The following is a 144,179-nucleotide window of genomic DNA, read 5'->3' as shown; positions in this document are numbered from 1 at the left end:
AGCAGTCCTGTGCCAGTTTTTCAAAAGTCACTTCCTTCTAGCTAGGGGTAGCCACATGGTCCAGTTGTACCTAATGACATGCAAGAGAAAGTGGCCCTGGTGGGGGTCCTTTGTTGCCTTCTAAAACTGGCACCAGCCCCTGCCATTCTCCCTTCCCTTTCCCTCTCTTCCCATGTGGAGTGGCTATGATAATCCTTTGGAGCATGATTCCCACTGCTGGAGTATCGTGGACACAGGGCTCTCTTGTGACTGTAAGGATGAAAGTAACATTCCAAGGATATGAGGGTGAAAGTGGGTTCTTAATGGGCCACCTAGGAGGGCTTCTTTAACTTGTAAACAAGTGAAATCCTAACTGACAACTAGGCTGGTTGGCTGGTTTGAACAGTGTAGGAGCAAAAGATCAGAAACTGTGTGAAACTTCCCTCCCTGTCCTGCTTCCATAGAAATATTCCAGGACTAAGACTAAAGTCTCCAAAGTCTCATAAGAAACCTTTAGTGTTACATGGGCATTTGAATCCTTTCCTTAATAGATAATTCGAACTTTCAGTACACACTATTTATATGGTAAGAAAAGGATGCTGAATTTCTTTCCTAAAGATCATCTACCTTTGTGGCTTACACTTCTTTAAGTATACAGTATTAGCTAATCCCAGCAGTCAATAATAGCATTGTGTGGTGGTGATAACTCCCTTTGACTTAATAGGTAACCACAATTATATTTAGGATGTAAAAAAAAAAAAGGTAGAACCAGATGGAATACTTTCCAGCCCTGGACTCAAATGCTTTATTTTTATTCCATTTCTGAGGAGATAGAAATGATTTCTGTGCGATCTCCACAATTCTTCCCACAGTAATTCTCCTTCCCCTGCCTCCTCCTCTGTTTTCTCTCTGCTGAGTTCCTATGCTCTATATGTCAGGAGATGAGGGTAGTGAGATCAGAGAATAGGAGGAGTTAAGAGTTCACAAAATAATTCACACAAATTCTTCTCCTCATCTCATCATATGCTAATCAAACTGCACCCATTAATGGACTTTTCTTAAAAATGATCCTTGTAGTAACAAAATTGGTCCAGGTCAAAATGACAGCTTCAGTGGAGACACTGCCAAAAACTACCCTACAGCCTCCTCTGCTTCCTTCCCTAGTCCTCAGTAGGACCTCAAAGATTCTGAAAGAAAACATTAAGTGCAATTTAAATACTTAATCTTCTCTCACAAAATCCAAAGAGAATATGAAGGTGTTTATGGAAAATAATGCGGCTGATGCATTCCTCCATAGGGTCCAAAAAGGTCTGCAATTAATATGGTCTCACCTTATACACATATGAGATAAATGTTAATTTTTAAGATACATAGAGGGTAAAGTTCTAGAGTTGAATTCCTAAGAGTACTTAGTAGGAATTTTACTTCTTTTTTTTTTTATTAAATCATAGCTGTGTACGTTATGCAGTCATGGGATACCACGTGCTGGTTTTCTATACAACTTGAAATATTTTCATCACACTGGTTGACGTAGCCTTTCTGGCTTTTTCTTAGTTATTGTGTTAAAACATTTATATTCTACATTTAGTAAGTTTCACATGTACCCTTGTAAGATGCGCCGTAGGTGTGGTCCCACCAATTACCCTCCCTCCACCATCCTCTCCCCTCCCCTCCCTTTCCACTTTCCCCATATTCTTAGGCTATATGAAAGCTATAAATTAGTTTCATAGTAGGGCTGAGTACATTGGACACTTTTTCTTCCATTCTTGAGATACTTTGCTAAGAAGAATATGTTCCAGCTCCATTCATGTAAACATGAAAGAGGTAAAGTCTCCATCTTTCTTTAAGGGTGCATAATATTCCATGGTGTACATGTACCACAATTTATTAATCCATTCGTGGGTCAATGGGCACTTGGGCTTCTTCCATGATTTAGCAATTATGAATTGGGCTGCAATAAACATTCTGGTACAAATATCTTTGTTATAATGTGATTTTTGGTCTTCTGGATATATACCTAGTAGAGGAATTGTAGGATCAAATGGCAGGTCTATTGTTAGATCTCTACGTGTTCTCCAAACATCTTTCCAAAAGGAATGTATTAATTTGCATTCCCACCAGCATTACTTCATTTTTAAATGACAAAATATTTAAAAAATTAGTGTAATGTGGCCATTTGCATGACTGCTTCCCAGACATCATTCAGGAAAGCATAGAAAGTACTTTGGGGAGGTATTACGTTTAAACATTAGCTGGGCAAGGTGGCTTATACCTATAATCCTAGCATTCTGGAAGGCTGAAGCGAGAGCATTGCTTGAGTTCAGTAGTTCAAGACCAGCCTGAGCAAGAGCAAGATCCCGTCTACTAAAAATAGAAAAAATGAACTGGGCGTGGCGGTTGTTTGATCTGTGGTTCTAAATAATCCTCCCCCACCCCTGAAAGCTGTCATTTTGACCTGGACCAATTTTGTTACTACAAGGATCATTTTCAGAAAAGTGATCCTTCGATGCAGGGTGCTGTTTGATTAGTGTATGATGAGATGAGAAGAAGTAATTGTGTGGATTATTTCGTAGTCCACTCCAGTCCAGGACTTGGAGGTTGCTGTGAGCTGTGATGACTCCACTGCACTCTAGCCAGGGCGAAAGAGCAACACTGTCTCAAAAGAAAAAGAGAATCAAAACATTATTTGTTCTTTTAATGCTATCTTGATTTGGTTGTTTTATTTATAAAAATACTGCAGTTGGGGAGGCAGAGCAAGATGGCAGCCAAGTAACAGCTTCCTTGCATCTGGGCACCGTGAGTCTGGGGAGATAGGACTCCAGGCATCTCTGGCTGGTGGGATCTGCCTATCATCACCCCTGAGAGAATACAGGGAGTCAGCGAGAGACTTCTGGACCCCAAGAGGAGGACTAAAACAGTGGAAAACCAGCAAGTGGTCGCGTGTGTTCAATCCGTCTAAACCCGCCCGCAACTGTAAGTTCAATAGCAGCGAGACTGCAAACCAGAAAGGCCTTACCTGTGAACTGTTTTGGTGTCTTTGGACTTGGCACTCAGCTGAACTGCCTTGGGGAGAGCCTGAGCGGGAGTGCGGAGAACTTTGGCCTTTGTCTAGGGCCCCAGTCTGAGCCGCTGAGCCACACGGAGCTAATAGTGTTTGGCTCTGGGTCACAGGCAGACATTGTGAGCGATCTGCCCCGGCAAGCTCCGTCCTCAGGGTCCCAGAGATGGAATTGGGTGGGAGCTGGTAACCCAGCGACCAAGTAGCCTCAGGGCGGGGTCTGAGCTGCCTTGCAGCCCTAACCCTTGGGGGCAGAGAGAGACCAGTTTTGGCACACAGGGTAAGTGGATAGCCACTTCAGCATTGATTCCAGCGACAAGCACTTCCCTGGGAAAGCTTCTGCTCAGCAAGTGAACAAGCGCAAAGTGCCTTTTAAGTGGGCTGAAGAGAGATTTAGGGTGTCTACCTGCTGGGGTTTGAGAAACTAGCAGCCACCAGTCGTATCAGAACTGTGATTAACATCTCATACCCCAGAAGACCACGTGTTGCCCAGACAATATTCAATAACATATACATACTGCTTTGTTGCTCGTTGTGTTTTTGTTTATTTTGATGTTGTTGATTGTTGTTTTGTTTTTTAAGTTCAACCTTTTCCATAGAGATCCTTTTTCTTTCTCAGTTTTTCTAGTTTAATTATAATTTCCCATTGCTGCCTATTTCAATAATTAGAACTTCATTTTTGTTAGTGTTTCTACCGCTATTATTTGGTTTTTCCAGCCAATTTTATCCCGTACAGTTTTCTGTTTGCTTGTTATGGTTTGATTTACAGCATTTTTGTCTTTCCTCTCTACTTGGTGGAGGTGGGGTACTGTGTCTGATCAGGTTAGTAAAGAGCTGCTGACCTCAAGGGAACCACCCAACTGGGCACCCCCAGAAGGTGGTTTTTTTTTAAGGTTGTGTCAAAGTACCCTACTGTAACATATATTGCTCTGTCTCCCTAGTTCTGTGCCTCTCCTCTTTTTGTCAATATTCCTTTTACCCACCCCCTCTCCTTTCTCTATTTTTTCTTTTTCTTTTTCTTTTCTTATCACTCGATCCTCCTTTCTTTCATCCGTTTTTTGCTCTTCAACCTTCTCACCCTTCTGGCCCTGTAACCCTTAGTCCACAGGCACGAGAACTTAAAGAGCAAGAGGAAGTGAAAGGAAAATTAAGGCAAGGAAACAGATGAAAGAAATCACTCATGAGGAAGAATCAGCAGAAAACTCCAGGCAACATGAAGAACCAGTCCAGAACAACCCCCCCAAGGGACCATGAGGTAGCTACTGTAGAGGATTCCACCTATACAGAAATGTTAGGAATGACAGAAAGGGAATTTAGAATACACATGTTGAAAACAATGAAAGAAATGATGGAAATAATGAAGGAAACTGCTAATAAAGTGGAAAATAACCAAAAGGAAATTAAAAAACAGAATCAAATAAGAGATGAACGATATGAAGAATATAAAAAGGATATAGCAGAGGTGAAGGAAATGAAACAGTCAATCAGGGAACTTAAAGATGCAATGGAAAGTATCAGCAACAGGTTAGACCATGCAGAAGAAAGAATTTCAGAGGTAGAAGACAAAGTTTTTGAGATAACTCAGATAGTAAAAGAGGCAGAAAAAAAGAGAGAGAAAGCAGAACGTTCACTGTCAGAATTATGGGACTTTATGAAGCGTTCCAACATACGAGTTATAGGAATTCCAGAAGGGGAAGAAGAATGTCCCAGAGGAATGGAAGCCATACTAGAGAATATTATAAAACAAAATTTCCCAAATATCACCAAAGACTCTGATACACTGCTTTCAGAGGGCTATCGGACCCCAGATCGCCTCAACTCTAACCGAGCTTCTCCAAGACACATTGTGATGAACCTGTCCAAAGTCAAGACAAAAGAAAAGATTCTGCAAGCTGCCAGGAGTAAGCGCCAGTTGACCTACAGGGGCAAATCCATCAGAGTTACCGCAGACTTCTCTAATGAAACTTTCCAAGCAAGAAGACAATGGTCATCTACCTTTAATCTACTTAAACAGAACAATTTCCAGCCCAGAATTCTGTACCCTGCTAAGCTAAGCTAAGCTTCAAAATTGATGGAGAAATCAAATCACTTACGGATATACAAACATTGAGGAAATTTGCCACAAGACCAGCTCTATAGGAAATACTTCAACCTGTTCTGCACACTGACCACCACAATGGATCAGCAGCAAAGTAAGAACTCAGAAATTAAAGGACAGAACCTAACCTCCACACTGATGCAAAAGATAAAACTAAGCAATGGACTCTCACAAAATAAGACGAATAGAATACTACCACACTTATCAATTATCTCAATAAATGTTAATGGCTTGAATTCCCCACTGAAGAGACATAGATTGGTTGACTGGATTAAAAAACACAAGCCATCCATTTGCTGTCTGCAAGAAACACACCTGGCTTCAAAAGACAAATTAAAGCTCCGAGTCAAGGGTTGGAAGACAATTTTTCAGGCAAATGGAATTCAGAAGAAAAGAGGAGTTGCAATCTTATTTTCAGATACATGTGGATTTAAAGCAACTAAAGTCAAAAAAGACAAAGATGGTCACTTTATATTGGTCAAGGGAAAAATACAACAAGAAGACATTTCAATTCTAAATATCTATGCACCCAATTTAAATGCTCCCAGATTCTTGAAACAGACCTTACTCAGTCTGAACAATATGATATCTGATAATACCATAATAACAGGGGACCTTAACACTCCTCTTACAGAGCTGGACAGATCCTCTAAACAGAGATTAAACAAGGATATAAGAGATTTAAATGAGACCCTAGAACAACTGTGCTTGATAGACGCATATAGAACACTCCACCCCAAAGATAAAGAATATACATTCTTCTCATCACCCCATGGAACATTCTCCAAAATTGATCATATCCTGGGACACAAAACAAATATCAACAGAATCAAAAGAATTGAAATTTTACCTTGTATCTTCTCAGACCATAAGGCACTAAAGGTGGAACTCAACTCTAACAAAAATGCTCGACCCCACCCAAAGGCATGGAAACTAAACAATCTTCTGTTGAATGACAGATGGGTGAAGGAAGAAATAAAACAGGAAATCATTAACTTCCTTGAGCATAACAACAATGAAGACACAAGCTACCAAAACCTGTGGGATACTGTAAAAGCAGTTTTGAGAGGAAAATTCATCGCTTTAGATGCCTACATTCAAAAAACAGAAAGAGAGCACATCAACAATCTCACAAGAGATCTTATGGAATTGGAAAAAGAAGAACAATCTAAGCCTAAACTCAGTAGAAGAAAAGAAATATCCAAAATCAAATCAGAGATCAATGAAATTGAAAACAAAAGAATCATTCAGAAAATTAATGAAACAAGGAGTTGGTTTTTTGAAAAAATAAATAAAATAGATAAACCATTGGCCAGACTAACGAGGAATAGAAAAGTAAAATCTCTAGTAACCTCAATCAGAAATGATAAATGGGAAATAACAACTGATCCCACAGAGATACAAGAGATCATCTCTGAAAACTACCAGAAACTCTATGCCCAGAAATTTGACAATGTGAAAGAAATGGATCAATATTTGGAATCACACCCTCTCCCTAGACTCAGCCAGGAAGAAATAGAGCTCCTGAACAGACCAATTTCAAGCACTGAGATCAAAGAAACAATAAAAAATCTTCCAACCAAAAAATGCCCTGGTCCAGATGGCTTCACTCCAGAATTCTATCAAACCTTCAAGGAAGAGCTGATTCCTGTACTGCAGAAATTATTCCAAAAAATTGAGGAAGAAGGAATCTTCCCCAACACATTCTATGAACCAAACATCACCCTGATACCAAAACCAGGAAAAGACCCAAACAAAAAGGAGAATGTCAGACCAATCTCACTCATGAACATAGACGCAAAAATTCTCAACAAAATCCTAGCCAATAGATTACAGCTTATCATCAAAAAAGTCATTCATCATGATCAAGTAGGCTTCATCCCAGGGATGCAAGGCTGGTTTAACATACGCCAGTCTATAAACGTTATCCACCATATTAACAGAGGCAAAAATAAAGATCACATGATCCTCTCAATAGATGCAGAAAAAGCATTTGATAAAATCCAGCATCCTTTTCTAATTAGAACACTGAAGAGTATAGGCATAGGTGGCACATTTCTTTCTTTTTTTTTTTATTGTTGGGGATTCATTCAGGGTACAATAAGCCAGGTTACACTGATTGCAATTGTTAGGTAAAGTCCCTCTTGCAATCATGTTTTGTCCCCATAAAATGTGACACACACCAAGGCCCTACCCACCTCCCTCCTTCCCTCTTTCTATTTCCCCCCCATAACCATAATTGTCATTAATTGTCCTCATATCAAAATTGAGTACATAGGATTCATGCTTCTCCATTCTTGTGATGCTTTACTAAGAATAATGTCTTCCACTTCCATCCAGGTTAATACAAAGGATGTAAAGTCTCCATTTTTTTTAATGGCTGAATAGTATTCCATGGTATACATATACCACAGCTTGTTAATCCATTCCTGGGTTGGTGGGCATTTAGGCTGTTTCCACATTTTGGCGATTGTAAATTGAGCTGCAATAAACAGTCTAGTACAAGTGTCCTTATGATAAAAGGATTTCTTTCCTTCTGGGTAGATGCCCAGTAATGGGATTGCAAGATCAAATGGGAGGTCTAGCTTGAGTGGTTTGAGGTTTCTCCATACTTCCTTCCAGAAAGGTTGTACTAGTTTGCAGTCCCACCAGCAGTGTAAAAGTATTCCCTTCTCTCCACATCCACGCCAGCATCTGCAGTTTTGAGATTTTGTGATGTGGGCCATTCTCACTGGGGTTAGATGATATCTCAGGGTTGTTTTGATTTGCATTTCTTTAATATATAGAGATGATGAACATTTTTTCATGTGTTTGTTAGCCATTCGTCTGTCGTCTTTAGAGAAAGTTCTATTCATGTCTCTTGCCCATTGATATAAGGGATTGTTGGCTTTTTTCATGTGGATTAATTTGAGTTCTCTATAGATCCTAGTTATCAAGCTTTTGTCTGATTGAAAATATGCAAATATCCTTTCCCATTGTGTACGTTGTCTCTTTGCTTTGGTTATTGTGTCCTTAGCTGTACAGAAGCTTTTCAGTTTAATGAAGTCCCATTTGTTTATTTTTGTTGTTGTTGCAATTGCCATGGCAATCTTCTTCATGAAGTCTTCCCCCAGGCCAATATCTTCCAGTGTTTTTCCTATGCTTTCTTTGAGGATTTTTATTGTTTCATGCCTTAAATTTAAGTCCTTTATCCATCTTGAATCAAATTTTGTGAGTGGGGAAAGGTGTGGGTCCAGTTTCAGTCTTTTACATGTAGAAATCCAGTTCTCCCAATGCCATTTATTGAATAGGGAGTCTTTCCCCCAAGGTAAGTTCTTGTTTGGTTTATCAAAGATTAGGTGGTTGTAAGATGTTAGTTTCATTTCTTGGTTTTCAATTCGATTCCAAGTGTCTATGTCTCTGTTTTTGTGCCAGTACCATGCTGTCTTGAGCACTATGGCTTTGTACTACAGACTAAAATCTGGTATGCTGATGCCCCCAGCTTTATTTTTATTACTAAGAACTGCCTTAGCTATACGGGGTTTTTTCTGGTTCCATACAAAACGCAGAATCATTTTTTCCAAATCTTGAAAGTACGATGTAGGTACTTTGATAGGAATGGCATTGAATAGGTAGATTGCTTTGGGAAGTATAGACATTTTAACAATATTGATTCTTCCCATCCGTGAGCATGGTATGTTCTTCCATTTGTTAATATCCTCTGCTATTTCCTTTCTGAGGATTTCATAGTTTTCTTTACAAAGGTCCTTCACCTCCTTCGTTAGGTATATTCCTAGGTATTTCATTTTCTTTGAAACTATGGTGAAGGGAGTTGTGTCCTTAATTAGCTTCTCATCTTGACTGTTATCGGTGTATACAAAGGCTACTGACTTGTGGACATTGATTTTATATCCTGAAACATTACTGTATTTTTTGATGACTTCTAGGAGTCTTGTGGTTGAGTCTTTGGGGTTCTCTAAGTATAAGATCATCTCATCAGCAAAGAGGGAGAGTTTGACCTCCTCTGCTCCCATTTGGATTCCCTTGATTTCCTTGTCTTGCCTAATTGTATTGGCTAGAACTTCCAGCACTACGTTGAATAGTAAAGGTGACAGAGGACAACCTTGTCTGGTTCCAGTTCTAAGAGGAAAAGCTTTCAGTTTTACTCCATTCAGTAAAATATTGGCTGTAGGTTTGTCATAGATAGCTTCAATCAGTTTTAGAAATGTGCCACCTATGCCTATACTCTTCAGTGTTCTAATTAGAAAAGGATGCTGGATTTTATCAAATGCTTTTTCTGCATCTATTGAGAGGATTATGTGATCTTTATTTTTGCCTCTGTTAATATGGTGGATAACGTTTATAGACTTGCATATGTTAAACCAGCCTTGCATCCCTGGGATGAAGCCTACTTGATCATGATGAATGACTTTTTTGATGATAAGCTGTAATCTATTGGCTAGGATTTTGTTGAGAATTTTTGCGTCTATGTTCATGAGTGAGATTGGTCTGAAATTCTCCTTTTTGTTTGGGTCTTTTCCTGGTTTTGGTATCAGGGTGATGTTTGGTTCATAGAATGTGTTGGGGAAGATTCCTTCTTCCTCAATTTTTTGGAATAATTTCTGCAGTACAGGAATCAGCTCTTCCTTGAAGGTTTGATAGAATTCTGGAATGAAGCCATCTGGACCAGGGCATTTTTTGGTTGGAAGATTTTTTATTGTTTCTTTGATCTCCGTGCTTGAAATTGGTCTGTTCAGGAGCTCTATTTCTTCCTGGCTGAGTCTAGGGAGAGGGTGTGATTCCAAATATTGATCCATTTCTTTCACATTGTCAAATTTCTGGGCATAGAGTTTCTGGTAGTTTTCAGAGATGATCTCTTGTATCTCTGTGGGATCAGTTGTTATTTCCATTTATCATTTCTGATTGAGGTTACTAGAGATTTTACTTTTCTATTCCTCGTTAGTCTGGCCAATGGTTTATCTATTTTTTCAAAAAACCAACTCTTTGTTTCATTAATTTTCTGAATGATTCTTTTGTTTTCAATTTCATTGATCTCTGATTTGATTTTGGATATTTCTTTTCTTCTACTGAGTTTAGGCTTAGATTGTTCTTCTTTTTCCAATTCCGTAAGATCTCTTGTGAGATTGTTGATGTGCTCTCTTTCTGTTTTTCGAATGTAGGCATCTAAAGCGATGAATTTTCCTCTCAAAACTGCTTTTACAGTATCCCACAGGTTTTGGTAGCTTGTGTCTTCATTGTTGTTATGCTCAAGGAAGTTAATGATTTCCTGTTTTATTTCTTCCTTCACCCATCCGTTATTCAACAGAAGATTGTTTAGTTTCCATGCCTTTGGGTGGGGGTCGAGCATTTTTGTTAGAGTTGAGTTCCACCTTTAGTGCCTTATGGTCTGAGAAGATACAAGGTAAAATTTCAATTCTTTTGATTCTGTTGATATTTGTTTTGTGTCCCAGGATATGATCAATTTTGGAGAATGTTCCATGGGGTGATGAGAAGAATGTATATTCTTTATCTTTGGGATGGAGTGTTCTATATGCGTCTATCAAGGACAGTTGTTCTAGGGTCTCATTTAAATCTCTTATATCCTTGTTTAATCTCTGTTTAGAGGATCTGTTCAGCTCTGAAAGAGGAGTGTTAAGGTCCCCTGTTATTATGGTATTATCGGATATCATATTGCTCAGACTGAGTAAGATCTGTTTCAAGAATCTGGGAGCATTTAAATTGGGTGCATAGATATTTAGAATTGAAATGTCTTCTTGTTGTATTTTTCCCTTGACCAATATAAAGTGACCATCTTTGTCTTTTTTGACTTTAGTTGCTTTAAATCCACATGTATCTGAAAATAAGATTGCAACTCCTCTTTTCTTCTGAATTCCATTTGCCTGAAAAATTGTCTTCCAACCCTTGACTCGGAGCTTTAATTTGTCTTTTGAAGCCAGGTGTGTTTCTTGCAGACAGCAAATGGATGGCTTGTGTTTTTTAATCCAGTCAACCAATCTATGTCTCTTCAGTGAGGAATTCAAGCCATTAACATTTATTGAGATAATTGATAAGTGTGGTAGTATTCTATTCGTCTTATTTTGTGAGAGTCCATTGCTTAGTTTTATCTTTTGCATCAGTGTGGAGGTTAGGTTCTGTCCTTTAATTTCTGAGTTCTTACTTTGCTGCTGATCCATTGTGGTGGTCAGTGTGTAGAACAGGTTGAAGTATTTCCTGTAGAGCTGGTGTTGTTGTGGCGAATTTCCTCAATGTTTGTATATCCGTAAATGATTTGATTTCTCTATCAATTTTGAAGCTTAGCTTAGCAGGGTACAGAATTCTGGGCTGGAAATTGTTCTGTTTAAGTAGATTAAAGGTAGATGACCATTGTCTTCTTGCTTGGAAAGTTTCATTAGAGAAGTCTGAGGTCACTCTGATGGATTTGCCCCTGTAGGTCAACTGGCGCTTACTCCTGGCAGCTTGCAGAATCTTTTCTTTTGTCTTGACTTTGGACAGGTTCATCACAATGTGTCTTGGAGAAGTTCGGTTAGAGTTGAGGCGACCTGGGGTCCGATAGCCCTCTGAAAGCAGTGTGTCAGAATCTTTGGTGATATTTCGGAAATTTTCTTTTATAATATTCTCTAGTATGGCTTCCATTCCTCTGGGGCATTCTTCTTCCCCTTCTGGAATTCCTATAACTCGTATGTTGGAACGCTTCATAAAGTCCCATAATTCTGACAGTGAATGTTCTGCTTTCTCTCTCTTTTTTTCTGCCTCTTTTACTATCTGAGTTATCTCAAAAACTTTGTCTTCTACCTCTGAAATTCTTTCTTCTGCATGGTCTAACCTGTTGCTGATACTTTCCATTGCATCTTTAAGTTCCCTGATTGACTGTTTCATTTCCTTCAGCTCTGCTATATCCTTTTTATATTCTTCATATCATTCATCTCTGATTTGATTCTGTTTTTGGATTTCCTTTTGGTTATTTTCCACTTTATTAGCAATTTCCTTCATTGTTTCCATCATTTCTTTCATTGTTTTCAACATGTGTATTCTAAATTTCCTTTCTGTCATTCCTAACATTTCTGTATAGGTGGAATCCTCTGCAGTAGCTACCTCATGGTCCCTTGGCGGGGTTGTTCTGGCCTGGTTCTTCATGTTGCCTGGAGTTTTCTGCTGATTCTTCCTCATGGTGATTTCTTTTATCTGTTTCCTTGCCCTAATTTTCCTTTCACTTCCTCTTGCTCTTTAAGTTCTCGTGCCTGTGGACTGAAAGGCTAAGGCAAGAGAATCCCTCAAGACCAGAATTTAGAAGTTGCTGTGAGCTGAGATGCCATGGCACTCCACCCAGGACGACAGCTTGAGGCTCATTTCACAGCTTCAGAGATGTCCCGGTGTCCTCCCTACAGATCTCCCAGTACCTTCAGGTCACACGTTACAGAGACTGCCACTGAGATGACTGGGATCTCCAGGAGATGGAACTGCTTTCTCCTTTGTCCTGTTAGCATCTCACGCTCATGCCAGCGCCGTATGTGGGGGCGAACAGAGCGCGGGGCTCTACCCGAGCAAACATATTTAAGTCCAGGGGCAACGCTACTGCAGCAACCCCAGTTCTGGCCAGAGGCCCGAACTCCAGCGCGGAAAGCACCGACCAGGTGGCACATTTCTAAAACTGATTGAAGCTATCCATGACAAACCCACAGCCAATATTTTACTGAATGGAGTAAAACTGAAGGCTTTTCCTCTTAGAACTGGAACCAGACAAGGTTGTCCTCTGTCACCTTTGCTATTCAACGTAGTGCTGGAAGTTCTAGCCAATACAATTAGGCAAGACAAGGAAATCAAGGGAATCCAAATGGGAGCAGAGGAGGTCAAACTCTCCCTCTTTGCTGATGAGATGATCTTATACTTAGAGAACCCCAAAGACTCAACCACAAGACTTCTAGAAGTCATCAAAAAATACAGTAATGTTTCAGGATATAAAATCAATGTCCACAAGTCAGTAGCCTTTGTGTACACCAATAACAGTCAAGATGAGAAGCTAATTAAGGACACAACTCCCTTCACCATAGTTTCAAAGAAAATGAAATACCTAGGAGTATACCTAACGAAGGAGGTGAAGGACCTCTATAAAGAAAACTATGAAATCCTCAGAAAGGAAATAGCAGAGGATATTAACAAATGGAAGAACATACCATGCTCATGGATGGGAAGAATCAATATTGTTAAAATGTCTATACTTCTCAAAGAAATCTACCTATTCAATGCCATTCCTATCAAAATACCAACATCGTACTTTCAAGATTTGGAAAAAATGATTCTGCATTTTGTATGGAACCAGAAAAACCCCGTATAGCTAAGGCAGTTCTCTGTAACAAAAATAAAGCTGGGGGCATCAGCATACCAGATTTTAGTCTGTACTACAAAGCCATAGTGCTCAAGACAGCATGGTACTGGCACAAAAACAGAGACATAGACACTTGGAATCGAATTGAAAACCAAGAAATGAAACTAACATCTTACAACCACCTAATCTTTGATAAACCAAACAAGAACATACCTTGGGGGAAAGACTCCCTATTCAATAAATGGTGTTGGGAGAACTGGATGTCTACATGTAAAAGACTGAAACTGGACCCACACCTTTCCCCACTCACAAAATTTGATTCAAGATGGATAAAGGACTTAAATTTAAGGCATGAAACAATAAAAATCCTCAAAGAAAGCATAGGAAAAACACTGGAAGATATTGGCCTGGGGGAAGACTTCATGAAGAAGACTGCCATGGCAATTGCAACAACAACAAAAATAAACAAATGGGACTTCATTAAACTGAAAAGCTTCTGTACAGCTAAGGAGACAATAATCAAAGCAAAGAGACAACCTACACAATGGGAAAGGATATTTGCATATTTTCAATCAGACAAAAGCTTGATAACTAGGATCTATAGAGAACTCAAATTAATCCACATGAAAAAAGCCAACAATCCCTTATATCAATGGGCAAGAGACATGAATAGAACTCTCTCTAAAGACGACAGACGAATGGCTAACAAACACATGAAAAAATGTTCATCATTTCTATATATTAGAGAAATGCAAATCAAAACAACCCTGAGATATCATCTAACCCCAGTGAGAATGGCCCACATCACAAAATCTCAAAACTGCAGATGCTGGCGTGGATGTGGAGAGAGGGGAACACTTTTACACTGTGGGACTGCAAACTAGTACAACCTTTCTGGAAGGAAGTATGGAGAAACCTCAAAGCACTCAAGCTAGACCTCCCATTTGATCCTGCAATCCCATTACTGGGCATCTACCCAGAAGGAAAGAAATCCTTTTATCATAAGGACACTTGTACTAGACTGTTTCTTGCAGCTCAATTTACAATCGCCAAAATGCGGAAACAGCCTAAATGCCCACCAACCCAGGAATGGATTAACAAGCTGTGGTATATGTATACCATGGAATACTATTCAGCCATTAAAAAAAATGGAGACTTTACATCCTTCGTATTAACCGGGATGGAAGTGGAAGACATTATTCTTAGTAAAGCATCACAAGAATGGAGAAGTATGAATCCTATGTATTCAATTTTGATATGAGGACAATTAATGACAATTATGGTTATTGGGGGGGAGCAGAAAGAGGGAAGGAGGGAGGTGGGTGGGGCCTTGGTGTGTGTTACACTTTATGGGGGCAAGACATGATTGCAAGAGGGACTTTACCTAACAATTGCAATCAGTGTAACCTGGCTTATTGTACCCTCAATGAATCCCCAACAATAAAAAAAAAAAAAAAAAAAAAATACTGCAGTTGGTTTCAGTCTTCGTGGTTTTGTCTACAAATTAATAGAGACTTCCTGCTACCATGTTTATGAAGTTTTGAAGCCTAGAAAATGTAGTTAGGTATGTAAAAAAATATGATCAGATTATATAAGGCAGTCTTATGCCTTCAAATTATATTTCCACATTGTAAAGAAATCATTCTCTTCTTTCTTGTTGTATTACAAACGCCATCAGATTCACCACGCTCATCAGAAATGGCTCTAAAATGTCAGCAAGGCCGGTAATGGGCCAGCCTCCTCCATGTGCCACCGTGACATCACAAATGGTCAGGCCATATCCTTGAATTTTAAAACAAAAACAAACCCCCTAGGGTTCAAGAGTTCTGAGTTAGGATGACAAATGTAAATAGGTCCTTTATTTAAAAAGAAATCTGGGAACAGTGAAGGACACGGTAACTGCATCACTGTGGTAGCAGAATTCTAACACAGCTCTGAAGATTCTCATTATTTGGGGCTCAGCCCTGAATAATCTCTCCCCTCATGATCAGGCAGAACTTGTGAATATGACGGAATATCACACATTAGGTTACTAGTCAGGAGTTTATGTGGGTCACCTGAGAGATTGGGGGTGTGAGAAGGTCTTTGGAGAGAATCAAATAGCTAAGACTTGAGGGCAGTTGCTAGTTGCCAAGAGCAGCTTCCGGCCCACAGCCAGCAGGAAACTGAATTCTTCCAAAAACATGAATGAGCTTGCAAGGAGCCCCTGAGCTCCTGGTGAGACCTCACCCCAGTCAACACTTTGATTTCAGTCTTGTGAGACAATGAGCAGAGGACCCAGCTGACCTGTGCCTAATCCATAGAAACTGTGAGATAGCAAGTTGGTGTTGTTTAAAGCTGCTAAGTCTGTAGTAATTTGTTATGCAGCAATGGAAAACTAATACATGTACAATCACAAATCCAAAGCCTATCTTTGATAACCCTTACAAGCTGTAGGAGTTCTCTATTCAGAACTTTCCTTCTGGGATTGATGGTCTGTGGGCTGGATGTTGTACTTGGCAAGAATCCCACAAAAGTTCCTAAGGATGATTTGATCAGCAGTAAAATTCATTCATTCCTTTGTTCTTTTAGAAAGTATGTGAGGTCTGGTACAGTGGCTCGTGCCTGTAATCCTAGCACCCTTGGGAGCCCAAGACAGGAGGATGTCTTGAGCTCAGGAGTTTGAGACCAGTCTGAGCAAGAGCGAGGCCCCATCTCTACTGAAAATTGAAAAAATTACCCAGGCGTTGTGATGGGTACCTGTAGTCCCAGCTACTTGGGAGACTCTGAGGCAGAAGCATCACTTGAACCCAGGAGTTAGAGGTTGCTGTGAGCTAGGCTGATGCCATGGCACTTTAGCCTGAGGCAACAGAGTGAGATTCTGTTTCCAAAGAAAGTACTTGAATGCTTTCCACACGCCAGGCAGGCTTTTGTTTGCCAGGACTTAATGTTTTCTATTTTCCCCTCTAGAAACTATGCCCACCCTTCTGTGTCTTGGGAGGCTAAGTTTTGTGAACTGCTCTATAGGCTTCTGTGTATTCTAGATTCGGTTAATGGAATAAACTAGCAAGAACATTAAAGTGTAGAAAGAGAGTGAATAAGTCAGGAAATGTATTTCCCTGAATTTTTCTCTAGTGCGTTACCTTGAGTTATCTGTTCCACTCCTAAGCTACTCTCTTTCTCTCTCTGAGTAGCCCCTCACCTCTCCCCAGCCCCTGGATGGTGAAAACTCCCCAGTATTGCCCTGACGTGCTGCACTCTGCCTGTTGGTATACTCAAACCTTAGCCAACCCTTTGTAAACAATTTCTTTATCAAACTCTCTTCTTTTCTTTGATGTTTGAATGTAGTCTTTCCTTCCAAGACCTTGAAGATACAGCAGTTCACATCCTCCCCTTGCTGCCCCCTACCCCTGCCAAAAAAAAACCCTTATTATTCACCGGTTCAGGGGATGGAATTCCAGTCTTAGTTTGCCCCCTACCTAATTATAAGAAAGTGGTCTTTCAGGAACACTGTTTCCTTATCTGCAAGGGGAAAAGTGCCTTGAAGTATCTCTAAGGCTTCTGTTAAGCTCTCATAATCTACAAATCAGTAAGTGGGTTGTAAAGCTAATGTGAAGTTCAGAGCAAATAAAATTTCTTTACCTGTAATTGATCTTGATTTCCTCATGAATCTCAGCCCTTCAGCATTGGAGACATTATAGTCGGGCCAATCCAATGAAATAATGCAACTATCCATTTAAATAATCCCAGGTCTTTCTAGGTAAACATATCCAGTCCCTTGAATTTCTTACTTTGGTCTTTAGCCTGTTTTCCAGGTCCTCTCCAGGATGGCTTCTGCATATCTAAAAAGAGGGCCCAGGGTTATGTCTGGTGACCTCATGACTAAGGAAAGGAGTCTCTCTCTCTGATCTTCCTGTGTCCTCTGGTTCCCCTGACCCCCAAGATACTGTCTCTTGTCTGGCAAGAGGGCGGAGCTTAGCAAACTTTTCCCATAAAGAGCCAGATAGTAAATATTTTAGGCTTGGTGGATCATATGAGCTGTGTTGCAACTACTCAACTCTGCAACTGAAAAGCAGCCAAAGTAAAAATTTACCTATTAAGTACAAAGAATGAGATTCTGGTGACAGGCATGCTAAAATCCCTGACTCAAGGTATCCATATTTAAAAAAAAATGTACCCCTTAATAGTTTGAAGTAAATAAATAATAAATAAAATAGAAAAAAACTTCAATAAAATATTTAAATAAATGGATGTTTACAAAAACAGGCTACCAGGGTGGATTTAACCCATGGCCATAGTTTTCCAACTCCTGGCCTAGAGACTCTTTGGCTGAGTCAGCTTCCCCTTGATTCTCACCTGCATAGACCCCAGCCCCTGCTTCCTTACCAGGCAGGGCTTCAACTGTCTCCACCTAGTTCCCGGTCTTAGGAGTCCATCTAAACCTCTACTGTGAGGTCACCTGCTGACTCTAGTCCTCACGGCTCCAACCCCAAACCAGGTCACAGGAGAAGAAAAACAGGCTCCAGCTTTTTCCTGATGTACACCTCCCTGCATTGTCTGTCCTTCTTTTAGCTGAGTGTTTCCATAAGCATTCTATCTGAATGCAATGCCCCAAGAAGAGAGAAAAAATAAAAACTCCAGAGCTCACCGCCTCTAGTTCCCTTCTTTTCACTATCCTCAAAGGTCAGAGGATTGGTTTTCCTCTCCTGACCTTTGTTCTTTTTCTACCATATTCTCATTCTTATTGTAGAGAAATAAGCTTCTTGATCTAGCTTAGAAAGGATAAGAGTTGTCTGGAAGGTATTCAGCACGTATGTCTCTGTTTTACATGTTACATGGCTGGCTGCTTTCCAGGGAGCCATGTATGTGAGATACACACACACACACACAGAGGGAGCCCCCCAATATGTAGACATGTTTTAAGAAAGGAAAAATCTGTATCAAATTTGTAACACTCAAGTCACCTTTGACTTCTGCAACTACAAATGGTGCTCAATCATGACTTGTATTCATCTTTTGTTGTCAGTATACATTGAGTGTTACAATTTTAATACCGTTTTTTCCTTTCTTAAAATGTGTATGGCACTTTAGCCTGGGGCAACAGAGTAAGATTCCTTTTTCCTTTCTTAAAGTGCCATTTAAAATGTGTATACATTTTGGGGGCACCCCCTATATATTTTATCTTTTCAATATACTCTCAGATAACAAAGTTTCCCCACCCAAAGATGTCAGAAACACAAGCTGATGGCCTTGAGGCCCTTCTGAAAGGGATGGGGTGTGTGGAGCAGAGGAAAGAACTTGTGCTTTGGGGTCTCACAGAACCACATTCCCTCCTGTGGTTTGCTCAATGGCTGTGAAGTTGTGGACTAGTTCTTTACTGTTTCTGAGTCTCATGTGCCTTATTTTTTAAATTAAGTTTATAATATATGATATTAAAACAACTACCTAGAATAGGACCTGATGTATAGTAGATACTCAATAAAAGGTCTCTGATAACTATAACCATGATCAGCAGACAGTGAAAATGTCCTTAATTTAGTCAAATCAGTGGATAGTCACAACTCTGTGTTTTGTACATTCTGGTGTAAAGGGTTTTTCTTGAGTTGAACTTCACTTGGACTGAATTAAACGCTGCCTAGATAAGCACCCACCACCTTAGACTGTTTGTCTGTACTTCGTACACATGGCCTCCAGGAGAAGAAAACATAATAATTACTTGGTTATAGGGTAATTTGTAGTAAGCATTACATGATTGCCTTTTCTTTTTTAAATTTTTTTTGCCTTTTTATTATTTTAATTATAATTCTTGATTGGCAAAGCATACACACATTAGTGGAACATACAACATGAATTGACCAAACTGTCACTTAGATGCTATAGTTCATTTCAAGAAAGAAGTGGATTTCAGATTTATATAAGCAATTCAATAGTTTATGGCTGGGGTTCCATTAGTCCCATTTTCAATAAACAGACAAGAAAAATTCGCCTCCCCCCTCCACCTTCATTCTCAGTAATACTTAGCAGACAAGGCCTTGTTAAATGTGGTCAAGTAACAACTAAGTTCAGAAATGTCTTAAAGTCAGGACCAATTGTTACATTACACACACACACACACAAATCCACACCAGAAGATAATCATATTAGGAACTAAGCTTGCTGATGTGAAGTCTTACTCCATTGATTTCTATGCTTTGTGGAGAGGCAGACCCAATGCGATTGCCTGAAGATCATTCTACAGATTTTGGTTTCTTAATTCCCCTGAGAGAGTTCAAATGACACAGCTGCTGGGCTTATCAAAGTGTAGTTGCAGACATCTGTGTTGTGTTTCCCAATGTTTTTGATATTCCCCATGTTATTTAAATGTAATGTGACTGGCTATACGCTCATCAGTTTAAATTTACATTGAGAGTTTACCATGGACCATCGAGATGGGAACGAGAGTGAGCTTCATGATCAAAACTCACATGCAAGGCCAGGCACGATGGCTCCTGCCTGTAATCCCAGCACTCTGGGAGGCTGAGGCCGGTGGATTGATTGAGCTCATGAGTTTGAGACCAGCCTGAGCAAGAGCAAGACCCTGTCTCCAAAAATAGCTGGGAGTTATGATGGGCGCTTGTAGTCCCAGCACTGGGGAAGCTGAGGCAAGAGAATCACTTGAGCCCAAGAGTTTGAGGTTGCTGTGAGCTATGATGCCACAGCACTCTACTGAGGGCAACAAAGTGAAGCTCTGTCTCCCTCCCACAAAAAAAAAAGGAAAGAAAGAAAGAAAAAGAAAATTCACATGTAGAGGTAAAAAGATGTCTCTTTGGAGAGAATGAGGAAGTAGATTGAAGAAAAGACAAAGTTATGCCCACAAAGGCTGCCCAGAGAAGAACCCCTGATATAATAATAACTGAAGAATTGCCTCAGTGCCTGTGGCTCAAGCAGCTAAGGCACCAGCCACATACACCTGAGCTGGTGGGTTCAAATCCAGCCTGGGCCCGCCAAACAACAATGACGGCTGCAACCAAAAAATAGCTGGGCGTTGTGGCGAGTGCCTGTAGTCCCAGCTACTTGGGAGGTGGAGGCAGGAGAATCGCTTGAGCCCAGGAGTTGGAGATTGCTGTGAGCTGTGATGCCATAGCACTCTACCCAGGGCGACAGCTTGAGGCTCTGTCTCAATAAATAAATAAATAAATAAATAAATAAATAAATAAATAAATAAATAAATAAATAAATAACTGAAGAATTGTGGAAAATGGGAAATAAATTTGAGAAATAGATGATATGTTTCTGGTTCACCCTCTGACCATTCTCTTTCCTTTGCCCATTTGGGCATTTTCTCTAATGTTCTATGCCTGGCCCAGGTGCACTTTCCTATAACCTCCCCTTCCTGTCTACCCTTTCCTTAATCTTCATTAGGATATACATCTTCTGGAGCCCTGGACCAGGTAATGGAATTTAATGCAAAGACCTGATATTAGATATGAAAGTATGGGTGCCTGCCAGGCACTGTCCCTAAATTCTGCAATGACTATTTGGGAGGCTGAGGCAGAAGGATTGCTTGAGGTCAGGAGTTCGAGACCAGCCTGAGATGTAGAATAAAATTCTATGATGAGGGTTTGTTTGAGAAGCCTGGGAACCTGGGACTGGTCTGATTCTAATGGAGAGAAGCAGCCCAGCTGGGGAGATCAGTGTGGGCAGGAAGCTACTCCGAAAGACTAGAGTTCCTAAGTTACACCTGCTTAGCCTCATGAATGAGCCAGCCTAGAACATTCATATCAGAATATCAAGTTTCAGTTTGATGAGGATAAATGTGCAAGTCTGAGGAAAGATGGGAGAACGGGAGGGCCCAAAGGTGACAACAACTGTAGCAGCAGCCTACTCAAAAGAAATCAGGAGGTCCCAGACGCTAAGAAGGTGTGGCTCCCAACACTGCCTGCTGAGTGTTGGAGAGAGTGGTGGAGATGGAATTCACAGAAAGGAGGAGAGGCAGCAGGATTAATGTCACAAGTTGGATCTTCCCTGTGTTGTTGAGAGTAAGGATCAGAGAGTGAAAACTTTGATTCCTGTGAGCTTGGGTTTTATTTTATGAGTGGTAGGGAGGTTGAGGAATTCCTGTCACCTTTGAACTGTGGAAGCATGGAGATTTGTGTTGGGCCAGGTTAGCTCTCTAGTCTCCCGTTTCTTCCTTTCTGTGGGTCGACTTCCCCTCAGAAGCTATTGAGCTGTTTGAGCTCCTTATATATTCTAGTTATTAACATGTTACCAAATTAATAGTTTGCAAATCATTTATCCCATTCTAGAGTTTATATCTTCACTTTGCTGATTATTTCCTTTGCTGTGAAGAAGGTGTTTTGCTTGCTATATCCCATTTATATATTTTTGGGTTTTGGTTGTTTGTGCTTTTGAGGTCTTAACACCAAAAGATCTTTGCGCAGATTGATGTCCTGGAGCGCTTCTAAGAGTGCTTCCTTGTAAGAGTTTCATAGTTTCAGGTCTTATTTTTACATCTCTAGTCCATGTTTTGATTTTTGTATATAGTGAGAGAGAGGTAAACAGAAGTCTACTGTCATTCTCCTGCATATAGTTATTCAGTTTCCCAGCACCACTTATAGAAGAGATGTATGTTCTTGGCACCTTTGTTGAAAATGAGTTGATTACAAACTCATTTGTGGATTTATATCTGGGTTCTCTATTCTATTCCATTGACCTCTGTGTCTGTTTTTATGCCAGTGTCATGCTGATTTAGTTACTATAACTCTGTGTTTTATTTTGAGGTCAGGTAGTGTTTTGCCTACAGCTTTGTTCTTTTTTGTTCAGGATTGCTTTGGCTATTTGGGATCTTTTGTGGTTCTATGTAAATGTAAGAATGGTTTTTTTTCTATTTCTGTGAAAAATGACACTGGTATTTTGATAGAGATTGCATTGAACCTATAAATCACTTTAGGCAGAATTGTCATTTAAAAAATATTAATTCTTCCAATACACAAGGATGAACTGTCTTTCATTTTTTATGTGTCCTCTTCAATTTCTTTCACCAATATTTTATAGTTTTCTTCGTATCTATCTTTAACTTCTTTGGTTATATCAATTCCTAGGCATTTTGTATTCTTTGTAGCTATTGTAAATAGGATTTTTTCCTTTGTCCGATTTTCACTGTTGATGTACATACATGCTACTGATTTTTAATATACTGATTTTGTATCCTACGATCTTACTGAATTCATTTATTAGTTCTAACAGATTTTTGGTGGAGGCCTTAGCTTCTTCTAAGTGTAAGATTATGCCGTCTTCAAAAAGGCTAAATTGAATTCATCCTTTCCAAATTTGAGTGCCCTGTTCTTTTTTCCTCTTGCCTAATTGCTTTGACAAGGAATTCCAGTATTATACTGAATGAAAGTGGTGAATGTGGACATCCTTATCTTGTTCCAGATCTTAGAGGAAAGGCTTTCAGTTTGTCCCGGTTTAGTACAATGATCGCTGTGGGTTTGTCAAATATAATATTTATTATTTTGAGGTATGTTCTCTCTATATCCAATTTGATGAGGGTGTTTATCCAAAAGGATGTTGAATTTTATTGAATGCTAATTCAGCATCTATGGAAATGATCTATGGTGTTTGCTTTTGATTATATTAATGTGAAATATAACATTTATTGCATTTTGTACATTGAACCATCCTTGAATCCCTGGGATGCAACCTAATTGATCATAATGAAGTAGGATGTATTTTTAATTTTTTAATGTATTGTTGAACCTGGTTGGCTATTATTTTGTTGCGGATTCTTGCTTATATGTTTATCAGTGATATTAGCCTATTGCTTTCTTTTTTTGTTGTGTCCTTGTCTTATTTTCTTTTTAAATTATATTTTTAGATATGGGGTCTCTCTATGTTGCCTGGGCTGGACTTAAACTCATAAGCCAAGCAATCCCTCCACCTTAGCCTCCTGAGTAGTTGGAAATACAGGTATCTACCAACAAGCCCAGATTAATCTGGTTTTAGTATTTGAGTAGCGCTGTGCCCCGGCCCGCGGGGAATTCAACGGGGACCTGGGAAACAAAGGGGTCAGTCAATGAGGGGACAAGAGACACGAAAGAATGAGAGCAAGTCAAGAGTCTGATCAAGCTCCGTCGAGTTTATTTTTCAGCTGGACTTATAAGCACGCAAACGAGGAAGTAACTAAGGGCTATTCCTAACAGGGCGGGGAGGGGGCTAGTTTCTGGAAAATTACTAGGAGAAGGACCCTAAGGCGGGGGGGTGCATTTTTGAAGAGATACGCAAGGGGAAAGTACCGTTGCTGTTTACGGTTGAATTCCTGAGAACAGTTTGCCTGTAAAATCAAGATAGCAAGGGGCATTCTTGTGAGATGTTTTGGCTCCTGGCAGCGCTGGTTTGTGGAATGAGTTTGGAAGTATTTCCTTATCTTTTTTTTTTTTTTAATTTTGAGTAGAAATGGTATTAGTTCTTCTTAAATGTTTAGAAGAATTCATCAAGGAGGTATCAAGCACTATGATTTTCTCTGACAGGAGACTTTTTGTTATAGCTTTGGTCTTATTCCTTGTTCCTGGTTTTGTAGGGTTTCTATTTCTTCGTGGTTCAATCTTGGTAAGATGTATATGTCCAGGAATTTATGTATTTCTCTTAGGTTTTCCAATTCATTGCTGTATGGTTGTTCATAATAATCCCTAATGACTCTTCGTATTTCTGTGGTCTCAGTTATTATGTTTCCCTCTTTTTTTAATGATTTTATTCATTTGGGTCTTCTCTCTTTTCTTAGTTTAGCTAAAGGTTTGTCAATTTTGTTTATCTTTTCAAGAAACTGATTTTTTGTTTCACTGATCTTCTGCATGTTCTTTAGCCTATTTCGTTTATTTTTGCTTTGATCTTTATTATTTCTTCCCTTCTATTAATTTTGAGTTTTGTTCATCCTTGAGTTTCTAGTTCCTTAAAGAATATCATTAAGTAGTTCATTTTAAGTCTTTTTACCCTTTTTGATATAGGTATTTCTTGCTATAAACTTTCCTTTTTATCCTGCTTTTGCCGTGTCCTATAGATTTTTGGTGTGTTGTTAGTCCATTTTTTTCTAAAAAATATTTTAATTTTCTTTTTTAAATTCTTCATTGATTCAATGGTTGTTCAGAAACATGTTGTTTAATTTCCATGTGTTTGTATATTCTCTGAGATCTTGTTATTGATTTCTTGTTTTATTCCATTGCAATGGGGAAAAGATACTTGATATGATTTCTGCTTTTTAAAATTTGTAGAGACTTGTTTTTTGGCCTTAAATATGATGTATTTTGGAGAATGTTCCATGTGCTGAAGAAAAGAATGTTTATTCTGTAGCAATTGAGTGAAATGTTCCGTAAATGTCCATTAGGCCTATTGTATAGTTTAATGCTGATATTTCTTTGCTGATTTTATGTCTGAATTATCTGTTTATCACTGAAATTGGAGTGTTGAAGTCCCAAAGAGTATTGTCCTCAACAATATAATATTGTTGTATTATATATAGTCCAGCTCTCCCTTTAGTAGTGTTTGCTTTATATATTTGGGAACTCCAGTGTTTGGTGCATAGATACTTAAAATTTTTATATCAACTTGCTAAATCCACCTCTGTATAATTATACAGTGGCCTTCTTTGTATCTTTTTAAGGTCTTTGATTTGTAGTCTATTTTATCTGGAAGTATAGCGACTCCTGCTCTTTTTTGATTTCTAGTTGCATGGAATATCTTTTTCTTCCCCTTTATTTTCAGTCTATATGTGTCTTTATAGGTAAAATAGATTTCTTGTAGGCAGTATATAATTGGATCTTGCTTCTTCATCCATTCAGCCATTCTGTGTGCTTCTAATTATAGAATTGAGTACATTTATATTTAGCATTATTATTGATAAGAAAGGACTTCCTACTGCACTTTGTTGCTTATTTTCTGGTTCTTTTGTAACTTCTCTCTTCCTTTCCTACTGTCTTCTTCTGTGGTTTATTTTCTGTAATAGTATGATTCATTTAGTTGCTTTTTAGTTTTCATGAATCTATTATAGGTTTTTGCTATATTTTTGAATGAGGCTTGGCTGAATGCCTTTTCATGGTAGATGAAGAATTAAGGAAAATTATTCTAATTTAGGCCTATGGATGATGTATAGCCCAGAGAAATGTGATGCATGTATGTATATGTGAATGTATTTGTGTGTGTGCGTACTTTTCATGAATTAGAGCATTTGGACACCAAATTGCTTTACTTTGGGACATCTTAGACATTAGGGAAACAAAGAGAGAGGGAATACTTTGTAATTACCTCTGAACTGCTGCTACCTGGACAAAACAAGAATGCTCTATGCTATGGTTGGCAGAAGTGGGTATTTAAACTATAGTCATTGTTTTCTTAGTTCTTGACTTGTGTGAATTAATCTCAAATTTACCTTTCTGGAGATTACATGGTAATGGAATGTTTGGGCTTGAGACTGATACTATTTTATACAAGTGAGCACTCCTGGAATGCTCAGAAATATTTTCTAAAAAAACTTGATAATCAAACAGGAGGGGGAGTTCAGAATCATTGTATTTTGGCTATTAAATGTTACTATGACTTAATTTGTACTCATGGAATAGTGACATAATGATTTTTGCATGTATGCATACTATTGTATGTATTAAAATACATATATATAACATGTCTATAGTTTTTTTCAAAAGAGCATACAGCAGTGTCAAACCTGCTTTACATAGTCAACAATATATCATTGACATAGTATAATATTCACTAAAAATTACTTATAACAGTCATAAAAATTAATACATTTGAAAATTTTAGGTATTCATCCACTGCTAGTCTGTCTGATCAGGCCCAATTTACTTAGCAGAGAAATACCCAAACATTTAAGTATGCAAATGTGCAAAGCCAAATGAGACATCATTTAATTCCTTTATTGTCTTACAGTGAAAGAAAGCAAATGAGCAAGCTGATGGCTTTATGCCAATTATTTTTAGTACGATTTCTTTTATGCTAAGGTATAGCTGAAGGCAAACCTCAAAATTTAGCATGCACATGCAGCAGGAATAACATGAATATTTTAGGGGCTATGTGATTTTTTCATGGGTTATGGTTGGAAATAAAAAGTTAAGTTGCAACTGCTTTAGCAAATACGTAATCAACTCCTGGGATTAAGTAAGAATGTGCATGTGTAGCTTCGGTCTCAGACCTGGGTGAGACTAAGTCGTGGGTGTCCAACATCTTCTATAACATGACTCTCCTTCTTCCTGTCTTTCTAGATTAATATTTTACCACTCAGCCCACTTAATTCAGCCTTGAACCTCCCTCCAGTCACACTAACTTACTTGAGGAGGACATGGATTTTTATATTCAAGGAATGTGACCTACTGATGATCTTCAAATACCAAAGCCAGCAAACCTATAGTACTAGGGCAGCAGCACTGACAAACCCAGAATAATGGCTGGCTGAGCAAAACAGAGCACTGGGCCTTTACAGTTTAGGTCATGGGTCTTATCCCCAGCGTGGCAGCTGCATTTGTTCTATTCTTTTCCCAGACTACGTGTTTAACTTCACCTAGTCATCTAGAGACTGGTTCTATTACTCAGAGCAGGGACCACATCAAACTTCTCTCTTCTGCAAACTTCAAAACCCTGTTCCAGCGACAGCTGGATCAGAACAGCTTTTAAAATTCAAAGGGAAATGTTATTTTTGAGAAGGGCTAACCAATCACAGTATTTAACCAAATTTTTAAAGGATGTTCCCCCACCCCATCCAGAAAAAAAAGGTATAGAATTTCTGTGTTTAAGATACTCACTTTCTTTTTCTTATGCAGAACACATCACTGCTGAAAACCACAAAGTGCTGACCGAGCTAGTGGTTTCAGAAACCAGGACCTGCACATAACATTTAAAAGACTTATCCTCATAATAAATTACTATTTTAATGATAGTCTTGGTAGTATATGGTAAATGGAGAACACTTTCTGTAGATTAAGCAACATACTTTTCTTTTTTTTTTTTTTGAAGACCTTTCTAACAATCCATTTCCATGTAAAGAATAATAAATACATTTCCTCGCCCTTATGATTTACTTTTTTTTTTTTTTATTGTTGGGGATTCATTGAGGGTACAATAAGCCAGGTTACACTGATTGCAATTGTTAGGTAAAGTCCCTCGTGCAATCATGTCTTGCCCCCATAAAGTGTGACACACACCAAGGCCCCATCCCCTCCCTCCGTCCCTCTTTCCGCTCCCCCCCATAACCTTAATTGTCATTAATTGTCCTCATATCAAAATTGAGTACATAGGATTCATGCTTCTCCATTCTTGTGATGCTTTACTAAGAATAATGTCTTCCACTTCCATCCAGGTTAATACAAAGGATGTAAAGTCTCCATTTTTTTTAATGGCTGAATAGTAAGCAACATTACTTTTCATTAATGGTTTACTATATTTGAGATCTTCAAGAGATTTAACTATTCATTTAGTGCGGTTTCTGCTGAATTATTTAAAACACCTCCTTCTTGCTTTCACTTTGAATTTGCATTAGAGAGTACAATGCCAGTTAAGACTCCTGCATTACTTCAAATGCTCTAAAAATAAATACAAGCTAAATCCTAAACACAAATATAGTAGAACCTTTGTTAGTTGACCACTCAAGGGACTGTAATAAAATGGAGGTGGTCAACATAAGGAATTTCCATCAAGTATATGTGGTGCATGTCTGGTCTATGAACATAAGGAGTTTTTAAGGACACTTTAAACCTGAGATTTAAGGAAGTGGTCTATGTAGGGAGGTGGTCAACTATAGAGGTTGTGCTGTACATTTCTTTCCCTGTGACCTTTCTGCTATTCTAAGCATAAGAAAATAAAATAAAATAAAAAATACGCAAAATTTGCAGAGATCCTCAGAAGTTTAGGAATTTGTTTATTAAAGTAATAAAAAATTAAAGCTTAATGTATGGATTTTTGGAAGTATTGGAGTCATATTGTTCCTACATTTAGGTAGAAAAAAAATCAGTGTTTACATTTGACTAATACAAGTTCAACTATCTCCAAATTACATTAAGCAAAAGTGTGAGTACTTACATTTATATAAAACCTAAGATTAAAAGATGTCGGCTCCTTTAAATTTTATTTACTGTGTTAAATAACCAAAAGTGAAAATTGGATGCAGGACATATCTTTGGCTGGTTGTGTTTTGTTTGCTTATTTTTGCAAAGCTAGTGTCGCTATTGCTCCTTTTTCACTTTTTTCTTATCACATCAAGCTTAACTATTGATTTTAAGCCTATCTCAGATGACTTTCTTAAAGTAGACACAAACTATTTCATATTCCTCACACATACTTCTCTGGCTCCCAAGAAACCTTTCTAATAGTCTCTTCTTTTACCCAAAGTGTCTACTTCTTACCATCTCATGTCCCTTCTTTCCATTCCATGAAGTCTAGTTCATGAGTCCCTTCCACGAAAGAGTTCTCAACTAACCACCTTTGGATCCTTCAGGATGGAATGGACTGTGTACTCTATCCGCATACATGTTCATTTTCCTAAAACGATTTTCAAATACTGCTTCAAGTTGCTTTTGTGCAGCCAGCCGTTTTCACTTGGGTACACGCTGGCTGCTGAGTGTGGCGTCCTGCTTGCAGTTATCACTGAATAAACATAACTGCGTAACAACATGGAGCTTAGAACATCAGTTTGGATCAGAGTGCCATCTACTGGTGTAAATGCTGTAATACTATCAACAGGGTTACATTCCGTTTGTTAAACATAATAACGTTTACCCAGACAGGCACAATCGTTCTCACAGTTTGGTTGAAGAATAAAGAATATGCTATATCAAACCAATACTTTGCTACCGTTATCAGTGATATCTATGTTTCCTAAAAAGAGACAACAATGAAATGAGAAAATATTTCCATTTGGACCCTCTCTAAATTAAACGGTCATCTCCAAAAGATGGCTGTGAATTCTGCCCTGGGCTCTCTGGCTGTTTTTTAACCTAGGTTTCTTTCTAGTTATTGGGGAAAAAATCATATGAAATGAGGAACTAAAGTAATACACAGGAATAATGATATGCTTGATTGCCATTAAGTTCCTATACAACTGACATTATTTTATGAAGAAAACTAGGTTTTGCTTTTGTTTTATTCCAGGAACTTAGCCCCACTGTAAGGTGACCTGTCCCTATAGGACCAGCTACACCTTTAGGTCATGAATGGCTGAGTAAACATAATTCCTCAGCATACAGGACTATGCAAGAACTGTATAAAAGAGGAATATCAATATTTAATCCTTGTTATTCAGGGAAATCTTTTAGCCTATTAAATATTTTCTCAAACCCTTTAGTAAGTCAAATCATCCTACTCATTCTAAAGAAAATTGCCTTGTGGGTATATTTAAATAAAATGTACAGAAGTAGGTTTGCAAATTAAGAGACAACTTTTCTTTCTTCACACAGTGACTGATTTGGATAGCATGGAATCATTAGCAACCAAACAGATGCCCCCATCTATAGCCCAGAGACAGCTCTCAGCTGTACAGAGAACCTTTCATTTCCAACAGAGAGGTGAACTCAGAACTTGTCACTGATTTTTACACCCTCTTAATCTTCCTGTTTATTCTGTGCTTCATTAAAGTCAATCTCCACAGGGCAGACTGTCATCCGAGCCAGGCCCATCCTGCTGTCTGCTCTCTCCAGAGAGCATCCTTCATCCTGATAAACGGGCTGTGAGCTGTGCACGTGACTGAGCTCCTTAAGGTAAATAGATTACAGAGGAGTTGCTCCATCCACACTGGCTCAACAGAATTTGATAAGCAGGATCATTGACGCGAGCATCACAGAGGAGACAATGCTTTTCCAAAAGATGAGGTTTCCAATGCATTGTCGTGAAATGAGATAGAGGATATTTATTTTTATAATTGTGTCACACTGTACCTCTCAGGCTGTATTAACTAGCATCATTCGTCCACTAAGTGTTCCCTGAGGATTTGGCATCATTTATAGGATGTTTTCTGCATGCCCAGTTCTGTGCTAGGCACTGGAGACATAAAGATGGATACGATGAGGGAAGATGGTGACTCTGGTAGGAAGCCTAGTGCAGATCTTTGGGGAAGCCATAAACCACACCATAACTGTCGTGTCAGCCTGGGTGCTGAGTTCACATGAGCTTGTTTGTTGGGCTCACAAGCCAAGTTATCCCAGAGCAAATTGTTCTATCTGGATGGAAAGGTGATGCTGGGGCCCAAAACTGGTTTCTGGAAGCACTGTCCCTACCTTGTCTCACATTGACAGATAAAGCAGCAAATTCAGCCTCTGAGGGGCCATGACTTTCCTTCCTACCCATTAAACCAGACATGGGCCAGGCTCTAGAGAATGAAAGTGTGATCTTTCAGCTAGAGAGGTTTAGAGTCATCTTGGAGCCCAGAGCTAGAACCGTTAAGTTCCTGTGACAACCAGCTGAGTATTGGAATTATTTTCCCAATAACTGAATGATGGTGACTATGAAAAAGATACCGAAGTCTTATGACAGGGATAAATCCCAGGGTAAAAACATGGGTAGCCCCATAAGAAGTTAGAAGCTTCCTCCTGGATGATTAGGTCAAGGACTATGTATGTTGGACAAATGGAAAGTGTTACTGTGAAGCTCATTCCTACTTAGCTGAGAAAGAGGATGAGGTCACGGCAGACTCCCAGCAGCCCTAGCCCAGTTTTCTCAGGGTCTGAGTAGCAGAAATCAAAGAAGGGTCCTGAAGGTTGGCCTTTCTCATTAACTGCAGCAACTTCTGCCCGGGAGGCTTAACCATCAACAAGAAGACAGGACAGCCTTAGGCCCCTGTCTTGTCTTCAGTTTGTCAGTGATCCCAGCATCAGTGAAGAGCTCCACCAGCAGGGCACGGCCTGCAAGGCTGCCAGGTCTGTGGGGCTGCCATGTTGCACAATCCTCCCCGGCCTCAAAACTCACTTCACTTTTCTTTTTACCTCCCCCTCCCCTCCCTGACTGAATGCAGCTCTTCCTCTTCTAAGCTCTTCTTACAATGCACAATTTAGCATTTTACTATGTTAGTTCATGATCTAATTGCCCCTTGTATGTTGTGTAACCACAAGATCACAGTTGTGTCTTTTCATGTCTTTGAAATCAGAAACACCAAGGATCAGAATTGTGGCCAGTGTTCCGTACTTAATCTAAATTAGGGAGTCAGAAAAAAGAGTTTGTAGAAACATTTATATAGCTTCCTCCTGTAACAGAATAGAAAACAGATCTGGAGACTTTATCCTCTGTTCATTTCCACAAGTGCCTGGTGAAACTTTCAAGTCACCATGCTGGGTGCTGTGGAGGAGACAGAAGTGGCCAAGAGATGGGTCCAGGCCCCACGGACCCTTCAGGGAGGCATGAAAAAGAGAACGTGCACACCAATCATCAAAGGTTGAAGGAAGGTGAAAAATGAAGCCTGAGTGATCTCAGGTGAGGGAGGTAACCAGTCATCTGGGAGGCTGGGGTGGTTTTATGGAGATAGTGGCACCTGAGCCCTGTATTAGAGGATTTGAATGCATTTTGGCCCTGATTAAGCTTTCGATAGAACGCAAAACCAGACCACAGGGCCATATGTGACAACTGTGATGGCTGTCACCCATCCCAGATGCTATAATTTAAAAGGGTCCTGCAAAGTTCATGTGTTGAAAACTTGAATCCCAATGCAGCAATGTTAGTAGGTGGGAGGTGTCTCTGCCCTTTAATAGATCAGTGCCCTTATTGCAGGAGTGGGTTCCTTACACAAGGATGACTTTGGCCTTCTCCTGCTCTCTCGACTCTTTTTGCCCATCCACCATGTTATGATGTAGCAAGAAGACCCTGGCAGAGGCCAGTACCATGATGTTGCACTTGACAGCCTCCAGAACTATGAAAAAATACATTTCTAATCTTTTTCTTTTTTTGCAGTTTTTGGCTGGGGCTGGGTTTGAACCCGCCACCTCCAGCATATGGGGCCAGTGCCCTACTCCTTTGAGCCACAGGCACCACCCAACATTTCTATTCTTTACAGTCTCAGGTATTGTTACAGCACTACAAAACAGGTCAAGACACGGAGCCTCCTGAGGGTTTGCTGAAGGAAAACACTTCCACCTGCCAGAATCAGAGCTCCTCTTGACGTGGCCATTCCCAGCTCCCCCACAGAAAGAAATCTGCCTCTCTCCTCCTGTTTCTGTTTCACGAATCCCCTCTTATCCCAACCCACAAATGCAGGGAGCTTCCAGTCCAACCTGCCACTGCTGGAGGCAGGTGGCGATAGGGCACTGACGCCTCCCAGTCCCAGCCCCAGCAGACTAGGCCTAGGGACACCTGAGGGCTGGCTGCTTGCTGTCCACACATGGTGTGTGTTTTTGCTCCCCGCCATGGTTTGGGCCCTGACCCTGGTTTACACAGGGTTCAAACTGCACTCCTGGAGACCTGGAGATGGGAGTGCTGCCTGTGTCTTTCTCAGCTCTGCCCACACTCTGCCTTCAGAGTTTGCACTTCCCATGGAGGAAAGCCAGGCTGGGCCTGTTTCTGAGAAGCTCAGAGTGCAGGTAAGGGGCTACTGAGCCCTCTGTGCTGCTCAGGCCTCTCCCCTCAGCCCCTGCCCCTCTCTCTTCCATTGGGTTGACCTTGCTGGTACAGAGGGTGCCTTTGAGCCAAACAGGACAATCTTAATTGCTCTCACTGACCCTGCCTGGAAATCTGAGTTCTGTCCTCCCCATCCCTGAGGAGTAGCAGCTCCAGCCTTGCTCTCCTTCTGCTGGCCTGGCTCACCCTCACCAGAACAATAGCTCTTGTGGCCAAAGCAAGTCTGCACCTTCTGCCTCTGCTTGCTGCTTCTCTTCCTTTTCTTGTTCCTTTTGGGGAGAGGGAAGGCATCAGGGTGTCAGGACTGCAGCACAGGGGCCCAGAGGGATGCTGAGTGATGCAGTTCTCTTTTTAACCCAACTCCCCTGCCCCCACAATTTCCCCTCCATTCTTCCTTCAAAACCTGGGAATTCAGTCTCCTGCCCTCTGCTCAGCTGGTAGCTGGGTGACAACCACATTAAGAAGTGTTCTAGAAGTGGTATCTGGATGAAAGGGAGACTCTCAGGCCCTCCACTCTCCCCTGCAGTTCTGCAGCTGGTGAGGCCCCATCCATACTGATTCCTTATTCTTCTCTCTGAGGGGCACAGGATTTAGTAATGTGGAGGAATCGCTTCTCGGCCTTTTGGCTAAGATCAAGTGTAGTAATGTGGAGGAGACCCTCCATGCCTGGGACTCTGGAGTGTCAGCTTTCCTCAAGGGTTCTCCCTCAGGCCTGGGCAAGCTCTAATGCACTATTTCTTTAGAATTGTGGCATCCTTTTTTACTTCTTAAGTAAGTTCCTGTGTCCAAAATTTTAGTACAATAAACAATTATACATGACCACACACACACACACACAAAAACCCAGTTCTAATCCCTTAGTAAATTTGTAATTCCATTATTTAATTGTCTTTGAGGCAGGGCAATAAATCAGGGCTTTACCCAGTTTACTTCCTCTCACCTTCCAATCTCTCCTGGTGCTTATCACCTGACAGTGGGTGCGAGTTTCTGCCTTTACCCTGAGCCTTCCATCAAGACCCAGAACCAGGGGGCAGGTCTGGGGATGTTGGCCAGATGCAGCTTGCGCTGCTGCCTGGGAATATCCTGGTACGTTTGAGCACTGATTTCTCAGAGTTTTCTGTGAATTTGGATGGAGTGAAAAAGGTAGAGGGGTGACCTCTGTGTGGTAACTGTTCCCAGAGACCGGGTATTTCAAGTGTAAGTAGCCACGTCTGGACTCCTGGTCTGAAGGTGGGAGAGCCCAGAGCTCTGGGAACTGGTGGGCCCAGAACAGGCGGCTCCAGACTAGCCTGAGTGGGCAGGAGGTGAACGGATCAGGGTCCTACCTGATTTTCCTCTACTTCCCTTCCCCCCCATTAGAGGTTGTTAAATATCTGAAATTAGTTCGCAACTCGGATTCAGGAGATATTCACTGGTAAAAATGACATGAAATGCACATACATTAAGTACTTAATATTTTTCTCCTTAAAAGGACAGTATTTAAGAACAGTATAAACTGAAAATAACCCCCAAATAGCTTCCATCTTAGAAACTGTCCCTTAGTAGCATTTGAATTTCAATCTGTTAAGCAAGTTGTTTCAGAATCCTGAACCCAGGGCTAATTGAGCCAGAAAGGGGTCTCTGCGGAGTGCGAGCCTCAGCGCCCTCTAGGGTCCATGGCTCAGCCTTTGATCCAGGCTTTAAAAGCTCGGGACTTCAGACCCAAGTACGGACTCAAAGCCTGGTCCAGGTAACTACCATTCCTTTTAATCCTCTGTGGGGACTCCTGACTACGTACATCTCCTCCCCCCATGAGCAACTTCGCTATTTTCTGTTACTTAAAACTCACATTTTATTTGGTTTCTAAGTGTGTTTCTTGTGTATTGTTCCATCCCCACCCCAAAATCACATTATGTCTCTGAAATGGTAAACACGCAGTATCAGGCATGCAGTACTGTATGGCACTGGAAATTCAGGAATCGCAATACCAAGAGTAGGAATGTTCATACAGCTCCCCCCTTTCACAAAATATAAAACAAATCTAGATAAATGCAGCTGAATTCATTCCACAAGCGTCTTGTGAAACTTTCAAGTCCCTGTGCTGGGCACCTGTGGGGGAGATAGGAACATCCAGGGATAGGCCCAGATCCCTCCTGAAAAACAGGACTTGAGAACTAATCATTCAACTAATTCCATTCAAGTGGAAGCCAGTAAGGAAAGTAACAATAAAGCTCCTGGGATCTCAGGGGAGGGAGGTTTTATGGAGATGGTGGTACTTGAATTTGACCTGACAGATGTGTAGGATTTATGCAGGAATAGAGGGAAGGTATGGTGGTGTGAAAGCACATTCAGAGAAGGGAACGTGAGGGAGAATATCAGAAACTACGACTGGAATGCCTTAGGGTGAAACCATGGAAGGGTCTGAATGCCAGTCAAGAAGCTTGCACTCTGTTGAGTCAGAGAACAGGACTGAAGAGAGAAATTATAAAAAACCTCCAGCTTCTTGAACATCCTTGGAGGTGTTTTAAGTACAGACTGGATGTGCTTTTAACCAGCTATCCGTTTATCATTTATAGAGAGATTCATAAGGGGATTTATGTACAGACTAGATAACTGCTAAGGCTACTTCTAATGAGATTGTGCAATGGGATGTTTGAACCAGAAACTGACCCTAAGTCATAGAAGGAAAGACCTAGATTTCTTTTTGTAATTAGTAGGTGCTAAATTGATGCTTCTTCAATTAACAAATTATATGGACAGAATTGTGTTTTAGAAAGAGGAACTTGGCAGCCAGGTTTACACTGGATTAGCTAGAAGGGAGAGAGCCAGGATACAGGGAGGCCGCTTAGGACATTACTACTCATTCTTAAGGGCTAAACTCAGTCCGTGGAAATGAGAACAGCAAGTAGAGTGACGATGTGGATGTGGAATCAAGATTATTATCTGTTGTAATTATTTGAGACGCTCTTGTGAAAATTCCATGAGAGAAGAAAGTATATTTTATTTTGCTTTGTTATCCCCACTGCCTAACCAATGAGTTTGTGGAATAAATATTGACTGGTTTTAGGAGTAAGTAGTTGAGATAGCGTTATTTGAGGGGCATTGGCTATCTAAGCTCCTGGACAAGGGACAGCCAAGGATACTGTATCTAAGCCCAGGACCTGGGTGGTCTAGGCCCAGGGCAGAGCGTCCAGCAGATGCAGGAAATCTCCACTTTCTCACTATCCACTCTCTTTAATTCATGCCAGACAAGCCTTCACTCCTACACCCTAACAAAATTTTTCCTGGTTAGGTCATCCACATCCTTCATGCCCTTCTCTCTTCTCTCTCATTTTACTGAACTTCTCTTCAAGCCAAGCATTTGACACCATTGACTATTCTATCCTAGGAACACTCCCTCCTCTTAACTTCCAAGACGCTACTGTCCTGGTTTCCTTCCTACCTCACAGACAGCCCCTTTTACTATAGTCATTCTGGCTTAATGACCTAACCCCAATTTTTAAATCAGTGGTTGAAAGGATGCCTTGTCAATGAACTAGCTAACAGAAAGATAAACTACTGAAAAGAAAGTAAGACAAATAAACTCACAGCACATAATTGCCCCTTTGAAGAGAAAGCTCCCGGAGCAACTGCCCCCTTAGTTTTGTTTTGATTAAACACCTGAGGCTCAACTCTTTGACCAATCTTAACCTGTTATCTCTAAGAATTCCTTTTCACAGCCTTGAAGAGTCCTAAGGGGACAGCATGGGTGGGAGCTCTCTACTTAGTTCCTGCCAGACTAGATTTCAAGGATCTCTGAAAAGCCAGCCTCGCAGGGAAAAATATAAAAATTAAAAGTAGATGCAAGGGTGGTGCCTGTGGCTCAATGGAGTAGGGCACCGGCCCCATATGCCAGAGGTGGCAGGTTCAAACCCAGCCCTGGCCAAAAACTACAAAAAATAATAATAATAATAATAATAAAAGTAGATGCAGCAACTTCACAGCTATTTTTCAACAACTCTTTTTCTTTTCTCTTTGCCCCCAAATAAAAGTCCCGAATCCCCTACCCTCAGTGCCGACACCTCTTTTTCTCTTATGTCATGCCCTTTCCACCTTTGGGAAATAAAATAAACTTTCTTTCTTTAAAATTATTCTAATCTTTCAGGTAAACTAAACATTTTCCTTTTTCAATTTTAATCTCTGTGTGAGTGATCTTTCTCAGCCTGCGTACGAATTCCCACCCTAGCAGTGGTTCTTGACCTTAGCTGCACATTTGAATTACTGAGAAGTTTTTTAATCTCTTGATACTCAAACTGAATCCCAGACAAATTAAATCAGGCTTCTGAAGGATGGGTGCAGGTTCAATATATATTTTTAAAGCTCTCTTGGTGATTTCAATGTATATCCAATGTCATAAACCGCTTCCCTGAATACTGAAGTTCCTCCAAGCTCAGTCTTTGATCTCTCCCCTTCTCTGGCTACAGCCCTGTTCCCAGGGATTTCAAGAGCATCCTTCTCATTTGATGTGCAGCTCTATGATGAGTTCAATGCCTAGTTGAGATCTCCAGTGGGATATAGGCATCTAAGGTTTAAAATGTCCAAATGCAACTCTTAATTTTTTCTGTCCTCTACGCCTGTCCTTTCCTAGTGTCCCCACCCCAGCTCAGGCATCATTGTTCATCCAGTAGTGCCAACAAAGACAGCTTGGGAGTTATCTTCCAGCCATCTCTTTGTCATTTGTCACATCTAATCCATCATCGAGTCATGTTGGTTTTATTTCTAAAATACATGCTCACCCCAGTCATGGTCTCCACCCCAACCACCCTGTTCTCAGCCCTCACCGGCCTGACGCCTTGCTGCCTCTGCTCTTGCCCCCTCACAGTCCTTTCTTCACACAGCAGTTAAAGGATCTCTACAAACATAAAAATCACATTTCTTCTTCTTTAAAAAAAACCCTCCAGTGGCTTCCTAATACTACTTATTCCAATTCCAAACTCCAAACTCTTTCTTCTGGCCTTCCAGGTTCTTGGTGACCTGGCCCCTGCCTGCCACCCCACCCTTCCTCTCAGCCTCTTGCTGTGCTCCTGCTGCCGGCTGGTTTGCTGTTTGTGGAATACAGCCTTTGCCTGAGGTGCTCGTCCACCTAGATCTTCACAAGGCTTTACGTTCACCATTCAGGTGTCTATGCACCTGTCCCCTCTTCAGGAAGGTCTTTACCGACCTTGCCCCTCGCGGCTAAAATGACAACCCCAGTCATCAGTTGGTTTCTGTCTTAGCCTGGCCTTATTCTCTTCTCAGCAACTCTTGTTATCTGAAATGATGATATTTGCTTAGGTTTTTATTTCTTTGTCTCCCCCCTGTAGAAGACAGAGCCCTTGTCTGGTTTCTTTACTGCTGTTATCTCTGGTATCTGGTAGGTTCTCAGTAATTACCAATTGAGGGAATTGTTAAATTTAGAGCTGAAATGCAAACTGACAGTGAAGCAGATCACGCTACCAAAGTACAGTGTGATGGATGCCTACTCTCGACACAAGGTACAACCAAAGGTGTGTTAGGAGAGTCTCTGGCTCAGACGCTGGGCAGACTTTCTGCCCTAAACTACCTTTCTTGTCAGGTTGTAGTATCTGAAACTTCCAGTGGCAATTCAGACTCATGCTTCTATGTTGAAAGATTTCACCTTCTTTTGAATTCTCTACTAAAATTAAAATAATGTGGCATGTGCCTTTCAGCTAATAAAAAATTAGAGAGAAAAGATGTTCTGAGAAAAAGAGAGGGAACTAAGAGGAAAGGTGGATGATGGCATATTAAATTTTCTCCACTTTGCCACCATACCTTAGACAGATCCTCTTGAGGGATTTAGTCCTAACTACAAGGAAGCTGTATAGGCCTTCACAAAAAATGTGTGTGCCCTCCATTGGGACTAGCAACCTCCTAATTTCTCTCTCCCCTATATAACTCCAATTCCATTTCTCAATCCCCAGTATAATTTCCTGAGTATGTGGATCTGACAGTTTGGTAGTCTACTTCAAATGACCATCTTCCTCCTAATTTTTTTTCCATCATAGCATATCAACCAGCCCTACCTGTTTCTCAAGGAAAGTAGTTCTGTAGCACATGACTTACAAATATCCAAACAATATCATGTTATTATTAAATGATTAATGATTGTTAAATGATTATTAAAAACATTTATATCTTTAGTGTATTATGTTTTAATAACATGTTACAAACAAAGAATTTGATTGCTTTGGTATTACAGTTTGGGTTCCCCAAGAAACAGACACAGAAACTGAGATTAACATGTTGGCATACAGAATGCGAATTAGGGAGTCCTCTTGGGATCAATATTTATGGGAGGCAAGGAGGCAGGACTAGACAGAAGGAAAAGCTAAGTTCAGTGCAGTCTTAATGAAGGCCTCAGCTCTCCTTGGAAGCTCTAAAGTTGGATAGCCCTGCAGAGTTGAGACCCACCTCAGAGCGAGAGGGCACATGTTCATATTCCCCCTTCAGTCATTGGATGCAATTGATTCTGGGCAAGAGAGTGCCCTGGGACCAGGGATAATTTCTGCAGAGGATCAACATTTCAGTGCTGGGTACTGACAGTATTTCCAGCATCTAGGAAAATAGGTCCTCAGACCTGACAATAGCACCTCAGCACCTATAACTGAGTTTCTATATTGATGTCATCTTTCTTTCTTTTTTTTTTTTTTTTTGGTTGCTAATGTTATTCAAGGTATTTTGCAAGGTAGTTGGATAAATTATATATTGAATATCTCTATTGAGTTGGCTTTACTGGTGAGAAATCTTTTCTTTTTAATGCTATACTTCTAAAATGCTTTCCCTTTTCTATCTGTAATATGTGCTATAATCATATATAGACAAGAAGCTGGTTTTTGATGTTTTTGTCATTATCGTTCTTGTTTAACATTTTCTGAGAAATTCATAGGATGCACCAGGTCCTGGGTGCCAGTCTGACTGATTAGACAGATTCCGCCCTCATTAATCCTATAGATTCATTTGAATCCAATTTCTGGGGGCTTTCTTTAAAATAAATAAATGTTGGAAGAACTAATTATTCCTGCTTTCATTATAATTATGCCCACATAAAGATTACAGATTGGGGGGTGGCGCCTGTGGCTCAGCGGGTAGGGCGCCGGCCCCATATGCCGAGGGTGGCGGGTTCAAACCCAGCCCCAGCCAAACTGCAACAAAAAAATAGCCGGGCGTTGTGGCGGGCGCCTGTAGTCCCAGCTACTCGGGAGGCTGAGGCAGGAGAATCGCCTAAGCCCAAGGATTTGGAGGTTGCTGTGAGCTGTGTGACGCCACGGCACTCTACCGAGGGCGATAAGGTGAGACTCTGTCTCTACAAAAAAAAAAAAAAAGATTACAGATTGGGGCCCTGAGTAAGCATAATTGAGAATTAACGTGTTTTGTGGCTCAGAGATGAGAAGTAAAATTGAGGCAGAGCACGTGAGGATTCTTGTCATGTAAGTGAGGCAATAAGGACACTTGACTGTGGGCTTTAATGCTCAGGCCTCCCCAGCGGGAAGGACTGCCTTTTCACTATGGTTTTTTACCCTGACAAGTTTAGTCTCTGAAATAATGCTAAATTACACCTTAGCTTGTTCATCTCTTTGCAAAACCATGAGCATGAAAGGGCAAAGGAGTTGTACTTGGTGAATTCTTCATACGTCTGAGCAAGAATCTGACAAATCACAGATTCTAAATCATAGTATCATAGATCTGTTCTACTTGTCTGAGATTTTAATATTGTGGGGGGCTGGTAGTTGGTACTAGATACTTCTTAAGCCCGACTCCCTCTCACTTTGCTGCTCTCAGCATCTGGAACTGCGGAGAGAAATTTATCTGTTTCTTTACAGCTTCAGTTTATTGCTAAGGAGGTTCCATTCAATGTTAGTTTGGATGGTAATATGGTCCAGGGGCTCGGCATGTGGGCGCTCAAATCCCCGCTTCATATTTCATAGTTGAATTATCTTAAGCATCCAAAATTAACTGCTCTAGGGCTTCCTTTCTTTACCTCTAAATTAGCAACAATCATAGTGCCTAGTCCTAGAGTTGTTAAAAGGGTTAAGTTAGACAACAACTGTGAAATGCTAATAACACATCGTAAAACCAGTAAATGTTAGGTACTATTGGGTTCTGGGATTCAGTTCACAGGTATAAGATTTGGTTAAGGATCACTTGGACAACTTCTGGGGCAAAGAGTGAAGCATGCAGGCCTGGTTAAGCAGAAAAGACTTTGAATGCGTGCAATTAAGTAAGTAGAGTAGCAATAAAGAAGAATAGTTTTCACACATAGTTGAAACCAGTAGGATAATTCATCTCTTAAATTAGATATAACTGTGGGCACTAGGTTGGACAACTTTCTGATAGCTAGTGCTAAATCCCAAATTAGGAATAGCCATTGCTGTCAGTCAAAGTCCAGGGATAGTTATTTCTGACAACCATAGAACAGACACATCAGTCAAGCAATTGAACTTTTCTATACCAAAAAGCCTTCCTCGGCTGAGCAGAACAAGACTCAATAACCTGCTTTTCTCGTAAGAAACTATTAATTACACAAGTAATATTCCACTTATTTGTTAAAAGAGTTCAAGAACAGAATTTCAAATTTTGATCTGCTAGCTAACTTGTAAGGCCCTGTTCCATTAAGGTGTTATTAACTGGGCAGGAAGAACAGGTCTCTACGATACTCTTCTTCCATATTCTAGGTATTTTATTTCGAAATTTTAGATTTCTATGTTAGAAATGTATGTTGATTTTTGTGTGGTGGGGAGGTGTTTCTCTACGCATCGTACTGCTTTTTCTAACTGAATTTACTCCATATTTATTTACTTAACAAATATTTATTGAATATTCACCATGTGCTAGTTACAAAACAGATGGGTGTCCTGAGTGGAGATAAAAGGAGAATGATTTAAAAAGAAGGCTATCCTTAAAAGTCATTTTTTTTTCACTTTGTATTTATAAATCTAAACGAACCTGAATCTGTGCTACCTGAGGATTGGGACCACAGTGTTTGGATTAAATTTCCATGGTCTCTGACATGGTACGATGTGGTATCTACCTACACATTTGTTAATCGAGGCTAAAAGATTGTCACAGTACAGTAGAGACAATGACTCTAAGAACAATGTGATTACCAATAATATACTTTCTCTTATTGGAAGAAAGTAAGTTATAAGTATAAATTCAGCCGGAACAAATTATATAATTTGTGAATCTTTTTTCTAGCTATGGGAGCTTCACAGAAAAGCAAGAAGCAAGTAATAGTCAGAAAGAAAGGGATGTTAAAATGAAAACTATTACCTCTCCCTGAAATTATCACTATGCTGGTGAATGCTTTGCTAACTTGCCTGCTACAGGGGAAATAATTTCTAAAATACAAAGTAAAAGTTTTACTGAAAGTATCAGGAAAGTTTAGCATCCCATGGAGATAGAAAATGTAATAATCAAGATTACTTGATTTATTTATCTTTCATTCTTCTATTGCTGCTTTCAACCTTCTTCCTTTTACTTAAGGAATCTCTAATAATTTACCTTGGTTTTTACTTTAAAATAAAAATGCCAGGGCTCTTACCTACGACCTTCTGAATCACACTGTCTGATGAATAGGGCTCAATCATCTGCGCATTTTTTAAATACAGTAAAATAAACATTATATAAAATTTACCTTCTTACCTGTTTCTAAGTGCACAGGTCAGTCATGCTGATGTGCAGCCATCTCCATCATCCTTCTCCAGAACTCTTTTCATCTTGCAAAACTGAAACTCCATAACCCATTGAATAATAACTCTCCCTTCTCCTCCCCATAGCTTCAGGCAACCACCATTCTACATTCTATCTCAGTGGATTTGGCTACTATAAGTGCCTCGCTAAGTGGAATCATACAGTGCTTGCCTTTTTGTGACTTGCTTATTTCACTTAATATAATGTCCTCAAGGTTTGTTCATGTTGTAGCATGTGTTACAATTTCCTTCATTTTAAACACTGAATAACATTCCATTGTGGTGTGTATATACACACACACATATATAAACGCACACATATATACATACGTATGTATGTAGACTCACCACATTTCATTTTCCATTCACTGTCAATAGACACTTGAATTGTTTCTACCTTTTGGCCATTACAAATAGTGCTGCTATGAACATGTGAACGCAGGTATCTCTTTGAATCCCTGCTTTCAATTCTTTTAGGTATAGACCTATAAGTAGAATTACTGGATCATACGATTTAATGATTTTAATTTAATTTTTAATCTTTTGAGGAACTGCCCAATTGTTTTCCATTGTGGCTGTGCCATATTACATTCCCACCAACAGTGCACAAGTATTCCCATTTTTTCACATCCTCACCAATGCTTGTTATTTTGGTTTTTTTCTTCAACACTAGTCATCCTAATCAGTATGAAAGGTTAGCCCCTTGTAGTTTTGATCTGCATTTCTCTAATGATTATAATGTTGAGCATCTTTCCATGTGCTTGGTGGCTATTTGTATATCTACTCTGGAGAAATATCTATTCAAGTCCTTTGCCCATTTTTTTTTTTTTAGATTTTCTCTTGTGTGGGTCTGTGATTGTTAATCTCCTTAGTTTCAAATTGTTATTGAGTACATGTGATACTTGTTTTTCTAATCTTGTGATGCTTTACTTAAGAGAATGTTCTCCAAATACACCCAGGCTGTCACGAAAGGATGCAAAATCTCTGTTTTTTGTTTTTTTTTATGGCTGAATCTTTGCTCATTTTTTAAATCAGTTGTTTCTTAATTTGTTGCTGAGCTGCAAGAATTCTTTATATGTTCTGGATATTAATGAACATATAATTCTTTATACGTTCTGGATACCTATCAGATATATGATTTGCAAATATTTTTTCCCATTACATAGATTGCCTTTTCACTCTGCTAATCTTGTCATTTAGTGTATAGAAATTTTACATTTCGTTGTAACAAAATTTAGCTATTTTTTGGTTGCCTACAATTTTGATATCCTATCCAAGCAATCACTGACAAATTTACTCTTTACCCTTTACCCTGTATTTTCTTCCAAGAGTTTTCTAGTTTTAGCTCTGTGCTTAAGTCTTTGATCCATTTTGAGTTAATTTTCATAGACAGTCTAACTTCATTTTTTTGCAGGTGGCTTATGCACTTGTCTGTAAAGTTCCACAGATGTTTCTGATGTTGAGAACCACTTGTTACGTCAATGATATCCAGCCAGTTACCCCTTTCCCAAAAATCAGATGTCCAATGTATTTTTTAAAAAATGGTAAAAATGCCATGCACGGAGACAAGTATTTATACAAAATCCATGTATGCTAACCAGATTATGTTTGCTATTTGGGGATTATTTAAAATGTGAAATAACTGCTACCCATGGTGATAATATTTCCATGTTTTGTCTATTTTTTCCCCATCTACTAATTGTCTCAGACATCTCAAACAAAAGGAGAAAAAGGTCAAGCCTATAAATAGTATTTAAAATGTGGCCCTGGGTTAGTTACCCAGCTGTATCCTGGAACAACAAAAGATCCTCTTGTGGACTAATCTGCAAAATAGCCTCACAGTGTTCCCACAAATCTCTAAAAATGAGCTAACAAGCTAAAATTATAAAAATTCAAGGAAAGAATCAAGTGTGAAAGTCAGCAGAAATATATCTAACAGCAAAATTAGACTTTTGAGAGTTTTATATAAGGAAATTGTCAAATGCAATAAGCTTTGCTTTAACTGATTAAGGAAATAAAATGTAGATGAAAATCATAAGAAAGAAATGATAAATGTATTCTATTTTCACATACTTGTGTTTTAGAATCAGCATACCCAAGGTTAACTGGACTAGAAAACTTTCTCTCCATATTAAATGTGTACCCTCACATACCCCCCAAAATAACTAGATTAGAACATTATTAGAACTATTCTAGTGGGCATTGATTAATGAGTAAAACCTATGATTCTCTAAATGAAGGAAATGGGTAATTTCCAAAGCAAGAAAATGGTTCCCTAGAGGTTGGCACCTTGCCAAGTAAGGTGCATTAAGAACCCTAATCTTTGCCTAGTAAGGTCTATGCTTAACTCCTGAGCTATAGAACTATAAGATAATAAATTTGTGCTTTAAGCTACTTTGAAAAATTTAATTCTAAGGCTGGGTGTGGTGGCTCATGCCTGTAATCCTAGCACTCTAGGAGGCCGAGGTGGGTGGCCCGAGCTCACAGTTTCGAGACCAGCCTGAGCTGGAGCAAGACCCCATCTCTAAAAATAGCCGGGTGTTATGGCGGGTGCCTGTAGTCCCAGCTACTCGGGAGGCTAAGGCAAGAGAATCACTTAAGCCTAAGAGTTTGAGGTTGCTGTGAGCTGTGACACCTTGGTACTCTACCAAGGGTGACGAAGTAAGACTCTAACTCAAAAAAAAAAGTTGATTTCTAATTTAGGATGAAAACCTTCTGCGCAAGGGAAATAAAATATCCACAGCATGAAAAGAACGTTATAGCATATAAACTCTATACTACAGCATGTACAGTTTAATCTTCCATTAAAAAAAAAATATATATATATATATAAATATACACTGTAACTGACTAAGGTGAGATGTTAATTGTAATCTCTGGGTGATAGAAACATAGTGTTCTTTTTTATATTTAGTTATCTGTATATTCTAACTTTCTATGATGCACACATACTGCTTTTCCAATAAAGCAAAACTAAAACTATAGCAAGTATCATACTGCATAGTGAGATGTCTCAACGTGAAAATTGAGAATGCCTCTACTATTACTACTATTTATCATTTTACTGCAGGTTCTAGCCAGTCAAATGAGGGAAGGAAAGTTTTTAAATGGGATAAGAAGAGGAAAGTAAAGAAAAACATGTTTATGCATATAGAAAATTCCAGAGATTCTACAGAAAAGGTTAGAATTTGAAATGAAATTCAGCGAGACTAGAGGATATAATCAATATCCAGAAATCATTTGCATTCCTATACATCAGAAATAAATGAAAATTTGATTTTGAAAAAGATACGTCTTACTTCTCGGCCTTTGACTAAAATCAAGTGTTGAAAAAGATACAGAATTTTCCCCTCCAGATGTTCTCTCCACCCTTCTCTCCACTGGTGGAGCCTTGGGAGACCTGCCTGCAGTAACAGCCTCCCTTGCTTTCTGGCTTCTCAGTAGTAGCACCATCAAGAGATCCAACAAAGGAAGACAAGAAGATCAGGTTTATATCGTATCCACTTTCTCCCTGTGAGTTTTCCCTAGTGGGTTCATCCCTTTACCAAAGGCCACACCTATCAAAGAGCTCTCTTCATATAACTGTTTCTATCTTTGAGTTCTGGAAAATTGCCTCCTCTCCCTCCCCTTAGACTTAGAATGTTCCCCAAAGTTACTGGCTCTGGGGTACTGTATAATTCTTGGTTATCTTCTTAAATCTTGTGATCTTAAACCTAAATGATACAAATATCTGTGACAGCAACAAAAATGTAAACCCAACAAAAAGAGGAATGAGATCTTTATGAAAAAATTAGAGGACTTTAGAATACATTTTTAAAAAGACATAATAAAGATGTACTATGTGCATGGATAGGGGAATATACTGTCATAAGGACATTGTTTTTCTTCCAAATTGATCCATAGGTCCAATAAAATTCCAATAAAATTTCTTTTGACAAAGAAAATAAAAATTTATATAGAACAAAGGGAAATTGAAGAAGAGCAAATCAGATAAGTTAGGTAGAAAGTATTATTATAAATGTATATTAATTAGAACTGTGTGAAATTAGTACATTGTAGACCAATAGGGGAAGATAATATTGCTGGGACAGTTGGTTACCCATATGCACAAAAGAATAATCAAAGTGGAGACCTACCTCACATTATATAAAAAAATAAATAAATCCTAGGTGAATTAAAGGTGTATCATGGAAAGCTTTATGATATCATATTATTAAAGGACTTTAAAAAGCTTAAAAAACAAAAAATAATACATTTATTTAAAAATTTTTGTGTATTTAAAGACTTTTTAGAGGAAGTAAATATATAAGCCATAGCTTGGCAAAAGCAAAGTAGATGTATGTATAATAAGTACAGTGTTGTAGTTTCATAAACCATTTGCAGAAACAGGATTTACTCTTAACATGAAACCTGCAAAATAGTATAAAATAATGCTTAGAGGTTGATACATGTAATGATATATAGTATTAAATATAGAATAATGTTATCTCTGGTGGGAAGAAATGAGACAGGAAGAGGTGCATTGATACACAAAACCAGATTCCATGGCGGGGCACAGTGGCTCACACTAATTTCAGAACTAATCATTTGAGGCCAGGAGTTGGAGACCAGCCTTGGCAACATAGCAACACCCCACGTCTACAAAAAATTTTAAAAATAGCTGGGCAAATGCCTACAGTCCTAGCTACCTGGGAGGCTGATGTGGGAGGATTGCTTGAGCCCAGAAGTTGAAGGTTCCAGTGAGCTATCATGCCACTGTACTCCAGACAGACAAGACTCCTTGTCTCTAAAATAAAAACGCACTTCCACTGATTTTTCATATGTCAGGTTGTGAATACATGGGTGTTCATACTATTGTCCATATATTTTGTGTGTCAGAAACATCATCAATGCAAATGGATGTGGCATCGAAGTAGAAACTAGGTATTGGAAATCAACCAAAGTTCAATAAACTAAACATTGTGGGATTTAACTTTTTAAATATAAAGTAGATATGAGCTATAATATTTAGGAGAAAAACAGAAAAATACCAGTACAGTTTAGACATTAAAAGAATAACATAAAATACTTCCTCATTAACTAGAAATCAAAACTGATTTTTTCTAAAACGTTTGCTAGAAAATTAACCGCCATGCTTTTCTACTAAAAATTCAGTGTTGACTTAAGTACAGACAAAGGCAAGATAAGGGAAAGCAGAAAGCCAAAGAAGAATAAGAAAAATATAATGGAATTAAATTAAAATGGAATTGGGTAGAATTAAAGTCCCTGATCTCAGAGACTTTCTGAACCTTGAGCACTTCAGAAACTGGTGAAGAATTTCACAAAACCATTGTTTATCATTTTATAAATCTCTGGCAGAGTGCCTGCTGAGCTCCTGAATACCAGAAAAATATAAAAAAATTAAAAAGTCAGCACAACGACTTTGTTTAAATGGAAAAAAAAATAGCTTTGGTATTACAATGTGTGTAGCAGGTCAAATTACTTGCCCAGAAAGCTTTTGAGCCTTTTGTGAAAGTATTAATTTGCAATCTTAAAAAATAATGTTGGACTTAAAATCAACATGAGTTGGTGAAGATTAAAATCTGTCAATTAAATCTAATTTTCTTCTGCAACGAGTCTGTTAAAGGGCAATGACAGTGTAATTAATTGCTTGAGGCTTAGAAACCTAATTAATCTCTAAGTTGACTTTTATTTCATAGCATGTTAGTTCTACAAGAGGCCTCAAGGATCATCTAGCCCTCTCTTCATTTCAAAGAGGAAAAAAAAGACATCAGGGAAGTTAAATGACTTGTTCAAGGTCAAAGAGACTATCTGTCCTCGCCACTGTATCCCCTATATTGATATAGTATTGCAAAAGGTTTTATGAGTTTCTGTGTGTCCGATCATGAAATACTATTTGAATACAGGTTGTTCTTTTGTTATAAAGGAACAACTTGTATTTGTCTTTCTAAATTATTTTTTATTTAATTTTTTATTAAAATCATAACTGTATACATTTACAGGGTACAATGTGATGATCTGATATACAATGTGGAATGCTTAAATCAAACTGATTAACATAACCATCACCTCACTTGTTTTTTGTGGTAAAACTTTTTTTTTATTTCAATAACAATGTTTAAGATAAGGACTAGAAACAAAAACCTTGTAAAGAACAAACAAACATAAATACATTCCAAAAAGGAATCAGACAATTGCAACATCGAAATATTGAGCAATAATAATAATAATGCAAAGAAAGTAATATTCACCTTGTCAAATAAGAGTATGTCTATTATAGAATGCTTTGACTCTGAGATTCAGTATGGAGTCATCAGTTAATTTCTTATTATTTTTTTTTTAAGTATCAACTTGTATTTGTAAAACACCCAGATATACAGCTTATGAATGTTTTCTTACAAGTGTTTCCAAGACTCAGTTCTTAAAATTTGAAGTCTTTACCATACTATTTATGCAGCAAGATTGCAAAAGAGGAGTGGGGAGGGACCGTGTCCTAATCGGCATACCTAATAGGAGAAGAGGAGCAGCACCATATGGACTTGGGGTGGGGTTGCATGTGGAAACAGGGATAGCAATTTGACAAAGGATGCCTAATGCTAGTGGTACATTGCAGGCCATGCCAGGAAGAGGCATGAAAGGGAGGCATTGATACACAAAAAACAGCTTTCATGGCAGGGTATGCAGATCCTTGAGAATCCCTCAAGGATTCTGTGTATCTGATTCCAAGAGGTGAGGAGAAATAGCTAGTGTGGTTGAGTATTTTTAAAGGAGAGCTCAGTGGTCAGGCACGGTGGCTAACACTTGTAATCCTAACACTTTGGGAGGTTGAGGTGGGTAGATTGCTTGAGTTCAAGAGTTTGAGACCAGCCTGAGCAACAGCAAGAGCAAGATCCCCATCTCTACTAAAAATAGAAAAACTATTAATCAGTGTAACTGACTTATTGTACCCTCAATGAATCCCCAACAATAAAAAAAAAAAAAAAAAAGAAAAACTATCTGGGCATTGGGGCACAGGCCTGTAGTCCCAGCTACTGAGGAGGCTGAGGCAAGAGGATTGCTTGAGCCTAAGAGTTTGAGATTGCTGTGAGCTATGACTCTATGGCACTCTATCCAGGGCAACTAAGTGAGACTGTCTCAAAACAAATAAATAAATAAAGGAGAGCTCAGTGAGACAGCAATGGTAACAAAGATGATGTATAAGATTAGAGGAAATGAGAGCGACCACAACATGGGAAGCATGATGGAATGCCATTGTTACCGTGGCAGCTCTGAGGTGCTCTGTTCAAATCTGCCCTTGAGGGGAGCTGCTGCAAGGAAAGTGGTTGTCCAGGAACCCCTAGTTGCTGCACATTGGGTTGTGCTGCTGCATCCGGCTGAGACCATTCTGTCCCTGAGCCCTCCAGGTCAGCTTTCCAGGCTGTGAGAGCCAAGGCTTTTGGCCCAACATGAGACCTCTCCAGTGGGAAGTCTTTACTTGGGGACTTCCTGTTAGCCTGGCCAAGATGTTCTCAGAGTTGTGCTGCAGTTTGAGATGCCTCCTTTTTCTTTTTATGTCTCCATTTATAAGCAACGGATTTGTATTATGGTCTGAAGGCTCTCTATGCCTACCTCATCTTCCCTTTCCCCTTTATCTTTCTTAGGAGTTTTCCAAATAAATCTTCTCTTTCTCTCTCTCTTTCTTTCTTTTTTTGACAGGGTCTCACTCTGCTGTGCAGGCTGTGTTACCAGACAAAGAGGGTCTGGCCACCTGTCACCGCCAGCTAATATACAGAGAGGGGGCTAGGTCCACAAACTTTATTTGTCAGAAGGCTGGCAATTCTGGAGAACAGTGAGAGTAGCCTTTCCAAGACTGTTCTGTTCTACCCGTTTCCAGAATCACAGTTTTGCTGGGCGCAGTGGCTCACACCTGTAATCCCAGCACTGTGGGAGGCTGAGGAGGGAGAATCGCTTGGGCTCAGGAGTTTGAGGCTTGCCTGAGCAACAGTGAGCCCCCGACTCATGAAAAAAATGGAAAAACCCAGCCGGGCACTGTGTAGAGCGCCTGTAATCCCAGCGGCTTCGGGAGGCTGAGGCAGTGGGGTGCCTGCAGCCTGAGTCTGACGTTGCAGTGAGCTACCACGCCACTGCACTCTGCTCAGGGGCATAGGGTGGGACCCTGTCTCAACAACAACAACAACAAAAGTAAAGAAATAAAAAAATAAGCAACGAAATAAAATTTTAAAAAAGCCAAAAAATAAAAAAAAAAAATAAAAAACCCAGAATCACAGTTTTATACAGAAAAGTTCAAAGCAAAGACCACATTAACCCTTATTTTCAATAATAATCAGCACAACTCAGTGACCTATTGCAACATTCCAATCAAAAGTTAATCTTCTAAATCAATCCACCAAAACTACTCAAGATAGGCATCTTTAGGATGGGAGCTAAAATTACAAAAGAGTAAGAAAGGGAGATAGGGGATAAAGGTCAGGAAGAACCTAAACTGACCAGACCAGCTGTGTCATGTTTGCCCTAGCCTGACAGTCTCTGTCTTATTCTGGCTACGTATGCTTTCAGGCTGGAGTGCAGTGGCACAATCATAGCTCACTATAACCTTGAACTCCTGGGCTCAAGGGATCCCTCTATCTCAGCCTTCTAAGCAGCCGGACTACAGGTGGGTTGCACCATACTTGGCTAATTTTTATTATTTTTTTGTAGAGATGGGGTCTTGCTATATTGCCCAGGCTGGCCTCAAGCAATGCTCATGCCTCAGCCTCCCGAAGTGCTGAGATTACAGGCATGAACCATTGTGCCTGGCACAAGTAAATCTCGGGACTATCCAATTCTGTCTTGTATTTGCATCTCAGAAGACATTAGCTGATGCAGAATGTAGAGATTACCCTGGTTGATGCCAAGGAGGGTTGAAAAAATACATAACTTGAGAAAAAAGTAGGATTTTATTTTTCTGTTTGGTTGTTGTTGTTGCCATTATCACAGTTTCTTATCTGTGCTCTCTCATGATGGCACGGCATGAAGTTAATATAGTTAACTTCCAAGTTCCAGGAGAGGGGGATCCATGTTTCACAGGTCTTAATATACATCCTTTTTTTTTTTTCATTCTAACCATTCTGAAACTGGGATAGATGATTTGCTACAGTTTAATTGGCATGATTTCTTTTTCTTCTTTACTAATGAATAAAATAATGATGTGTCCTAATGATGGTGTCACAGATTCAATAAAACATATTACTTAAATTCAGCTTGCCAGATGCCAGGTATGATAAATAGATTCTGAAGAACTAAAGGGCTGGATTAGCCTTTATGGATTATTATCTGACTGTTTCTTAGGTATCTCTACTAGGAAAGGAAAGAAAAACCCTAAGGAACAAAATTATATGGTAGAGATGTGTACAGTGGGTAACTACTGCTGTGAATACATTGATCCAAAAATAGCTGAACAAGCATAAGAAATCATAGGAAGTGGCCCAATGTAGTGGAACACACCTGTAATCTTAGCACTCTGGGAGGCCGAGCTGGGAGGATTACAAGAGTTCAAGAGCAGCCTGAGCAACAATGAAACCCTATCTCTACTAAAAACAGACAAATTAGCTAGGCGTGGTGGCATGTGCTCATAGTCCCAGCTACTTGGGAGTCTGAGGCAGGATCACTTGAGTCCAAGAGTCTGAGGTTGATGTGAGGTATGAAGCTATGATCAGCCACTGCTCTCTATCCAGGGAGACAGATTAAGACTCTGTCACAGAACAAAAAAAATAAATAAATAAAGCAAGAAAAAGGGGGGGGGGTGAGGAGAGAGAAGGGAGGGAGGGAGGGAAGGAAAGGAAAGGAAAGGGAAGAAAGATAGAAAAGAAATCATAGGAAGCAAGAACATAGGTTCTTATCACTTATGGCTATATTCAATCTTTTCTTTCCCCCTTTATTTATATTTTTGTTACTTTTATGACTAATGCTACCTTATAAATCATAATAATTATGTTGTTCTGACTATCCTTTCATTCTTCCAGTACTACCTTGTACATGTATGACAAGAGACCTATGATAATAAAGGTTTTCACTCTGCGTTTTGAACCCTTTGGTGATAGGTGCTCAGAAGTTACCAAGCAGAGAACAGAACAAATTAAGTAAGCTTACCAATAGTCTCCAGGGAGATGGGGAAGATGGAAGGATCTGTTGCCTGAATTCTCCAAACTTATAACTGCTGATCTAATAGATCCCTTGCCACTGGCTCCTTATAAAATTGAGAATGAAACCATTTTCCTTTCTATTTAGGTGCTACTTTTATGCTTGTATCAGTTTCTCCTGGCATTCCCCATATTTCCAAAATGAGAAGTCTTTGCTTCTAAAGAAACATAATTGTTATTACTGACCTGGGCACAAATCATCCAATACAAAACAACTCAGGAAATAAGTTATTGTTGTCATTATTATATATAAATACTATGTAGAACATATATTGTACAATGATCTATTATGTTACATATTGCATTACATACCATGTATAAATAAAGTATGTTATATACTCTATCATAGACTGTTAACATGATATATTTTATTACAATCATTAATTACAATAAATATTTTAACAGAACAAAGTTGGGTCTGTTTAGGAACAAGTAAATGAGCGATCGCTTTGATTAACTACAGACATTGAAAGGATTGGTGGAGTTTGTTGAAAATAATCCAAACATATCTTGTTCAGTAATTCTTTGAAAAATTATTTGGGGTGGAGTGATGGCATAGATAGTGTGGAAAATATTTCATAAAATGTGGAATTTGCTGTAATTCAAAAGTTAAAAGCATCTCCCTAAGCTTGAGAAAGAGGGGCAATGTAGTTTTCAGTACTTCAGTAGTTCCCCCCCCCCTTTTTTTTGCCTTAACCATCAGTAAGAAACACATTTTGCATCACCACCAATATATACATTTCCTCTATCTATGGGCCAACTAATTTATCGGTCAATCTATCAATAAATCCATATAACTAAAAATTTTCACAAAACAATACCTAGTTTACTGGATTTGATGCACTCTTGATATCTTGTAGACTATTCTATTCCATTGCTTTTTAAATACTATTTGTGATCCACAGTTTGAAAAATACTGGACTCATGAAAACATGAGCCTGGGAGACAGACTTTGTACAAATCTCTGTCCCACTATTAGCACTTTCTGTCATCTTGGCTAGTTACTCCTTTCCTTGAATGTTACTTTCTTTACATGTAAAATGAATGGAATTATTATGATAAGTAAAGACAATTTTATACAAGTGACTGGCATGCAGTAAGTGCCTAATAAATAATTAGTAGCAGAATTTCCTGTTTCACAGTTGAATGACTCAGCCTCTCCTTCTCCCTCTCCCCAGGTCTTCCAACATTGGCCGAAGCAGGGTGGGTCTGAGGACAATGTACACATTGTCCTAATTGGACATTGGGCTAATACTCCCTTGCTTTGCTTCTTGTGCATAGCAAGCTTGGGTTTTTTGACTCTCACTCCTTCATAACTGCCTCTTTCATCTGCTGTTCCTCCTGGAGGGAGGACCTTCGAGTCAGTGCCCAGTTATTCTCCTTTCCCATGATGCTGGCCCCCACAAATCACCTCTTCTGGGCTTGCTCCTCTGTCTTCCAGATACACTTACTTTTCCCTAGGTATGTAGCTGATATACCATAATTTGCTTAGTCATTCCCTTATCATTCCGTATTTGAACCAGCCTGCATTTTTGCTAAATTAGAAAATTCTACAATAAATTGTGCATTTAGTGGTTTTTAATTTTTGAGCTGGTTGATTTTCATTAGAAAAATTACCATAAATACATAAAATTTGATCAAATTAGGCATCTTTTCTTAAGAAATGGAAAAAAGGGTGGCGCCTGTGGCTCAACAGAGTGGGGTGCCGGCCCCACACGCTGAAGGTGGCGGGTTCAAACCCAGCCCCAGCCAAAAACGGCAAAAAAAAAAAAAAACAAGAAATGGAAAAAAAAAGACCCTTCTAAAGGTAGTTTACATATGTGTGTACATATATATACATACATACAGGACTATATACACATTTTTGTTATGGCTTATGTAATTCAGAAGGGGACACCTCCGTGCTTTGCAATGGATTTACTGTGGTCATCTTTACTTTACCACTAACCAAATTATAGTCTATGCGCCACATGACAAATCCCTAAGTAACTGTTATTTAACATCACTAGTTCTATACCACCTCTATATACATGATATATATGTACCCATCTCCTATAGACTTGGTGAGGTTACAAGAGCAAGAGTGAAGGTAGGAGAGCAGGAAAGAAAGCAATTTACTAACCTGGTTTCCAACATAGTGACAAATAGGCCATTTTTTAGTGTCCTTTTACCCACAAACAATTATTTAGCACTTGATTGCAGCATCATATAGTCAGTCTGATTCTCAGATTATGGTGCCTAAAATATCCAGCAATAGATTTTATTGTTTGTTTTTTTTTTTTTCTTTGAGATAGAGTCTTACTCTGTCACCCTGGGCAGAGTGCCATGGTGTCAAATCTCACAGCAACCTCAAACCCTTGGGCAAGTGATGCTCATGCCTCAGCCTCCCAAGTAGCTGGGACTACAGGCGCCCACCACAATGCCTGCCTAGTTTTTCTGTTTTTAGTAGACACAGGGTCTCGCTCTTATTCAGGCTGGTTATTATCTTAATGAAACAATAAGATTCAACATATGGAAGCTGGCCTATTCTGAATCAACCAGAAAGTAGTCACTTTCTAATTGCATGTAACAGGGAGGAAAAGTACTAAAAGAAGTTATATACAATAAAACCATTAAATGCAGATTTGCCACAAGGCAAGATGATAATACTTGAACATTACGAAGTGCAAAAACTGCACAAACACATTATATTTTAAACACTTCATCTATTTAACAAACTATGTACACTCTTCAGCTAAATAAGATGAATTGAGATTCAAGAGGCAGCACCATATTGGCAAATCTCATCCTAGAGGCATCCATTAATATAAATCAACAGTAGCAATTTGGTTTGATCATTTATTTGCAAGAATCATTAAGGTTTATTAGCATAATTATTCCCTGTGGGACTTCATGTCGAGGAAATGAAAAACGGCATTATCAATATTTAAAAGATAAGTGTGTAATGTTCAGAGTACTTAAACAGTCATCTGCAGGTGGTGTCCAGCTGCAGCAAATTAGATTAAATTTGGGCATTTTCTGAACGAAAGAAAAATTATCTTGTCCTAATTGCTTTTATAAAGCAATACAGTTTTTGTATATGATTTTTACTGTATAATTACAAGTTATAGCATATACCTATTAACATGGCCTTCTTTCCAATTAGCAACTGAGATATGTTCAACCCTGTTACAATTGTAACTACTGGGAAACATTAATCAGTGTTATCTATCATTTATTATTAGGAAAACTCTTTCCCTTCAGTACGTAAGACCTTTTCGTAGACCTGTAGGTAAAAAGCTACTTTCCAAAGGGAAATGAACCAGAAGATTTTTCTTCAAAGCTGGGAAAGCATAAATCCTCCGTTAGGAATGAAGTATCATTTTTGATAGCAATAATTTACCACTGGAAATGATCTTTGAATGTAATAATTGATTTTTAAAAAAAGTCTTGCAATAAAATAGCATTCAGTGATAAAAAGTAAGTGAGCTATCAAGCCACAAAAGGAGGACCCTAAAATGCATATTGCTGAGACAAAGAAGCCAGACATTCTGGAAAAGGCAAAACTAGAGAGACAATAGAAAGATTAGTGATTTCCAGGGGTTTGAGAAGAAGGAGTAAGGAGGGAACCAATGGGTGGGGCACAGAGGATTTTAAGGCAGTGAAACTATTCTATATGATATTGTAAGTAGGTACACCATGACATTATAATATTATTTATTTGTCAAATTCATGAACCTGTACAAAACAATGAACCCTAATGTAAATTATGGACTTTAATTAATATTAATATATTGACATGGGTTCATCATTATGTTCCACATCAAGGTATAATGCTAAAAGTCAGGGAAACTTTGTAGGTGTGGGGACGAGAGGGGACATAGGCGAGTTCTCTGTATTCTGTCAATTTTTCTATAAGCCTAAAAGTGCTCTAAAAAAACAAGTCTATTAACTTAAAAAAATTGTTAGGCCAATTTTTTTTCAGGTAAAAATCAGCTAATTGTTACAATTGATTATATTTGTCTTTTATTTAGGTTAACATTCTGGCCCCAAATCTTTTCTAAGACAGACTACCCATTAAATTACATGAATCTTTCTATAATACCCAGAGGTATACTGAAAATAAGAAATTATAACTAAAATTCCCTTTAGAGCCATAGGTCCTTAATTATAGAAGTAAACAATAATGAAAAAAAACATAAATGTTTGCTAAAATACTTTGCAATGCTGCTATATTTCTGTATTAGGCATCGACAAATTCTAACCCACACTCTATTCAATGTGGTATGCCTTGTTTTACCCTAAACCCATCCTCATCTCCTATTTCTTTTACAGAGGCCCCAAACCTTTGGAGAGAGAGGTATGCCAAGAAGAAACACCTGCTTTGCTCCATCACAGATCAATCTGTACACAACACCAAGAGGGCAAGCTTGTGCCTTCTCTCTGTTCCTCTCAGATGGTTGGTAATGCCAATGAGTAGAGCAGTAGTACTAACACAGATATGCGAGCACGTGGTAGGTGAGCCAGGCACAGTGAGGAGTTAAAGGTTTGCAGCTCTCAGAAGTTCTTTCAAGGCCCAAGTCAAGCTTCTTCATTTGCAGTTTGGATTCTTTTCTTCACGGTCTCAGTCTTTACCGCCTACATACACTTCTCACCTTCCTCATCCGAATCTCCTTCTACATGCACGGTGTATGTTAAAACTGATTATGTATTGCTCTACCTTTAATCACTATTTTCTCCATTAGTACACATTTTTCTTATTATACTGCCATTACCTTAAGGCAGGGGTCCTTTTGCTAGGGTAACTCTGAGTGCATTGTGAGCCCTCTTTGACTGAAAACCCAAACTACTTCATCAGAATACTGTTGATTTTCTGACCCCCCTCAGTCTTGTGGTTAAAAACATGCAAACCATTCCACATTTTGGCCTTTAAAAATTTTTGTTTTTCTTTTTGCCTTGTAATTCTGGCCAACCTACTTGTTTTCCCCTTAGCATAGTGCAGTCTTCTTGGAAGTCTTCCCAGGAATTTCTTATAGAAAAGTTATAGAAATACTGGTAATATATTATTAAAAAACAGTGCATTAGTTGACTCATCAGACTCAAAGCCTACTGATCTATTTCCCTTGAGAGAGATATTCCAGTGGCGTATGCCAGGGGTCTGTGATCTCCCAGTCCTAGTCTACACTTATTATGGACGACGTATCTGAAAATATAAAATGCATGTTTATCCAATTTGTAAATGACATGACTCTGGGCAGCATCAAATTACTAGGCAAACATGTTGCATGTATGTTCTGGAAAACAAAAGCAAGAATCAAAGTTTTGATCAAGAGGCTGAGAGCACAAGGATTAAAGGAAGGAAACTGGCCAGTAGCTTCTGGAAGACAAAGAAAGGAGAGAGAAAAATGTAAGAAAGGGAATCAGAGGTTTTCTACTCTACTTACTGATCTTCAGAATCAAACACTGAGGAAAAAGCAATTAATGTTGCAAAAGTTTTGTTTTCTTAATCATTTCACTCATGAGATTAAACGGAGATAATGGTTGTATGTCTTAGGAAGTGCATTCAACTAACAGAAACGGAGTCCTAGGGAGAGATGGGGACAAGGAGACTTAGATAAATTAGGCATTTATTTGTCTTTCACCTAACATGGAGTTAGGAGTGAGGTGGTCCAGGGCTGCTGTGCTGACTCAGTGGTCATAAAGAACCAGGGCTTCTTGTATTTTTCAGCTCTGCCATCCATAGCATGTATTATTCCTGGACAAGAAGGCTGGTGGAGTTTCAGTAATCACATACACTTATAAAGAAGGTAGATCGGAAAGTGCTTTCTAGGCAGATACTCACACATATCAAGGCCCTGTGGCAGAAAGAAGCTCACATAAGTCCACTGTGGCTGAAGTTTGCAGAAGAAACCTGAAGAGGTAGAAATATAAGCTTTTATAGGCCAAGTTAAGGATTTTTTAAATTTCTCTAAAGAGAATAAGAAACAGAGAGTGCTTACTAACATTAAGGAAAGTTTTTCCAATTTATGAGACCCCCTTGGGCCAGAGCTGCCTATCACTGAGACTGGACCAGCACAGCAGAGAATTCCTACTCCAGTCACCTGGCTGGCATGCATAAGCAACAAAGGACAGTGATCTACTGCTAGGAGGAGAAGCAAGGTAAGGCTGATTCAGGAACACTGAAGAAAGCCTTCCGCAAAATAGGCCCCAATATAAGCATAAGACAATACAAGAGAACTTTGGAAATAGTGGTGCACTGAAAGTAACCATAGCAACAACAATGTTCAAATCCAGCTCGACTACTGACTACACTGACTCAAACCCCTGCACTAATAGTCTAGCAGAACAAGGGTGCTTATTTTTAGGCATAAATATGATTTACTTCAGTCTCTACTGTCTTACTCATGATGTCTGATATTTAATCAAAAATTATGAGAGCCATAAAAAAGTAAGAAAAAACATTGTAAAAAGTATGAAAAGACAAAGTAATCAACTGAACAAACCTCACATATGACTCAGAGGGTAAAACTATTAGAAAATTTTAAGTACTATGATTAATATATTAAAGGATCTGGTGGAAAAGGTAGGCAATATATGTGAAAAAGAGGGGTAATTTTAGCAGAAAAGTTGGAAATTATAAAGTTAAATGGAAATGTTGGATATAAAACAAAATAGTGATGAACATTACAAATGCCTTTATTAAGCTCATCAGAGACTTGACACAGGTGAGGTAAGAGTCAGTGAATTTGAAGATATATCAATAAAAATTATCCAAACTGAAACAGAAGAAAGATTGGAGGAAAACAAAACAGATTATTTAAGTCAAGTTTTGAGACATTAAACAATCTAACATTTGTGAAAACTTATGTATTGTTAATTTATGGTTTAACAATAGTCCAAAAGATGAGTGAGAGTAATTGGAAATATATTGTTCTAAGGTTTACACATGACAAATGAGGCAGAATTACAGTATTTTAGTATTTAAATATAGGCATTGTAAATTTTAGAGCAATCACTAAAAAGTAAAGATGTATAGATAATAGTGAAAATAAAACAGAATTACTAAAATAATCAAAAAGATTAAAAAAGAAAATAGACAAAGAACAGGTGTAACATATTTTAAAACTAGCAAAATGTACATTTTTATCCATCCATGTCAATAATGACATTAAATGTAAATAGCACAAAAACACCAATTAAAAGATATTTTCAAATAGAATAAAAAAGCAACACCCAACTATACGCTATCTATAGGAAAGTTACTTTAAATATAAAAACATATACCTCACACTAAAGGCCTCAGTTCCTATTAGCCAATACATCATGCCCAGCTCTCAGTAAAAAATTATAAGGCTAAAGTCAAGTTAGTGACAGGCGAGAAAAACAGACCGAAAGACAAAGTATGCATCAGAACCTGATCCAGATATGACACATTTGAAGACTATTAGATGGAAATTTAAAATATTTACAGTCATCACTATGCTTGTATGGGATGGAAAATGTGGACAACATGTAAGAACAAATGGATAATATCAGTAGAAAGATGGAAATCCTAAGAATCTCAAAGACATGCTAGAAGTGAAAATATTAAAATCATGTAATCTGCTCTCTTATTGGTATTTGAACCACATAGCTTAGTAAGATTCGTGTGGTTCATACATTTCATTCCAGAAGTTTTCCAACAGCTTCAGCGAGGGGTGAAGTGAAAGCTCCTGGAACCATGGGCCTCCCAGTAACCCAGTTCGGGAGACGGCGACCTAGGACTCCGACTGCAGCGGATAGAACTAAGTCATCAGCCCTGACACAACAGGCATTGAGAGTGGAAACTGCCTGCAGCCTCACGTACTGGCCAGTAGCTTGCATATTTCTCAACAAGGTTCCCAACCCCACCTAAAACTACGGGGTGTAGCCGTGCGAGGGAAATCTTCAGCACCCCAGCCGACCTTAAAGAGCTCACGTCGCAACACTGACGCAACTTCCCGCCTTTCTAGTGTAGGCCCAGAGATCTAGCCCTCAGGCCCGGCCCGGCGCCTAAGAAACTCAACGCCTATTGGATCTTTCCGCGTCCAATGGGAGTCCACGTCCTGCGGGGTGGGCGTTCACGGACTTTTGGCGCTCGGCGTCGGTTGCCAGGACACCGCGTCAACTGCAGAGCGCGCGCCGCCGGGAGTAGCTGCTTGGTGCCGCAGGCTGCCGCTATCCGGGGTTTTTCACCAGCTAAAATGGTGAGCCAGTCGCGAGGGTGGTGGTGGTGACGACTCGAAACTATTTTTTGTTGATTTAGTTGTAGTTTAGAGCACGCCTGCTTCTAAAAAAGGGTTCGAAGTGCCTAATCCGAGAACTAAGTGCTAAACTTGTTTTTCCAGGCTTCAGGTGCCCTTATGTTAGGGACGTTCGCGGCGCTTCCAGCCTTTTCTGTAGTTTTTCCATAATGTACTAGATACATCTTTAAATATGCCCCATAGAAGCTCTTTAAACGAGTGGATATAGAAGTGTAGGAGAGAGCGAATGAGGAACAATGGGATTGACTTGTTACATTTATATTAGGAAAACCTAACTTCTGAATAACTTTTCTGGCCCCGGGGCGGGTGGAGTCAGAAGAGGAATTAATTCCCTGGATAGTGGTGAAGGGCGGGGTCTGTAGAGCGCCGTTCCATGTTTTGAATCCTAACTTTTACTTTTTATGTAAAATAGGGAATAATATTCCTACCTATTTAATTGATATATCAATATATCCAGCTACCACTTTAATCTTTATTAGGTATACTCTGGATTCAGGAAGGAAGCCAAATATCCTTTTAATAATTTGTAACTGGGATTTACATCAATATATTTTTAAAAATTAGATTTTGGAATATTGAAATATGCATATGTTTTCATTTCCATTATAGGCTTCCAAAAGGAGATCTTTAAGTGTTAGTGAAAGACATCAGAAATCAGTAGATGAAAACTACTGCAGAAACTTGCATATTCAAGCACTAAAAAACATAAACAGTCAAATCAGGAATCAAATGGAGCGGAATGAAAGTGATAACCATGTTGAACACAGGAGATTCCTCAGATTATTACAGAATGAACAATTTGAGTTGGATATGGAAGAGGCCATTCAAAAGGTAAGTTTTACTAGTCATTATTGCTTTTCTTCCTCATTTGCACTTTGGAAATGATGAAATCCAGCTGCCAATATTGGAATTGAGTAGACGACAACAGCATCAGGTAAGTAAAGGTTTCTGGAGCTATACTGTCTTTGAATCTTAGCCCTGCTGTATCTTAGCTGCAGAACCTTGAGTTAAGTTGCAGATAACTTCTGTGCTTTATCTATCAAATGGGAAATAATATTAGTAGGATGTCTACTTGTTTTAATAATGAGTTAGTACATGCAGAGTCCTTGGGGATATTATCTGGAATAGAATAAGCACTCAGGTGTTCTCTTTTTTACACAAATACGAAATCCATAATTATTAACTTTCATAAATTTCTAAAGACAAAAATTTAGGGATGCCTTTTTTTTAACTTACCAGAATTAAACATATACATTACTAAGTGGTAGAAAATGAGTACTTACATATTAGGTATAAATTTACTCAACATTTTTATTTTCTGCCTTGAAAAACTGAGGTACCATATATATGTATATAACTCATACAATATTTAGATACTTTTCCCTTTTTTTTTTTTTGCAGTTTTTGGCCAGGCCCCAGCCTTGAACCTGCCACACCTGGTATATGGGGCCCGCGCCCTACTCCTTGAACCACAGGCGCTGCCCAATATGTAGATATTTTTCAATGGAACTTCGAAATATTTTTAGGGATCAGGTTGGTAGAAAAAGGGAAAGAGTTAAGTGAGAATATAAAAGAAATGATTTCTCATAAATATAAAAAAGGTTTTCTGATATTTCAGTACTTTTTGAGTGCCTGCTGTATGTTCAACATTTTATACGATGAGAGAAATAACAAGCACATTTTAAAAGTAGTATCCATTCCTCTGTGTTCCATACTCCAAAGCTTAGACATAATTTTTTAACTCTGAGCAAGCAGATCCTAGGGATTAAATTTTTTCCATTCCTTTTCTTTTTTAACGTAAAGAAAATCTCAGATGTCATCATTCTAGCCTGTGTACTTCAGTGTGCATCTAATGAAGTATAGGTGTTTTCTTACACGAAATACCATAATACCATTACCTCACCCATTCCATAAACAAATTTCTGTGCTTGTGTCAAAAATCTTCGTTTATATTGGTTTGTTTTAACCAAGATCCAAACAAAGCTCACACAGTATATTTGATTATGTTTGTAAGTCCTTCTTATTCTAAAACAGCCTCTACTTCATCCTTTAGCCCTTACTCTACCACAAAAGGTAGATGCAACTTAACTTCTTTCCTTCATATTTTTAACTTATTACAAAGAAGAATAGTTGTTTTGTATTATATACTATCCCACATTCTATCTCTTTGCTTCCTATGGTTCTTGTAATTTGTTTGTCCATCTCTTTTATTTTCGGTAAATGGGATTTTTTGCGTGATTAGAGTATGTCTGACCTATATGATTAGGTTAGGTTTGGGCATTTGGGGCACAAGTACTCTGTAAATCATAATGCTGTCCTTATCATTGTGGCACATCAGGGAGTGGATGTGGTCTTATCGTTTCACTTTTTTTTTTTGTTATTGTTGGGGATTCATTGAGGGTATAAGAAACCAGGTTACACTGATTGCATTTGTTAGGTAAAGTCCCTCTTATGATCCTGTCTTGCCCCCAAAAGGTGTGGCACACACCAAGGCCCCACCCCACTCCCTCTTTCCCTCTCTCTGCTCTTCTTTTCCCCACCCCTCCCTCCTTCTTTCTCTCTCTGCTCCCCACTTCCTCCACCCCCACTGTGTCCTTAAGTCATTAATTGTCCTCATATCAAAATTGAGTACATGGGATTCATGCTTCTCCATTCTTGAGAAGCTTTACTAAGAGTAATGTGTTCCACTTCCATCCAGGTTAATACAAAGGCTGTAAAGTCTCCATTAATTTAATCGCTGAATAGTATTCCATGGTGTACATATACGACAACTTGTTAATCCATTCCTGGGTTGGTGGGCATTTAGGCTGTTTTCACATTTTGGTGATTGTAAATTGAGCTGCAGTAAATAGTCTAGTACAAGTGTCCTTATGTTAAAAGGATTTTTTTCCTCCTGGGTAGATGCCCAGTAATGGGATTGCAGGATCAAATGGGAGGTCTAGCCTGAGTTCTTTGAGGTTTCTCCATACTTCCTTCCAAAAAGGTTGTATTAGTTTGCAGTCCCACTAGCAGTGTAAAAGTGTTCCCTTCTCTCCACATCCATGCCAGCATCTGCAGTTTTGAGATTTTGTGATGTGGGCCCTTCTCACTGGGGTTAGGTAGTATCTCAGGGTGGTTTTGATTTGCAATTCTCTAATAGATACGGATGATGAACATTTTTTCATATGTTTGTTAGCCATTCGTCTGTCATCTTTAGAGAAGGTTCTATTCATGTCTCTTGCCCATTGATATATGGGATTGTTGGCTTTTTTCATGTGGATTAATTTGAGTTCTCTATAGATTCTAGTTATCAAGCTTTTGTCTGATTAAAATATGCAAATATCCTTTCACATTGTGTAGGTTGTGTATTTGCTTTGCTTGTAGTCTCCTTAGCTGTACAGAACCTTTTCAGTTTAATGAAGTCCCATTTGTTTATTTTTGTTGTTGTTGCAATTGCCATGGCAGTCTTCTTCATGAAGTCTTTCCCCAAGCCAGTATCTTCCAGTGTTTTTCCTATGCTTGCTTGGAGGATTTTTATTGTTTCATGCCTTAAATTTAAGTCATTTATCCATTTGGAATCAATTTTTTGTGAGTGGAGAAAGGTGTGGGTCCAGTTTCAGTCTTTTACATGTGGATATCTATCTTTTACATGTGGATATCACCATTTGATTAGGGAGTCTGTCCTCCAGTGTATGTTCTTGTTTGGTTTATCAAAGATTAGGTGGTTGTAAGATGTTAGTTTCATTTTCTGGTTTTCTGTTCAATTCCAAATGTCTATGTCTCTATTTTTGTGCCAGTACCATGCTGTCTTGACCACTGTGGCTTTGTAGTACAGCCTAAAATCTGGTATGCTGATGCTCCCAGCTTTATTTTTATTACTAAGAACTGCCTTAGCTATACGGGGTTTTTTCCGGTTCCATACAAAACGGAGAATCATTTTCTCCAAATCTTGAAAGTACAATGTTGGTATTTTGATAGGAATGGCATTGAATAGGTAGATTGCTTTGGGAAGTATAGACATTTTAACAATGTTGATTTTTCCCATCCATGAGCATGGTATGTTCTTCCATTTGTTAATATCCTCTGCTATTTCCTTTCTGAGGATTTCATAGTTTTCTTTATAGAGGTCCTTCACCTCCTTCGTTAGGTATACTCCTAGGTATTTCATTTTCTTTGAAACTATGGTGAAGGGAGGTGTGTCCTTAATTAGCTTCTCATCTTGACTGTTATTGGTGTATACAAAGGCTACTGACTTGTGGACATTGATTTTATATCCTGAAACATTACTATATTTTTTGATGACTTCTAGGAGTTTTGTGGTTGAGTCTTTGGGGTTCTCTAAGTATAAGATCATGTCGTCAGCAAAGAGGGAGAGTTTGACCTCCTCTGCTCCCATTTGGATTCCCTTTATTTCCTTGTCTTGCCTAAGACAAGGAAATTGGCTAGAACTTCCAGCACTACGTTGAATAGTACAGGTGCCAGAGGACAACCTTGTCTGGTTCCAGTTCTAAGAGGAAAAGCTTTCAGTTTTACTCCATTCAGTAAAATATTGGCTGTGGTTTTGTCATAGATAGCTTCAATCAGTTTTAGAAATGTGCCACCTATGCCTATACTCTTCAGTGTTCTAATTAGAAAAGGATGCTGGATTTTATCAAATGCTTTTTCTGCATCTATTGATAGGATCATATGATCTTTATATTTGCCTCTGTTAATATGGTGGATAACGTTTATGGTCTTGCGAATGTTAAACCAGCCTTGCATCCCTGGGATGAAGCCTACTTGATCATGATGAATGACTTTTTTGATGGTAAGCTGTAATCTATTGGCTAGGATTTTGTTGAGAATTTTTGTGTCTATATTCATGAGTGAGATTGGTCTGAAATTCTCCTTTTTGTTTGGGTCTTTTCCTGGCTTTGGTATCAGGGTGATGTTTGCTTCATAGAATGTATTGGGGAAGATTCCTTCTTCCTCAATTTTTTGGAATAATTTCTGCAGTACAGGAATAAGCTCTTCCCTGAAGGTTTGATAGAATTCTGGTGTGAAGCCATCTGGACCAGGGCATTTTTTGGTTGGAAGATTTTTTATTGTTTCTTTGATCTCAGTGCTTGAAATTGGTCTGTTCAGGAGCTCTATTTCTTCCTGGCTGAGTCTAGGGAGAGGGTGTGATTCCAAATATTGATCCATTTCCTTCCAATTGTCAAATTTCTGGGCATAGAGTTTCTGGTAGTATTCAGAGATGATCTCTTGTATCTCTGTGGGATCAGTTGTTATTTCCCCTTTATCATTTCTGATTGAGGTTACTAGAGATTTTACTTTTCTATTCCTCGTTAGTCTGGCCAATGGTTTATCTATTTTATTTATTTTTTCAAAAAACCAACTCCTTGTTTCATTAATTTTCTGAATGATTCTTTTGTTTTCACTTTCATTGACCTCTGATTTGATTTTGGGTTCTACAGAGTTTAGGCTTAGGTTGTTCTTCTTTTTCCAATTGTAAGATGGCTTGTAAGATTGTTGATGCACTCTCTTTCTGTTTTTCTTTTTTTTTTTTTTTTTTTTTTGGCCGGGGCTGGGTTTGAACCCACCACCTCTGGCATATGGGACCGGCGCCCTACTCCTTGAGCCACAGGCGCCGCCCATCTCTTTCTGTTTTTCGAATGTAGGCATCTAAAGCGATGAATTTTCCTCTCAAAACTGCTTTTGCAGTATCCCACAGGTTTTGGTAGCTTGTGTCTTCATTGTTGTTATGCTCAAGGAAGTTAATGATTTCCTGTTTTATTTCTTCCTTCACCCATCTGTCATTCAACAGAAGATTGTTTAATTTCCATGCCTTTGGGTGGGGTCGAGCGTTTTTGTTAGAGTTGAGATCCACCTTTAGTGCCTTATGGTCTGAGAAGACACAAGGTAAAATTTCAATTCTTTTGATTCTGTTGATATTTGTTTTGTGTCCCAGGATATGATCAATTTTGGAGAATGTTCCATGGGGTGATGAGAAGAATGTATATTCTTTATCTTGGGATGGAGTGTTCTATATGCACCTATCAAGCACAGTTGTTCTAGGGTCTCATTTAAATCTCTTATATCTTTGTTTAATTTCTGTTTAGAGGATCTGTCCAGCTCTGTAAGAGAAGTGTTAAAGTCCCCTGTTATTATGGTATTATCAGATATCATATTGCTCAGACTGAGTAAGGTCTGTTTCAAGAATCTGGGAGCATTTAAATTGGGTGCATAAATATTTAGAATTGAAACGTCTTCTTGTTGTATTTTTCCCTTGACCAATATAAACTGACCATCTTTGTCTTTTTTGACTTTAGTTGCTTTAAATCCACATGTATCTGAAAATAAGATTGCAACTCCTCTTTTCTTCTGAATTCCATTTGCCTGAAAAATTGTCTTCCAACCCTTGACTCGGAGCTTTAATTTGTCTTTTGAAGCCAGGTGTGTTTCTTGCAGACAGCAAATGGATGGCTTGTGTTTTTTAACCCAGTCATCCTATCTATGTGTCTTCAGTGGGGAATTCAAGCCATTAACATTTATTGAGATAATTGATAAGTGTGATAGTATTCTATTCGTCCTATTTTGTGAGAGTCCATTGCTTAGTTTTATCTTTTGTATCCGTGTGGAGGTTAGGTTCTGTTCTTTAATTTCTGAGTTCTTACTTTGCTGCTGATCCATTGTGGTAGTCATTGTGCAGAACAGGTTAAAGTATTTCCTGTAGAGCTGGTCTTGTTGTGGCCAATTTCCTCAATGTTTGTATATCTGTAAATGATTTGATTTCTCTGTCAATTTTGAAGCTTAGCTTAGCAGGGTACAGAATTCTGGGCTGGAAATTGTTCTGTTTAAGTAGATTAAAGGTAGATGACCATTGTCTTCTTGCTTAGAAAGTTTCATTAGAGAAGTCTGCGGTCACTCTGATGGATTTGCCCTTGTAGGTCAACTGGCACTTACTCCTGGCAGCTTGTAGAATCGTTTCTTTTGTCTTGACTTTGGACAGGTTCATCACAATGTGTCTTGGAGAAGCTTGGTTAGAGTGAGGCGACCTGGGGTCCGATATCCCTCTGAAAGCAGTGTGTCAGAATCTTTGGTGATATTTGGGAAATTTTCTTTTATAATATTCTCTAGTATGGCTTCTATTCCTCTGGGGCATTCTTCTTCCCCTTCTGGAATTCCTATAACTCGTATGTGGAACGCTTCATAAAGTCCCATAATTCTAACAGTGAACGTTCTGCTTTCTCTCTCTTCTTTTCTGCCTGTTTTACTATCTGAATTATCTCAAGAACTTTGTCTTCTACCTCTGAAATTCTTTCTTCTGCATGGTCTAACCTGTTGCTGATACTTTCCATTGTATCTTTAAATTCTGTAATTGACTGTTCCAGTTCCTTCAGCTCTGCTATATCCTTTTTATATTCTTCATATTGTTCATCTCTTATTTGATTCTGTTTTTGGATTTCCTTTTGGTTATTTTCCACTTTATTAGCAGTTTCTTCATTGTTTCCATCATTTGTTTCATTGTTTTCAACATGTGTATTCTAAATTCCCTTTCTGTCATTCCTAACATTTCTTTATAGGTGGAATCCTCTGCAGTAGCTACCTCATGGTCCCTTGGCGGGATTGTTCTGGACTGGTTCTTCATGTTGCCTGGAGTTTTCTGCTGATTCTTCCTCATGAGTGATTTCTTTTATCTGTTTCCTTGCCCTAATTTTCCTTTCAGTTCCTCTTGCTCTTTAAGTTCTCGTGCCTGTGGACTAAGGGTTTGATGAGTCCTTTTGGTACAGGACCAGAAGGGTGAGAAGGTTGAATAGCAAGAAAGGGATGAAAGAAAAGAGGACCTAGTGAAAAGAAAAAAAAAAATGGAGAAAGGAGAAGGGTGTGGGTAAAAGGAATATTGACAAAAAGAAGAGAGGCACAGGACGAGGGAGACAGAGCAATATAGGTGTACAGTAGGGTACTTTGACACAACCTTAAAAAAATCCCACCTTCTGGGTGTGCCCAGTTTGGTGGTTTCCTTGAGGTCAGTAGCTCTTTGCTAACCTGATCAGGCACAGTACCCCATCTTCACGAAGTAGAGAGGAAAGACAAAAATGCTATAAATCAAACCAAAAAAGCAAACAGAAAACTTTACGGGATAAAATTGAGTGAAAAACCAAATGATAGCGGTAGAAACACTAGCAAAAATGAAGTTCTAGTTATTGAAAAAGGCAGCAATGGGAAATTATAATTAAACTAGAAAAATTGAGAAAGAAAAAAGATCTGTACGGAAAAGGTTGAAATTAAAAAACAAAAGAAGATCAGTAACATCGAAATAAAGAAGAAAACAACCTAACCAAAAAAAAAAAAAAAAACAAAAAAATAAAACCACACAACCAAAAACAAAGCAGCATGTATATGTTGTTGAATATTGTCTGGGCAACCCGTGGTCTTCTGGTGTATGAGATGTTAATTACAGTTATGATACGACTGGAGGCTGCTGATTTCTCAAACCCCAGCAGGTAGACACCCTAAATCTCTCTTCAGTCCACTTAAAAGGCACTTTGAACTTGTAAACTTGCTGAACAGAAGCTTTCCCAGGAAAGTGCTTGTTGCTGGAATCACTGCTGAAGTGGCTATCCACTTACCCAGTGTGCCAAAACCTGTCTCACTCTGCCCCTGAGGGTTAGGGCTGTAAAGCGGCTCAGACCCCACCCTTAGGCTACTCAGTCGCTAGGTTACCAGCTCCCTCCTGGTTCTAGCTCTGCAACCCTGAGGGCGGAGCTTGCCAGGGCAGATCACTCACAATGGCTCCCTGCGGCCAGCCAAACTCTATTAGCTCCGTCTGGCTCAGCGGCTCAGACTGGGGCCCTAGACAATGGCCAAAGTTCTCCGCACTCCCACTCAGGCTCTCCCCAAGGCAGTTCAACTGAGTGCCAAGTCCAAAGACACCAAAACAGTTCACAGGTAAGGCCTTTCTGGTTTGCAGTCTCGCTGCTACCAAACTTACAGTTGCGAGCGGGTTTAGACCTATTGAACATACGCGACCACTGCCAGTTTTCCACTGTTTTAGTCCTCCTCTTGGGGTTCAGAAGTCTTTCGCTGAGTCCCTGTATCCTTACAGGGGTGATGATAGGCAGTTCCCACCAGCCAGAGATGCCTGGAGTCCTATCTCCCCAGACTCACGGTGCCCAGATGCAAGGAAGCTGTTACTCTGCCGCCATCTCGCTCTTTCCTCCACTTCTCTCAGTGGCAACATTTTGCAAAACTATAGTACAGTATCACAAACAAAATATGACAGTGATTAACTTTACCAATCTTGTTTAGATTTCCCATTATAGTATGGTTGTATGTGTGTGTTTAGTTCTATATAGTTTTTCACATGTGTAGACATATGCAGACACCACAGTTAAGGTACAGAACAGTTGCTTCAGAGCCTGTAGCTCAAGTGGCTTAGGTGCCAGCCACATACCCCAGAGCTGGCGGATTTGAATCCAGCCTGGGCCTGCCAAACAATAATGACAACTACAACCAAAAAATAACTGGGCATTGTGGCGGGCGCCTATAGTCCCAGCTACTTGGGAGGCTGAGGCAAGAGAATAGCTTAAGCCCAGGAGTTAGAGGTTGCTGTGAATTGTGTGATGCCATGGCACTCTACCAGGGCGACAGCTTGAGACTCTCTCTCTCAAAAAAAAAAAAAAAGATACAGAACAGTTCTATAAATATACCCATGTCTTTCCTGTCTACCTCTACACATCCCTAAGCCAGGTAACCACTAATCTGTTCTTTATTTCTAAAATGTTATATTTACAACTCGACAATAAAAAAACAAAACCCACAAAGGATTTCAATAGCTGTTTCTCCAAAGAAAATATACAAATAAACAATAAGCACAAAAAGATATTCAACATCATTAATTATTAGGGAAATCAAACCAAAAACACAATGAGATACTACTTCAGACCCAGGAGGATTGCCATAATAAAAAAAACAAAAATAAAATAAGTGTTGGCAAAGATGTGCACATTACTGGTGGAAATGTAAGATGGTGCGATGACTGTGGAAAACAATTTGATAGTTCCTCAAAACAAATTAAACATAATTACTGTATTACTGCTAAGTAATACGGTACCCAAGAGAGTTGAAGATATGTCTACACAAAACTTATACACAAATGCCCATAGGACCATTATTCTTGACACCCCCAAAATGGAAATAACCCAGATGTTATCCAGCTGATGAACAGATAAGCAAAATTTGTTATGTGTGTAACTATACAATGGCATATGATATAGCCTTAAAATGGAATGGTTTACTGATAAATGCTACGATATGGATGAGCCTTCAAAACATTGTGCTAAGTGAAAGAAGCCATATACAAAAGGCCACATATTGTATGATTTCATTTATATGCAATGTTAAGAATAGGCAAATCTATAAGGTCAGAAATATAATAGATTAGTGGGGTCAGGGTCTAGGGGGAAGGGTAAGAGGGATGGTGAGTAACTACTAACAGGTCTAGGTTTCTTGTGGGGTGATGAAAATGTTCTGGAAGTTAAAACTTTATGTCCAGAGATGGTGAGTGACTACGAACATGTATAGGTTTTTTGTGGGGTAATGAAAACATCTGGGAGTTGAAACTTTATGTCCACACAAAAATGTTCACACATATCTTCCATATATAGCACCAAAATCATCTCTCTATATTTCTATAGCATATATAAAATACATTTATAATATATGGCAGCGATAAAGCTTATTCATAATGCCAAAACTTGGAAGCAACCAAGATGTCCTTCAGTAGGTGAATTTATAAATAAACTATGATACTTCCAGACAACGGAATGTCTCTCATTCAGTGCTAAAATGAAATGAGCTATCTTGCCATGAAATAATGTGGAGGAACCTTAAATGCATATTACTTAGTGAAAGAAGCCAACCCCTAAGGCTGCATTCTGTTTAATTCCAACTACGAGATATTCTAGGAAATTCCAAACTATGGAAACAGTAAAAAGATCCACGATTTTCAGGACTTGGGGAAGGGAGCATTGAGTAGGCGAGCATAGTGGATTTTTAGGGCAGTGAAACAGTTCTGTATGATACTATGTATAGTGGTAGTTACATGTCATTTATGCATTTGTCAGAATATGGAACACCAAGAGTGAACTTTAATGTAAAACTGAACTTTGGGTGATAATGATGTGTAGGTGTACATAAATGTAGTTTTAATGATTCTAACAATGTGCCAATCTAATGGAGAAGCTTGATGATAGTCTGGGAGACTGTGCATGTGTGGGGACAGTGGTTATATGGGAACTGTACTTTCTGCTCAGTTTTGCTGTGAACCCAAAACTTGAAAAAAAGTATTTGTTTTAAAGTTCTGGAACTAGATAGTGGTGGTAGTTGGGCAGCATTGTGAAATATGCAAAATCCCTGTTGTGAGCTGTGATGGTGAATTTTAAACTATGTAAACTACATCTCAGTTTTTAAAACAGAGCATGTTTATGAATGTTACATAAGTGGCATCAAACAGTATATAACCGTTTCTGGTTGGCTTTCATCATGATTCCTGGAGATTGGATGCAATTTGTTGCTTGTATTTTTTTTTTTTTTAGCTGAGGCTGGGTTTGAACCTGCCACCTCTGGTATATGGGGCTGGCGCCCTATTCCTTTGAGCCACAGGACTTTGTTTTTTATTTATGTATTTGGTTTTTCGGGGGGAGAGAGGGTCTTACTGTCTTGTCCAGGCCAGAGAGCACTACAGGATTGAATTCTGGGTAAAAGTAGTTCTGCATCAGCCTCCTGAGTATAGCTAGGAAGATTGTTAGAGGTGTGCACCACCACCCCCAGCTAATTGCTAAATTTTTTTGTGGAAAAGTGATCTCACAGGGCCAGGCACGGTGACTCAGACCTGTAATCCTAGCACTCTGGGAGGCCAAGACGGGTGGATTCCCCTGAGCTCACAGGTTCAAGAAGTGGTTTCAAGCAATCCTCTTGTCTTGGCCTCCCAAAGTGCTGAGAATACAGGCATGAGCCACTACATCCAATCTTATTTTTTTATTGCTTCATTCCTTTTTATTGCTAAATAGTATGATGTACCACAGTTTATTTGACCATTCACATGATGAAGGATGTTGGAGTATTTATAGTACTAGCTATCATGAATAAATTTGCTGTAAACATTTGGTTATGTGTTTGTAAATAAACATAAATTTTTATTTCCCTAAGATAAATCCTTAAGAGTACAATTATTGAGTTGTATAGTAATTGCATGTTAGCTTTTTAATAAGACCAAACTGATTAGAGTGGCTATACCATTTTACATTCCTATCCTGCAGTGTGTTTCTCACCAGCATCTGATATCACCACTGTGTTTGATTTTAGACATTCCAATAGGTATATAGTTATATCTCAATATACTTTCAATTTGCCTTTCCTGATGGCTAGTGATATTGAACATCTCTTCATGTTCTTAAATGCAGAATTTCATCAAGCCTCTAGATCTTTCTACCATTTTTGTAGGCAATATAAAACAGAAACAAATTCTATTCTGGGGAAGTAGTTGGTCAAATGCAAAAGAATGTAGAACATTCTGTGGAACATGTGTTCTAATTTCCACAACAAATCAGTAGCTTAGGGGAAAAAATGTGTATATAGTGAGGGAGTGACCATTACAGAATCTAAAGACACTTAAGATAAACAATAACTAGATGCAAGCTGTGGATCTTGTTTGAATTTTGGTTTAAACAAACCAACTAGGAAGTAAAGGATCTTTGAGACAATTGGGGAAAACTGATTATGGACAGAGTATTTGGATGTTGCTAAGAAGTTATTGCTAGGGCCAGGTACAGTGGCTCATGCCTGTAATCCTAGCACTCTGGGAGGGCAAGGCAGGGGACTTGCCTGAGCTCCTGAATTCAAGACCAGTCTGAGCCAGAGTCAGACCTCGTCTTTAGAAATAGCTAGGCATTGTGGTAGGTAGCTATAGTCCCAGCTACTTGGGAGACTGAGGCAAGAGAATTGCTTGAGCCCAAGAGTTTGAGATTGCTGTTAGCTAAGATGCCATGGCACTTAGTAAGACTATAAGACTCTGTCTCAAAAAAAAAGAAATTATTGCTAATTAGATATCTTAATAGCATGATTGTTATATAAAAAGAAGTTCTGATCAGGTAGAGATGCATACTGAATGATTTACCTGGTAAATGACATGATGTCTAGAATTTGTTTTAAACATACTATAGAGACCAAGGGAAAAAAAGAATAGCATGGAAGATAGAGTAAAAAGATTAAGAAAATGCTGATTTAAAAAATGCTGATAATTTTTTTTTAAAGTTGGGTGATGGGCACCTAAGAGTATATTTTAATATTCTTCTTACTATTGGTGATATCTGAAAATTTCCACGATAAAATATTTGCAAAAGTATTTATTGAGATAATATTTTACATTTTAAAATAAAACATAAGCTGTTGATCATTGGTCTTAAAGGCATATTTATGACAGTTTTCTGTTATAAATTCAACCTTGATAGAAAAAATTTTTGATTCTTGAAGACAATTATCTATTAAAATGATATTAAAGTTATCTTTTTTATTCAGGCAGAAGAAAACAAGAGATTGCAGGAACTCCAGCTTAAACAAGAAGAAAAATTGGCTATAGAATTGGCAAAACTAAAACATGAAAATTTAAAGGATGAAAAGATGAGACAACAAGTAAGAGAAAACAGGTATCTTAGTTTCTGTAATTTTTATTTATTTTTTATCTTTAAACTTTTACATAATTCCTATTATCTGAAAGTGAAATTTGTTTATATTATTGTACTTAGTTAATATTCTGCCTAGAAATTCTTATTGGTTTAAGTTTTTGAGAAATGAAATTGTATTGATAGAAGTGAGAATATTTACAGTGAAAAATAAATATCAGTCTTGTATGCTCTTTACTTTAAACATAAAATTTTTAAATGGCCTTTTATAAAAAATAGATTTGTGGGATCTTAGTCTTAAGAGAAACCTTAGGTGAAAACTAATTTAATTTTATACCACCATAGAAATTTCCTACAGTATTTCTGGAAGGTAGCTGTTCAGCCTGTGTTTCAACACCTCTAGTAATTACAATAGGAACTTATTTTTTCCTTTAACCTTGACATTAAATGTTTACCTTCCCCATTATTTTAAAATTAATTTCTCTGTAATTTCCATACATCTGTCTCTTTTAGGATGCCTTTCATTTGCATGAACCCACTAAATGTTTTCTTCTGTAAGTTAAATATCCCTTATTCCATTAGTTGTTCCTTAACTATTACGGCTTCAAGTTTATTCACTATCCTCATTTCTTCTTTAGATATAGCTTAAATTATTAGTGTTCCTTAACAAAATATTGTTCTCACAATTATGTGTAATACTGCAAGATCAACTGCTAAGTATTCCAACTGGTAGGACTACTTCATAGTAAGCACTTTGTTCTGGAATACATTTCTTAATCTTAGCTGAGATCAAATTACTTTATAGAGGCAGGTGTGTCACACTGTTCACCAAGACTCAGGCCAAGTAAATGCTCATTGTATACTTGTTCTTGTGTAGTTTAATATATGTGACATTTACTTTGATAGTTGTTTATCTTAATTGGACAGGACATCTGTAGAATTTTATAGGACCCATGGATGAGCTTCAGGGCTTTCAAACCTTGTGAAATTATATACACATGTACCCATGTGTATTTTTCTGACTGGACAACTTTAATTAGATTCTCTAAGAGATTATTGATCCCTGGAAAAAAAAATTCAAACTACTGCTAAATCCACTTATTGTTCTAGTCACTACCTTTTGGACCCCAATTCTCTAATCATCATTACCTATCACTCATAGCTTTATACTCTCTGAAGAAAAAAATAAATATTTCATCATGTCTTTGTCTAATTGACTGATAATATGAATTAAATAGCAGAGCTTTTCACTTCTAGCAGTTATGGACTACGTGACCAGATAATTGTTCTTTCCGAGAACAGAAAAGTCTGGAGAAAGAGACCTAGGAGAGGAAGGAAACCAGAAACAGTGAGCCTGACATTTGTAGCTCAGTTTCTCTCGGAAGTGTCTACTGATTCCAAATGCATGGCTGAAAGTTAAGTGGAGCAGAGCTTGGCTGATAAACTTGGCTGATGGCCATGTGTTCAACAGCATTCTACAGGCTGTACACTTAAATATTTATGCCCTTTAGTGTATGTCTACTTAAATAAGACAGAAGTTAATTTGATTTGATTAGATAGACAAAGATGAATAAGTAATTTGTGAACAGGCTGGTAAAAAATACTCAGAATAAAACATGAAGAGATGAAAGGATAGAAAAATGAGAACAGATGAGAACTTAAAAGAGATACAGTCTGTTGTGGAAAGTTCTAACAGATGAACAATTTTATGACTGGTAGTAGAGGTGAAAAAGAATGATATAGAAGTATTACCTGAAGAGATACTGGCCAGGAATTTTGCAAAGATTATAAAAAATGAAAAGCCACATATTAAAACACAGTAAATAATGAAGACTGTGTCTATACTCACCTTAGTCAAACTTTTGAATCTGACAACATAGAAAATTATATAAGCACCCAAACTATTACCTTCAAAAAAGCAACAATAAGAACTGTGACTAAATTTTTTTTTTTTTTTTTTTTTTTAGAGATAGAGTCTCACTCTGCTGCCCTCAGTAGAATGCTGTGGCGTTACCGCTCACAGCAACCTCTTGGGTTTAGGTGATCCTCTTGCCTCAGCCTCCCGAGTAGCTGGGACTACAGGCACCCACCACAACGCCCAGCTATTTTTTTTTTTTTTTTTTTTTTTGCAGTTTGGCCAGGGCAGGGTTTGAACCCGCCACCCTCAGTATATGGGGCCGGTACCCCACCCATTGAGCCACAGGTGCCGCCCAGAGCTGTGACTGAATTTTTAATGGACAGTAGAAACTAAAAGATAATAGATTTAAAGAGCTGAAAGAAAATTACAGCCCTTTCAGAATTCTATACCTTGTGAAAATTGTCTTCAAACTTAAGGCAAAAGGCATTCCATTTAGTACTCTTTAAAATATAGTGTATGTAGCCTCCCTGCAGTATCAAAATTGCTAAGAATTTTTTTATTTTATGCATAAGCCATGCTAAAATTTTGCCTGACATACAGAAATGGATCTTTTTTCAGCTGGCCGCAGTGGCTCACAACTGTAATCCTAGCATTCTGGGAGGCCAACACAAGCAGATTGCTTGAGCTCAAGGATTTCTAGGCCAGCCTGAATAAGAACAAGACTCTGTCTCTACTAAAAATAGAAAAATTAACCGGGTATTAATTAACCGGGAAGCTGAGGCATGAGGATTGCTTGAGCCCAAGAGTTTGAGGTTGCTGTGAGCTATGACACCACTGCACTCAACCCCAGAGCAACAGAGTGAAACTTTGTCTCCAAAAAAAGAAATATAAATGGGCCATTTTTCATATTGGTGTATTCATCTGCACACTGGCAGGTCTAAATTGAGGGAACTTAAAATGTGTCCTAATTCAAAATCATCTATATTAAGATTAGGTTCTTTAAAAGAAATTAATCATTTAAATGCATGATAAATTTTTAAAATATCTGAAGTTTATTTTGAAAATATTTGAGCTTAGAAATCATAAGATTCTTTTTGATAATTAATTGATTTCTGAATACATGAGTGTGTAGTCCAAGAAAATACATAAGACAATTTAATTTTATCACTGTTTAGCTAGATTTGGGAAATTCACTGTTTTAGGAATCCTATTTTATATGTTTGCACTAATCAATAATTATAATTCGCTGCATAATCAATTAAATATATTACATAGTTAACACATAGCTTTATGAAAGCAAAAACAAGTACCTCATCTATAATTTGCATTTAAATTCTACAAAACCCAGCTTAAAGAAGAGACAGAGACAGTCTTCCCTTGATAATGCTATCATCAGTTCCATACTGATGCCAGTACAGCTATGTTTTGGACTGATAAGCTGTTAATTCATAAAATAAAATAGATATATGAATAAAAATATGCATAAAATAACATTTGCAGATAAACAAAAACAAAAGATTGATCACCAGCCATCCTACGTTAAAGAAATTCTAGCAGTAGTAGTTTTTCTTAAGTAGAAGAAGAAAATTGATCCGAAGCTTAATTTCAAAACTGCAGAAGGTAAATGTGTAGTAAATTTAGGTGAAATTTGAATGTTTAAAACATTTATTATAATGTCTTTTTGAGATTTAAAATATGTAAATTGTCAGAAAATATAGCAAAATGGAGATAGGAAGTAAATAAAGGAAGTTAAAGTCAAGGATCTTTATTTTCTAGTAAATAGCAATAAACGTATTTATTAGACTTGAAACAAAGAAACATGCGAATGTCTATAACAAAAATTTAGAAAAGGGCTCGGCACCCATAGCTCAGTGAGTAGGGTGCTTGCCACATACACCAAGGCTGGCAGATGCGAGCCCAATCTGGGCCTGCTAAACAACAATGACAACTGCAACCAAACAATAGCCAGGCGTTGTGGCGGTTGTCTGTAGTTCCAGCTACTTGAGAGGCTGAGGCAAGAGAATCACTTAAGCCCAAGAATTTGAGATTGCTGTAAACTGTGATGCTATGGCACTCTACTGAGGGCGACAGAGTAAGACTCTGTCTCAAAAAAAATTTTTTTTTAGAAAAGAGTGACAGATTAATAGAGGAAAAAATGTGATGACAGGAGCTGGTGACTCGCACAGAGGCAGGCCTGAGATTGCTGTCCTCATAAGGTCTTGCTTGCAAGTTTGGTCCTTGGCTAAATCAACTTGGATTTTGAGAAAGTTCCCATCACCTTAACTGCTAAGAGTGATTTACTGAGCTTAGACTATGAAAACAAAATAGTTTATATGCTGAACACTTGTTTTCCTTCTGGGTGCTAGGTATAGGGTGACCGAGAGTCTAGCTCCCAGGGAAAACCCTGGGCACTGACTCTCTAATGAGCTTCCCTGGTAGACACATTTCACACAGGTCATAACAGCATGTCCTATTTGACTCCACTGGAAGAGGACTCTTGGAAGCTTCCCCTTGTTTTCCTGCATATTTCACTTCATGTGCCTTTTTCCTTTCCCAATTTTGCTCTGTATTCTTTCATTGCAGCAAATCACAGTATGACTGTATGGTGGTGAGTCATCTAAGTCCTTCTAGTGAATCACCTAACCTGGGAGTGGTCTGGGGAACCCCCAACATAGACAGAAAAAAGAGAGAAAAGAAAACATAGAACAGGGAATGACAGAAAGAAGACACTAAGTGTATAAATTTAAATCTAATTATATATGTAGTTACAGTAAACATATTTGAACCATTTACCAAAATAGAAAGTATGTTGTGCCGGAATAAAAGTGTCAACAGATTTTCAAAGGATTTAATCCATGCATAGTATGTTCTCTGGCTATAATGGAATTAAACTAGATGAAGAAGAATGATTTTGAAGTATTTCTTCTTTTTCTGTTGTCTATAAGATTTGGCATGATCTGTTTTTTGAAATTATCTTCTATTTTTATTTATAAATATTAGTTGTCTATTTTTTGAGACTTTGGGGGAAAAAAGTTAACTGATGATCCATACTGAACCTCAGAGTCAAAGCATTCTGTGATAGACATACTTTTATCTGATGATATGAATATTACTTATTTTGCATTATTTCATTGCAGCAATCGTCTGATTTCTTTTCCAAATGTGTTTATCTTCATTCGTTCTTTACGAGGTTTTTGTTTCTAGTCCTTATCTTAAACATTGTTAAGTCTTTTAACATTTTTAATTTTGTGAAGGCAAAAAGTGGAAACCAAATAAACACATGTATATGTATAGAGGAAAAAAAAACCTAAATAATTGGAAGGATATATAATACTATGTTTATTGAGTTGACAACTCACTAACATAAAGATGTCAATACTGTCCAAATAGAGTTATGAATTTAGTACAATCCCTGCCAGTTTTGTTTATTGTGAAGCTTGATAAACTGATTTTAAACAATGTATGTAGAAATTCAAGTGCCAAGAGTGGTTAAGACAGTCTTTAAGAAGATCAAAATTGGAGACTTCTCCAAATATGAAGACTTTATTATATCCTACTATAGATGAGATAGTGTGGAGTGGGCATAGTATAAATAAATACATGAAAATAATAGAAGAGAGCAGTTCTTATCAACCAGAAGACTTAATCCCTAGTGCCTATGGCATCCATTAAATGTAATGAATTAACTTCTCTCTCCTCTGAATCAGAAATACCAAATGTATTCTGTTTTTGAGGAAATTAAAAATATAGTCGCTCAGTTTTCTGTGAGACTTTATTCTCTTATGGTTCTCAAATTTAAATTTGCCTTTTTCTTTTTTGTTACAGCATTGAGCTCAGAGAATTGGAGAAGAAATTAAAAGCAGCTTATATGAATAAAGAAAGGGCAGCACAGATTGCTGAAAAGGACGCCATTAAATATGAACAAATGGTAATCATGTTCTGGTTATTATGTTTTTAGCTTCATTTAGAAAAGCAAAAATAGATCATTTTTTTTAAATCATTACACTCTATTACACTGCTAGATTTCTCAAATATTTATATACTTGTCAGACCTTTAAAGTATAGAAAATTTTGTATGATTTCATTTGCAACCTTGTTTAATTTAATGTTAAAGCCTTTGAAAAGGTTTTCTACTGAGAATGAACATAGCCATATTCAGTAACTCCCAGCATTCTTTATGATCTCTAACTGAATTTATTCTTTGATAAATTAGTATAATACAAATTGTTAGCTTGGTAAGTATATTTTAGAATGTAACTAAATTTTTTATTTTCATGTTTTAAAAGCAACCTATTTTATAATTTTATGTAGGAAAACTTTCCTGCTTGATATAAGGTTTCCCTTTTCCTCATGTTTCTATTTTTATCCCCTTTTCTAACTCTTGACTTGCTACCAAGTTTAGGCCAAGAGTTACTCTTGGGCAAAGAAGTCTCTGACATATTCACCAGAAGTTTATACAGTATAAATATAAAGTAATGCTTATCAGGTTATTATATAAAAGCAGGGTGCACATTATCATGTGGGTTCTCATTATCAAACAGAAAGGCCAAACAATTAAATGGGTATATTCTTTGGCAATCAGTTACATCAGGAATAACATTTAGCCTTCATATTTTAATCTGTTTCTTTATGTTTGATGTTGCTAACCATTCCATAATATGGGATGTGATCATAAAGGTAAAGGGTAATTTTAAAAATTACTCCTTTATATTCAATTTTAAAACTTATTTTGTTAAATGACTTGAAAATACTCAAAAGATTGTTTCTAACTCATGAGAATGATCTTGAGTGAGGGAATTAAAAACTACAGGAGACAAGCACTATAACATTTGTGACTCTTTTAAGTTAAAGTGAGTATAAAGGGCCTTTAATAAAAGAGAAAAGGGAAACTTCAAGGGCTGATGGCAGGAAAGAAAATTTAGGCTAAGAGAAACTTAAGAGTTGTTCAGAGCCGTTTAGTAGCAGACCTGTGAGTAAGAAGTAGTATTATCCTTACTCTGAGCAATGAAGTGAAAAACTATGAAAATTGCCCAGATCACCTTATAAATAGATAAGAAAAAGAAGACTACTTCTTTGGCAGTTAAAATGGTTAATTTGTTAATAAAGTTAATAATAAAGTACTTATAATTTTATTTACTGGTTTTCAAATGTGGATTTATTAATAAACCTTGTCAGATATGCTCTGAGAGAGTACCTTGAAGGAAACAGAAATGTTTCTTTAGGGTCTGATTCATCATTTAAACTCATCAAGTAACGATGACTTACTTTTGCTTTTTACCTAGACCAATGAAAATACTTACATAACAGGCTTTAATATATTCAGTTACATCAGTTTAAAATATTTATCATATTATGCTCAGATTTGAAAATGGAAAGACGAATTTTGTTTTAATAACAGAAACGTGATGCCGAAATAGTCAAAATCATGATGGCAGAACAGGAAAGAATAATAAAGCAAGAGAATGCTGCAGAAGAGAAACGAAGCAGAGTAAAAGCACAATATTATCTCGACTTAGAGAAACAACTTGAAGAACAAGAAAAGAAAAAGCAGGAAGCTTATGAGCAGTTGCTGAAAGAGAAACTCATGATTGATGAAATTGTTAGGAAAATCTATGAAGAAGATCAATTGTAAGTTTATCCCAACTTTCTTACATGCTCAAAACATTTACTTTTGATTGATCATCTAAAGTTATGATAAGGTAAAATACCTGGGATTGTGCCTAATACATAGTAAGTGCTCAGTGAATGTTAGATGTAATTACATAAATTGAGACCAGCTCTTCATCTTTGTTAGCATGATAATAAATGAATTCTCTGACAATTAATAAATGCTTATTGGCGAAATAATCTAAACCTTTGTCTTAAATACGCCTGTACTATAGGTCAGAGGAAATATTTTCTGACGAATTTCCCAGGTAGATAGCTTAAGTGTAGAGTGTTGCAAGGCTTATGTTAACAGATTATAGCCTTTCTGAGATGAGATGCATAAAACTTCATGAAGAAGTAAGAGACACAGTAGTATTTTACCCAGGGAGTTCATACTCAGTATTATATTTAGTGGCAAATAGTGTGAGTGAATGAACAAACTTTAAGTAGGAAGTGTGTTTTTCTCTACATTATTAACAAAAGGGAATTTTTAATTTTTTGATAATTTTATTATCTATAAAAATGTACCTGCTGTTCTTTTTAGGGAAAAACAACAAAAGTTAGAAAAGAAGATTACAACTCGAAGGTATATAGAAGAGTTTCAGAAAGAGCAGGCTCTCTGGAGAAAAAAGAAACGTGAGGAGATGGAAGAAGAAAACAGAAAAATCATAGAGTTTGCCAACTTGCAGCAGCAAAGAGAAGAAGATAGGATGGCAAAAATCCAAGAAAATGAGGAAAAAAGGCTGCAGCTTCAGAATGCGGTATTAAATAAACTCTTCTTTAACAATGTTGAAATTCTGAAATATCAGTGATGGAATTGGAGTCATATTAATATTTTCTTTTAAAAATTTAATAGCTAACTCAGAAATTGGGAGAAATGCTGCGGCAACGTGAAGATTTGGAACAAGTACGACAAGAATTATACCAGGAAGAACAAGCTGAACTATACAAGAAGGAACTAAAAGTAAGTTTCAGAAGTTGAAAAAATGATTAACATAGAGGGAAATATAATTCTGGGACAAAACAGTGGAAAGATAGTAGATTTAAATCCAGCCATACTGGTAATTACATTATATACAAATGGTATAAACACTATAGTTAAACAGAATTTTCAAGCAGGATAAAAAGGTAGACCCAGGCAGCAATTCACAAACTATATCATAAAAAGCAGTGATGAATTATGTTGTCTATAATAAACACAAGTTAAATATGAAGACATTTACAAGGTGTCCCAAAAGCCTCTCCTAAAGTTGCCATACATAGGGAAATTGGAAAATTATAGCTAAATGTACTTTTATTTTCAAAATATTTGTTACAAACTCTTACTAAATATTTACAAAATATTCTTTATGTGTTGGCCACTCTTTGTAAAATTGTGTAGTGAATATTTTGGAAATAAAGAGTCCATTTAGCTATAATTTCTCATTTTCTTTATGTATAGCAACCTTAGGGGAGACTTTTGGGATACCTTGTAGTTTAAAAGCAAAAGGATAGAGAAAGAGACATACCATGTAAATACTGATCAAATGGAGGGGTTATGTTAATATGAGACAAAGTCAACTTCAGGACAAGGAATTTGTGATGGTAGTGGGATAAATTCATCGAGGATATAAATAGTCATCAAGGTGTATGAACCTAAATAACAAAATCTTCACGATATATTGAGCAAAACTGAAAGGAGAAATAGACAAATCCACAATCAGAGTTCAAGATTTCAATACTCCATTTTCATTAATATGTAGACAAGAGTAGTCAGAACCACAGGACTTTGTGTTGAACAACAATGTCAGTGAGAACACTCCACCCACAATAGCAGAGTAGAAATTCCATTCATTTACACAAGGAATATCACCGAGATCAATCATCTTCTAGAACATAAAGTAAGTCTCAATAAATTTACAAGGCTTTAAATTATGCCAGATGTGCTGAGTGGTGTAGAATTAAATTAAAAATTGGTTATGAACATATACTTGCAGAATAAATATATTGTAACTAAACAATATACTTCTAAATAAGTAATGAGTAAAAGAAGAAATCATAATGGAAGTTGGAAAAATATTTCAAAATGAATGATAATTTAAAAAACCCAGCATACCAAAATACTGTATATAGATGCAGTTTAAGCACTGCTTAAAGGAAAGTGTATGTCTTTAAATGTGTATATTAGAAAAGAACAATGTTTAAAAACTGATCTATGTCTGTGCAAAAACTTATACATAAATGTTTATGCAGCATTATTCATAATAGCCAAAAGGTAGAAATAATCCAAATGTCTGTCAGTTGATGAATGGCTAAAGAAAATACACTATATCCACATAATAAAAAGTTATTCATCCATAAAAAGAATGACATCCTGGTTGTGTTAAAACTTGGATATAACTAAAAAAAAAAAAAAACTTGGATATAACTTTTTATTGTATCTCAATTAAAAATAAAATGCCTCAAGTATGTTATTTAAATGTTATCAAATAATGTGTAATCTTTTGGTGTTAACTTTTTTTACTCAGCATAGTTTCCTGGAAATTCATCAAAGTTGTTGCTTGTGTCAATACCTTGTTCTTTTTCATTGCTGAATAGCAGTCCATTAGTACAGATGTACTGGTTTGTTTGACCATTCACTTAGTAAAGGACATTTGGAATGTTTCTGATTAGTGCTTCTTATAAATTTGCTATAAACATTTGTTCAGGTATGGGTTTTTGTATAAAACTAAGTTTTCGTTTCTCTGTGATAAATGCTCAAGAGTACATTATCTGGATTTTGTGGTATTTGCATGTTAGCCTTGTAATAAACTGCCAGATTTTTTCCAGAATGGCTGTACCAGGTACCATTCCCATCAGCAATGTATAAGTGATGGCAGTTTCTCTGTATTCTCACCAGCATTTGGTGTTGCCACAGTTTTTATTTTAGCCATTTTTAATAGCTCTATGGTGATCTGTATTGTAGTTTTATTTTGCATTTCCCTGATGGCTGTGATGCTGAACTTCTTTTTGTGTGCTTATTTGCCATCCTCTTCATTGTGATATCCTCTTTGGGGAAATATTTAAATATTTCTTCATGTTTTTTGCTAATTTCCTAATTGGGTAGTTTATTTACTTTTGGGTTTTCAGAGTTCTTTATTATTATAGATAGTAGTTTATAATGATAGATTTTGCAAACATAGAGATATTTTCTTGTAGTCTACAGCTTTGTCTTTACAAGGTCTTTATTAGAGCAAATGTTTTCAATTTCTTTGAGGTTCAGTTATCAATATTCCTTTTATGGATCACGCTTTTGTTGTCAACTCTAGAAATTCTTTGCATAGATCGTTAAGAATTTCTCTTTTTTTTCCTAAAAGTTTTCCCTTATACATTGTATATGTAAGTCTCTGTACATGCTATGAGACAGGTCAAAGTACAGATTTTGCCTTTGGATGTCCAATTGCTCCACACCATGTGTTGAAATGGCTATTTCTCCAACTCTGAATCTCTTTTGTACCTTTGTTAATACATTGTTGAGCATACCTGGGATCTTAGTTTTATTCTCTTGATCTATGTATCTTTCCCTTCACCAATACCATACAGTTTTTATTACTATAGTTGTATAATAAGTCTTCCAAATTATTTTCAGCTATCCTACATTTTTTGCTTTTCCATGTAGATTTTGGAATAATCTTGTCCCTCTCTACAAATAATGTTGCTGAGATTTTTACGGCAATTGCATTAATTCTAAATATCAATTTGAGAAGATTTGATATATTCACTGTAATAAGTCTTCTAGTTGATGACATAGAATGACTTTATTTAGATCTTCCTTAAATCTTTCATTAGTGTTCTATTGTTTTCGGCATACAAACCTGTAAGAATTTCATTTTTTGAGTGATTATAAATGGAATTTTAGCTTTGATTTTGGTGTCCACTTACCTATTGCTAGTGAATTAATTTTTAATGTTTCTCTTATGTTTCATAACCTTACTGAATTCACTTACTAGCTCTAGGAGTTTTTCTTTCCAATATAGTAAGCAGTGTCTTCTGCAAATAGGGGCTTATTTTTTCTTCTTTTTAATCTGTATAATCTTTTATTTCTTTTCTTGCCTTATGCATTGGCTAAACTTCCAGCACCACTGACAAGTGCTATATTGAATAAAAGTGATGAGAATAGATACTACCGTTTTTTGTTGCTGATCTTACGCGGAAAACATTCAGTCTTTCACCGTTAAGTGTAGTGTTAATTGTAGGCTTTTTATAGATGTTCTTTATCAAGTTGAAGTGGTTCTCTTCTGTACTGGTTTCTCTGAGGGCTTTTATCATGGAAGGTTATTAAATTTTGTCAAATGCTTTCTCTACATCCATTGATATGATCATCACATGCTTTTTTTCCTTTAACCTGGTGGTGAATTACATTGACTGATTTTTAACTATTGAATCTGTTTTGCATCCCTGAAAACAGTGATCACAGTGAATAATTCCTTTAAGATATGTCTGAATCTATTTTTTTAACATTTTAAGGGATTTTTATATCCATATTTATGATACATTTTAGCCTTTAGTTATCTTTTTTAATGTTGGTATCAGAGTAATGATGCTATCTTCATAAAATGAATGAGGAAATGTCCTCTCTTTTTCTGTTTTCTGGAAGAGATTTTGTAGAATTGGTGTTAATTCTTCAAACATTTGGTAGAATTTTCCAGTGAAACCATCTTGACTTAGGACTTTTACTTTTTTATTAATTCATTTCCCTTAATAGTTATAGGACTATTCATATTATTTCATTCATATTTGGTGAACCTTGGTAGCTTTTATTTCTCAAAGAGGTGATCCATTTTGTCTAAGTTGTCAGATTGATGTGTGTAGAATTACACATAATATTCCCATATTACACTTTTTTTTTTTTTTGAGACAGTCTCATTTTGTCGCCCTCGGTAGAGTGCTATGGCATCATAGCTCACAGCAACCTCCAATTCTTGGGCTTAAGCAATTCTCTTGCCTCAGCCGCCCAAGTAGCTGGGACCACTGGTGCCCGCCACAACAACTGGCTTGTTGTTGTTATTGTTGTTGTTAGAGTTGTCCTTGCTGTTTTAGCTGGCTGGGGCCGGGTTGGAACCTGCCACCCTCAGTATATGGGGCGGTGCCCTACCCACTGAGCCACAGGTGCTGCCCCCATATTACACTTTTAATGTCTGCAGGGTCTCTAGTGATATCCCAAATTTTATTTCTGATGTTGGTAATTCATTTTGGGGCGGAGGGGGGGCACATCAGCCTGTTGAAGTTCTGTCAATTGTACTGCTTTCTTTTTTTTTTTCTTTTAAGAAGCAGCCTTTCGTTTCATTGATGTCTATTTCATTTCCTAGTTTCAGTCCCATTTATTTCTCTTCTTTATTACTTCCTTCCTTCTGCTTGTTTTTGGTTTACTTTGCTTTTCTTTTTCTAAGTTCTCGTAGTGAGAGCTTAGGTTATTCACTTGAGATTTCCTGTATGTATTCAGTGCTTTATATGCATTTTCTAAATGTATGTATGTATTTCTATAACTATCTCTCAGTGCTCTTTTAGTTGCATCTTACAGATTTTTCTTTATTTTCATTAACTACAATATATTTATTTTCCATGAGTCCTTCTCTTTGTCCTATCCATTATTCAGAAGTGTGTTGTTTAGTTCCCAAACATACAGAGATTTTCCTGAATTTTTGCCACTGAATTTTTTTTTTTTTTAAGACAGTCTGACTTGTCACTCTCAGAGTGCCGTGGCGTCATAGCTCACAGCAACCTCAAATTTGGGCTCAAGAGATCCTCTTGCCTCAGCCTCCCAAGTAGCTGGGACTATCGGTGCCCACCACAATGCATAGCTATTTATTTTAGAGACAGGATCTCGTTCTTGTTCAGGCTGGTCTTGAACTCCTAAGCTCAAGCAGTCCACCTACCTTGGCCTACCAGAGTGCTGGGATTACAGGTATGAGCCTCTGCGCCCAGCCCTTGTTACTGATTTTTATTACAGTTTGATTCAGTGTGGACAAAGAACTTACTCAGTATGATTTCAGTTTCTTTATATGTGTTCCATGGGCACTTGAAGAGTGCATATTCTGCTATTGTTGGGGGAATAGTTCTGTAAGTGTCAGTTCGATCTTTTTGGTTGATGGTGGTGCTGAGCTCATTCATGTCCTTGCTGATTTTCTGTTAAGCTGTTCTGCCAGCTGTTGACAAGAGGGCTGTTGCAGTCTCTAACTATAGTTGTGGATTTGTGTATTTCTCCTTTCAGTTATATCAGTGGTTTTTCTAAACTGAGGTATTTACATAGCATAGAATTTACCACTTTAATCATTTTTTCTTTCTTTCTTTTTTTTTTTGAGACAGATTCACACTTTGTTACTCATAGCAGAGTGTTGTGCTGTCACAGCTCACAGCAACCTCTAACTCTTGGGCTTAACTTTTGCCTCAGCCTCCCGAGTAGCTGGGACTATAGGCACCTGCCATAATGCCTGGCTATTTTTAGAGACAAGGTCTTGCTCTGGCTGAGGCTGGTCTCGAACCCATGAGCTTAGGCAATCCACCCACTCGGCCTCCCAGAGTGCTGGGATTACAGGTGTGAGCCACCCTGACCGACCACTTTAACCATTTTAAAGTATACAATTCAGTGACATTTAGTACATTGACAGTGTTGAGCAACCATCACCTTGATCTAATTCCAAAACATTTTCCTTACTCTAAAATGTTTCCGGCACCCACTAATCTGCTTTCCATCTCTATGGATTTGGCTATTCTGGGTATTTCATATAAATGAATCATATAGTAGGTGACCTTTTGCGCCTAGCTTCTTTCCTTTAGCATAATGTTTTTGAGGTTCCTTAATATTGTAGCAATATATCAGTAATTTTTTTGGCTGAATAATTTTCCTTTATGTGGATATGCCATGTTTTGTTTATTCAACAGTTGATGGAGTTTTGTTACCACCATTTGACCATTGTGGATATTGCTGCTATGAACATTTGTGTACGGTTTTTGTTTGAATGTCTTTTTAAAATTATTTTGGGCATATACCTATAAGTGGAATTGCTGTGTCATATGGACACTTTTTGAGGAACTGCCCAACTATTTTCCACAAAGGCTGCACCATTTTACATTTCCACTACCAGTGTAGGAGGGTTCTAGTTACTCCATATCCTTTTTAATGTTATTTTCCATCATTTTTATTTGTTCATAAAAATTAACTCAAAATGGGTCCCAATTATAAATAAAAAAGGTAAAACTAAAAATTCTTATGAGAAAATAGGAGAAAGTCTTCGTGAACTTGGGAGTGGCTAAGATTTTTTTGTAGGATTTTAAAAAGGCATGAGCCATAAAATAAAAAGTTTATAAATTGGGCTTCATCAAAATTAATAATTTTTTTACTTACCTCTTGGAGACAGGACACAATTATAAGAGGGACTTTAACTAACAAATGCCATCAGTGTAACCTGGTTCTTTGTACCCTCAACGACTCTCCAACAGTAAAAAAAAAAAAAGTTTTTTTAATATTGTTAGGAAAATGAAAAAGCAAGCCACAGTCTGGGAGAAAATATCCCTATGTATGCATCTTACAAAGTAAGAATTTTTATCCAAAATATAAAAAGAACATTTATAACTCAATAATAGTATATTAAAAACACAGTTTTTTTAATGAGGTAAAAATTTTAAAGATTTCACAAAATAAGATATGTGAATAGTCATTTATGCAATAAATTGTAGCTATTACTTTTTTTATTTTTGGCTGTATCAAAACAGATCATTCTTTTTTATACACCGTTTCATCAGTGAGAAATAGGTGTCATGTATTGATTTGCATGTACATTCTTTTTTTATTCTTAATGATTAATTGTACACAGGAATATATAAAATAAAATGTGTACAGACCTTCTTACTTTTTAGAGCTATCCTAATGTAATCCTCTTATATATACCTAACATCAAATTTCTCAAAAATGATGAATAAAATGATGGATGAAGGCATAACAGGCATATTTGAACAAGTGAAGGGCAGATAGGCAAGGTTTTCACAAGTGGAACATCAAATGAATCCCAGGCAAAATGGGTAGAAGGTATAATTTTTAATTATGAAGTCATACCAGAATAAACATTTTATATTTCATGTTATGTATAGCTTTAAAAACAAAATGAAGGCTGGATGCAGTGTCTTACACTTGTAATCCTAGCACTCAAGGAGGCCGAGGCGGATAGATTGCCTGAGCTCAGGAGTGCGAGACCAGCCTCTCTTAAAATAGCTGGGCTTTTTGGTGGGTGCCTATAATCCAGGCTACTTAGGGAGGCTGAGACAAGAGGATCACTTGAGCCCATGAGTTTGAGGTTGCTGTGAGCTATGATACTACAGCACTCTACTGAGGGTGACGAAGTGAGACTCTGCCTCAAAACAAAACAAACAAAAAACATGCATAGCTTTAAAAGCTATTAGAAATCTCAGGGAAATTAGCCAGCATAATTCAAAGGGAAAGAGTATTTAATACACTACCAGAAGTTGATAATCTTTTAAACTACTAATCGAAAATCTGAAAACATTCTTCTAAATTACTATTAAAGACAAAATTTGCAACTATTTAGAGGATAAGATTACTACATATCAAAATAGATCATGTTTTTAAAAACTTACTTGAGGCAATTACTCAGTGAGAAACACTAGAAAATATTATCTAGGCAGTCAACTCACTAACTGAGAAAAATACAAATTAAAGATTAAGGCAAGAATGTGGAAGGAAATACTGAAGATTACAAGTGGAAATTATGTAACAATCAAGATACACTAGCATTATTTATCCAGTTGCTTAATATTAGGGAGGAAAAACATTTTATTACAGAAACATACAAGAAAGAAAAAAGTGAAAACAACATTAGAAGGAATAAATGGTGTATAAGGAAATATAGAAAAGGTTAGAAAAACAATGAGAGGTTATTCAATTGTATACTAATAAAACGTGAATGCCTATGGCACAATTTTCTGACTTAAAAATATAGTAATTTCAAAAAATGCAGGAAAATCAGACAAAACTTAAGATAATTAAGGGTGTCTTCTAAATCAAAAGCATTTTGTGCCTAGCCTCACCCTGATTTCAGTGACACTATGGAGAACATTTGTGAAGGCTTATACTGACTCTGTGCTGACGCTTCCTAAAGTATAAGATATGTGTGGGAGCAGGGAGTTAAGATTCTCCGTGGCATCCCTAAACCAACCATGGACATGAACTCATGAATAAATGCAACATCCTGCCCACTCTTGGGAAGGTTCTAGAAGGCATTCCATGCATTCCTCACAAGGTCCTGGCCAGATCAAGTCTCAGTTGCCCACAGTGGTAACCAGCTCAGGGATGGGCCCTTGCATTGGCTTTTCTTCTTTCCATGTTTCATTCTGCTTGTCACTCAGTGATGTTTCTGGAATTACCTCCCTGCTAAAATAATCTATGCAAGTTCTTGTTGAAGGCTATACTCTCAGAGGAAAACCTAAAGTAAGATACCTCCTAAAAGTTTCTAGGATGTACAGCAAACTAAAGTTTCAATGAACAGCTATTTCTAAAGCCTACATAACGGGTGGGTATTAGAACATAGAGAAAGGGGTGGAAAATTATGCAGTTTGTATCACAGAACTAAGATAATCCTGATCCAGACCTATCAAAGAGTACATAAACCCTTTTGCAGTTGAAAAACATGATGGTGTTTTATTTTGCCAAACATGTCCTAGTTCTTTAGCTAGAGGTCTTCACCACTGGATTAAACTAGAACTTTTATAGAAGATAGATGCCAGGAAATATCAACAGTAATATTTAATACAATGTAAATGCCTTATAAATAGTTGTCATACTGTATTGTTTTGTATTATTTTAATTGTTATATTTTATTTACTTTTTAATATGTGTAGTCCACAGTTGGTTGAATCTGTAGATGCAGAACCCACAGACACAGAGAACCAGTAGTACACGGCAGATAGATTCAAAAGACGTGTTATAGAAGCACCATGTGCCCAGCATCCCAGAGTAAAAGAAAATGTCTGGGGATTTACTTCCAGTGAGCACGTAAGGCATGTGCACATGAAATGAAATTAAGTGATGGAGACATTAATGCTATTTAATTAAGAGGCCAGAGGAGAGGTGGATGATTGGGAGAACATTTTGTGGAGGAAATAGGATTTGAAAGGGGATTCGATAGATGTGACAAAGAAGAGATTGAGTATGTGATATATAGAATATAATGAGCAAAACTGATATAGCTGATGCTGCAAATTGGCTCACTCAACACCCACTCCTTCCCCCACTTTTTAAAAAAAAAGTTTGGCTTATAGTATAAAAACCATAAAGTTAAACTGTATTGATCTTCATTTCCTTGGAAGATTCTTCATACAACTTAGGTTATCTCCAACAGTTATCTGTCCTCCCATCAGTATGTGAAGATGGACATGAACAAAATGAAATAGGAGCTAAAGAAAGACCAGATCATTTTGGCTAGGTTTGACAGAGCATCATGGGGTTTTAGCAGTGGCTCTGGCTCGCCTGCAAGTTCTGTATGCCACCTACTGGCCTGTAGTAAATTGGCTGTTCTAAGTAAGAAAGCTAACCAATAGAGGTGTTAAGGCAGTATTTTGGATATCTTGAAGATATCAGCCTGCTCGGTGCTTTTGTTAAAAGTGGGCAAGTGAACTGGACATGGTGGTACACATCTCTAGTCCTAGCTACTCAGGAGGCTGAGATGAGAGTATCACCTGAGGCTGTGAGTGCCTGGTCCAGCGCTCATGACCCAAACACCTCCCATTAGGCTGTACCTCCAACTTTGGGATCAAATGTCAACATGAGGTTTGGAGGGGACAAGCATTCAAATTTTAGGAGCAAGTCTGGTTAGATTAGAAGAGAAGAATTTAAAATTTACAGTAGTCTGAACTGAATATAGTTGATAAAACAAGAAGCATAAAAGTTTATTGTTGAATCTAGATACTAAGTATATTGATCACTTAAAATTATATTTTTGGTATGTTTAAAATTTCTTATAATAAAATGCTTAGGAAAAAAAAACTTGTAGGAGAGGACTTTAATTGTACCAAGTAAATTTGAATTTCCTTTAAAAAGTTCTGATTGTTGCTAGATTATTGTTTTTAAATTTTAGCAAATTTTGGAAAGTGGAAAGTATATTAGAAAACTAGAGATGGTAACTCTGTTTTCATAAACGGAGAAAGTTGGAAATTGAAAAATACTTAGTGTTTTATAAAGCTATCTGACACAAGATTAGTTTATACAAATTTCACAGACTTTAGATTAATAAACTCAGATGTGCAAAAAAAGTTCGTTTATCAGCTCTTTTAAAAGTAGTGATGGGCAGCACCTGTGGCTCAGTGAATAGGGCACGCACCGGCCCCATTTACCAAGTGTGGCGGGTTCAAACCCAGCCCCGGCCAAACTGCAACAACAACAGCAAAAATAGCCAGGTGTTGTGGCGAGTGCCTGTAGTCCCAGCTACTCAGGAGGCTGAGGCAAGAGAATCGCCTAAGCCCAAGACCTGGAGGTTGCTGTGAGCTGTGAGCTGTGATGCCATGGCACTCTACCAAGGGTGACAGAGTGAGACTCTGTCTCTAAAAAAAGTAACCTATTACTACTTTTATTTTTATTTTTTTAGAGACAGAGTCTCACTCTGTTACCCTTGGTAGAGTGCCATGGCATCACAGCTCACAGCAACCTCCAGGTCTTGGGCTTAGGCGATTCTCTTGCCTCACTTTTATTTTTATTTTTAATTCTGAGTAAAAGAGCTAAGATGGCAAATCTGTACAAATCAAAAATTTTTAATGATTAGTATAAGATGGTCCAAAGGTAACATGTCCTTTATCCAACTAGTTTTAAAAGGATAGGCAAAGTGTTACTGTGAAAGCCTTAATTTTTCAGTTAGTATGATTTCACGTTGTAACGCTTATGCTTAACCTAACTCCATCCCAGCGTTTCTTTACCAATCCAGTGTAAGGAAATGGTTACTGAACTAATTCTTAGCTATGTTGTTGTTTAGGAACAAGCTGAAGAGAAACTGAGAAAGCAAATAGAGAGGAAGCAAGATTTTGAAGAGCAAATGGCCTTGAAGGCACTGGTGCTACAGGCTGCAAAAGAGGAGGAGGAGAGCTTCAGGCAAGCTCTGCTAGCGAAACTTGCTGAGGACGATCGGATAGAACTAATGAACGCTCAGAAACAAAGAATGAAGCAGCTGGAACACAGGAGGGCTGTGGAAAGACTTATTGAGGACCGTCGCAACCAGTTTCTTGCCGACAAAGTGAGAGGTTTGGGGGGGTTTTGGTTGGTTGGTTGGTTGTTTTTTTTCATAATTACCATTAAACAGCATCTGGCTTATCTGTCATCCACTGAACATTTACTCAAAACATTTTATATGTTAGACAGTTAGATAGCTGTTTATTAATATTGTTATATGAATTTTCTGGCCAATCATTAACACATCTAGAAAATATTTATTGATGCTTTCTATATGCTAAACACTGGTTAGTATTAGGAACACAAAAGTTGGATACAACCAAATCCATGTCATTTATGAATTTATGGTCTTGGTTAAGAAAATATAGAAAGTAATTTGTAAATACATGTGATATGCATGTGATAACAATCATACAAGTATGGACTTTCAATATAGCAGACAGGAAAGATCATGAATGTCCTGGGTGATATTTTAAGAAAGTGGGATTTTTTTTCCAAGGAAGCCACTCAAGAATTAGGAAAATTCATGTTCAGAGCTGCATTTTGAATGAAGATCCAAGTAACAGCATTGAGGGTAGACGTGAGAAGAGTAAGACTGGAGATGGGGAAACCAGTAAGGAAGTTATTACAGTAACCCCATGATATGTGGTAAAACCTATGCAAATGGAGACTGGATCAGAGAGATGTTAAAGATAAAAAATAGTTTGGGCTTGGTGACCAATGAGATCTTAACAGGTGATAGAAGACTTATGACTACTACTGACACTGTATTTTCCATCTTTAGTAAGTGAGCGAATAATGTCCTAACAAAAGTATATTGAAAGGAAAATAGATTTTTGAAGGAATAAATAATTCCATTTTGTCTACATTGACTTTGAGGCCCAGGAAAAGATTTCTAGTTGGAAACGTATATTTAAGAGTTGCAGAGGGAATAAGGTTTTGACTTTATTAATCTTTATTAGATTTTTGTGGTTTAAGAATCAAATGAGGTAATGTAAGTACATTAAAGATTAAAAAAAAAGATAAAAAGCTCTAATAGGAAGAGTACAATTTAGGCATATGATAAATATTTTTAAGTAGTGATAGAAGTGGGTAGTAGTAATAACTACCTTGTGAAGCATTTATATATGTCATTCACCATTCTAATCTCTATTATAAGTAATAACTTTTAACTTTCAAATTTTTGAGTTAGTTACTATCCTGTTTCCCTGAAAATAAGACATCCTCCAAAAATAAGACCGACTTACAGGAAAGATAAGACGTCCCCTGAAAATAAGACCTAGCGCATCTTTGGGAGCACACCTTAAAATAAGACACTGTCTTATTTTCGGGGAAACAGGGTATTATCCCCATTTTAAAGATGTAAAAACTGAGGTGTATAGAGAGATTATATACACTGCCCAAGGTTTCACAATATATAAGTGGCAGAGCTGGGATTAATAAATTAATATCATAATGCTGATCTTTTCCTGTGTGAGTGGACAAAAAATTCCTAGGATATTCTTGTAACAGCAGATACTGACCTGCTAGACATTCTGCTGTGTTGGTGAAAGAACAAAAAAAAAAAAAGCTCATTCTGATAGGGTTATAGATACCCAAAAGACTAGATAATATATAAAACTCAATGATATACTAAGAATACATTAATTAAATGTGTAAACATGTATAGAATTTAGTAGTGTCTAATTTACTACGTGTACAATACATATATGCAGAACTATTTGGATGTAGTGGCAAATACTTCAGCGAATAAAAGGAGAAAGAAGGCTGTTGTAAAGTGGTAGCATATGGAATCGTACTACATGGATAACCTGGAATGTCTGGCAGAGGAGTGTAGACATGATACAGTAGGAAATTGATTACAATGGTATTGAGCATAAGGTCTTGAAGAGGAAAAAATACTAAGTCAAGAGTGAGGGTGATGACTTGGAATAGGCTGTAAACAGCAATAGGAGGAGAGAGAGAAGAAAAGGAAAAATAGATGAGACTTGTGTGGCTTTTTTTTTAGTCATGTAGTGGAAGAAGGATTCAAAATAATGTAAAGGTTTCAAATTTGAGAAACTAAAGGGAAATACAGGTGCTGTTATATTTCAAGATGGAGCAAAAAGACAAAGTTCACTTTCAGTGTGGTGAGTTTGAAATAGAAATGCAAGTTGAAAATACCCTAAAGGCAGTTGAAGAGTGAAGATCAGGTTAAGTTTTCTTAGAAATGCTTATCTAAAATTAAGTAGCACAAAGAGATTCAAGCTATGAATCTCCTTCAAAGAGTATGTTATAATGAGAAACAAACAGAAGGCCATTGACTTAATCTTCGAGAACATTTTCATTTAAGATGGAGGAGGAGAAAAAAATAAGACCAAAAAATGGTCAGAAAGGTTAGAGAATCTGGGTGGTGTAAGTCACAGAAAATCAAGAGAGATCAGCTATTTTTTGCCTGCTCTTTAAAATGTAGGAATACTTGTGTTCAATTTTTGTTTGTACTCTATTCTTATCCAACTCATGCCATAGTTTTATTGCAATATTTCTACGCCTAAAGGACATAGTTGAAAATCTTACGTCTTAGAATTTAGCTTTCCAAAGGTGAACATAACCAGACAAAGCTTTTTTAATTTCTATAGTCCGAATCTTGGTTAAAGACAATATATTCAGTCACCCAAGCCCATCACCTTGGAATCATTCCTGAATTTTTCCTTATTCTTATTTAATGATTTTAAGCCACCAAATCCTATTGATTCCACTTCAGCAGTAACTCTTAAGTTCAGCTTCTCTTCTTCAAAACTTAGTTCAGACATTCCATTGTATTCTTGAACCCTATCAAAATTCTCTACTAAAGTGGTTTCTAACCTTTTTGGCACCAGGGATGGGTTTCATGGAAGACAGTTTTTCCACAGATGTGGTGGGGATGGTTTTGATATGAGTCTGCAAGCAATTTATTATGTCCTCGCGTAGTCAAACCTCTCTGTACTATTTGCAGCTGTTCCCCAGTGCTAGCATCACCGCCTCAGCTCCACCTCAGCTCATCAGGCATTAGATTGTCCTAAGGAGCATGCAACCTAAATCCTTCACATGTGTGGTTACATGTGAGATCACACTCCTGAGGATCTAATGCCACCACTTATCTGACAGGAGGCAGAGTTAGGCTGCGATGTGAGTGATGGGAAGCATTAAATATAGATGAAGCTTCACTCACTCACCCACTGCTTACCTTCTGCTGTGTGGCCCATTCCTAACAGGTTATGGACTAGTACTGGTCTATAGCCTGGGCTTACAGATTATAGTTCTAAATGGTCTCGTGACTATAGTCCATTTGCCACCAAGCACCATGGTTTAAAAAAAAAAAAAAACTCATTACGTCTCCTTCCTACTTAAATCACAGTGGACTCCTACAGGATAAAATCTCAATTCCTTAGCTTTCATACAAACCAGTCATGACCTAACTCCAGCTTGTAAGGGAGGTAATTATAAAGCACTAGCACTTTGCCTGGCCTGTGGTAAATACTTTGTTTAATCAATAAAGGTGGTCAGCTGTATCTCACAGAGCACAGTAATCAAGGAGACACAAATTAAAAAGCTTTTGGTATTAACCAGTTTTGAATACTTCTTGCCTATGAAAAGGTAGAACCAGTAATTGTCCTATTTCATGGCTTACAGAGCTAATAAGAAAAGCCCTGGATGCATTGGATGCTGGATGCATCCAATCTCACCAATTCTTGGAAGCTAAGCAGGTTGGCCCTGGTTAGTGCTTGGATGCGAGAAAGCTCCTAGAAAAGTTAGCAAGACCACTGCAAATGGAAATCAGATAAAGGCATCTCCTGCACAGATACTTGTACAAATGACTTATGTCTTAATGTTTTTTTGGATTTATAAATATTCCCAACATGAAGCTGTGGGCTTAGGTTTAAGTCTAAGAGTGGGCAACAGATCTTCATGATGATGGAATCACTAATTTACTTCATTATACATTAATATAATCCTATAAATTCTAACTCTCATTTTTAGATTTCAGAGATATTTATAAATAGGTTATCTATAATTCTGTCTATAAAAAATCATATGGTTGGACAAAATCTGAAACTCCCTAATTTCCTACTACCAAGGCTACTCAGAATTTGTCCTAAAACGATAAATAGGTTTAACAATTTAGTCTACTTTAATTTTTTTAGGATAAATATTTAATGTGGCCTACAAGATCTCAAAAGGGGAAATCCTGTATTATGCCCCAATTAGAGACTCTACATGATCTAACAGGTGTGCTTTCCTGTGACATTATAAAGCTTTCTCGCATCTCTCCTGTATAAAGAGTGGGTCAGTTAGGATTAGGTTTGGCTGCATATACAGAGTCTCAGATTAACAGTGGTTTAGTAGATAGTTTACTGTTCTCTTATATAAAAGTCTAGAGATAGGTAGTTCAGGGCAGAAATGGCAGTTCTGTTCTGTCATCTTCATGAACTCAGGCTCCTTCTAGCTTTTCACCAAGGCATCAGTGGGGTACAGCCCTCTCTTCATTGTATAAGTTGGACTTTTGGCCGCCTTATCCATGTTTCACACAGCAGAGAGAAGTGAAGAATGGATAAAAGTTGACATAGAAAGATTCCTGGAAGCTGCCATGATAACACTTGTACTTCAGGAACTCTTGCTGCTACTCTTATGCTTCATAGTCTTTAAAGACATGCGTATGAAAGCATTCATCCTTTTGGTATATATCCCTATTGTTTTATTTACTAATTTTTTTGTCTTTTCAGCATCTAGTGTATGGAAAGCATTCAACAGTATTTATTGAACTTACTAGGCAGTCACTCCTTTCAATATTTTTTTCCCTTGGTAATGAAGATACTTTCCTGAAAATACATATTTGCCTCCCTAAAATCCCATTCATTAACTATTGTTCTTGTAATTTTAAAGGAATAATGATGATTAAAAAAATATCTATACGTATAAAAAATATAGTAATGTAGAAAAGATACTACCTAGCATCTTTTGAAAATTGTCATAATTTTACCATCTAATTCATTGCACAAATAGCTTTATTTGAAAACTTAAGATGAATGTATTTTGTGATGTTAATAAAATTTGATTTATATTTCTAGCAACGTGAACTGGAAGAATGGCAGTTACAGCAGAAAAGACAAGGATGTATTAATGCAATTATTGAAGAAGAAAGGCTAAAACTTCTCAAAGAACATGCAGCAAAATTACTAGGATATCTCCCTAAAGTAAGTGGGATTTATCTCAAGATGTAATCTTCATGACCTAATAGGGAAAAGAACATGGTATTTGATTTCAGAGAGCCTAGGTTTTGCTCACTTCTTACTCTGGTATGAAGCCTCAGTTAGCCAGGGATTGAACCTCTAGGGGCCTGTTTAAGTATATCTAAAATAAGAGTTGGTCTTGGCACATTCTTAGAGGTTAGCTTCATTTATTGAATCTATTTTAGAGGTTCTTTTCTTCTCTTTCAGTGTAGGATGTCTAAAACTAAACTACCTTAGAGCAGCTATAATACTTGATAGACTAAAAATGAGAATATCCATGAAAACAACAGGCACATACTCAACTGAGTCTAAGACAGATTTGCTCTCTATCTATAGTAGGAGGCTATAACTAGGTATGAGGTGAACTTGGTTTTGACAGTTCCAGAAGGTAGCAAATTCTCATGTATGACACTATAAATTCAGTTTCATAGGCCACATAAACATCTAGACTTACATAGATGAAAATCACCATCCTTCAAATACATCCGGCCCCCTCCTTCTTGCCCTGGGAATCATCTCACACTTTAATTCTATGAATTTGACTGTTTTATATACCTGATATATTAAAATCAGGCAGTATTTGTTCAGAATATTGTTCCATTGGCTGTATATATCACATTTTCTTTATTAATTTGTTGATAGTAATTTAGATTATTTCCACATCATTATTATGAATATTGCTGTGATGAACATGGAAGTGCTTACATATCTTCAAGATTTTAATTTTAATTCTTTTGGGTATATGCCCAGATATGGGGTTGCCGAATCAAAAAAAAAAAAAAAAAACACCCAACAAAAAAACAAATATAGAAATCATGCCATTTGATATTTTATTAATTTGGTACAAGTGCATATTTTGTGTTCAGTTTGGTGCAAAGAAAAAAGATAAATATATGAGGAATTATTGCCCATCCATAGAACGTTATAGTCTAATTGGGTAGACAAAGTTAATGAATATAAAGTGATATATTGATGATAAAATCCATTATGTAATTGATTAATTTAATAAAATAGATTATAAATTCTAGGAGATGCTTGGGATTTGATTTCTTTTTTTAGGGGAAATAATTATGGAAGCATGAGGAGAGCTTAATAAACCTCATATTAAAAAAATACCTCAGTAAAGTGAGACTCTTGTCTCTACCAAAAAAAAAAAAAAAAAGAGGAAAAAAATACCTTTTATCCTTTAGATCAGAAGATAAATGAATATTTAATTTTGTTTTAAAGAGCCTTTTGCTGTATACTTTGGAGGAAAAGAAAAACACATAGAACAATGTGAAGAATTCCAAAGGACTTGTTTAAATGACTTACCTCTAAACCTGGATTCTTTGCTACAAAAAGTAATGGTTGCTAATTAGCCATAGAACTGGGGCATGAAAAACCAATCCCCTGCATGATGTCTCTTCACCCCTTACCTCCTTCATATAATATTATAGAACTCTTTTAAAACAAGGGAAGGATTATTTTTTTTTTTTTTTTTTTTTATTGTTGGGGATTCATTGAGGGTACAATAAGCCAGTTACACTGATTGCAATTGTTAGGTAAAGTCCCTCTTGCAATCATGTCTTGCCCCCATAAACAAGGGAAGGATTATAATGTATATACATGTAATTATACATGTATAATGTATAATCAATATATTAAATGCCTTCCTATCCAGGCATTCTAGGTAGTAGTACTTGTAGAAGTAAAGTGGAAGAGCCCAGAAGTAAAGTGGAAGAGCCCAGATTCCTAAAAGTTCCTACACTGAAGCTGATAAATTAAGAAGTTGGATCGGGGGCGGCACTGTGGCTCAAAGGAGTAGGGTGCCAGCCCCATATACCGGAGGTGGCGGGTTCAAACCCGGCCCCAGCCAAAACTGCAAAAAAAAAAAAAAAAAAAGAAGAAGTGGGGTTGGCCTAAGACTTTACAGTATATATATCAAGTTGAAATATTTGGAAAATATTGATTTTTTTTCTTTTAAAACTTTCATAAATCCTATTGAATAGATTTTATTTTCTTGGCGATAACTTTACTAACCTTTGTCAGTCTTAGCATTTAGTGATGTATTCTGGCATTCAAAACTAACCAACAAAAATATTTTTCTTGCAGGGAGTATTTAAAAAAGAGGATGATATTGATCTGCTTGGGGAAGAGTTTAGGAAAGCGTATCAGAAAAGGAGTGACATTTGTGAAGAAAAGTGATATCAAGATTGGGTAAAATCTATATTCTTTTGTATGTTACCACTAGATGTCAGCGTAACTTTTGCTTAATGGTTCAGTGACAGGATTCCATTGTCTGTTTGCCTTTTCTAAAACCTTACTGAATCTCATAATTTGTAAGCAGTTAGATTAAAATTAAACAAATTAATAAGTATTTAACTGGAAAGTCTAGTCAAACTTTTTGTACTGATAATTAAAAAATCTGCATTCCACAATAACACCTTATTACAACACTCCATATATAAAAATACATTACAGGGCAAAACCAGGGGGCTAACTTCTCAGTATATTCACTTTGAACACAAAGTCCACCTTACTCACAGTGAACACCCTCTATGTCTAGGAACTTTACTTCCTTGATTCGGCCAGAGAAATAAATTTTTAGAATTTGGTTTGAAAAAGCATCTGTTTCTGTCTACTGTGAGGAGAAATATTAAAGCACTTTGAAATTCATCACTCTCTAATTTATATCTAATGTGACTGTCACATTAAGAACTTAAAAACAGAATTTCTCTGTTGATTCTCCAGAACATAAAACATATAAATGTAGTGTAAAAACTCAAAAGGGCTAGTATGTCAAAAATTAAATTCTTGTTATTTTACAAGATGTCTCCTTTTCCTAATAATTACACATCAGAATAGTTTTGATTTCATAATTATTTTCATTACCTATGAAGAATAAAAATAATTCAGACCATTACAACATAAGTTAAATAAAATGGATATCCATCACATGCTCATAGAGACTAATTGAAGTAGGTGATTTATGAATTTTTCCATTCAAGTGCCTTCATAAATTCCTCTTCAGTGAAAGATAGCATCTTGGCAGCTTCAATATGCATCTGTTTTTTCAAAAAACAATATTGCGTGATTTAAGAGTTGAACACAGAACAGGAAATATATGGATAATATGCTTTCAAAATACAAATTGTTATAGGAATGTTTACTTTTAATTCCAATACTTGAAATGGTAATTACATTCAACGACCAACCTACAAAAGCCTTTTTGTACAACAGTGGTATTGAACCAATCTACTGTTAAGAGAATAACTTGATAAGTTAATACCTATCCTGTTAAAGGGAAAGTGCAAAACTATGAATACTTACCCACAGGTATCCCATTTGTAGCGAAAGGAACAAAAATGGTTTGGTATCAATGTTCACTCTAAGGTTTGGTAAGGCAAACAGTCCTCTAAGATAAGAGTCTACTTACATGAAAATAGTTAACTTGCTTAGATGACACACATATAAATCTTATTATATGTTAGATTTCATATATATTTTACATAGTTTTTTGCCTAAAGATGTCAAAACAAAAGTTAAATATACCTAAAGTAAAACACTAAATATATCTATGATTTAATTTTTTAAGAGTTCACTCACCTTCTGCTTTTTTAAAACATCAATTAATTTTAATTGTTTCTTGAATCCTATCATTAATTCTCCTTTTTGTTTTTCTAGCTTCTTGTTTTCTGCTTTTAACGCTTCAATTTTTGTGTATTCTTCATTTGCTATATCCTAGAAAAGAAAAAAATCCCTATACTTTTTAATATGCAGTTTTTTTGGAAATTATTTTTAAAGCACTATCTTTTAAACTGAAATTAAAAATTTTATAGATAAAATCAGGTGTCTCATTTTAAAAAATGTTTTTAAAAATGACTGTTATAATTCCAGTAATGGCAGAGTCGCTTGTATTGGACCAACTCTTCTGACAGTAACAAATATAAACTCGGACATAATTAAAAATATATTTGAAGGCATAAATAAGTAATCAACAGTAACCAGAAACTGGAAGTGATGTGATTCTTGGAAGAACAGAGGCACACTGGTTGATCCACATTCAACTAGCTTCTCCTGAAAGCACTTTCTGTTGTAGCTCATGGGATCACAGGGGATAGAGCTTAATCAAAAAGTAGTAGTCTTATTGAGCTGAGGAATGAGAAAGCAAGGCTGCTAGGGTAGTACAAATTTCCAGGTAGGATATCCTGGAAAAAGGGAGCCCTCAAAACATGTTTACATATTTCTCTCAAATCCTTGGCAGACATTTAAGTACATTTACAGAGTGAGACACCTAGGAACCTGTGAAAGGGAATGATTATGGTCTAAAGTGCTGAGCAGAAAATATATCCACTTCCCATGACAAGAGAGACCAAGTTTGTAATCCTGGTTAAAGTTTCCAAGAGAAAAGAAAGCATATGTACACACAACAACTTATACATGAATGTTCATGGCAGCTTTATTTAAAATAGCCCAAACATGGAAACAACCTAAATGTCCATCAGCTAGTGGCTAGAAAAATTCTGGAATATTTATACCACGAGTAACATTTTTAACATGGATGAATCTCAAAATAATTATACTGAATGAAAGAAGTGACATTTAAAAAATATAAAATTCAAGAAAAAGCAAATGAGTTGCCTGGGGATAGGGGATGGGAGAAAAGTGTGAATTATAAAAGGGACAGAAGGAAACATTAGGGGATAACAGATAAACTTGTTATCTTTATTGCAGAGATTTCACAGGTAAATATGTGGTCAAAACTCACCAAATTTTACACTAGATATGAGCAGGTTTATTTTATGCCCCAGTAAATGAGAAAGTAAAAATTCTAATATATACTTAAAGATAGGACAAATTTTAAAAATGTAGGACAATCACTAAAGCATCACCTTGAAGGAAATTGTAGCTTTAATGCAGTTATAACTGTTTAAGATAAGCAATCTAAGCTTCAACATAAGAAGCTAGAAATAGAAGAGCAAATTAAAACCAAAGAAAGTGGACAAAGATAAGTGTGTAATTAGAGGAATTCAGATAAATAAAAATCAGACCAGAGAAAATAAAAGCAAAAAAAGTTTGTTCTTAGAAAAGATTATTGAAAACTCATTAGTAAGACTGATCAAGAAAAAAAAATTCACTATATGGATGAATGTCCAACATTATACTGAGTGAAAGAAGCTACATACAACAGAAGAGTACATGCTGCATGATTCTATTTATATGAAATCCAAGCACAAGGAAATCAGTGGACTCAGAGAGGGGCCTAGAAAAGGATACAAGGGAACTTTCAAGTGGGGCGGGGGGGGGAGGGCGGTAATGAAAGTATTTCATACTGTCATTCCTTGGTATCCATGGGGGATTGTTTCCAGGATCCCTGTCACTCCAGACCAAAATCTGCACATACTAAAAATGGCATAGTATTTGCAATATAACTCACATATCTTCCTGTGTGTTTTAAATCTCTATTATTTATAATACAAAACAGTGTAAATGCTAGGTAAAAAACTGTTATACCGTATTTTTTATTGGACACCTCCCCCCACCCCCAGTGTAGTCAATCCTTGGTTGGTTGAATCAGCAGATGCAGAACCCATTTGATACAAAGGGCCAACTATATATTGATTGAAGTGGTGGCCATATAGATTTTATAAGAGCCAAAATTCGTTGAACTATACATGTACAATCTTGTGTGTTGTTCTATATAAATTAATTCATTTTAAAAAATTCACCCTACTCATTTTTTTCTTTTTTTTCCCAGAGACAGGGAGGGTCTCACTCTGTCATGGTATACAATCATAGCTTCTTGCAGCCTCAAACAATAAGCTGGGCTCAAGCAATCTTCCTCCCTTAGCCTCCTGTACACACACCCCCACACACATCACACCCACCTATTTTTAAAAAAATGTTTTCTTGTAGAGATAGCATCTCACAATGTTGCCCAGGCTGGTCTCGAAATCCTAGGCTCAAAGCAATCCTTCTGCCTTAACCACCCAAGTGCTTGGACTACAGGTGTGAGCCATTGCACCTGACTCTTACTCAACTCTGTATCCCCCCAGCTCTACCCTTTATCTAAGCATCTTGAAAGAACTGTGTATATTCACTCTATTTGTTCCTCTACATCCACTTTTTATCCCCCTTGAACTTTGCTTTTTTCCTATCACTATCACTCTTACCAAAACATGCCTAGGGGCACTTCTTCGTTGTTAAATCTAACCATTTTCTTTTTTTTTTTTTTCAGTTTTCACAGACCTTGAACTCAGCAGTATCCAACACTATTGACCTCTCCCTTTGGAAGTACTAGAATTTTACACAATTCAGTTCTAGACCTTTGCTTCTCTTACCTTTTACCTATATCCTATCTTCCTATCATTGTGCAAACTTGTAAAATTTCTCAGAGTACCTTCAAACTTAACCTTTTCTAAAACAATTCATAATCTTCTTCCCTTCAAAGCTCCAGTGTTGTTTTTTATTTGTTTGTTTGTTTCACTAACTGGCACTATTTATCTAGTGATGAAAACTAGTAGGAAAAAATAATCTTTCCTGGGCTTCCCTTTCCCACCAACCTATATTCAGTTCATCACTTAAGCCCACCTACATGTATTTCTTGATACTTGGTTTCTTTCCATTTCTACCACTATACTTCAGTCTAGTCTACATCTTCTCTTCTTACACTGTTAACTAGTCTATCCACATCCATTCTGGCCCCCTTCCAGTTGTTTTTCTACACTACAGAGAATAACTAGTTGTACAGTAGATTTGCACTGCTCTTTGGATGAAATCTAAAATCCTTAATCATAGCCTGAAGAGCCAGTTGGCCTCTAAATATGTACTTACATGAAGCCCTACTTTACTTCATTTCCTTCATGTCCATCCTTGCCTTTTATTATCTTGTCTTCTTTCCTGTCACAGAGCCATTTTTATGTGCAATTCCTTCTGTCCATAATCTCTCTTGGCACATAACTCCTATATATTATTCAGATCTTAGCATTACCTTTTTAACAAGACATATATTCTCCTGGTTACTTGCTCAAAGCACCACTGCATTTAACACAGTTGTACCTTACTTTGGATTATGGGATTATCCAAATAAGGTAATTAACTTAATTGCTTGTTAACTGAGGGATTATTCAAAACATCTCGTTTCTTCACTCCAGTATAGGTACATGACTGCAAGGACCACATCTGTTTTTAAATCACCTTTGTTTCTCTAGCATGCAGGTTACCTAGCAGGCCCTCATAAATACTTCTAAATGAATTAATGAAGAATTAGAAATTATCTGTTCTTAAATGAAGTAACAGGGACTTTGATGTCATATTTTAAATGGATTTCAAGCAAACATTTAGTCAGATGCCTTGTTTGTAAGTAGAATTCCAGTTAAACTATCACTTTCATCTTTCCTTCCTTCAATGTGTTTCAGAGGCAATTTCTATTTGCCATGAAGTAATAATGAATGTGAGACAGTTAGGGTCTATCCACTCATACACCATTAAGTTTAAGGTGACTGACTTCATTTCCAAAGTTTCTCTCACCTTAAAGCCAAATAACATGTTTGGCTTTAAGTAATAATAATGTCTATGGAAATAAGTTTATCATTTTAAAATAGATCTTTAACTTTCTGCTGAGTATAAAGTAATCTTTTATTTTATGGAAACTTTATACTTCCCTGTCATATTTTCTTAAATATATAGACCTGAATAATTTTAATTACCTATTAACTATGTGTCTAACCAGAATGAGAAGCAAAGTACAAAGAATTAAAATGAAAAAAATATATACTTGCTCACAAAAGAAAACTTATATACAGATTAAACTCCAAGGACAAAATTATTGCACATCCCAAACCATCTCAAATGTAAGACTTGGAAATAAGCAAAATAATTGACAAATCAAAAGCTTAAGACATACAGTTTTTCAGAAATCTGAGTAAGTTACATTTAAGAATTATGATCTCAAGGCTGAGGCAGATGGATTGCCTGAACTCAGGAGTTCAAGATCAGCCTAAGCAAGAGTGAGACCCCATCTCTAAAAAACAGCCAGGCAATATATGGGTGCCTGTAGTCCCAGATACGTGGGATGCTGAGGCAGGAGGATCACTTGAAGCCCAAGAGTTTGAGGTTGCAGTGACCTATGATGCCATAGCACTCTATCGAGTGCAACAAAGTGATACTATCTCAAAAAAAAAAAAAAAAAACTATGATCCCAAATGTCTACTTTATAGTAAATAGTAAACAAGATATACACAAAATGTTATCCTACTGTGTTTAAATCAGTCACTCATAAGCTGACCCACAGTCAAAAATTTGTATCTTGAACACATCTAAGGTGTTTTTGCAGTGTTGTGGTTTTACAGTTGTTCACATACCAAGTCCTCATTACATGAATTTTCCTAATGGCTGGCTATCATAAGGAGAGTCATCTGTTGTCATGGAAACCAATTTTTCTTATTACTTTCCTAATTTACACGCTAAATGTAGTAGAGAGATCAAATCTACAACCAGAATGAGGAAATACTGATACACAGATGGTTACTTCTTTTTTGCCCCCAAAATCCCTTTAAAATGCACCAAATTAGAAATATTCTAATAACATGCTAATTATTGGTAAGTCAAGATGACTTTCTAACTTGTTCATTTAATAATTTCTATTAGTAAATCCCAGTTGTGCCATCATTGATGGTCCTTGAACGTGAAAAAACTATCTCACAGATGACATTTTAAAACCCTGTAGTTAACTATGTCACATTTTTGCTTCTGTTAAACATGTTGGAGATTAATCAAGGTCAGTTTTGTTCTCTTCTTATTGTTACTTACTTAATTCAGAATGTATTCTATGAAATGAAGGTGGTTCTTAAGGTCATTCTTAATGTTAAAGTATTAAATATTGTCCTAAGGGAGAAATTCCAATGGGGTATCATTTATTGCTTTCAAGTTAACACAGAGCCAAAAACTAATAGGCAATATTTATAGAGTATACAAAGAGCTTTCACCTCCTTCACCTTTGAACCTTCATTTTATTCAATGGATAGTTAAGACACTGAATGCCAAGCATTGCTAGACTTTAGAGATACGATGGTGATCATTATAGTGAGTCTGTAACAGTGGTTATCAAAATGTGGCTTAGGAACAAATAGCATCAGAATCACCTGGGAACATATTAAAACTGCAAATTCTCAGGCCTAACCTCAAACCTACTGAATCAGAAATTCTGGAGGTGGAACCAATAATCTGTGTTTTAACAAGCCCTTGAAGCAATTATGATACATGCTCAAGTTTTAGAACGGCTGCCTGTAAAAGAGCCCCCCCATCTTGTATCTTAGGAAATTGAGGTTCAGAAAATATAAAAGACTTGAGATTCACCATGTGTTCCTCAGAGCTTAGAAAAATGTCTGGCATATAATAGGGGCACCTAATAAAATTTAGTAGATAAAGAAATAAATGAAGCTTCTGAAGAGTTTTGCTATCAGTCAATTATGGTAATAGCCAAGCATATAATTGTAACATGTTGAAAATGTACATATTGACAATACATTTCTTCTGAAAATAGAAATGTTCATCATGACATCAAGAATTATTAATTGTAGGGCGACACCTGTGGCTCAATGGGTAGGGCACTGGCCCCGTATACCAAGGGTGGTGGGTTCAAACCCGGCCTCAACCAAACTGCAACAAAAAATAGCCAGATACTGTGGCAGGCGCCTATAGGCCCAGCTACTTGGGAGGCTGAGGCAAGAGAATCGCCTAAGCCCAGGAGTTGGAGGTTGCTGTGAGTTGTCACATCACAGCACTCTATCAAGGGCCATAAAAAAGAATTACAATTGTAAAACTATTATTTTTGACACTTTCACAGAAAAGGAGGCCACTAAAGGTGATAACTACTAAAGCTTCAGTTTTTCCATACCTTGCTATCTTGCCTTAACTTACTTAACTCCAGTTTATACTTTTCCACTTCTTCTAGAGCTCTATTCAAGCGAACCTCTGTAGCACTTTGACTGCTTGCAGCCTGTTTTTGTTGCCTTCTTTTATTTTCCAACTCCTGTATAGGTAAAAAAAAATAAGGAACATTTATAAATGTATGTTCCCATTTGATTATTTTGCAACATTTTTCATATACGTATTTCTTGCTTTCTCCCAAATTTTATAAATAATTTCTTTCTCTCTCTCACACACACACACAGCTAGAGGCTGAGCGTTAAGTGACAGAGATCTTGAGAAATTCTTACCCCAGTGGTATTAGAAAAATACATCCTTAAAAAATGTAGTCATGAAGTGGGCTTTCAAATTGTTGGCTGTTTGGACCAAAGATATGAATATTTATCCTCTATATTTATTTTAGAAGTAACTCTTTTATAACTAAAGTTCTTGTGGGAACATCCCAAAAGACCAATGTAAGACACAAACTGTCTTATAAATACTATTTTTGTGTAGACCTGACAAGCTATATCACTTAGGAAAATACTCATTAAACACAGAGAATGCTCTTAGTCTGATAGGAAAAATCCTAATTTTGAGCAGAAGAAAACAGTATTATGGATTATTTTCCACATCTTGGGATAGGTTTAGACCTTATTTCTGTGAATATTCTGTTGCAGAGAATCGACAGGATGACATATGAAGAAACATAAACAGAGGGGAAACTCCAGCACTGTGATCTGGCACGGGTAGCCAGCCTCTTCTCACGCCACAGACATTGTTTTCAGTGACATCAGTGGTGTTTGATCTTTCCCAAAGAGCCACCTGTTTCTTGCTGCTCAGTTTTTGCTCATGCTCCTCTTCTTGCCCTGATCCCTCCCAACTCCTCATTTTTACCCAGCTTATACCTATACTCATCTTTTAAGACTCAGCTTAATCTCCTACAGGAAGCCTCTCCTCCCTAATCCTCACTATCCTTCCAGGTTGTATGAAGTATTCTGTCTTCAGAGTTCCTATAGCAGCCTGGTACACATTTATCATAGTACCTTGTATGTGGTACTAAAACTATCCATTAAGTTATTTTCCCTACTATAGTATAAGCTCCTTAAAGATTGGTACAGTCTTAATTTCTATATTGTCAGCACTTCAGTGCATATAAAAGGCAATAATGACATGTGTATTAAACCAAACTCCAACGTAATCCATTCTTTGTGTCCCCTACAATGTAAGGCCTAGTCCAGAGCCTTATACAAAGCTGATACTCAGTATTATAGAATGAAATGATACAGTTTAAAAAACAGAGTTGTCTGTTTTCTTCTTTTATAATCTTTTCCATGGCTATATAACTGTTTTATTTGAAAACTGATCTCCTTGGCTCTGAGTAATTAAAGGGAAAAACAAAACAAAACACATGCTGCTCTTTATGTAGGTTTCTAAACAAATCAAACTGTGTATGGCTACCATCTGCTATCACAGCCTTCTTCGCAGCTTTGTGGGTGGTAGCTACATGAAGAGCTAGCCTGATTTATCTCACTGTTCACATAGAAAGGCAAAGATTCTCATTAGCTTCAAGTCTACAGTTCTTGCTTCCTTATTTCAGCCTCTTCTCATAAAAATGTGGAAATGAATCTTTACCCTTCTCTTGGGCTACTGATGACTTTGTAACCTACTTCACAGAAAAATGAAAGCCATCCTTCAACATCCTGTCCCCCACCACTGAATCAATACTGCCCGTTTCTTGAGAAGCGTGTGGGGAAAAAAATCCAGAAGAGTAAAGTAGGAAAGTTCTTACATACAACTAAATCCACAAAAGAAAGAGAAAATCTTGGTTCCTTGCCCTGTGGCTTGTGTGTCCTTGATAGCCAATGCAGACCTTCAGAAGCACCATTTGGGTACAGGGCAGGTGTAGTCTCCTGTCTGGACAGAGGAAGAAGGGAACAGTGCAGAAGGACACTGGCCCTCTAGAGCCTTTGCATCGGTTTGACTGTGGCTACGCAGCACTGGCTGCTTCTGGTGGGACCATCGGCTGTGCAGAAGCAGGTAGTCTGCTGTCCCTGGCTATTGGGCTCCACTTCAGGGCTTAGCAGGCTTACCAGTTGTGTCAGGATCCGAGGAACATGAGGATTTTTCCTAGCAACATGTGGGACCTTGGCTGACATTATGGGAATGAGATTCTACCACTCTGGAAAATTTATGCCTGAAGGTTTAATTGCAGGTGCCAGTTTGCTGATGGTCACCAAAGTTAGAATTAGTAGGTTGAACAGACCTCATCAATAGTAATCATGATCTAGCCTGGACTTATGAAGAGATGAAAATCTCTAAACTTTCACTATTTTCAGTGTATTAAGATTAAAAAAAAAAAAAAAAAGTGGTGTATTTCTATATACTCTGACATTCTATTAAAAAAAAAACCTCTGAATTTTATGGGGGGAATCAGTCATTACCATTATAACCCTATGGAGGTGGCAAATATATAACATAAGAGCTCAATAATGCACTCATACAGTTTGATTCTTACATACTGATGTTCTCTCTTCTTCAACTATAAGTAAAATTTTAGGTGTCAACATTGGGGGCCCTGAAACCTCATGCCCTGCTCAGAGGAAAGGTATGAAAATTTTTTCTTATTAGATTTAGGATATCTGTTCTTTTTTATATCTTAGAGTGTAGACCTACTTTGAAATTATCTTAAATGAAATATTTAATATCAATGGAAATAAAGTTTACTATAAATTGAACTGGTAATTTAAATTATTCCAAAAAGACAACTCCAGTCCACATGGTTTTACCTATGAATTATACCAAACAAAGGGATCAACATAACAGAACAGAGTCCAAAAGAGACACACATACATAGTCAATTCATTTCTAAACAGGTAGCTATGTGGGAATATAATAGCATTGTCAACAAATGCCATTTATTATTTGTATGAAAATATAAACCTTGACCTTTACCCTTATGTCACACAAAATTAAATTGAAATTAAATCACAGTCAATTTATATATGATATTGAGGTATATGTACATATATAAAACTTCTAGAAAACCTCAGGAGAAAATCTTCAGGACCTTGGATTAGACAAAGGTTTCTTGGATAAAATGAAAAAAGCACAAATTACAAAAAATATGTTGGAATTCCAACTGCTGCCCTTCAAAACACACTGTTAGGAAAATAAAGCCAAGTCACATTAGGAGAAACTATTCACAACACACAGTCTTCTAACAAAGAAGTTATATAAGGAAACGTATAAGGGAAAACATAAGGAAACAAAAAACTTTTACAACAACCCAATTGTTTAAACGAGCAAAAGGTCTGAACACGTACACCAACAACAGAGGATACAGGAATGGTCAATATCCTGTGAAATATAAAAAGGTGTCCAATATCAATAGTTGTAAAGGAAATAATACAAATTAAACCACAATGTGATACTATTTCTTCCCTTCTAAAATGTCTAAAATTAAAAAGATTGATAATAACAACTGTTGGTGCAGAGATAGAGCAGTGATTTTCAGCCGGTATGCTGTGGCACACCAGTGTGTTGTGAGAAGACCTTATGTGTGCTGCAAAAATGTTATTTTCTAAAAAAGTTCAAAGTATAGTAAGTCTATTCCTTTTTCCACTTTTTTTTTGATCAACATAATTTAAGTGTGCTATGCAACTTTAACTATAGGTTTAAGTGTGCAGTGAGGTTGAAAAGCACTGATACAAACTAACCAGAATTCTCATACATTGCAAGTAGAATGTAAAATGCTACAATCGCTTTCCAACAGTTTGGCAGCTTCTGAAAAAGTTAAGCATATACTTAACACCCCAAAATTCTACTTCTGGGTATTTACAAGACATTCAAACATGTCTCTACACAAGATACCTGTATAAGGAAATTCAAAGTAGCTTTATTTCTAATAGTCCAAAAACTGGAAAAAAAAAAAAAAAAAACTGAATGCCACATCAACTAATGAACAGATAAACAAAATGTGGTATGTGTGTAAAAAGTACTCATCAATACAAGGAAGTGGACTGCAAAATATGCAACAACACTGATGAATCTCAAAAATATTATGCTGAACAAAATAGCCAGACACACAAAAGTACGTATCTATGATTCCATCTGTTTGAAATTTTAGAGCAGGAAAAACTAATCTGTAGTGAAAGAATGAAGATCAGTGATTTCCTGAGCCATGGTTAGAAGTTAGAGATTTATGGGGCAGAGGTCCAAAGGAAATTTTGTGGGGGTGATAGAAATTTTCTTTATCTTTATTGTGGTGATGGTTATAAGCATGTATTACCTTTGTCAAAACTCACTGACCTGTATGCTTAAAACAAGCACAGTTTTTGCCATATATAATTAACGCTCCTAAGTATAAGGCACACCTACAACTTTTGCCAAAACTTTCAGGTAAAATATCTTTCATTTTAGTTTTTTAATTCTAGTTTTTGTTTATATTTAGGTTTTTTTGTATTATAAGGAAATTTTAGCATTTATTTAACACAGATGTATACTTTCAACACATAAGCATTAAAAGAATTGAAAACATGTATATAAAATTAGTACTACCCTTGTATAATGCATTCTTATTTTTCCCTCAAAAATTTGGGCAAAAAGGTATATATTAGACACAGCAAAATACAGTATATTTGATTATGTTTGCATTATTCCTCAAAGATAATTTTTAAAGAGATCATTAACAGAAAACCAAAATCCAATGCTGAAATAAAATATTTTGTTCTTATATTTTAGGAAAGACTCCATCTGTTAGCATCAGCAGCTTAAATAAATTAATGCACATAATACTTTAAAACAGTTGACTTGCAGGTTTGGTCCATCAAACTCAAGCTCAGTTTTATATTTCTGTGAACTGTACATTGAGATCTATTTCTAGAGAGAGATAAAATAAATGGAATTAGCAGAGAAAGAGTCAATCTTGCATTCACATAAACCAGAAGAATTATTATTCCTTTTCAGCACTGGGGCTCTCTAGCTTCATTCCACAAAGCCTATACTGGTGGCTGAACACCCCACCCTAGCAGCAGGAGCCTGGGCCCAGGATCAGCTGTGATGCTGGTTCTGCACAGCAGAGAAATCAACTTTCCTCACCTTCACTCAACCAAAGGAACAGTCAGGCAGTCTTGCCCAGGGCAAACCTACCTTTGAGTCAGCCAAACTGCTATATGGCCTCCCCTGATAGAAAGGCCCTCAAGCCTCTGAATGACAGCCCTGTGCCCACAAACAGAGCCCAGGAAACAGCTTTATGCTGTGCTCCCATGCTGGGGACTAAGAAACAGCTTCACAGATAACCCCAGACCAGCCACTATATACACCTGTGTCCTGGGCCTAACAGAGGCCTATGGGACATCCCCCACAGGCAGGCCAGCTATGTCCCTGTATCCCAGACCTGAGAAGCAGCCCTGTGGGCCAGCCCTGAGAGACATACCTCTAAACTAGCTGAGTAACCCTGTACCTATGTCCCAGACCTGAGAAGCAGCCTCAGAGGCTGCTCCTGGCTGATGTGCCCCCAGGATGATGTGCCCCCAGGCTGGCCAAGCAGCTGTGCCATTGCATCCTAGGCCTGAGAAGCAGCCCTTGAGCCACCCTCAGAAGATACAACCCCTGGTCAACTGAGAAGCTGCCCTATGGACCATGCCCAGCAAGCACGCCTCCAAGCCAACCAAGAAGCCATGCAGCTATGTCCTAGGCCTGAGAAATAGTCTTTGGGTCACCTCCAGTAAACACATCTCTAGGCTACTAGGCTAGCTGAATAGCTATGCACCTGCATACCAGGCCTGAGAAACAGCTCTACAGACCACTCCTGGCAGACATTACCCAAGGCCAGCCAATCAATCACCCACCCATACTCCTTCCTAGAGTAACAAACCCATGGCCATAGCCCCAGCAAGCCAGACCCAAAGTTGGCTGACCCATTATGTGAACACATGCACCCCAACCTGAGAAACAGCACACCTTGGAAAAGCCATACCACCATTACCACAATTATCACAATTTCTCTCAGTCTAGGCCACTGAGAAACTTATAAATACCACTAGTGTGGAGTACATTTGAAGAAACTACATAGCAGCTACACTACTGCATCTACCTAGAACCAAAGGCAATGCACCCCATGAAACTAACAGACCAAGACAAATTTATAGAAATAACTATTTCCTGATGAAATATACTCCATACAACGGGAAGAGAGGACTTTTCCACTAGATGCACAGAAATCAATGTAGGGACCCATCAACCATGAAAAACAAGGAAAAATGTGATTTCCAAAAGAAAACAATAATTCTCCAAAACCAGACTCCAATCATAAGAAAATATATGAAATGCTAGAAAAAGAATTAAAAATAACAATCTTAAGGAAACTCAGTGAGATACAAGAGAATATAGTTAATTCAGTGAAAGCAGGAAAATAATTCATGATTTAAAAGAGAAATGTAACAAAAAGATATGATAAAAAAGGACCAAATAGAAATCCTAGAGCTGAAGAATTAAATGAATGATACAAAAAAATACAACTGAAAGCTTCGACAACAGATGAGATAAAGCAGAAAGAATTTTTGAACTTGAAGATAAGTCTCTTGAAATAATACAGGCAGACAAAAAAAAAAAAAAAAAGAATGAAAGACACCTACAGGATCTATGGGATACCATTAAGCAAACAAATATTTATATTATGGGTGTTCCAGAAGAAGAAGAGAAGGGGGAAAGTGAGAAAAACATATTTAATGAAATCATATCATAAAATTCCCAAGTCTCAGGAGAGAAATGGACATCAACAAAGAAATAATGGAATTAAACTGCACCACAGATAAAATGGACCTAACAGGTATTTACAGAACATACACCCAACAGTTGTAGAATACACAATCTTTTCATCAGTACATGGAAGTATTTTCCGATTGACCATATGTTGGGACATGAAACAAGTCTCAAAAAAATTTTTTTATTATTTAACGTTAATTTGAGGGTACAAAGAATTAGGTTACAATATTTGCATTTGTTAAATAGAGTTCCTCTTATAGTTGTGTCCCACCCCAAAAGATGTGCCATACACCCTAACATTGTGCCCATTAAGTGGGAGTATGCCCATCCTCCTCTCTTCTCCTCTTTCCCCAGCTCATTCTCCTGCCCCCCACCTTGAATTGATTTGAGTTTTTCCCTTATGTGAACATGTATTATTAGATCATCTACTGGCTTCATATTAGTACTGAGTACATTGGATTCTTGCTTCTCCATTCTTGTCATACTTTACTAAGAAGTCTCAAGAAATTTTTAAAAATCAAAATCACATCAAATAGTTTAACCACAATGGAGTAAAACTAGGCACCAATAATAAAGAAACATGCAAATCTATACAAACACATGGAAATTAAAAATTCTCCTGAACAATGGTTAAAGAAATTAAGAGTGAAATTTTAAAATTTCTTAAAGCAAATCAAAATAGGAACACAATATACCACTACCTAAGGGACACAGAAAAAGCAGTATTAAGAGGCACATTTATAGCAATAAATGCCTTATGTCAAAAAGGTAGAAAAGATTTCAAATAAACAACCTAATTAGATGCACCTCAAGGAACTAGAAGAGTTAAAAAAAAACTTAACCCAAAAGTAACAGAAAAAAGAAAAGAGATCAGAGCAGAAATATATGAAATTGAGACTAAAACAACAATACAATCTCTGAAACAAAAAGTGGATTTTTTAAAAACGATAAAATTATTCGCTAGACTACAGAGAAAAAAAGAAAGATAAGACCCAAATAAACTGGAAATGAAAAAAGGTGATAACAGATACAAGAGAAATACAAAGAATCATTAGAGACTATGAACAACTAGATGCCAATAAATTCAAAAACCTAGAGAACATGGATAAATTCCTGGACAAATACAGCCCATCAAGCTTGAATCAAGAAGAAGTAGAAAACCTGAGCAGAGCAGTAACAAGTAAGAAGACTGAGTAAGTAATAAAAAAAACTTCCAACTAAGTCCAGCACCAGAAAGCTTTACCTTGAATTCTACCAAACTTTTATAGAAGAATTAAGACCAATACTTCTCAAAAAAACAAAAAAAAAAAAAACCCAGACCTCATCAAAATTTAAAACTTTTACACCTCAAAACAAAACAGAAAACAAAGTTTCATATGTCCTTTGATGAAAAGCAACCCCCTGAATGGAAAACATATTTTCAAATCATCTTGTCTGTTAAGAAACTTCTATCTAGAATATATAAAGAATTCTTATTACTTTATTTTTAAAAATCCAATTAAAAAAATGGACATTTATCCAAAGAAAATGTACAAATGTGAATAAGCACATGAAAGATGCTCAATGATATTAGAGAAAAGCAAATTAAAACAGTGAGGTAACCACTTCACACCAATAAGAATCAAAAAGATATTGGTGAAGATGTGAAGAACCCTCACACACTGCTAGTATGAATATAAAATGGTGCACCCAGTAGGGAAAAAAGCTGGCAGTACCTTAAAACATTAAACCCAGAGCTACCATATAACCCAGCAATTCCATTCCTAGGTATATAACGAGAAATAAAAACAAATGTCTACATAAAAGCTTGTACATGAAAGTTCATTACAGCATTATTGAAAAGAGCCAAATAGTGGAAACAACCCAAATGCCTACAACTGATAAACTAAAGGTTATAGCCATATAATAGAATATCACTCACCAATAAAAAGAAATGAAGTACTGATAGGTGCTACAACATGACGGAACCTTGCAAGCAGTATGTTAATTAAAAGTCAGTCATAAAAGACCACATATTATATAATCCCATATACATAAATTTCCAGAACAGACAAATTTATTTAGTCAATAGATTAGTAATTCCCTAGGGCTAGAAGGGATTGGGGGAAGAGGTGTGAGGTATAGTGGCTCCAGGGTTCGAAGTGTGTTTTAGGGGTTACGAAAATATTTCTTAAATTGGTCATGATACTATACAACTATGAATTTAACAAAAGCCAATGAATTGTATACTTTGAAAGGGTGAATTATATCTCAATGAAGTTATTTAAAAAACGCTCCTCTATGTAAAGGGGGGGAGGTTTTTAGTAAATACTAAAAAAAGCTGACCAACCAAAAGTAGTATCTATACAAATACATAATTTTAATAATTTTAGCATTAAGTTAGGAAAAAAAATAATTACCCTTTCTACTGAAGACAACTCTTGCTGTAATCCATCACATTTTCTGTTTGCTTCTTCAAAAAGAGTTTTATACTTTTCTATTTGAGACTGTTGCATATTAATTGTTCGCTGCTGTCTCAAACAATCTTCTTCACAATTTTTTACTTGAGACTTTAAATCCTGAATTTCATCTTCCTACAGTTACGAAAGCATATATTATGTAAAAAAAATACACAAGATTGGGTATCAAAGTAGAAAACAAAAGCTTTATATGTTCTTTGATGGACATTTATTACTTTTCAAAAAGAAAACAAATTACATTGCCTTTTCGTCTTCAACAATGTAAGTCAATTTGTTTGCAGTTAATGGCTTATACATCTAAGTCTAATACAAGAATTCTAATTGTAACAAGCACTTAAAATTCTTTAGCTCTGTGAAAATTCAGCATTTCAGAATAGAGTTCAATATTTCTTAAAATATAATTTTTAATTCAAAATTAATTAAAAACTATAGCTATCCCCTTCAAAAATACAGGTCTTCAAAAAATGCAACTGAAATTGTTCCTAAAATGTCTTCCAATATTATAGCATTTCTTTTGAGAGTTTTTAAAAACTTACCTTTTTATTGCATTCACACACAACATTGTCCAATTCCTCCTGCATAACCCGGAGTTTGGCTTTTAGAAATCTGATCTGAGCTTCTGTAGATTTAAATAATTTTATTACTGTCTTTGCTAAATCTTAGAAATCATCAATTTTAAGACAATTATTTTATGAAGAAAAAAAGCACTGAAGATGGGGAGTCTAGTAGGAGTCCCTGTTAGGAGACACGAAGACACTAAACACTCCTAATGTAAAGATAAATAAAACATAAAATTCAGCCAAGAGAAAGGAATAGGCAGGAACTTATTCACATCTCAACTGGAAATGAATGAAGAAAGAGAATGGGAGAATAAAAAAATCCTCTGCAGAAAATCTGAACCACAAGCCAGTACTCACTCAAGTTTGCAGAATGAATTCATACTCAACAAGGTGATCCAAAATACAACAGACAGAATTTACAGTGGTCTCAGGTCAGTAATGTCCACAAGTGGTTGGCAGAAACAAACACAAATCCTCTCTAGCAAAAGTCAGTTTTAAGCCTAGCCATTGTCAATGTAAAATATGACAATCAGTAAATGTAAATGCATCCGAATTTGCATCCCAATTTCTGAGAGTTAAAATGTAGTATATGTACCTTAAAAACAAAGAAATATACTAATATCTTACTATCTTTCTCACACAAACCATCATTAAGATCTACCTTTATTACTTCATTGCTAGCAAAAGTAGTAATATTGACGGTAATTTTTTTTTTGAGACAGAGTCTCATTTTATTGCCCTAGGTAAAGTGCCATGATGTCATAGCTCACAGCAACCTCAAACTCCTGAGCTCAAGTGATCTTCTTACCTTAGCACCTGAGTAGCTGGGACTACATGCATCAGTCACAATATCCAGCTAGTTTCTTCTATTTTTAGTGGGGGGTCTCACTCTGGCTCAGGCTGGTCAGAACTCCTAAGTTCAAGTGATCCACCCATCTCAGCCTCCCAGAGTGCTGAGATTACATGCATGAGTCACTGCACCCGGCCAGCAGTGAATTTTTCAGGTTCATAGGCCCATAAAGTACATAAAATGAAAACTGAACTTAGAACTCATAATTCATTCAGTCATTTATTCAAAAAGTATGATCTCTGGTATATTCCAGGCATAGTAGGAATATTCTAAAACAAGGCTTGCCCATGTGGAGATTAGCCTGAGGAAACACTGAATTGCTCTAAGAAGTCATTAGAATAGCCAGGCATGGTGGCTCATACATGTAATCCTAGCACTCCGGGAGGCCAAGGTGGGTAGTGGGTGAGCTCACAGGTTCAAGACCAGCCTAAGCAAGAGCAAGACCCACCCCCACACCCCGCTCCTCTAAAAGCAGCTGGAGCCTATAGTCCCAGCTACATGGGAGGCTGAGACAAAAGAATCACTTGAACCCAAGAGTATGAGGTTGCTGTGAGCTATCACACCACAGCACTCTACTAGGGGCGCCAAAAAACAAAGGTCATTAGAACAAATCCCACTAAGCCATGCACATGTGCTATGCGGAGCACAAAGTATCCCCACACAAACTTTTCTTTGAAGTGTCCAGATGTTACCATGGAACTGATGGACTATGTGGTTGGCCCTCACCCTACCAAGATCTCTCCAGCCTCAACTCTCCTCCTGGCCTCTCATGTAACTCCAAGGTGAGCAGGGGATAGAAGGGAAATGGCAAGTGTGAAGTTGGTGGTAGTTGGTCTCTGAGGGAAAAAGGGAAGAAAGAATGCGAGAGCATGACTTTCACCATTTCTTTCTCTCCCCAACTTTAACCTCTGTAATTCTACCTCAACTCTAATTCGAGGAGCTGAGTGCTCTCATGTCCAGAGGTCATAGCACTAACCTCTCCACAGACTACACCAGCTTTAATTTTAAAACCAGTCCATACTCCTGTAGTCCCAGCTGCTCGGGAGGCTGAGGCAAGAGAATCGCATAAGCCCAAGAGCTGGAGGTTGCTGTGAGCCGTGTGACACCACGGCACTCTACTGAGGGCAGTAAAGTGAAACTCTGTGTCTACAAAAAAAAAAAAAAAAAAAAAACCAGTCCATACTCCCAAACTACCATATTTTGCCACATAAACTGCTCTTGTGCTTAATGCACACCCATGCTGGGCCCAAAATTTCAGGAAAATGTCCCTCAAGAAAGTGGCCAGCTCTAAGGTAAACACAAATTTGGGGAAAGCTAAATGCTCCCCTCGTAAACATGCAGACCACACTGCCCTCCCGCAGCCACCAGATCTGTGAAGGCTACTCCTTCCCTCTCTCCTGGGAGTCCTTCCCTCCTCATTGTGTGTGTGTGTGTGTGTGTGTGTGTGTGGTGGGGGTGGAGGGAAGCCAAGACAGTCACACTTGAAGCCAAGGGGGGTAGGTGCTTCTGAGGCCACTGGGCCCACAAGCAGCCAGGTGGATCTCTGGGGTGTGCCCGGCACCCCAGGCCCCTGCACATAACTGGGCTTAAGGCTTTGACCCACCTTGCTAGCCCCACTACTACCCCCTCCCCAATCTGCCAGCTCCCACTGGATCCTGTATCTTCCCAGACTGGAACCTCATGCGGTGTTGGGCTGCTGGACCCAAATGGGAGGGTGCAGTGGCCCCAGGAGACCCGCTAGGCTCCCAAGCCATACTACCTGTGTATAATGCACATCCTTATTGTCCCCTTGAAAAATGGTGAAAAAAGTATGCATTACACATGGTGCCATGCAGTACTTATTGATCATCTCTCACACATAACCCAACTATTTCAAGCAATCATCTGGAATAAGAGATAATTCTTCCAAAAGAAGATAGACATATACGTAAGCCAAAGATACTAAAAATGGAAGACAAGGAGGCAAAGTGGCAGGGCTATGATTCAGCAGTAAGAAGAAAGTAGCGCTTCAGGGAAAGTCTGTCCTGGTTCCCTATAGGCAGAAACAAAAGCAGAACTGGCCATGGGTCTACTGAGGAACAGCCGGTCTCCAATCCTTACAACCTCAAAAGCATCTTGAGAGAGACATAGAAGTAACTTTCTTTTCCACTTAGCCTCCTTCCCTACAACTATCCTCAGAAAGTCTGAAGGCATCAATGCATAAATAAATTGCTCTCCACTTATGACTAGTATGTAGCACAATAATCATTATATAAACTATTACAATTTTTCACAAAATCAAGAGAATTTTAAAAATAAACTTCATAGCTATGTAATACAAACTGATAAATTTGCAAATGAAGAAATTGCTATTACAGAAGGAACAAGTAGCTTGCCTGTAGTCACAACTAATTGAATTGTAGTTTAGCATTAACCAGTTCATATATACTAATTTTATTATTTTTGTTTCAACAGCATAGATGATTCCTCATAAATTCAACAATATTGGTGGCACGACTGATAATTAATGCAATATTTTTAGATGATCTAAATTTAGTAGCATTTTTCTAATGGTATGCAGAAGATAAGAAGGAAAATTATATTCATTAGAACAAACTCATTTGATCATTTTACTTGATGCTAAGGATCATTTATCCTTTTGCATGTATTGCTCTAACATACAACAAAGTATAATAATAGTAAATGAAAGGAATTCGGAGAAACATTTTCTATTTTAATGTTTTAATATATGTAATAAGCTATGGGGCATTTCAATTTTAGTTGAAACATACTCAGTGAAACCAGTATAATATAGTCTTTTTTTTTTTTTTTTACTTTTTATAATGGAAAATATCAAACACATACAAAAGTAGAGAGACTAGTTCAATGAACCCCCCCCCTTACCCACCATTAAGAATTACTGACTAATGGCCAATTTCATTCCATCCACAATCCCAATCATTCCTCCCACCACCACATCTTACTATTAACAGATTATCTTTTAATGCAAGAAACAGTTCCCAAAGGTCTCCCTTTTTCTAAGGGATAATTATAATTGTGATATAAACATAAAAATAATAAGCAAAAGAAAACTTACCTGTTCCAATGTTATTACTAACACCAGAGAAAAGATCATCATCCATATATTCAGGTAAGTTTTCTTCCTCCATTTGCCCTTCAATTTTGCTTATTGTTTTTGCAAGAGAAAAGTCTGATAAATCATCCGGAATGGCAACATCATTAGTAGTTTCTACATCAGAGCATTTCAATTTAACACTAAAAAAATAAAGATTAAGTATAAATATATATGGGTGTGTGTATGCATATATATATATATATATAAATATAAACAAAACAGAAAGGTAGAAAAGAGATATGGCTTTTACCCAAAAAACAAAAGCAGATCAAAATTATCATAAGTTTAGATTTTGAAGAAATCTACAGTTGATGCTTTCAAGGACTATATTGCAAGAGACTTATAAATTTTAAATTTATGATAGAATCTACAATAGACATTTTCAAACATTACAAGATTTCCAGTCTTTATGAATCACACAACCACAGGTTGTTCTATACCTTGCCTCCAAGTAAGTGAACACCAAAACTACGAGTACTGAACTTGGACTTTTAGGTCAAATCCAGTCTGTTGCTTTTAATTTTACATGCCTCCAGAGAAAGGCCTGTAATCCCACTTTTCTGTGAGGCCAGGCAGGTGTGTCGCTTGAGCTCAGGAGTTCGAGACCAGCCTGAGCAAGAGTGAGACCCCATCTCTACTAAAAATAGAGAAAACCAGCCAGGCATTGTGACAGGCACTATAATCCCAGCTGCTCGAGAGGCTGAGACAAGAGGACTGCTTGAGCCCAGGAGTATCAAGTTGCTGTGAGCTATGACACCACGGCATTCTAGCCGGGACAAAAGATTGAGGCTCTGTCTTTTAAAAAAAAAAAAAAAAAGAAAGAAAGAGAAACATGCCTCTGGAGAAGAACTGTACAATTGAGCATAATTCTGCAAACAGCAAAGAATGATAGGGAAAGAATTACATAGTGAAAAGTTATTAGCTCAATCAAATTCAACTTTTTTTTCCACTTAAAGAAATACATTCAAACCAGTCTGACCAAAAGAACAAGATCCTGTCTCTACCAAAAAATAGAAAAATTAGCTAGGCACAGTGGCATATGCCTATAGTCTAAGCTACTCAGGAGGCTAAAGCAAGAGGATCACTTGAGCCCAGGTGTTTTGAGGTTGCTGTGAGATATGATGCCACTGTACTACCCAGGGTGACAGAGCAAGACTGTTTCAAAAAAAAAAAAGAGTAAGAAAGAAAAAGAAAAACTTTTTAAGCAGAATCAAAGTTAACCAAAAAGTTGGATTTAACTTTTTTTAATGAAGTAAGGAAAGAAACGTGAAATAACACTCAATCCTAAAGGCACTGAGGAGTATGCCAAACCTAACCCAGAAGTTTACGGTTCCAAAAGCCTAACTTTAAAGCACAAGCAAAGGCTTCAGAATTCTATTTAAAAAGGAAACCTCACATCTAAAAACAAGATAACCCTTTCCAGTTATATATGTATATTTGTATGCATGTAGTGTATGTTTTTTCTTTTCTTTAATTTATTTTATATTTATTTTCTCTTCCTTATCCCTTTATTCTTTTTTCTTTATCAAAAGAAAAGTTATTTAACAATTAAAAGACAAAAGATGTTTCAATCTTTGTTATTATACAATTATAATTACATAGTAAAATATACGTATGAATTTAGTAACTTATTAAGAATAAGAAGCTGGTTGATCCAACACCATTCTCCTTTTCTAGAAAGCTGCCTATCCTCAAGAGCCTCTTGGGTCCCTTTTTATGGTTATAATACAAAAGACAGTCTTGAATTCTTTCTTATCAAAAACAGCAGAATGTGAATTATATATAATCCTATTTAGACCATGCCAAATCATTCTATATCTCAATATACAAAATAATATATGGTGCTTTGTTAAATACTCTAAAAGACAATTAAGCTTTCTAGTTTTGAGTATTTAACAAAAAGAACTTAATAATTAAGAATGATAGTACTGTGAATTATTATTATAAAACTAAAAAAGGAAAAATATTTTAAAAACTCTACTATACCTTGAATTTGTTTTCCTTTCTTTATTTCCAGAGTGCAGTTTGTTTTGAACCTTGTTTATCGAATCAATGTTTTTGGTCTTTGGCTATATAAAAATAATTGAAACTATTGATTATAGAGTCTAATCATTTGCCAAGGAAAGGAGTTTTGTTAACATACAAGACTGCTATTTTGCTACATAGAAGATTTACTACTTCATGGAATTACTCTACTTGTAATTTCAAGAATTCCAGAACTGTATAGCTAGAAAGGGCCTAGATATTAGCAGGACCAAGAAAATGAGTCCCAAAGGTTCAAAGATACTCAGCTAGCTAGTGGAATGTTAAATCTGGATGTTTTGACAGAATTTAGTTCCCCAGTTATTCTCCAGGCAAGCCTCTGCTGGCCTTCAGTTATACAGTTCCCTTGGCTTACATCTCCATGGGTGGGAAATTTACAGAACCCAGTATGCCCAGCACCTGGAAGAGTGATTTCTATATAATAAGTATTTAAATGAACCAGGGAACCTTTCAAATCACCTTTCTTGTATGTGAGTGCCTTTCTTTTTCAGCTCTTCTCTCTAGTAGATTTAAGCTTCAGAGAGAAAAATGAAACACCTCAGGTTACCAATTCATTTCACTTGGAATATTTCCACTGTATCTCCAAATTGTTCAGTGAAATCATGAAATAAAAAAAGATTCAATTTATTTTATGAGCAACATTTCTTGAATGCATCATTTTTGAGTATCAAGGTTTATATTCTATTTTTATTAAGTCATACCTCCTCTCTGTTTTAAGAAAAGTTTAAAAAAACCCTAAATTCTATAGAATGTAATAGCATTCACAGAAAATTTGATTTCATACCTTAGTTTCTGAATGAAGATGAACTATGCCTTCAGATAATAGACCTCTACAGACCAAAAATAAACATTATACATTAATAGTAGATGACACTAAGCTCAGACAATGAAATTCAACAGTAATTATATTTGAAAGAACAGTAATTATATTTGAAAGAGAAAGTACACAACTATCAAGGTGATTGTACTAAAATTCTAGTTACCTACACATTAATTTATTTTGAATGATTTCACTAACAAGAAAAGTGCTGGGAGGGTTGGTAAGTTCCTACTTAATGGGTTTTATAATGTACAAGTATATGGTACACTTCCTGGGTGAAGGATACAACTGCAACTCAGACTTTACCTTACAAATGCAAACAATATAACCTCGTCATATGTACCTTCATATTAATCTGAAATTTAAAATAAAATTTCTAAACTAAAAAAAAGTACTTTGGTTAAGTAACTGACCTTTGAGATAATACACTACTATACCAATATTTTTGTGGGAAAATGTAGCAAAAATGCCAATGAATGGAAATCGTAAAGAAATCATAATCATCAGCTGCACATGTTTTACAAATTTTTTTTACAAATAATTCACCACAGGGATTTTTATTGCTAGCCCACTCAATGTCACCATTCTTCTAATACACATAAATACTTGGTCAGTGTCCATTTTCACCATTACGCTATCAACTCTAAAGGACAGAAATCCTATCTGCCTGTTCACTGCTCTATGACTAGAGCTTGGCATAGTACCTGACACGCAGGCTATTAAATTGCTACTAAATATTTGTTGAATGAATGAATAATACATCTAACTTATAATTCACTATTATACACAAGGCTTCCCAAAATATGTTTGTAGTTTAAAACAAGGATTATATGGGGTCTGCAGAAAGAAAGGTGCAAAAAAGGCACTAACAAAGGGGCAAATATTAAAAGCTTAAAATGAGAGAGGTCAAAGATAACACAATTTGTATATTTGGAAACATTTTCCTGTAATATGTGATAGTTTTGACTTTGTAATTTTACGGTATTTTGAAAGCTTTTTTTCCTTCTCAGCGGTATTTCTAGTACTTTAAGAGGTTGTATTTAATATCATCTATGTGTTGTGTTACTTTTGGTAAGCAGATTGTTGTTATAGTTTATTTTTCATAGAAATATACTAGCAAAGTAATAATGTGAAACCCGAGGGGACAGATAAGCATTAAATGTCTTCTGACTATGTGTATGTAATATGATCAAAAAGTGTGGGTGGTGTTGTGGAATAAAAGGTTTGTAGTATGATCAGAATGATCTGGGTGGTAAACCTTACTTCAAGCTGATTGGTGGATGTGTATACTAAACTATTAGGAAACTAAATTCTGGTGACCCCAACATATTTTTTTGACAGAGTAACCCTGGGTGTTGAAGATCTATTATATATGTTCGGCCTGACTATAATTACTTAGGTGGATTATAAATGTTCCAACTTGAAATGAATGGCCTCTTTACAGAATTATCTCCCATCTTCAACAATTCACAACTAATAGTTAAATGCCTTATTTCATATGGGAAAAGCCATCTGTTCAAACAGAAGCATTAAAAAAGAAATAGATCTGGCTTGCCGCCTGTAGCTCAGTGGCTAGGGTGCCAGCCACATACACAGGAGCTGGGGGTTTGAACCCAGCCCGGGCCTGCCAAATAACAATAACAACTGCAACCAAAAAATAGTCGGGTGTGGTGGTGGGCACCTGTAGTCCCAGCTACTTGGGAGGCTGAGGCAGGAGAATCGCTTGAGCCCAGGAGTTGGAGGTTGCTATGAGCTGTGACAACACAACACTCTACTGAGGGCAACATAGCAAGACTGTGTCTCAAAAATAAAAAAACAAAATAAAGAAATACATCTGATCTAGGTGGAAATTTTAGCAAAAAAAAAAAAAAAAACAAAACAAATAAAAAACACAACAAAAATCAATAATTTATTTATTTATTTATTTTTTTTTTTTTTTGCAGTTTTTGGCCGGGGCTGGGTTTGAACCTGCCACCTCCAGTATACGGGGCCGGTGCCCTACTCCTTTGAACCACAGGCGCTGCCCAATAAAATTTATTTTTTATGCTTGTAAAATCAGTCTCTTATTTGCTTCAACAGAAACTAGGGACCCTGTAGTCCCAGCTACTTGGGAGGCTGAGGCAAGAGAATCGCTTAAACCCAGGAATTGGAGGTTGCTGTGAGCTGTACGAGGCCATGGCACTCTACCGAGGGCCATAAAGTGAGACTCTGTCTCTACAAAAAAAAAAAAAAGAAAAGAAACTAGGAACCATCTATTGTTACCAACATTTTGATTAATCCTTTAGTTTACTGGATAAAAGCATAACAGTTCTTATTTATAATTCAAATTTTGGAATTTTGATAACTGTTAAATATCTTTTTTCATAAAATATCAGAAAACATAGGGCAGCACCTGTGGCTCAAAGGAGTAGGGCACTGGCCACATATACCAGAGGCGATGGGTTCAAACCCAGCCCTGGCCAAAAACTGCAAAAAAGAAAAAAAAAAAACGAAAATATTATAATGTTTCATGTTATACATACACATACATGTGTATATCAAATGATATAAAATAGTGGTATACTTCATGTTAATGGTATAGCTTCATGTTATACATACACGTATATGTGTATATCTAATGATATAAAATAGTGGTATACTAAAAAATTCAAAAGCAACAAACTAGGCATTAATTGCTTGAGAGCAAGATCGGGGGTTTTTATCCACCATTGTACTGCCAGTATAGAGCATTAATGGTATTTAAATTTTTTTTCAGGTTTATTGAGATATAATTTAATATATCATAACACATACCTTTTTAAAATATTAAATTCAACAAAATTTAACAAACTTACATGGTCACATAACCACTACAACCAAGATGGAGAATTTTCCATTGTCTAGGACAGCGGTTCTCAACCTATAGGTCACGACCCCTTTGTAACAATGAAAAATGAAAATGTAGGAAGGCTGAGAACCACTGATCTAGGAAGTTCCCTTGGGCTCCTTGGTAGTTAGTCCCCTAACCCCCTACTTTGAGCCCTAGACAACCAGTAATCTGATTTCTGTCACTATAGTTTTGTCTTTTCTAGAATGTCAAATATCTGTAAGTAGAAACATAGATTATGCACATTTTTAATTCTCGCTTCTTTCGCTTAGTATATATGTTGTTGCTGTATCAGTAGATCATTGTTTTTACTGCTATGTAGTATTCTATTGCACATATATACCATAATTTGTTTATCCAGTCACCATTTTATGGATACTTGAGTTGTTTCAGGTTTGGGTAATTACTAATAAAAGTGCTCTAAACATTTGCATGAAGATTTCTTCTTGGGAAAATGTCTTCATTTCTCTTGAATAAATCATCCAGGAGGGGAAATGCTGAATTATATACAATAATCCATTTTCAATAAACGAATCATGTCCTACTATTTCAAGTAGGAGCTCAAATTTGTTACTACCAGGTTAGTTTCTAAGCCCTGTAAGGTATTTAAATATTACATCCTCTTAGGGCTGTGTAGCTCTCACAGCGTGCTCCTTGATCTTAGAAGACTGGAAGGGACCAAGAGTTGTTTTAAAATTTAAAAAGCCACAAACAATTTTAGTCCACTCTTAAAGTTTCTTTGCTGATATAACTCAAAAACAAGTGATTTTCTTACCTATTTAATTTCAGTCAGTTCTATGTGCCATTACTATACCCACAATTCTTTCAAGGCTATATTTTATTTCTTTACCTTACCCTGACCCCTTCTCTTTCTTGGTTTAAAAATTAGTTATTTTGAAGTTGTCAAGCTTCTAACAGAAAACTATATCTTCAGTTAGATGTTTGCCCTGAGATATTTTATCCAATTGAAATTTTAAGATGTGCCATTTAATCTAATCTTTGCCTTGAAAAACTTTAATACATTGGGAAGTTTTATCAATATGTGAGGGCCACACATTTAGGCTCATCTTTGCCTTAAGCTCAAGTTTTAATAGGCTTTTGTTCCTCAAAGATTTTTTTTCAATTTTATCTTTTAATTCTTGAAGTCTGAAAGAACTGATTCTAAAATTCTGCCAACAACAGTAATCAAGACAGTGTAATATTGGCATTAAGTATAGCTATATAGATTAATGGAATAAAATTGAGAGTACAAAAATAAAACCATATTGTAACAGAGAAAATGGTCTGGAAAAAGAGTAAAATATTTTCTGCTTCCTCAAAACCCCCTTCCCTTTTTGAGAACTAAAACCTATTTCCTTGTCTCAGGCCAGTGATCAGGGGGAGGAGTACCCTTTGTTCTTTGGGCCACAGAAGACGGGCCAAATCCAGACAGAGGTCACAAGATTATCATAGCCAAAGACGGAATGAATCACAACCTTTAAAAGCTATATAATGCTAAGAAGCAGGACACTGATACTTTGAGATGGAAGTTTGTCAACCTCCTCATCTGCTGGCAAATTAATAAACTTCTCTTTCCTTCTCCTGAAATTGTTGTTCTTCTTATGCAGCCTCATGGGGACAAGTGCCAAGCTTTCAGTAACAGTATGTCTATGGTCACCTGATTTTTCACAAGAGTGCCAAGACAACTGAATATAGATGTGCAAATGAATGAATGGTGAGATTTATCTCTTATTTTACACAAAAATGAACTTGAAATGGATCAAAGACCTAAATATGACAGTTAAAACCACAAAGCTTTTCAAAGAAATCACAGGTGTAATCATCATGATGTTGAATTGGATAATTAGGTATTCCCTTTCATTAATTCTTGCAAACCAGCCAATTCTTCCCCAAACTTGTCTTTTTAACAACACCCACTTCTAATATCCTGTGTTCCAACCTTTTCCCCTAGAGCAGAGGTTCTCAATCTTCCTAGTGCCTCCTAATGCCATGATATATGCCTCTAATACAGTTCCTCATGTTGTGGTGACCCCCAACCATAAAATTATTTTTGTTGTTACTTCAGAACTGTAATTTTGCTACTGTTATGACTCATAACGTAAATATCTCATATGCAGGATGTATTTTCATTGTTACAAAGGGGTCACAACCCACAGGTTGAGAACCATTGTCCTAGAGCCTAAATTCATTAGATACTACTAGTTCAATTCCCAATTTACCACAGATAACAGTTGAACTAAATTCATTGCCACGACATAACATTAATCCTTCATCTTTTCGCCTGCCACTATCAGTTTCCTTGCTAGCTACCCTATAACTGCTAGCCTAAAGTCACACTTTGTTTCTACTGTGCAGCATTCCATTCCCAACACCAATTTCTACATTAGCAAGGATTGGCTAATATCCTATCTGAATCCCAAAATCTCAGTGACTTAACAAACACTCAGTGTGGCAGTAGAGAAGGAGAGAGAGCTCTTTTTCCCACAGTCATCCAGAGACCAGGCTGGTGCTACAGAGGGAATGACCTGAAAAAATGGCCCCTACTGTTTTAAAGAAGGAAAACCTGCATCTCTGACTCAGGCCAGTGGTTGGGAGGGACAGGGAAATGTCTTTTGTTCTTTGTGCCATAGCAGATAGCTCAAAGGAATTGTCTGGGCAGAGGCAGGGAGATTGTCTTAGTTGAAGATGAGATTACGGGATTAATCAGAACCTTTAAAAGTTCTGTGCTCAGAAGCAGGAATTTGGACTTTAAGATGATAGTCTCTCATTTTCCTCCTTTGCTGGCAAAATAATAAATTTCTTTTTCTTTCTCCTCAACCACTTGTCACCATTCTTCTGATGTGGCCATGTGGACAAGTGCCAACCTTTTAGTAATAGAGTTTTAACCAACTGGAATGTCACTGATCTTCCTGGCAGGGAAAGTCAGCTGGAGGTTCACACATCAACTTTTGTCTGTTTTGGCTTAAAGAGATTAATGAGGATTCTATTCATAGCTGATTGACAACTGTAAGAGACTTAGAATTTTTGGTGATCACCATTGTCTCTGCTATAGTAAGATTTTACAGATTTATTTATGTAGATCCTATACTTTTCCTGTTTCCTCTCTAAAGTTTTTTAAATGTAGACAGTATTTATTTCAAAATAATATTTTAGAATGACATGAGACAAAGTAGGTAAAGAGTTAGCATTGTATCTGACTTGTTATAAAATAAGCCCCAATTATTTTATATTATATTATTCTCCAATAAATAATAGATTTTCAACATTAGTATGCTAAAAGATTTATACAGTTAACGATCCACATACTTTAGAAATAATTATGTTTGAGAATTTAAGTCACTGACCTTAAACTGTTATCATCTTCCTCTTTGTATGATTTAATTTGTGTTGCCAAAGGCCTAGATCGTACTTCTTGCTGATCTCTCTAGTTAAATGATGAAAATTAAGTCATACACAATATAGGAAAAAAAAAAAACACAAAACCAGGATATATTTAAGTGCCTTTCAGAACATTAATCATTTCAAAGTTGTCCACAGTTTCTATGATATTGAAGCACAGAATTCTAAATGTTATGGTATGAAAATAGTTCTATAGTATGACTGTTTCTCCTTTCACTTGCTCTGAATTAAGAAAGTCAATCCTGATTATAGGTGGTGGCTTTCACCTGTACTCCTAGCACTCTGGGAGGCCAAGGTGGGAGCTCGGGAGTTCAAGACCAGCCTGAGCAAGAGCAAGGCCCTCATCTCTACTAAAAAGAGAAAAACTAGTTGGATATCATGGCGAATCCCTGTAGTCCCAGCTACTTGGGAGGCTGAGGCAGGATTATCCCTTGCACCTAGGAGTGTGAAGTTGCTGTCAGCTAGGCTGACACCACGGCATTCTAACATAGGCAAGAGTGAGATGCTGTCTCCAAAAAATAAATAAATAAGAAATAAAATAAGTAAAATAAAAAGAAATTCAATTCTAAGGGAAAATGCAACAGTGTCCAAGTTTTTATATAACATTTCCAACCCCTGCTTCCTTACTACCTTAGAGTCTTCCACCTTATGTAGTATGCAACAAAAATTAGAAAGAAAATAAATCCACTTAATGGGTAGAAAAACTCATTTCAATTCAGGTAAAACTTCAATTTCAAGACAAACACAATGCTAAAAATAAAGGTATCAGGAATAAAAGCTTTCAAAAATATATCAAGAAATGAGAGTAAACGAAAATTCAAAAGTTATATTTGGTTAGCTTCTATGACAGAGTGAATGTCCCCTCCCCATCCCTTCTCAGTTTTCTATTCTTTTTTTGGCAGGAAAAGGATTTTTTAAGGGGACTCTTTGAGCAGAATACATAATAGATCTCTCATTATACTATAATGTGAGGTCCTTTTGTATGAGTATTTTCCTGGTTTTTAGACACTAGCAAAAACCTGGCAGATCTATTATCTTAATATATTACTTGAAAGGTTATGTATGATACATTTTTTATCCATTAACTAACAAATAATTATGGATTCATATAAGGCATTAAAATATTGCCTAGATTTCCTTCCCTGCCTCTATGAATTCCATTTTTAGGGATAGGGAAGATTGAAAGGAGAATTATAATTAAGGTAAAAACTGGTAAAAGCTTGAAAGCAGACTCTTTACTCCCCTAAGGAGGATTACTCTAGCCTATCAATTAATAATGGGAAAGTTGATGCTTAAGAAGAGATGCATGAAGTAAGATCACCCAATTCAGTACTAGAATGAGGAATAATATACTTGAATATATCATCAGGTAATAAAACCTCACACATTTTTCCTGATTATAAATATGATTTTAGTCTATTCTTAAGAATTTGAGTAATACCCAAGTGCACAATTTAATAAATTATTAGTGATGATTGTTATCTTTTAGTCAGCTTTTATTTAGAGACCATCTTACTTCTCTCCCTACTGAATGATTAGTGTTAACTCTATATAGCTACTTTCCAATATTAACTTTATGGTACTAGAATTACATGGAATTATTAATAATTGTACATTACTTACTATTACTTCATCAGCTTGTCGAACCAGGTCAGCTGTTTTTGCTTCCAATTCTGCATTTAAACGCCTAAGAACAGAAAATACATTAATGATTAGCATATACTGAAGACTCTAACAAAAATAAAAATAATTAAACTTCAGCACTATACCTTAGCAAGTAACCTAACCAATGAATGCCAATATATACATGTGACATTCTCACTTTAAAATGAATGGAGCCATTAGAACTTATCTTCAACTCCCCATAATTACTCCTTCCTGTGGTAAAAATTCAAACACTAATTACTAACCTTTCTATGGCCCTTTATTCACTGCAGGTGAAATGACTTATCTAACAAATTTAGGAAGAACAAACGAGATGAATTCAACCCTGTTCTACTCTTCATTTCTTGGGATTAGCCTACCAACAGAAAATATCTGTTCTAACATTCCTTCTTAAGAGACAGGCCCTGCTCTAACTGAGGGTAGGAGGCGATGGGGAATAAGGGAGACATGGGCTGGGGTGTTGCTGTGATTGAGGAGCTTAATCTGAGGTTTGGTGACAGACATAATGTGGCTCACACTTCAGCTACACACTTCAATATCAGCTTCATCAGAAATAAAAACTATTTTGACCACTACATGTCACTCCTTTAATTATTATTGTTTATTCTATTTGGAATCTAGCAAAGAATAGGAATATTATTTACACTTGGTCCCATAAACATTGCAGGAGTGACAGTAGCAATGAAGGTAATTGTTTTTAAAGGAAAAATTGCTCATAATCCTATCATCATCTTCCAAGCCTTTTTATTCACTTCCAATTTTCATCTATAGCATATATAAAGTTTTGTACTGTTTTCTCACAGCAATATAGAATATATTTATCTTCATATTTTTATAATTAGCACCTTAAATAGCTACACAATTTTGCAATGAATTTCAATTAACACTAAATACACTCCATTCAAGTTCCCTTTTCACTTTTTAAAGGTCAACACTATAATAACCATCTTCACAAGCATATACCTTTTTTCTCCAATTGAAATGTCACATTTTTAGGCCATCTAGGATCTTTTGAAGTTATCTTAAGAAGACATGAATTTAAAAAATGACATCTTGTTTTTCTTAGTTACATAATTCAGAAGTAACACATACTAATTAAAACCCCTGACCCCACACAAAAAGGAGCAGCGGAGCAGCAGTACCATACCCTTTTTTTTGAGACAGAGTCTCACTCTGACACCCTAGGTAGAGTGCTGTGGCATCATCATAGCTCACAGCAACCTCTCTTCTTGCCTCATTTTTTCTATTCTTAGTAGAGAGGGAGGCTCAGGCTGGTCTTGAACTCCTGAGCTCAAGCAATCAACCCACCTGGGTCTCCTAAACTGCTAGGATTACAGGCGTGAGCCACCACACCTGGCCTCCATACCCTTTCATAAAAGTCTTAATATCTTAATCTTAAGATTAATCAAAAGAGAAATAAAAATATCTAAGAGAGACCTAAAGTTGCATTTTAAGATGCCATTACCTGATTTTTTAAATTTCCCTAGCAAGAATCATGAGGACTTAAGTTTCCAATCAATACAGTAGGCTCAGATGACTGAGAACACCATTGTTTGCTAAATCCACAGAAATGCCAGATAAAATGTGATAAAGGAAATATTGCTAAGCTCAAACTCAGGCAAGGGAAATGCTCTGGTACTAAGAATAAAGCAGCAATTCAAAGTCAGAGTAGTAAACAGGAACAGAAGCCAAAATAGTTTAAAAACTAGCTGACGCACATAGGAGTCATGAAAGGCTACACCTGTGAAACACAGACTACAAAAATTCTACCCGTAAACTTAGGTGAACAGAAATAAAGCTAGAGCCATAGGTAGAAAAGATTCTCTTGTGAGCATTGAGAACACAAAGGAGTGAAGTTCAAATTCATCTATCCAGATGGTATAGACATATTATGCCAAAACTTTAATATGGAAGAAAGCTGATCTAGAACCAATGAAAATTTGAAGCTAGTGAAGGTAAATTCAAAACCATCCTATAAAGACATTTACTCATCTAGAACGCATGGGACTCCCTTAGGAAGCAAGAGAATCAGCAGATGTGAGAAAGGAAAAATGTGTATTCTTAAGACCTAAGAGATCATATAAAAATCTAAAAAAGATTTTTAATTAGCATTTTATTTTTTACAAAAGCAAAAATAGAAAATATTAGACAAGGTCCAAATATTTTACAAAAGAACACTGAATATGAAAAATAACCAAATAGAAAGTACATAAATGAAAAAATACAATTACTGAAATTAAAGACTCAATGGAAGCCAGGCATGGTGGCTCATGCCTGTGATCCTAGCACTCTGGAAGACTTAGGCAGGTGGATTGCTTGAGCTGAGGAGTGCAACAATGGAGCAAGAGTTGAGACCCCGTCTCTACCAAAAATAGAAAAAAACTAGCTGGGCATCATGGCAGGCACCTGGAGTCCCAGCTACTTGGGAGGCTGAGGCAAGAGAATCACTCAACCCCAACTTGGAGGCTGCTGTGAACTAAGATGCCACAGCACTCTACATAAAGAGACAGAATGAGACTCCATCTCAAAACAACAACAAAAAAACCTCAATGGATATGTTGAACAGAATGGCCTAACGAAGGAACAAATGAATTAGAAGATAAATATGAGGAAATCACCTGTAAGGAGCTAGAGAAAGACATGGATCTCAATCAGAATAAAGAAAATAAATCTCCATCTATACACATAGTTAAACTGCTGAATTTTAAAAATTAAGAGAATATTTTTTAAACTATCAAATCATTTTAAAAGAAAAGAAAAAAATAGTTTACCAGTATGATCATCTAAAAACCTGACAACAGAAGTCTCATTAACATCTCTAGAAGCCAACAAACAATGAAAGAGTATCTTTAACAGGCTTAGAAGGAAAACTGGGGCGGCGCCTGTGGCTTAGTCCGTAGGGTGCCGGCCCCATATACCGAGGGTGACAGGTTCAAACCCGGCCCCGGCCAAACTGCAACCAAAAAATAGCCAGGCGTTGTGGCGGGCGCCTGTAGTCCCAGCTACCTGGGAGGCTGAGGCAAGAGAATCACTGAAGCCCAGGAGTTGGAGGTTGCTGTGAGCTGTGTGAGGCCACGGCACTCTACCAAGGGCCATAAAGTGAAACTCTGTCTCTACAAAAAAAAAAAAAAAAAAGGAAAACTGGCCATCTAGAATTCCATGTTCAGATAAAATGTCATTAAAGTGTAAGTGAAAAGTAACATTTTCAGATAAGTCTGGAGAGTTTAAGACTCAGTCTTAAGTACCAGTCTACACTTCTAGCAAGGAAAAAAACTGAACCTGGGAAAACAGAATCATGAAGGCATCAAATATAATAAATCTAAATAGTACAGACTATAAAAATAACATTGATGATTGACTGGGTGTGGGTATATTCAAAACAAAGAAAAAAAATATTACCTAATTTGAAAGAAAGAGAACAAAGTTAAAACATTCTAAGGTCTTTCCAAACCAGTTAAAGACAATGAAAATTTATTCAATCCAACAAAAAGATAGCCAAGAACCAAAGACATCGCAAATAGAACACATGAAAAATAAGACAGCTAAGACAACTTCAAATTAGTAAACATAATAATGTAAATAAATTAAATTTACTTACAAGAAGGCAGAAATTTACCAGACTGGTTATAAAAGGAATGCTCTTAAGGCTAACATAGAAAGTTTGAAAATAAAGAGATGAAAAAAGACAACAGACACTACATAATAATGTAGCTCCAAACAAAAACAAGTAATAGTATAAGTAAATATTTAAGTAAATATAAGTAAGCCACAAATATAAGTAAAAAATTTTAAACTGTAATTGTAATTGGTGATGCCAGAAACCAAAAAAGATAATATGAAAAAAATGGTGAAGACATCACTATATATTATGAACTTAATTAGCTTACTGTAACAGATTAATCAGCAAATAATACACTTTCTGTCAAAGACCACATAGAACATTAAAAAAAATGAACATGTACTAGGCTACGAATAAATCTCCTCACAATTTAAAAAATCCATCTCATAAATTCTGACCCTAAATCAATTAAAAATAAAACCAAAAAAACAAGCAATTTTATTTGCTTGGAAACTAAAAAACACACTCCTAAATAACCACTGTAAAAATCATAAAATATTAACTAAACCACAAAAGAAACATTTCACAACAAATCTAGAATCTAGTTAACCCACAGTTGGAGAGAAAATAATAGACATATGTATTTAAAAATAAGAAAAAAATAAATGAGGTCATGAAACTAAAAAATAAATCTACCACTATTAGATCATTTCTTTCTATAAAGACTAATGAAATTTAGAGTAGCAAAGGTTAGCAAGAAAACCAAATCCAGTTCTCTGAGAAGACCAATAAAATAAAAGTCTCACCAAGCTTGAATGAAAAAGAAAAGACAAAACTAAACAATATTGGGAAACCTCCAAAAAAGAAGATATTATGGAGTTACAGATTCCTTCAAGATTTAAAACATAAGCACATACAGTAAATTTATGCTACATATTTTAAAATACACAAGAAATGAACACTTTTCTAGAAAACTATCAATAACCAAAAATTATTCGAGGAGCAAGAAGAGTACATCAAATTAGATAATCATTAAAGAAACTGAATTCATAAACAAAAAGATTCTCTTGACAAAAAAAACACTAGACTCAATTGCACAATTTTAATCAAAGAGCAGATAATCTCTGAGTATAAAAAGCTTCCAAGAACAGAAAAAAAAACAGGAAAAATTCCTCAATTTCATATAGTTGAGATAATTTTGATATCAAAGAAGAACTAGAAAAAAAAGCATAATACCAATCTCATTTTTGTTCATACAGGCAATAAACTGACATAAAATTATACCACAAATCCAATGGTCTTCAAAGGAAAACATGAAACTGACATTGAAGTTCAGGATGTTAAAACATTAAAGGAGTGGAAGAGGTAATGTATCTTTAGCTAACTGGGGGAGGGAGAGCTTTTGATAGACACTTATTCAAGTAAAGAATTAAGAGAATAACTTTAAATCTGATTAAAGGAAATATACCCAAACTCCAGAGAAAACCTCAAATGTAGTGAAAAGTTATTAAAAACTGGCTCCTCAAAATTGTAATCAAGGTAGGAAAACTCACCATCACTTTTTGTGACAAAGGATGATTGCATGAGAATTATAAAGGGACAAAACTATCAGAATTTACATACAATATGACTGCCTTCATCAAAAATCCAAGAGACCCTACAAAGGGAATTACAGAGTTCACCAGGCCAGGCACGGTGGCTCACGCCTGTAATTGTACCACTTTGGGAGGCCGAAGTGGGTGGATTGCTTGAGCTCACAAGTTTGAGAACAGCCTGAGCAAAAGCAAGACCCCACCTCTACTAAAAAATAGAAAAACTGAGGCAAGAGGATCACTGGAGCTCAAGAGTTGGGGGTTGCTGTGACCTCTGATGATGCCATGGCACTCTACCCAGGGCAATAGCTTGTGACTCTGTCTCAAAAAAAAAGTTCACCAGGGCTGAAGTTCCATACCTTATTTAAGCACAGATGTAGCATCAACATGGAAAAATCAGTAATTTCCTACACATACAACCAATTGAAAATATAATAGGAAAAAAGTCAATTATAGCAACAAAAACTATTCCACATCTTTAAACGAATTATGTATGTAAAACTTTCATGTAGTGAAGTGATAAAATATTAAAAGACAAAAAAACCTGTATAAATGGAGATGTTATTAGATTTGTGGAAGGTAAGATTTAATGGCATAACTACGTCAGCTCTCTACAAATTAACCTATAAATCCAATGGGATTTATTGGGAGGCTTACTCTACCAGTTATGACATAATCTTATTGTTTAGCACTCTGGTTTTATAATACAGGCATGAAACTTGGAAAGTCTATCCATTTGAGTGATTAGCATCTTCCTTAGTCTATCCTCTCAAATAGTGATTATTTCCTCCAACTTTCTGACAGGAACTGAATTGCATAAGATTCAATGTTGGGGTCCCTAGGAGTCCTTCTAGCATTCTGGAAGATATTGATCTCTTCAATATCTTTATCGAAGAGATAGCCTAACATGTTTAAGATTAAAATAATACGTGGTAAAATTGATATTATATTATGAACTCATAATCTTGCTTATAGAGATGGCCAGACCTTTCATTCTTCTGCAAGGCATACCAGTGCTCTAGAAGATTTAAGCAGAGCCAAATGTTAGGTACATAGCTAGAAATCCAGCTCTCCCAGAGAAAAAGGCAGACCCCACAGCTCAACTTAACCCTGTCTTGAGTGATTTGTCATACCTGGGGAGGAGTGACTGCTTTACCAATCTACCAATGAGAACTTAGCATGCAGGTCAACTGCAAAAAGATGTAGAAGTTCAGCCCAGGGTCCTAGCAACAGGCACTAATTAAAGACTAATTATCATGTCTTCAAGACACCATTAGTCTTAAAGGCTAATTATCATGTCATTAGTTTAAATCTACACTGCAGTCCACACCTCCATAATGGACTTTCAGAGACATTCATGGGAGGTCTGCTTATGCAGTAAGACTCCAGTTCCAAGGTGACCTCTGAACCACATGGGGGGAGGGGCAGGGGGTGAGGCCCAACCTAAGAGGGATGAGGTCTAGGAGAACAGGTCTTCTCAAGGAGACCACAAGGATACACCTACAGGGTCCTCTCCATGGTGACTCAGCTTTTGGGAATTTGTAGACTTAACTTCCTGAAACTTGTAAATTTCCACTTCTGTGAAATCCTGTAGTTCTGTGGGGGCTGGAACAACATCTCCAGCTTGATTCAAACTGGCCAATGAAAAAAGTATCTATGGATTGAAAGTTTTTGACTGGAAATAAAAAGGGAAAGACCAGGCCAGTGTAGCCATTTCGAATTCTTCTATGTGGTATGGTCCCAGCCAGTGAATAAAGCCCTTCCTCTTATCAACATGGTGTTTGAATGCTCTTTCTCTCCGTTGGGCCTAGTCTTCCTGCAACAACCCAGGCAGTATAAAACAGAACTCAGACCCCATAACCAAGCCCTTTTGTGACAATGGAGGCCCATTTGCTATCTATGGTGAACATACCTGGTTCTGTAAATCTGTATCTTGCTCATACACTGGAAACCTATCTTTCTCTTCCTCAATAAACTTTGTTTCATGCTTGCCTTACTTTGGGGTATCTGGTCATTCTTCAGCCAAAAGCACTCCAAGAACCAAGGACACAGACAGCTTCCTGAAACCTCAACATTTTGGGACTCAGGCAACTGCCTTGAAACCCAGCACAATCTAGTTATTCTGCTCATGCCTTGGATTTGCACAGCTCAGTGTACAGATGCCAAAACAAGTGATCACTACCATAAAACAACTCTTGGCTAGGACAGAACAGCTCCTGTAGCTATCTCGCTTTAAGCAGGACTATATCCCCAACTATAAGGGGCTGGGGAAGCCACTGAATAAATTTCAGTGAATACCTGTATAATCCCTGCCTTTTGAGTTCCTTCCCAGAAATGGTGGATTTTCTGTGAGACAAAGGCTAAGATTCTGAAGGCCCCAGGGAGACTTCCTGATGATTCGCAATCCTCCACCACCGGCCCCAAGGCCCCTCCTTTAAAAGCCCATCATCTCCTTTAGCCAGAGAGACAGAATTGGGGCAGCTTCTCTCATATTAAAAGTTCTTTTCTTCCTTGGTGAGAAGGGACACTAAGAAAGGAGCTTCATGGCATGTGGGGAAAACCCTGGCCTGCTGAACAAGCAAGTCTGTAAGGGCCCACAGGGTCATTCCCCACTCTCAGTTTGCCCCAAAACGGAAAAAGAAAGTGGGCATGAGGTAACCTAGGTAACGACCAATAAAAAAGAGACAATAATCAACGACCAATAGAAAAAGGCAATAATGCTTGAGAGCGCAGAGAAGCCAATGTAAGAGTTGCATCCAATTCAAAGAACAGGGGAGATAGTTATACTTCTGCATCTCTCTCATTTCTCTTTCACAAGGGGGACCCACTTTCAACTCTCTTTGAAAGTGCTTTTTGCTTTGTTCTTAAGCAAAAATTCTCTTTTGTTACAGGGATACTTGTTCAGGTTACTTTTGCTTTCTATTCACACTGTGCTACTCCGGTTTTATTTTCAGTTTCCACTCACTTTTGCTTTCCATTCCCTCCTCGGTTGATAGCCAAGTAATTGAATCAGGTCAAATGGATTCGGGAAAATGGGACCCTCGACCTCCCTCCAAAACTCTATGATTAACTCTCTGATGAACTGCCAGACTGTTTTCCAATTTTAAATTAGTTTATGTTAAATTTTTTTTTTTTTTAGAGTTAAAATATACTTTTTTTGCACCAGTAGATAGATGGCAAACGTGATCTCTTTCCTTGTGGAATTTAGAGCGCAATGGAGGAGACAATTAGAAAGTGAACTCATAAATTTATTGGAAGGAATTATGCCGATCGCAAAGAAAAATCAAGAATGAAATAGGACAATAGAGCCTACTTAGCATGACAGGGCAGGCCACTTTGCATTACAGATAGCAGGCAAGATTGCATTACAGATTGCCATCAATCTGTAATGAGCAACTAAAAGGCCACGGAGGCTGGAGAGTTTTGAGCAAAATAGGAAAGGGCATAAGATCAAATAAGAGTAGGCAGAAGCCGAATAGGTCATAGCTTTTTAAGTACAACAGGAAACTAATGTAAAGTTTTAAGTAAAGGAAGGACAAGATCAAATTAAAAGACGGCTCTGGCTGCCTGTGAAAACTAGGCAGTGAGAAGAGAAATGGGCCCAGGATGAAAGCATGTGTTGTCATGGCAGTTTTAATACAGAGAACAGATAAGAAAGGGAAATTCTAACTCCGCCCAATGCGGCTGAGAACGGTTAATTCGGTTGCTCTGAGAAACAGGCTTTCAATTTAGAAACCAAACATAAACGAAATACGCATTACACAAACTCCACTAAACTGAAATTATCCGCTGCTAGAAATTAAGCTAAACTGGAATCCGAACTATTCCTGCTATCCATTCCCAACAGTATCAACTTGTTTACGAACATGTTTACTTGGGCTAAATTTTCTCCCCCTTCAATATCTGAGACCCAGGCGAGCTCCTCGGGTGAAAAAGATAAAGCGCAGATAAGCTGGGTGATGGGAACGGAATGCTGGACGGCCCCGAAGATAGAACCAGTCTCTAGCTGCAGTACTTAGAAGCAGCCTCCTTTAGATGCAAGAAAAAAGGAAAAGCTCCACGGCCGCATTTCTTACTTATATTCTTCCTCCTTGGCGAGGAGGTCGGTTCGAGGGGTAGCGGGTTTCTGAACGCGTGGCGGGAGCGGCGTCCCTGGAACGCTGCGTCTCTGTAAAAGAGGCAGAGACTTTCACACGTGAAGTTAAAGGAAATCTGGCGACTTTAGGCGCCGGAAGCCAATTACTATCGAAGAGTCTGAGGTTGAACTCACCCTGACACCAACGTTTCGCCCCGCCATCTCTTACAGGCGCAACGCGGTTGCCGAGGCAACGACACTTCGTCCCGCGAGAGTTTCCACAGCCCAGGCCCGCGCCTGCGAGAGCGCCAGCTCCTTCCCGCGCCCCGGCTCCTCCGGGAGCGCCGGCTCCTCTCCGCGCCCGAGGTTCTCCGGGAGCGCCGGCTCCTTCTCGCGCCCCGGCTCCTCCCGGCGCCCGGGCTCCGCCGGGAGCGCCGGCTCCTTCTCGCGCCCGAGCTCCTCCGGGAGCGCCGGCTCCTTCCCGCGCCCGGGCTCCTCCGGGAGCGCCGGCTCCTTCCCTCCCTGGCTCCTCTGGGAGCGCTGACTCCTTCCCGCCCTGGCTTCTCCGGGAGCTCCGGCTCCTTCCCGCGCCCTGGCTTCCGGCAGATTCAGTGCGAGGCTAGGTAGGGCCCGAGGGGTGGGCAGGGGGAGCGACCTTCAGGAACCCCCAAGGCCATCCTAGTGTTTTAACTTAGACCTGGTACAAATTCTGAACTTGGAGGCGGAGGGGTTTCGCCTACTTGACAGAAAGCAAGCTAGTGGAGCCCCCTGCCGTGCTG

The 144,179-nt window shown here is 37.3% G+C and overlaps 2 protein-coding genes and 1 pseudogene across 7 annotated transcripts; 2 read left to right on the top strand and 1 right to left on the bottom strand.

Moving 5' to 3' along the window:
- Window positions 1-61,074: 61,074 nt before the first annotated feature.
- Window positions 61,075-102,070, top strand: MNS1 (meiosis specific nuclear structural 1). The gene is made up of 10 exons (XM_053595285.1): window positions 61,075-61,101; window positions 61,768-61,989; window positions 74,698-74,825; window positions 80,485-80,587; window positions 82,058-82,287; window positions 82,850-83,066; window positions 83,162-83,269; window positions 94,299-94,556; window positions 99,580-99,705; window positions 101,833-102,070. The coding sequence occupies exons 1-10, from the start codon at window positions 61,099-61,101 to the stop codon at window positions 101,923-101,925; spliced, it is 1,488 nt and encodes a 495-aa protein (XP_053451260.1). The 5' UTR covers window positions 61,075-61,098; the 3' UTR covers window positions 101,926-102,070.
- TEX9 (testis expressed 9) lies at window positions 101,686-143,722 on the bottom strand. Of its 6 annotated transcripts, none has more exons than XM_053595286.1 (12): window positions 143,596-143,722; window positions 143,402-143,493; window positions 134,133-134,196; window positions 132,455-132,534; window positions 126,209-126,254; window positions 125,368-125,450; window positions 123,343-123,521; window positions 119,393-119,475; window positions 118,797-118,970; window positions 109,619-109,753; window positions 103,327-103,461; window positions 101,686-102,785 (listed from the first exon to the last, which is right to left on the bottom strand). In XM_053595286.1, the coding sequence occupies exons 1-12, from the start codon at window positions 143,620-143,622 to the stop codon at window positions 102,708-102,710; spliced, it is 1,176 nt and encodes a 391-aa protein (XP_053451261.1). In that variant the 5' UTR covers window positions 143,623-143,722; the 3' UTR covers window positions 101,686-102,707. The 6 variants fall into 6 exon arrangements, with proteins under 6 accessions (XP_053451261.1, XP_053451262.1, XP_053451263.1 ...); XM_053595287.1 differs by having other exon boundaries at window positions 101,686-102,772; XM_053595288.1 differs by lacking the exons at window positions 125,368-125,450; window positions 126,209-126,254.
- LOC128588473 (transmembrane protein 14C-like) lies at window positions 111,423-112,088 on the top strand (annotated as a pseudogene).
- Window positions 143,723-144,179: the final 457 nt, after the last annotated feature.

This window comes from Nycticebus coucang, chromosome 6 (assembly GCF_027406575.1).
Source record: "Nycticebus coucang isolate mNycCou1 chromosome 6, mNycCou1.pri, whole genome shotgun sequence".
Classification (NCBI taxonomy): Eukaryota; Metazoa; Chordata; class Mammalia; order Primates; family Lorisidae; genus Nycticebus; species Nycticebus coucang.
This window is presented reverse-complemented; position numbering and strand designations above follow the sequence as displayed.

What these genes read in the sequence shown, in the direction of transcription:
- TEX9 (XM_053595286.1), bottom strand. Translation starts at nt 143,622, where the DNA reads ATGGCGGGGCGAAACGTTGGTGTCAGG. An exon ending in GCCAAGGAGGAAGAATATAA is followed by an intron (nt 134,197 to 143,401) that starts GTAAGAAATGCG and finishes TTCTGTTCTTAG; the next exon opens with GCGTTTAAATGCAGAATTGG. An exon ending in AGTTGTCTTCAGTAGAAAGG is followed by an intron (nt 109,754 to 118,796) that starts GTAATTATTTTT and finishes TTACCTATACAG; the next exon opens with GAGTTGGAAAATAAAAGAAG.
- MNS1 (XM_053595285.1), top strand. An exon ending in TGGAAGAGGCCATTCAAAAG is followed by an intron (nt 61,990 to 74,697) that starts GTAAGTTTTACT and finishes TTTTTTATTCAG; the next exon opens with GCAGAAGAAAACAAGAGATT. An exon ending in TACTAGGATATCTCCCTAAA is followed by an intron (nt 99,706 to 101,832) that starts GTAAGTGGGATT and finishes TTTTTCTTGCAG; the next exon opens with GGAGTATTTAAAAAAGAGGA.